Below are 133,115 nucleotides of genomic sequence, written 5' to 3' on the forward strand. Positions count from 1 at the left end.
TTCAGAGAAAAGGAGCTGTTGGGAGCTGGAGGATTCGGAAAAGTTTACAAAGGAGTGATGCCTATCACCAATCTTGAGATAGCTGTAAAGAAGATATCTCATGAGTCAAGACAAGGGATGAAGGAATTTGTTTCGGAGATTGTGATCATAGGTCGTCTACAACACCGGAATGTAGTACCACTTTTGGGTTATTGCAGGCGGAAAGGAGAGTTGCTTTTGGTTTATGAATACATGTCTGGTGGAAGTCTAGACAAGTATTTGTACAACAAACCAAGATTCACCCTTGATTGGAACCAAAGATTCAGAGTTATTAGAGGTGTAGCATCAGGACTATTTTTCCTACACGAAGAATGTGACCATGTAGTGGTTCATAGGGACATTAAGGCCAGTAATGTCTTGTTGGATGGTGAACTAAATGGTAGGCTAGGAGACTTTGGACTTGCGAGGCTATATAGTCATGGTACCGATCCTCAGTCTACTCGTGTCGTTGGTACTCTTGGTTACCTTGCACCAGAGCATACTAGAACTGGCAGGGCAACGCCTAGTAGTGATGTATTTTCCTTTGGGGCTTTTCTGCTTGAAGTTGCCTGTGGTAGGAGGCCAATAGAGCCAAGACAAGACGATGATGATCTGATTTTAGTCGATTGGGTGTTCTCATGTTGGAATAGGGGTAATATTCTTGAGGCTGTTGATCCAAACATAGGGATTGATTTTATTCCAGGGAAAGTGGAGTTGGTCTTAAAGCTAGGCTTGTTCTGCTCTCATTCAGAGCCCTCGTATAGGCCAACCATGCGACAAATTTTGTTGTTCTTAGATGGTGTTGTGGCCTTACCAGAGTTATCATCACTCGGTATTTCATCAGCTGGCCTAACGTTTGACCATCACGGAGGTTTTGATGATTTTGTCACGTCCTATTCATCTTCGATGAATGCACATTCCCGCTCTCCATCTGTAACAGACTCCTTTCTCTCTGGTGGCCGATGATTCTTACATTAAATATGTTAGTAACTTTAACTTGTAAGTTGTAATCATGGTTAGCACCTCATCTTAGTTTTAATTGAATCTCTATACTGCTGCACCTCAAATAAGATGGAAATGCACTTTCTTTTTAATTCAAGCTTAATTTTCTTATCAATTTTTGACTTCAACTTAGTAGCATACATGTAGTCAACTAATAATTGACATGCACTCACACAAGAATTTGCTTGTATGTTACTTCCATTGCTTCCAGTAGAGCTACCATTTGATTTTTCAGTTACCTTGCTTGGAAGTTTAGGCAACTCGTCGACAAGGATTGCCTAGTAATTTTCTTATCACAATTCCAGGCTCATGAACTGACATGATCTGCTAATTGAAGTCCAAAAAGTTGGCTTGTTTAATGATCCTAGAAATTGACTCAAGAGTTTTCTTCAATTTCTCCTTGAGATCTGTGTTTTCAGTGTTAACTAAACAAATTAAAGCCTCTCCCCAAACTCTATTTGAGTGGTTCAAACAACTTTTTCATTTTTGAAAAAGTTAGGTACAGAAGGGAGGAAAAACCACAACCTGTCACACAAGATTTCTCGAAGCTCCACTAACTTCAAGCAACTCGTAAATACAGACTCGAGTACTTACAACGAATTAAACACTTAATCCTACACACCTTGTAACCCCTCTAGTACAAGAGACAAAGCAATAACTCTATTGCCCACTATATCAACTAACTCTAGCTAATATAGACTTCAACAGTACATCACGGCTAACTCTAGCCACAAACTCAAATCACAATAATAACAGGAGACGCGATCTACAATCCTTTATATCATAGGAGTAGATCTACAATATGACTGCCCACAACATTGAACTCAAAGAACAACTGAAGAAACTGCAACACTTGATCAGGTCCCTTTGCTGTGTATGAGAAAAGTTCTTCAAAACCCAGGAGCGTGCCATTGGTTAAGGACGTCTCCCGCTGCAGCACCTCTGCTGCAGTGCCCACCAACCACTGCAGGAACTGCAGCTTTACAGATGTACATAGTTGACTTGTCCTGTGGGACGAAAACTCTTTGGACCAGGTCCCTTGTACGATAGTTTGTTAAATCATCAAAACTTAAAATACAACATAGCGTCAGGACTATTTTTCCTACACGAAGAATGTGACCATGTAGTGATTCATAGGGACATTAATGTCACGGACTTAGAGTCTGTGGCGGGACGTGACATTAAGGCCAGTAATGTCTTGTTGGATGGTGAACTAAACAGTAGGCTAGGAGACTTTGGACTCGCGAGGCTATATGGTCATGGGATCGATCCTGACCGTGAATTGGACAACCATATATATGTTGGCATTGACATCAATGGACGCCTAAAATCTGCAATACCAAAGCCAGCAATGGGAAATCCTTCAATAAGTTAGCTACTTGTGCACATTCGAAACTGAAGACATAAATGTTGGTTGAGAGTTGAGACCAAGTTAAAGAAAATATTTATATATTATGCTAATTTTAAAAAATGTTTAACTATTAGTTGCAGCAAGTAATATGAAATTGAATGTTAAGATAATTGAACTAAAAAATGCCTCTCTATTAAATACCTTGTTCTTTTTAGCTCTTATTTTCTATTTTTCTTCATATTTGTTGGTTAGTAAAGGTTAGTTACCTTATTAGAATTGATAATGTGAGTATAGCCCCTTGCTTGTACTTATCTATATCTAGGGATGGCAATGGGGGGAGGGGTTTAAGGCTATATGTGGGGTGTGGCGGGTTTAAGGTTGCGTGGGGCGGGGCCGATCGGGACGGGTTGAAGTGGGTTTTTTAAAAATTAATGTGGGGCGGGGCGGGGCGGGTTGCGGGTATATGTGATTTTATGTAGGTTCATACTTAATTTTAACTTTTTACATGTTATAAGAGTGATAGATCATTATTTATTAAAGATAATTTCATTAAAGCTACTAAAATATTCAAGATAATAAATGAAAATGGTTCAATAAAAAATAATATAATTTCTTACATGTTTCCCAATTGACCTCTAAAAAACAAAATATTAAGTCACTATCCTATTAAATTAATACAACTTAATGAAAAAATGAATTTATTTTTATGAATTTTATTTTTAGTATCAAACACAACTAGAAAAAGAAAATATTAAAACAATTATGCGGGGCGGGTTCATGCGGGGTAGGTTGAAAATGAAAAGACTTGTTATGCGGAGTGGATTAAAAAATTTGCGGGTTAAGCTCAACACGCACCGCCCCATTGCCATCCCTATCTATATCCATATCTTTTTATTTTTAATAAAAGACCGCTAAACAGAGCGACACCCTGTCTAGTGGTAAATTTGCTAAAAAAAAAACTCTCTATTCATATATTCTTTGCTACGTGGTCATTGACTTGACTTACTATTACCACCACCAGACTAAAATCTAACTTAAACGTCTTCATTGGTATGAAAATAGTCACATATTCTTTCCACACAACTAACGAAAAAAAAAGTTCCCTTGTCATATAGTGTGGAAATGGAGAAAAATACATGCCCACGAAATTTGACTACTTTAATTTTGTCACTTATCACAAACCACGAAATTTAAGTTTAGGACCATAGTGAAGAAAAAAAATATGAATTTGTCTTAAAGGGTATTCATAATTATTCCAATCATCACATCTTCTTATGAATTCTTGAAAAAAAAAATTAGCCATGTTTTTCAAGATTGTGTCCTTGATTGTGTCTGCTCTTTTTGTTGTTACAAATTCTGAAGACTTTGGATTCATTTACAATGGGTTCAATAGAGCAAATTTGAGTCTTGATGGCATAGCACAATTTACATCAAATGGCTTATTAGAGTTAACAAATACTTCTAGGCTACAAAAGGGGCATGCTTTTTATCCTACACCAATTAATTTCAAGAACTTACAAAATGGTTCAAATTTCTCTTTTCCTACCACTTTTGTCTTTGCTATTGTGCCTTCTGTTTTACCTGGTCATGGTATGGCTTTTGTAATTGCACCTGTTGGTGGCCTAGTAGATGCACTTCCAAGCCCATTTTTAGGCCTGTTCAATGATAACACTACTGGGAGAGTCAGTAACCATGTTTTCGCGGTCGAGTTTGATACTTTACAGAACAGAGAATTCAATGATATTGATGGTAACCATGTTGGAATTGATATCAATGGATTGAAATCCGTTGAATCAAAGACAGCAGGTTATTATTATGGTGTTAAATTCAATAACATGACTCTTGCTAGTGGTCAGCCAATGCAGGGTTGGGTGGACTATGATGGTGTGGCTAAGCAAATTAATGTAACTCTGGCTCCAATGAATGTAGCAAAACCAAATGTACCACTTTTGTCATTGTTGTATGATCTTTCACCAATCTTGAATGAAACCATGCATATCGGTTTCTCTGGATCGACTGGCTCGGTTGTTTCAACACAATATGTTCTAGGATGGAGCTTTGAAATGAATGGAATAGCTCAAGGTCTTGATCTTGCTAGACTTCCTAAGCTTCCTCGAGTTGGACCGAAGAAACAATCTAAACTTTTGTTGGTTGCTTTGCCAATGATATCAGCAGTTGTTGTAGTAATAGCCTTTTCTGTGTTGATTTACTATGTCGGAAGGAAGAGGAAGTTTGCGGAATTGCTTGAAGATTGGGAGCTTGAATATGGACCTCATCGGTTCAAATACAAAGATCTTTATATCGCGACAAAGGGATTTGCTAACAAAAAGTTGTTAGGTTGTGGCGGTTTTGGCAGAGTTTACAAAGGAGTATTACCAACTTCTTCAATTGAGGTAGCAGTTAAGAAGGTGTCTCATGACTCAAAACAAGGATTGAGGGAATTTGTAGCAGAAATTGTTAGTATTGGTCGTCTACGCCACAGGAATTTAGTGCAACTTTTGGGATATTGCAGGCGTAAAGGAGAGTTGCTTTTGGTTTACGAATACATGCCTAATGGAAGTCTTGATAAGTTCCTATATGACAAACCAATATGTGCCCTCAGTTGGAACCAAAGATTTCGAGTCATCAAAGGCGTAGCATCAGCACTAGTCTATCTACATGAAGAATGGGAACAAGTTGTAATACACAGAGATGTGAAGGCTAGTAATGTGTTGTTAGACAGTGAATTGAACGCGAAATTAGGAGATTTTGGACTAGCAAGATTGTATGATCACGGGACCGATCCACTCACTACACATGTAGTTGGAACTGTAGGTTACCTTGCCCCTGAGCAGACAAGAACAGGCAAAGCCACAACCATTAGTGATGTATATGCTTTTGGTGCATTTTTGCTTGAAGTGGCTTGTGGGAGAAGGCCAATAGATCCACGAGTATCGGATGAGGACATCGTGTTGGTTGATTACGTATTTTCTTGTTGGAGTAGAGGTGATATTCTTCAATCCATTGATCAAAATTTGGGGAATGAATATGTTAAAGAGGAAGTTGAATTGGTACTAAAACTCGGACTTGTTTGCTCTCAGACAGAACCAACAAGGAGGCGAAGTATGAGGCAAGTTTTAATTTACTTGGAAGATATCGTGCCTCCGCCATTGCCAGAGTTGTCATTGTTACAAAGTTCTGCCCATTATTTTTCATTTCCAGGTTTTGATCATCACTTGTCTATGTCTTCATCATTTTCTCCAGAGAAAGTACTTTCATATCCCTCCACCGATTCGAACTCTCTTCCATTCACTGGTCCATGATTAGAACTCTTTCTGTATTGCCTTGATGAATTGTGATTCCAATCCCAACAGCAACAACAACTGTACTTCAATTCCAAACAAGTTCGTGTTAACTATGTGAATTCTTACTGTCTATATCGTTTCAATTAAGCATGTAATGTTTGTTACGATACAAATAATGGACTAATGTACACTTAGAATGATCCGGTTTCTTTTGATCTATAATGTTGTCGACATGTATTGCTACTCCCTCTGTTTCAGTTTATGTTGCTTGATTCGGAATATAAAGGTCAAACTAACTAATGTTTGGTGTGAATTCAGACACTGATTCTTCATCTTTTTAAAAAAAAATTACTCCTATTTAGAAACCACATAAAAAGTATATTGTTACAATACAAATAATGGACTAATGTACACTTAGAATGATAGTTCTTTGATCTATAATATTGTTATCTTTTTTCCCTTCATTTTTTTTCTTAAAAGAAAGTTTTCAGTTAACTATAAGACGTGGAGTAAGATGGGATTTTATTTTTTTACCAACAAGGGTTATGGTGTAGTGGTAAGTATTCCTTCATCCTTAACCAATATGGCTCGGGTTCGAGTCCCCTGCGTTTTACCCCCAACGTGAGACTTCTCAGAGTTTCGGAGTCCAAAGTCATGGATGGGAAGTGAGTTATTCTAACTTCCTCATTAAGCCCAACAATGACTTTTTGGGATATCATTTTCTTCACTGGCATCATATGATGTTATTATCAATTAAGTGGACCAAAATTATAGGTAAGAGAAGTTAAATGCAGAGGACAGACTTCAATACACATCTTCTGGTATGGTATATCATAATACTCCCTTCGTTTAAAAGAGAATGACGTACTTTCTTTTTTAATCGATTTGAAAAAGAAGAACTTTTTTTCTTGGACCCTAATCGTGTAGGTCCTGGACTGAGCCTTTCCTCTGTAGCGATCAGGTAGACCATGATCATGAAAGAGGAATCGTAGATATAAATATCAAATTTCACGAACCATCTTTGTTATATCATCAGTTTTTGTGTAATGTATCTTTACACTTCTATTACAAGCCTAGTATCATCAACAAAATTTGAAAGAATGAAGGTTACTCTAATAAAAATCAATAAAATGGGAACAAAAATTAACAAAACAAAGTTTCTGCATTAGCAAAAAAGATAAAAGATGTTGTTAAGAGAGTATAATATGAAAGATCAACATTTAGGAAGATCAGCTGGTGGAGGAGGTAACTTCTGCTTAGGACTTTTTCCATCATTTACCATCCAAACCATTTTCAAGCCCCAACTTGTGTGTACTTCAAGATGACAATGCATGAACCATACTCCTAAAAAATTCAAAAATATCATGTCAACAAGTTATCAACAAAAAAATAGATATTTCAATTCAAACATTAACTTAATTAATGAGTTTATGTTCTGTACGCGGACAATGAAACTTTTTTTTTGGCATAATACGTAACAAACACTCAAACTTGGCCTTAGTTGATAAGTAAGTAATACAAAGTAACTTTGAGAGTACACATCTAGATACCTCAACTAAACATGACTCTAACTCGTCCCCTTTGTGTCTTGTGGACACTTGACGCTAATGTAGCACATAAATTTTGGATTTGTCTAGATGATCATTTTGTAGATGTTGGAGTATTCAACTAACACATTGGAGACGAGTTGAGGTGTCTAGATGTGCATGCTCAAAATTTGAGTGTTTGTTTCTGTATTATGCTCTTTATTTTTACATGTAACTCCATATGAAGCCTCATATAGTACTAATAATCGTGTAAAAGTGCTTGATACTATCAATGTATGTAACTTAAAATCTAGTGTAATACCTGGATTGTCTGCAAGGAAGCGAATGGCGACCCAACCTCCAGACGGAACACCAACAGTGTTCCTTTCAGCAGGATCAACAAGGTTGAAATTAGCAGGATCATTGCTAGAATTATAATTTCCAAATCCTTGTCCAACCACAAAGAAATTGAAACCATGAAGGTGAAGTGGATGACTTTCGGCGCTTATAATACTTGTATCTTGCATAACTAATTCCACACTAGTATTAAAAGGCAACATCACAACTTTTGTGCCTGAGGTAACAAAACTATTGTTTGGTGGATTTCCTGTGTAATTGAATTTAAACGGCGGATTGACTGGAAAATCTGTTGTATAAACTCCTTTAGATTGGTTAAAATAGTGTGATTGAAGTAGAGCTACATTTGGCTGAACAAACGATACGTTGTTAACAGAAGCTGCCAATTTAGTGTTATTTGGTCCTTGACATGTTTGATTCTTAGGACATGGATTCAATCCTAATCCAACAGTGAAGAAAAACTGTTTATCAACTTTTTTAGGTACATTGGCTGGAAACTTCGCGTTGGCTAAGCTTCTGATTTTCTTGACAAAACTTGTAGCAAAAGTTGTGTCATTGAATATAGGGAGTTTTGGTTTCAACAGAGGAAATATGTTGCTCTTTTTAGTATTGTTAGAGGGTTTATGATATTCTAATATTCCAGTGGTGGTGGAATTGTCAAAGGAAGCAGGACCAGTCGCGTAAGGCCGAGCTGACATGAGGAAGGTGGCATTAGGATGAAAATGTTTGGTTTTCAAGAGGATATTTGTGGTTTGTCCTGGTGTTATAAGAATTATGTTTGTGTTGAATGGTTTCACATAAACAGCATCAACTTCTACAACAGTAAGGTTATGATTTGCTATACTGAAAAAAAGTTCATCATTTAGTGCAGCATTGACTACTCTTAGTAGATATGTTTTCCCTGGTTTCACCTTCAATTTGAATGTATCTGCAACACATATGAAAGTAATTAAGTTTCTATTTTTACAAGAAAACTATGTGACAAAGTCTTGTTTTGTTGAATCTTGCAAAAGTGTTGACGATGTTAAATATATTTATACAATCAGATCATTTATAAGGTAATCACAAGCAAGTCTCTATGATATGCACAAGAACTCATCCCTCGATATAAAGAAGTTTAGAAGGCAAGAATGATAAGCATTTAGGCACTCTAATGTGAAAAATACTCGTGGTAAGTAGACAAAGACTTAGTTGATACAAACCTATGAATAGGAAAACGTTAATCGATAACTTTGATAAAAATGACAAGCAAACTTACTATAGTAAGATAAAATTACACTATCTGTATATAAAACTTAAATTATTTTGAAATATTTACCTTTAGCAGAACAATTGTAGAGAAGTCCAGGTAGACCATTGATGGTATAAGCATCAGAAATATTTGGAGGTCCTCCTGTTTGAAGGGCTTGATTAATTATTTTCTCTGTATCTGCCTTCCACCATTCACCTAAAATCCAAATACATTATGAGAATCACAAAAAAAATTGACTTTCTGAGATAATAACTATTAATTGAATGAACATCTGAGAAATCAGTGTTGCTATGAGTGTCATATACCAAAAAGAATTGGGACTTCCTTGAAGGGTTGTGGAAAAGGATAAGCAACACCTTTCTTTGGAAGAATAACAATAGGTCCATAGAGTGTTACTCTTAGCCATGAAATGTGAGCATGCCAAAATAAAGTTCCTCTTTGACCAATAATAGTGAAATTATACACATAACTTTGCCCTCTCTGAATTGGGCATTGTGTAATATAAGCAGGTCCATCTGCCCATCCACTTCTTAGTTGTCTCACTCCATGCCTAGAGACATGTAATACACAAATATTTAGCTTTTGATAAATGAGTTTAACTTTTATGAACTGACAGTGCGATAGAAATTTTTAGACTAGGCACATTAGATAGAGTCGTACGCAAGCTATACATACTATTTGGTGGAGTTTAACTTCTACACGTCGATAATGTAGGCATTTTATATTTCATATCACCTAAATGATAAGTACATATAGCTAGAGGTATTTGTATTAGTAACCTAGAAAATAATCAAAGCATGTTGTTGTCTACCTACAACAAGTTAAAATACACTAATAGGGTAAACATTCTTTGCATTGTTAGTGTAGTTGATTTCTCATATTGTCACACTATAGCAAAAGAGACATTTAGTTGTAAGAAAATTTTCTTTTAGCGGCAATATTTATTACTACAAAAATATTTATAGGCAATTGAGTTAATGTCATTTTATCCAGAATTGAAGTCTTTAGCGGCATTTACACTATATCAAAAATGATATTTAGCGACAATTAATTAATGGCAATAGTTTTATTACTGCTAAATATGTATTTTTGACGGTAATTATCACTCTTTGTAAATGTACCTAAAGCCTATAATGACGTTGGATCCAATGACAATTAACTAATATCGGTAAAGGCTTTAGCACATTTTGTTAATGAGTATATTTATTGTCACTAAAAATTATTTTTTGTTGTAGCGTTATATAAATATGTGTTGCTTATAAATATTCATATTATATTATTGACGCTAAATATAATAGAGATAATTATATTATTGCCGCAATATTCTTAATTTCTTGTAGTGTCACTCAACTAATAGTTATTATCTTAGAAGTCATGATATTCTTTTGTTGAAGAAAACTTGAAATCTAGAAGAAGGTGACCTCCCTCTGAAATAATAATTGTTAATTAGTTGAGTGACCATTAGAAAAATCGAACTCATTGTTAGTGTATACAATCCTTTGATAATTGCTTTAGTAAACTCATTTTGTAGAAATGAAAATAGTATTAAGAAATGAATTAGCTTCCAAATTGTAAAAGTAATTGTTATAACATACCAATGAATGGTGACATTGTGTTGAACATTGTTAACAACCTTAATAACAAGTCTGTCTCCTTCTCTTGCAATAATTCTTGGCCCTGGAAACTTCCCATTCACTGTCACAATGTTCTTTGTTTGACACAATCTTGTCACATTTTGCATTTGAATCTGCATTAATCAAATTGAAAAAAATAAATTAAAATGAAACAAAATTGCTAATGCACTATGAAATAATTAAATATGACATATATACATTAAACTTGTAGTGCCTTGTAATCCCTTCATGTTTTGCAAGTGTTAGTGTATCAACTAAAACCAAGAAAAATAGTGCCAACAAAAAGAGATTATAAGTCTTTAGAAAAGAAAACTCCATGTGTGTTAAATTGTTTTTTTTTTGTTGGTTTGTTTTTTGTTGAGAGATATTGGTGGAAAATTAATTGAAATCTTAGTTGTTTTTGGATGGTAATTAATGAATAAAATGGAAGATTTATATATATTGTGATGAGTGTTTGGTCAAATAGGTGGTTAAAAATTAAAATAGGGGATTATTGACCAGCTATAGGGTGTTGGCTCAACCATACTTTTGAGTGATGTTAAAGTCTGATAATTATTTTGTTATATTATTTTATTCATAGTCCACAATTTATTTATTTTTTTAATGAAATCTCCAAATCACTATATACATGTATTTATGCTTAATTCCTTTTTTATTGTGTTTTTTATCCTCACTTTTTTGTGATAGTTATTCGTAAATATTTATTCGTATCGAGTGTTTATATCAATTCAAGATATTTTATAGCATGGTTCTCCCCCTCCTTTTGTTAAGAAGAAATATGTTATCGCAATTCCAAATAATTAGATACGATTATATGAATATTCATTTCATTGTGAAAGAAATATGTATTAGATTTTTTATAAAGAAAGATGAAGAATATAGTAGATCCCAATGTACGTATAATTTTACCTATAGTAGATATATCTTTAGAAGCACAAAAAGAAGAAGAAAAGGAAAGGAATAGAGACGGAATCGGAATTTGAAAAAAAAAAATTAATCAAAAGGATTAATGGTATTTCCATTTATCAATCAAGTGTAACTTGAACCCTCAACCGACCTAACCATTCGAGTAAGCCTCACTAGTTGGATTTGAATTTATATGATCATGCTCAAACTCTTTTTTTTTACCACAATTCATTAAATATATTGGGTACAACATCAGTTACTTATACTTATTTATTTAATTTTTTTATAGAGTCCAAAAGTCAAAATTATTGAGTTCAGATGAATCTGTAACTAAGCGCATACACCTGTCCGGTGGAGTCACGTGCACTTAAAGAGGATTCGATTGAACCACTTTTTATTCATAGAAAAGTTATATTGCATTGAATAGGGTAAAATAATTTATTTTATACATATATAAAAAAAATTAATCTTCCTAATTAACATAAGCAAAATATAGATTCAAAATCTTAGGTGTAAGTCTTCTTAAATATAGATTCAAAATACATATAAAAAAATTGGTAGCAAATACTCAGTGGTGGAATCACATATAATTAAAGGGTGTCGACCGACATTCCTTCAGAAAATTACACTGTGTAGCTAGATAAAATTATTATTTTATATATATATATCACATATTAGCACTTCTACGCGATTTTACTTCTTTATATTTTGACACTTTTTAATCAAAATTTTAGCTCCGGCACTATATATATACCCATGTCTAACATAAAGTGAAGAAAATAAATAGTTTTGTGAACCAGAAAATTGGCAAATTATAAGTTGCTAATAAGTTGCATTCATTCTCCAACCGTTAATAAACATAGGGTACTTTAACATCATATTATGTTAGTTGCTGTCGGTTGTTCATTTTTTTTTCAATTGTTGTGTACCTAATAACAACATTGATGTTAATTGGTATGTTATTAATAACTATTACTTTGTTTATAATTATATACAAAATTAAAATTAGATTAGAATTAACACATTAATGTGGCAATGATCACTTCCCTATATTGATATTATTTTGACTCAAAGTTTTATGCAATTAACTACTCAACGAGAAAATTATATTCGAAATTCTTCAACTAACGATGTCATGATCCAAAATCAGGTATGTAGCTAGAACGGAAAGAAACTAATTCCGTAGCAAGAAGGGGGAGGTAAATTGTAAGTTTTTTGTTATTTTAGTCGACTAACAATGAGGTGGTCTTTTGGGATGGCTCAGTTGATTTGGAGGGTGGTCATCTACAGATGACTCGAGATCGATCCCCTTCAATGCCTTCTGAGTCGCTAAATAAAACCTATAATCGACATTGGATCTAATGACAAACGAATTAATCTTAGTAAAGGTTTTAGCACTTTACATACAAGTTTGTATATTTATTGTATGCTGTTTGTATATGTCTTGTAAATTTTATGTATGTTAAGATATTTCAGAGTATGTTATGCATATTTCAACTGTATACAATAATATAGAAAAAAGATAATATTGGAAGATGAGAAGATAAGAAGAAAGAGAAAAGGGAAAATCAATGGTTCAAAATTACAAATAAATTTTACCATCTTAAGTTTATAATCTATTTTCATGTGCTTTTAAAGGAAATAAATGTCAATTACTTTGTATGAAATTCTTTTAAAATGATTCAAAAGGAAGGTAATAATTCTCATTATTGATTCCAAATTTCTCAGTATTTTGAATTACAAATATATTCTCTCTCTCATGTAATCAAATAATAAAAATAAAATGAAGAAACATTAAAAGTCAAGGAAAAACAATGAGGTACAAAAATTGCATGAAATTAAATTCTCAACACTTGGGGAGGTCCATTGGTGGAGGAGGCAACTTTTGATTTGGAAGTTTTCCATCTTGAACCAACCATGCCATTTTCAATCCCCAACTTGTGTGAACTTCCAAGTGACAATGCATAAACCATACTCCTATTAACAAACAACATCATACATTATTAGCATTATATATTCTACACTTTATCCGATCCGTTCTAATTTAGGTGATGATGTTTGACTGATGATAGAATTTAAGTCATAGATATGTATGTCATTATAAATCACTTTCATTAAGGGTAAAATAGGTATCTCAAAGTTATATTGTCACTAAATATAAAAATATGTCATTCTTTTCAAAACTGATTAAAATGACTTGATAATACTAGACTTTTCGAAAGCAAATTCTTAGATTATTACCTGGATTATCTGCTAGAAATCGAATAGCAACCCAACCACCAGAAGGGACACCCACAGTGTTCCTCTCAATAGGATCAACAAGGTTGAAATTTGATGGATCCTTATTAGGGTCATAATTCCCAAACCCTTGTCCAACAACAAAGAAGTTGAATCCATGAAGATGAAGAGGATGACTTTCAAGACCAAGAATACTTGTATCTTGCATTACTAGCTCCACACTTGTGTTAAATGGTAAAACCATAAGTTTTGTGTCATTATTAACAAGAGTGTTATTTGGAGGGTTTCCAGTGTAATTAAACCAATGTAAAGGACTATAAGGAAAATCAGGTTTATATACACCTTTAGATTGTCCAAAAAAATGAGATTGGAGAAGTGCATTTGTAGTAGGTAATATAAATGACACATTGTTGATTGAAGCTGAGAATTTTGTACCATTAGGTCCTTGACATGTTTTATTTTGATCACAAGGACTTGTTCCAAGACCTATTGTGAAAAACAAATGTCTATCGACGTTCAGAGGTACATTAGCAGGAAATTGAGGAGTCGCGAGACTCCTCAATTTACTTGTAAAATTGGTGACAAAAATCGTATCGTTGAGAGATGGTAATGATGGTTTAAAGATTGGTAGATTTTTCAAATGATGTTTTGATTTTGATTCATATTCTAAAATTCCAGCAACAGTAGAGTTGTCAAATGTGCCAGGACCTGTTACATATGGCCTAGCTAACATGTAAAATTTGGCATTAGGAAAATGAGGTTTAGTTTTGAGAAGAACATTATGTGTTTGTCCTGGTGTAATAATAATTGTATTTGTCTCAAAGGGTTTAACATAAACACCATCAGCATCGATAACTTGGAGAGTATGATTCGCGATACTGAAGAAAAGTTCATCGTTAAGTGCAGCATTGATCAATCGAAGAAGGTAAGTTTTTCCAGGCTTCACCTTCAATTTAAAAGTATCTGTATAAAAAAAAGTGTATAATTATTATTTGGAAAGTCGAACAATCTATAGTAAATTGAAATAAATTGAGTCATCATGTACACGTGTACTCTATTTTTGTGTCATTCATTTTAGAACAGACGAAAAAATATTACCTTTTGTGGAGCAATTATACAAAGGGCCAGGAAGTCCATTGATAGTATAAGCATCAGAAACATTAGGACCTCCACCTGTTTGTAAAGCTTGAGAAATTATAGCCTCAGTGTCACCATTGAACCATTCCCCTATATGACATTAGTATTAATAAATTTTGATAACATTAGACAAATTAATTAATAATAATTATAATATAATGACTTAAATTAATTATAATTACCAAAGATGATGGGAACTTCTTTGTAAGGTTTGGTAAATGGATAAGGATTATTTTTCTTAGGAAGAATAATAATAGGACCATAAAGAGTTGATCTCAACCATGAAATATGTGCATGCCACCAAAAAGTTCCTCTTTGACCAATTATAGTGAAATTATACACATATTTTTGGCCAATTTGAATTGGACATTGTGTTACATATGCTGGTCCATCTGCCCATCCACTACGAATTTGCCGAATTCCATGCCTATTATAAGAATAAAAATATCGATTACTCGTTGAATCGCGTAAGAAGATAATCAAATTATTTTTTTATGTATATATACCAGTGGATGGAGATGTTGTTTTGGACATTATTGATCACTTCGATTTCAAGACGATCACCTTCCCTTGCAACGATACGAGGTCCTGGAAATTTTCCATTTACTGTAACCATACTTTTGGTGTGGCATAGTCTTGTCACATTTTGCAATTTGATCTGATTAAATCCAAAATATGAAATAATTAAGTTATGTACACTGATAATGTAAATTAAAAGAATTCTTACACTTAAAAAAATGACAAGAAATAGTACCTTACATAATAAATTAATTAATGAGATTCGTAACCTAGAAAATAAGGATATTGGTATAACTTAATTACTAGTTACAACATGTTAAAATATGCAAATAGTGTAACTTTTGTAGTAATGTCATTATGTATAAGTTAAATCCCATTATATAAAAATGAATGAAACTATAATAATTAATAAAAATGAATGAAACTATAATAATTAATAATATGCTTACTTCAAACTTGTAATGCCTGGTTGCAGCTGAAACATTATGGAGGAGACATAATGCAATTATAGAGACAAGAAATAATCTTCCAATAGCACCCATTTTATACCCCAAAAAAATGAAATCTTTTTCTTTAGAAATTTAATCTTCTTGTTGTTTTTGTAGTAGAGCATGGAGGTTTCATATGTATATATATTGTTTGATAGGATGTTTGGTTGATTTGGTGAAATTAAAAAATAAATAAAGGATAATGTTGAAGAGAAAAGTGAATAGCTTGATTGTAAGGTATCTTTGGTTAGACCAAATGTTGTTGTAGAACAAACTTTAGAGTGGTGTCAAAGAATACACATTATTTGTATATTTGCATAGTATTAATTGTAGTATATTTGGCATAAACTGCTCGAAGTTGTGATAGACTGGGACTCATTCATACTTAATTAGAGATATTAGATATGAACCTTGTATATGAAGTCAGTTTTAGTCCTACGCAAATTCAATATAATCAGATCCCAAAATAAATGTCCAACACCAAGTGAAATATATTTTAAAAAAACAAAAAATACTCTCTTTATCTCAATTTATGTGACATTTCATTTTTCGAGAATCAAACAGTTTAAGTTTGACCAAAAATTTGCTTATGAAATCTTCAATTTTTTAAAATGAAATTTAAATATTTATAAACTATGTAAAAAGTACTATAAGTCACAATAATTGACAATTCAAAATATTTATAAAATATACGAAAAATTTACGATCAAAGATAGATTTATTTGAATCTCGAAATCCGAAATATGTAAAAAAATTGGGACAGAGGAGTATAGTATATTTGACATGCAAAATATTTCACTATCTCTATAGAGCTTTTCCTTCTTAATGACTCATGATGTTAGATTAATTAAGGCTTCATAGACAGCTAATTAGATATAGACAATATTTTGACACTCTTCCCTACAAGAATGATGATAGTCTTGAGGAAATTTTATTTATCATTATCAACCCTTGAAACTTAGTTAACAGAAGCGGAATTAGAATTTGAAGCTTATAAGTTTAAAATTCATATTTTATTTAAATTACTTATGGGATTCTAAACTAAATATTTTAGATATATTTAATAAATTTCATAAGACTAATTTATTAAATATGATGCTTGTTAACGTTAAGTGTTCATAAGCATTAAACTGTAATTAACTTAATGGTGAACTTGTTGATTACTGACATAAATTTTTCTTTGAGAGGGGAGATATTAGTATGTTTGACATACTATTTTTATTTTTATTATTTTATTTTTACTTTCTAATGGATTTTAATTAAAGCTAGCTTACACAGCTAGGGATGATTTTGACCTTACACCAATAATGTATTTTTCGTTATTGATACATTTCTTCACTTGAATGTAAGGAAAATTGCAGTAATAACTAACTTTTACATTGTTAACATAAATATTTTTTACACTATTAAATCATTTTTAGTTGTTATAGTAAATAAAACATATTTATTCATCTCAACTTATATACAATATAGCAAGAATTTTTTTACTGTGATTTATTCATATGCCTTTAATTATTTAAAATTGTTAATCTTTGTGACTTCTAATACTTTTTATGTAGTTTCTAAATATGTAAATTATATTTCAAAATCCTTAAAGATTGTGTGTCTGAATGCACAATCATAATAACTTGATAGTGTACATGTTAAAAAATTATTTATAATGCATAAATTTAAGTATAAAGTACATAAATCACATATATATAGCGGCTAATTATATGTCGGAAGTTTCCTCAATTCTAAAATTTCGAATTTTCATTGCTCTCGGATACATTCTTTGGTTGTCCAATAAATTGCAAATGATACAATACTTAATGTGAGGGATGTATTCGAGAGGGAATAGAGATGTATCCGAGAGGGTATGAATATATCCAAGATGGAGTGGACGTATCCAAGAGGGGGTAGACGTATCCGAGAGGAAATTTTTGTAATTTTTTTAAATAGTAGAAAATCTTAGAGATTATGATTTCTTAAATGGTATATTTATGTAATTTTTCCTAAATTTAAACTCATCCTATTTTAGTTATACAACTCTTGTAACAGAAAATATAACATAGGAGATCTTTGTATAGAATACTCATTTTCTTTCAATCAAATTATAACTAGTCATATAAAATCATTTTCTCGAAATAATTTATAAGATAAAGAATTCACGAGTGAATACCTACAAAGCCAAATCTCCCTTTATTAGTATAGCACGTTGCTATATTTTATTGAGGAACTTTCACATATAGGCACTCAAAAATAACATAATTACTCTCCATAGCTATAGTTTGATAACTACAATTCGTAGCTACATGTCATAGGGAGGAGAGAGGCGAGCGAGACTGGGAGAGAGAGGCGAGCGAGAGAGGGCAAAGAGTGGGAGAGAGGTGAATTGTATATGTATATCGGTTAGATAATTGGATATTATACATATGTATTGTATATATGGCAAGCGAGATTGGGAAAGGGAGGAGAGAGGCGAGAGAGATTGGGAGAGGGAGGAGAGAGGAAGGCGAGAGAGGGCAGAGGGAGGAGAGAGGCAAGCGAGAGAGGGCAGAGAGTGGGAGAGAGGTGAATTGTATATGTATATCGGTTAGATAATTGTATATTATACATATGCATTTGTATATACGGCAAGCAAGATTGGGAGAAGGAGGAGAGAGGTGAGCGAGATTGGGAGAGGGAGGAGAGAGGAAGGCGAGAGAGGGCAGAGGGAGGAGAGAGGCAAGCGAGAGAGGGCAGAGAGTGGGAGAGAGGTGAATTGTATATGTATATCGGTTAGATAATTGGATATTATACATATGTATTTGTATATATGGCAAGCGAGATTGAGAGATGGAGGAGAGAGGCGAGCGAGATTGGGAGAGGGAGGAGAGAGGAGAGAGGCGAGAGAGAGAGTGGGAGAGAGGTGAATTGTATATGTATATCTAGGGGTGTTCACGGTTTGGATAAAAACCGATCCAAACCGAAAAACCAAACCAAATATTTTATTTGTAACAACGTTTAACTATATATACTAATATTGAAAAAATAATATTAACGCCATATGATTTTAGGGAGTACAATACGAGATAATAAATACAATTAATTCCCTTCAACCATTAAACTGCGGGACCAGATGGTTTAACCGAGGGTCGTTTTGGTCGGGAATAAGTTATTCCGAAATAATTAATGTTAAAATAAGTTATTTACCATGTATATGGGATACAACTTATTCCATCGCTATGCCAAAAATGATAGAATAAATAATCCAAGAACTACCTAATACCTCCAACCAAACGTGAGATAAAATAATCTTACATTTTATCTTGAAATTATTACACCTCATATTTCACACCAAAATAACTCCTTATATATATATATATATATATATATATATATATAAATGAATTTTTTTTTTTTTAACTAATATAATCAATTTTCTGTTATTTATGCAAATACAGAAATTCACACGATGATCTATATAGAGTTCGATACCAAACAATCCCTTATTTTTTCTTACTATAGAGTTATTGGACTCTTTGAACACATTGTTTTAATTTTTTTAAAAATATGAGTTACATTTATAACAAATTAAAATTACTAAAAAAATATATGACAATAATTAGTGGATTAACAAGCATCCTTTTAAGGGACAATATCATAATAAATAACAATATTAGTGATACTTGTTACAAATTGTAGCGATGTTATTGACTTTATAAAACATAACAACACTAACTTTGTAATACCTATAAAATCCTACTTTGTATTTTTATTGTAGGTTATATGTATGTCATGTATACACTTGAAATATACCTGATATACACACAAACTTGCAGTTATATACACAATGGAGAAGTGGGAGCTAGAGATTGTGTGAAATAAAGTGACAAAAATAGTGCCTAAATTTTGAGTATATGTGCATATTGAATATTTGCAATAAACTAAAGAATTTTTCTATTTGGTTAATTATTTAAAAAATTGTCTAATCAAGTAGAGACATATTTTGACATTTTTATTGTTCAAATGCATACTTAAAATTATTGAACGGGTATATATGAATCAATTTTAATTGTTTATGAATGAAATTGAACCTTTTGTTTGTTTTTGTGACTTTGTTGTGGTCTTGTGGAAAATGTATTAGAAATTAGTTAAAATTGAAGTTAATATACCTCACGACTTAGAAAATTTTAGATCGTAACACTGACTAGCCAAATTTATAATTCCAATAAGTAAAAGGGAAAAGGGCCAATTATATTATATATATATATATATAGAGTATGTTGGTATGGAAAAAATAAATCTCCAATTTTCTCATATTTGATTAGTCAAGAGTGTAACACCCCTGGGCCCCACCCTTTGAAATGTCTAAATTAATCAGTACCTTCGTGGCAAGATGAAAATTGATTAATAAATTAAAAATAATGTGGATTAATGTGTCTAAATTAATCAGTAATGGAACTAAGGACAGGTAAACTTAAAACTAACATTGGCTTTTTTTTCACTTTTTTTTTTTTGGTTGTTGTTTATGCATGCATTGACAACATGATCATGGTGTCTATTATGTCTTTAGAGAGTTACTTAATTGCTTTTGTTACGTAACTATTGTGGACCAATACCCACACTAGGTTATTAAGGAAATCTAAAGAAACATATCCACCAGTGCAAAAGCAAATTAGACAAAGGAATCTGGATATAATCAATTTTCTGTTATTTATGCAAATACAGAAATTCACACGATGATCTATATAGAGTTCGATACCAAACAATCCCTTATTTTTTCTTACTATAGAGTTATTGGACTCTTTGAACACATTGTTTTAATTTTTTTAAAAATATGAGTTACATTTATAACAAATTAAAATTACTAAAAAAATATATGACAATAATTAGTGGATTAACAAGCATCCTTTTAAGGGACAATATCATAATAAATAACAATATTAGTGATACTTGTTACAAATTGTAGCGATGTTATTGACTTTATAAAACATAACAACACTAACTTTGTAATACCTATAAAATCCTACTTTGTATTTTTATTGTAGGTTATATGTATGTCATGTATACACTTGAAATATACCTGATATACACACAAACTTGCAGTTATATACACAATGGAGAAGTGGGAGCTAGAGATTGTGTGAAATAAAGTGACAAAAATAGTGCCTAAATTTTGAGTATATGTGCATATTGAATATTTGCAATAAACTAAAGAATTTTTCTATTTGGTTAATTATTTAAAAAATTGTCTAATCAAGTAGAGACATATTTTGACATTTTTATTGTTCAAATGCATACTTAAAATTATTGAACGGGTATATATGAATCAATTTTAATTGTTTATGAATGAAATTGAACCTTTTGTTTGTTTTTGTGACTTTGTTGTGGTCTTGTGGAAAATGTATTAGAAATTAGTTAAAATTGAAGTTAATATACCTCACGACTTAGAAAATTTTAGATCGTAACACTGACTAGCCAAATTTATAATTCCAATAAGTAAAAGGGAAAAGGGCCAATTATATTATATATATATATATATAGAGTATGTTGGTATGGAAAAAATAAATCTCCAATTTTCTCATATTTGATTAGTCAAGAGTGTAACACCCCTGGGCCCCACCCTTTGAAATGTCTAAATTAATCAGTACCTTCGTGGCAAGATGAAAATTGATTAATAAATTAAAAATAATGTGGATTAATGTGTCTAAATTAATCAGTAATGGAACTAAGGACAGGTAAACTTAAAACTAACATTGGCTTTTTTTTCACTTTTTTTTTTTTGGTTGTTGTTTATGCATGCATTGACAACATGATCATGGTGTCTATTATGTCTTTAGAGAGTTACTTAATTGCTTTTGTTACGTAACTATTGTGGACCAATACCCACACTAGCTTGTAAAAGCATTTTTCACTAACATCCAATGTTTTTGCTTTGTTGATAAGGTTGATGAGATGTGTTTTTGGATTCCTTATAAGTAATCGTAAAATTTCCTTGTTTACATCGACAGTATAACGTGATAATGTAATTAGTCTTAAAAATTAGTTAAATGGATTCTCAATGAATGAAACATGACAATTAGTATGAGACAGAGAGAGTACCTTGTTAGATTTAGAGCATGTATGATTAAAAGTAGTTGATAAGTACTTTTTGATGTTGAAATTGATTCTATAATACATGTAATCTGTATTTGGATAAAAGTTATTGAAACTTGTAATAAATGCTTAGTGAGTTAGTGTTTTTGGTTCAAAAAAATGTTGATAAGCATTATATTTCTTCCTCTAAAATGTTGAGATGTTTTTAAAGTTAAAAAATAAATAAAATTAAAGTAATCTTATATTAAAAAAGGATGAATGACGGAAATAAAATATAAAAATAATTAAAAGCTATGCTTGACGAAGATTACAAAAGATATTAGGGATAAAATTATAAAAAGTTTGATTAAATCAAAAGTGCTTATAAAACTTTAAAGGAGAATTTTCTAAAATAGTCATTATGATAAATTTAATTAGGCTACTTAGTTATAGTTTGCATATTTACGGATTGTAGTTATAGATTAAGTTGTTATGAGTGACCTCGTTTGTATAATTCGCGTGTACGTTTATATAATTTGCCTACAATTGTATAATTCATGTGTATTTGTATAACTGAGCTTTTTTCATCCGTATTTTGTATAGACTGGTTAGTATCAATTGATTTGTATTTTTTTTTTGCATAAACTCGAAATAACGAATTTATACAAACACAAACATTTGAACTTTAAACAATTATACAAATTATATTATACAAATTACATCATACAAAAGTTTGTTCGTACTTGTATAAACCCGTTAGTATCATTGATTTGTATTTATTTTTGTATTAACTCAAAATAACGATTTTATATAAACACAAACTTCTGAACTTTAAGCAGTTATACAAATTATATTATACAAATTACATCATACAAAAAGTTTGTTCGTACTTGTATAAACCCGTTAGTATCATTGATTTGTATTTATTTTGTATTAACTCAAAATAACGATTTATATAAACACAAACTTCTGAACTTTAAGTCAGTTATACAAATTATATTATACAAATTACATCATACAAAAAGTTTGTTCGTACTTGTATAAACCCGTTAGTATCATTGATTTGTATTTATTTTTGTTATTAACTCAAAATAACGATTTTATATAAAACACAAAACTTCTGAACTTTAAGCAGTTATACAAATTATATTATACAAATTACATCATACAAAAGTTTGTTCGTACTTGTATAAACCCGTTAGTATCATTGATTTGTATTTATTTTTGTTATTAACTCAAAATAACGATTTTATATAAACACAAACTTCTGAACTTTAAGCAGTTATACAAATTATATTATACAAAAGTAATAAAAATTATACTATACAAATTTCGAAAACTACACGTTTACAAACCTATACACATATACATACATTTACATATACACGCCACACTCTCCTCTCTCTTCTCCTTTCCCAACCCTCACACGCGCTCCTCTCCCCTTTCTTATTCCCAAAACGCAAAAGTCAAGACCAAGAACCCTAGGCTCTTCATCTAAACGACACCATTTCTATCACCCATGCCAATCCATCTCTCCATATTTGAAAGATTACATTGAATTTAAACTTTTGGGGATATGTTTTCCTCTTACTTCTCCTCCATTTTTTTCCAATCAATCTCTCAACTCCCGCTCAAAAAACTAAATTAGAATTCAAATCTTTATTTTCAGCTATAAATGCATGATATTGATAGTCATTTAGAGGCAGAGAATTGGAATTTGAAGGTTGGAGAATATGTTGCCTATATGTATATTAAATGTTGCAATATTTTGTCATTCTAAGCTTGTTCAATGCCTTGCTCATAATTTGGGTTGATTAAAAGAGTAAGTTTGTGAGACCATATCTGGATAAGTGATAAATCAATGTATTAGTTTAAATGAATAAATAAATAAATAAATGCATAAGTTAGTCAAGATGTTCTTTTTTGTTATGTGTTTGAGTTTGTTGCTTAGAAATTTTCATTTTTTTTCTGCTTCATGTGAACTTATGTGAGATTATTTGTGATTATTTATTGTTTGTTTTTTATTAACTTTAATTTTAGAATGGTTAATTAATTTAGTCGAGTTTTCTAAAAGATAAAACTATTTCTTCATATTATTTTGTTTTAATGAATTCCATTTTATCAACTCTTGTATTCTTTATTTACTTAATCAAATATCTTTAGTTAAAATTTTCACTTATCTTTAATTAATTTAAAACAATTTTTTGCTTTATTGATTAAATTAGTTTAAGTTATGATCTTTAAAATGATTTAAATAAATTATTACATAGTCTATTTTTAAAGTTTTAATCTTAATCTATTTTTTAAAAGTTTTAATCTTAATCTTTTCTTTTTAAAATTTTTAATCTCTTTCAATTTATTTCAAATGTTAAAGCTATGTTTCTTTTTTTTCTTCTAAAAACTCAAAAACTGATCTTTACTAAATTATTTTCTTAAAAATTAGTCAAATATTTTAATTCAAATCGTCGAATAATGGCATGTTAACGATTACTTTGAGTGCTAATACCTTCTTAAATTACAAATAAGAATCTTCAACTCATTTTCTCTAGACTTTTAAAGGTTTATGTGTTCAGACCTTTGCAACATAACGTCAAGTATGATTCAAAAAATAAAAATTCTTTAGGTATAATTATAAACTCATACACATAATAATTTAAGTACGATTCAAAAAATTAAAATACTTTAAATACGTTTTTGACCTCCGACCCATCACCTTTATACAAAGCTCCCTAAATAGCCATTACCTAAAAAGCCCATCCCACCCCCACCCCACCCCTCTAGCTAAATCCCTTATATATATATAACTAGAAAATAGAAAAAGAAAGAAAAGAAGATCAATTTACGTACACTTTTTTCTTTCTCGCTCTCTGAGAGAGCTTTCAATTGTTCGCAATCGGTAAATCCTTTCTCTTCGTCATGGGTTGAACCATGAATCAATCTCTCTGATCTCTCTCTAACAGCATCGCCACTTCCTTCTCTCTCTAGGATTTTGAGGTTTGATTTCATAAAATTTCTAGTTAGTTAATTGTAGGGGTTTTTCCAGTTCTCTGTACGGTGAAGCGTGAAGTTTTCTTCTGGTTTTCAAGCTGAGTTCTTCTAATTCGTTGGCTTCTGCAATTGCTTTTCTATTAGGTATGAATTCTTCTTCTTCTTATTAAAAGTTTTAATTTTTATTTTGATATGCAATTCGAATTCATTTTTCTTCTTCTTCATTTTGGATGACATTAGTTTAAAAGGATTAATTTAGAGTTTTGGAGCTAATAATTATAGTTTTTAGGGTTTAATTGTTATGTCGCTTGATGCTGGATGCATAGAATTAGTGGGAAATTGATTTTGACTTTTTTTTTTCCTTTCGGAAGTCATAGTTTTTTGAAGTGACTGTGACTGATGCTTGGTGATGGTGTTTCTTTTTACAATTTTAGTTTGTGCACTCATTGAGACTGAGCTTCGTGATGATATATTGTTTTTTTTTTTTTGCTTCATTGGTATGATTTCTTTGGGGAGCATGTCCTGTTTGTCGTTTGCTGTTCAAGTGTCTTAATGGAATTGGTTTGTTACACTTGTTGGTTTCTATTGATGTCAGTGTACAGGAGTGTTCTTTGACAACCTAATGACATAGTTCACATGTCATTTATTACTTGAAGTATGGTGTTTTATGTTTGGTGGTCAGTCTTGTTGTTGGCAGCTTTCTCCTTGGGGAGTTGGTACTATAAGCGAAATGTGCATAGTTAAGCTGGAATTGTTAAACATGGAGAATCCGTTAAGAAACTATGTTCTTGTCTCAATTTTGTTTGGCAGTATCTGGCTGGGTACAGATTTTGGCTAAAAGTGCCTTCCATACCAAAATCTTTGTTTTTCTTATCTAGCGGGACCTACAAAACACGTCATGTCCTTGGTGAAATAGGAATGTAAAAATTAATTAGATGCTAAATATGTTAGATGCCATCTTCTTGAGATAGAGACTATAAGAGGAGTTCCAATCAAAATTGTGACAGAAGGAGTATTAAATATTGGTGTGAAGATTTAAATATTTAACCAATTAGATTTAATTTGTGGTGATTTGGTCGTTGTTCTTTGATAATTTTCATGTTATAGGAGGTTATTCCTTCTATGCCTAACATGGTTATCATACGTCATACCATTAATCCTTTGAATGTAATGTGATACCCTTCCCTGACGTTCGTTCCTGAGCACATGGGAGTTAGCTCTATACATTAGGAGTCGTTTGGTAGTTGGTTAAAGTTATGTTGGTATTAGTAATACATGAACTAATTATGAGGGAATCTATGTATCATTTTATGCAGAGATTAGTTATGCAGGGGTTATTTATTCATGCATTACTTATTCCATCTTCTATCCTGCATAAAATAATACATAGATTCCCTCATAACTTATACATGTATTAGTTATGTGAATCTCTAAATTGCAAACCTGCAAACCTAAAACTGTATTAATTTTATACATGAATAGCTTACCTCCTAGGCAAGTACTAGACGTGGTATTACTTATGCAGAATTTAATACCTACATAATTCATTTCCAAATTAGCTACCAAGTACCAAACCGACCCCTAAGGTTGTCCACTGGCACTTATGTAGTATGTTCAACTAACCTAGGTTGTGAACAACTGTCTCCACATGCGTTGCCATTGATACAGTCTGAATTTGCCTGCAATCGTACTCTTTTTCCACATTGTTCAACTCCTTTGCCCTAGGGTCCAAACTCCAAAGAATCCTTTGGCCCAACAGGTTCTTTGATGCCCTGCATCACCTGTGACGTCTTTTCAAATCTTGCTTTCTTCTCGACCAATATCTGAAAAAGTGATACTTGTACCCATCTCTTTCTATGGATACTTTATTCGGACAATTCCAACCATCTCCCCCAATTTTGATTCTCGCTCACTTGAGATGGTTGTTGGGTTCAGTTTCTTCCTCAGTAGCTACTTATCCACCTCATATATTTCCAATTTCAATGAAAACCTTTTGCGACCAGAGGTGTAATGGGATCCTGCTGCTCACATCAATCTTCTGGGAAGCTGGTAGACAACCTGTCGTGGGGCTCCACCAGAGCAAGCTAATATTTCTTGTCCTCCATCTCTACTCCTTCCACAGAATTTGTTATGCCATGTACCTGTTTGGGAACTCAAACAAGAACATATTCCCCTCCATATCATAAATGTTGGCCCCAAAGGCAGCTGTCCAAGAGATGGAAGTTCATTTCTTTATTCCGATGATGTGATTTTCTGACTCCTCGTGAAATTTTCTGATGCCACACTTGTTAAGTAAGCCTTTTTTTCCTTTCCTCCAGATGCATTTGTATGCCTATGTAATACAGATACAACAACATACCCAGTGTCATGTAATCCCACAACCGGGGTCTGAGGAACCTATCTAATACAGAGGTCTCCACTATTTGTAGAGACTAGACTCCCTGAGAGTGTTTGATTGTCATTTACTCTCGCACGAAGCTTTAGCAAAAGGGTAACCTTTGATGCTGTGTGGCTCTGTAATATTCAGTTGGTTGTGGCATTTAATGAACCTTTCAATCTTAAAAGGCTATTTCATCCACCCCCATTTAATATGATCTCAGGAATTATTATTACAGACTTACCTTTCCCCTGAAGCAAAAGGATGCTCATGTACCTACCATATACATTAAACTTCCTAGTGCAGAGAAATTCTGATAGTTTGTGCTTGGTTTTCCATCTTCTGATTGAATTTGTCTTCTCTTTCGATGCCTCTTTGAGAATGTTGCAGATCCAAGACACGTGCTAAGAGTTGATTGTCTCATCATGTTACTCCTTCTTTCTACTGATTCATACTAGCTCTCCTTGCTATCTGACCACCTGGTAATAACAAAGGATTTGCATCCGGCATTGAAGTATATCCTATTGTCGTCCATACTGGGATAACTCTGGGCCTAAAAGAAAGAAAGAAAGAAAGAGAGAAAGAGAAAGGAGATCTTGTCAGAGATGATAGGTTGTGAAATCTGAAAGAAGAAGAAAGAGAAAGAAGATTTTGACAGCAATTACAGTAAACTGAGCTACCAAGCTGTTCAAATTCCAGAAAGAGGCTGTTCTACAATCCTGGGAAGTAGGATAGAGAATACCTCAGTAGACTTGCCTGGGAGCATTTTTTTTCCCATGCAAGTCTGTACTATTCTGCCTATTTTGAGACTGTTCTCCACTTAGTGCCTGTAGGGTTGATTCATCCGGTCCAGTTTTTCCAATGAACTTATATTTAGGATCACAAGTTCGCAATAGGTTTTGCCTATGAACTTCTATATTTAGGATCATAAGTGAACAAAAATTCTTTTAGAAGTACTTCCTCAATCACTCACTTTTTTTCTTTTGATTGGTAGAAGACTTTAGTGTCTTACTTATCCTATTTTGTTCCCTTAGGTTCACTTGACCCCTTTCTTCAAATGCCAAATTTTTCTTTTGTGGAACAGTCATAAATTTGCAGTCCATATAATTGTATCTTGTCATTCAACAAACTCTTCATTCTTTCCCTTTGATCATATGATCAATATACTTTCTAGTTCAGATGACAAATATATTCAGCTTTCTTGTATTTCAAGTTCCTTTTTTCCTTCTTTTTACGTGCCTATGCATCAATGTCTAAAGCAAACAAAGTTAGCTTGTAATTGCGAACTCTAGACGGGAGCATAAAAGTAAACCCATAATCGTGTATAATGTACATAATGTCTCAAAGGGTTAAATTCATGTACCCTTCCCGCATGTTCAAGGTTCACTCATTTCCTCAACTTCTGAAATTACACTTACACTAACTCTGTCTTGGATGGTTTCTGCTAAATTAGAGATAGTTACCTGCTATTTGCCTTGTTGCTTCATGACTATGGTCATTCATAAACAATTATTCTCTCTCTCCTTCAAAATTGACGATTTTGTGTATTGGGGACTCCAAATGTAACTCAAATGATGACACTCTGGAGAGCACTGTGAGGGTTTTGGGTTGATATGTTTCTTTGCTCTCTAGTATCTGGCCCTTAAAAGGGTTGTATTCTATCATTCGAGTCAACTATTGTTCTGTTTCATATCATCTAATCTCCCGCTTTGTTTCCTTTTGTGTTAGGTTTTGTATTTCTTTAATATCCAAATTTATGATGTTTGTTTGGTTCATTAAAATTTAATATTTGGATGATGCATTGAGATTTGAATAAATTCAGACTTTTCAGTTTTCATAAAAGATTATTCGCTTATTTTTTATCTGAACAATTCGATATCCACTCTTGTTTGTTGCAGGAGCAGAACTATAAATTGCTTACAGGCACCTTGACGTATGCTTTGTGTTGAGACTTGAATCACCAGCATGGATCTGAATGCCTTGCCACAGCCAGAGGATGACGACGAGATTTTTGGACAACAATTAGAAGATGAACCACAAGAACCTATTTTACATAGTGATGAGCGTGCAGATTATGTCACGAGTGCTGTAGAGATTTCACGTCGCGTATGTTTCTGCTTATACTGCTCGCTCTATCAACTATTGAACTGTACTACTACTTGAACTTGCTCCTTTATTGGATATTTCTTTTTGGCTCCTTGTTTGATACATGTCTCTTTTATCTTGGTTGTTTCTTTGCTGCTTGTCTTCGACAGAGCAATAACCAATAGAAAGCTTTGTAAATAAAGTAAAATTTCATTAAATCAAAATCCAGAGGATGTAATTGATTTTTTTTTTTAAATAGTATCCTGAGAGTTGAAATCCCCTAATTGCTCAAGGGCTTACAACATCTAATAAATCTAAAGCAAAATGGTTTCTCCAAGAACACAGATGAACTTACTTTTCTTTCCTCCTGTAATTGCTCCCCCCCCCCTATTATTTTTTGTTTCTCCCCGTTTTAGCCTGCAGGCAGTTTGGGCTCATCAAATGGAAGGGGAAGAGTGGTTGTTGAACAGTGAACAGTGGGAAATTCAGCATTGTTGTTGGTAATCTGGTTATCTCCAAGTCATCTATCTGACTGATCTAATTTGAACTATCTTTGGTTCCACACTTTGTACCTCCTTTTACCAATCTCGTCTCCGTCAAATGGGGGAGAAAATAAAGAAATAGAACTTGCTTCTTTGTCACTTCTTTCTTTGATAGTGGAAAGGGATAGGAACATGGGAGTAAGTGCCCATAGATAGGGGTATGTTCTTGTGAATCTTATTATTGTGGAGACTTAATTTTCTTTTTTAAATTTATATTTTTCTAGTTTTCTATCTCTTACCTGTCAAAAAATTATTTTCTAGTTTGCATGCCCTCTTTCTAAATGCTGTTTGTTTTAGGAGCGGGAGGAAAGGATTCAAAAACTTAAAAGACAACATCCAGATGATAGACCAGCATATCCATCTCAACCACGAATGCGGGATGAGATCTTTCAGACAAAGAGACAGAAACCTAGCAGCAGACTTCCTCCAGGTTTTTTTTTTTTGTGTACACACACACACACTCTCTCTCTCTATTGTGTGTCACTTATCCCCTTTGTCGTGTGTGTGTGTGTGTGATTTGTTGAAGTAGCGAAAGGTTCCTGCTTCCCTCCGTGTAGTCCATCTTTCTTTTTGCTCTCGTCATCTAAGTCCATCTTTCTTTTTGCTCTTGTCATCTAAGTGTAACTCTAGGTTGCACATAACTTTACTGTGCCTTCTTTGACTATTATCTTATCACAGGTTCTTAATTCTCTCCTTTCCCCCCCTTCCTTGCTGCTCATGGTTCGATGCCATCACTTATCTTTTGGATTGCATATGCAGGTTGGTTGGATTGTCCTGCATTTGGACAGGAGATAGGTTGTATTATTCCTTCAAAGGTTCCATTGGATGAAACTTTCAACGATTGTGTTCTTCCTGGCAAAAGATACTCGTTTAGGCAAGTCCTCCACCAACAGAGAGTTTTAGGAAGAAAAGTGAGTGTGTTAACCTGAATTTGGATCCTTATTCATTCCCTTAACGTGGATTTTATCTTCAAAATATTTGATTCCTTACAGCAATGATGATCTGCTCCCTCTGTATATACCTTTACAACACTTTCTTGTTACTGGATTTTCAATGAAGTAACCTTCAACAATATAAAAAAGTTTGATTCCTAGATGTTATCATGAGGAAGAGTTTTATTGTTGTTTGAAGCTTTTCTTGTTTAGTTGTTGGTAATGCTTTTATTTGTTGTATATATATCCTCTAGATTCTAATTTTGACTTAAATAACAAGTTGAATCAGTGAATAACCTGCTGCATATGAATTGTGGTTTTAGGGATGTTTTATATCACTATCTTGGAGATGTTTTATGTCAAAGCTGAGGCTTATATACTATTTTGTTTTGCACTTAGTATGATAGGAACATTATATGCCTTGTTAATTTTGTCCTCTTAATTCATTTGGGTTACTTTCACAATCATTAGATGCCTTGTTTATTCTGACCTCTTAATTCATTTGGGTTGCCTTGACAACACAGGATCTTCTAAACTATAACTGACTCATTGCATGTTAATTTCAGCTTGGTATGGTGATTGATCTCACCAATACAAGTCGATACTATTCATTGTCAGATTGGAGGAAAGAAGGCATCAAGCATGTAAAGGTTGGTACATGGTAATAAAGTCATGGAGGAGAATAGGTGACGGGGGCATATTTTTTCTCTTTGAGTTATTGTTGTTGTCCTGATTTTTACTCTTTCATGTGTATCAGATTCAATGCAGAGGCCGCGGTTCTGCACCTGACAATGAGTCTGTAAATTTATTTGTCTCTGAGGTAATTTTATATATGTTGGTTGCATGTTTAGTTGAATTCTGTACCTGAGAATGAGCTTGCATTACTTGCCATGTAAAGTACTACAAGTTTGTTTGCTTACCTTTATCCATACATGGTTAGATCTTCGCTGTTACAGATTTATTATCATATATGTTACACTTGGTGCAATTATTAATGTGTGTTGTTTGCCAATCAAGTGGAAAACAAAGTCAATCACTAATTTGTTTGTAATCTTCTAGGAATTAAAAGAAAAAGCTATTTTGAGAATGATAGGGTAGATGTTTTGTAAATATTTATATTATATTATGAATGTGCTCCATTCTTATCAAAAGAAAGAATGTAATCCATTCCTTCAAGTGGAGCCTTGTTGTAACAGTAAAAGCTGTCATCGTGTTATTAGATCGTCATATGTTCAAGCTGTGAAAATAGTTTTTGTGGAAATGCAATATAATGTTGTGTACAGTAGATCAGTAGATCGAATATGGTCTCCTTGTTGGATTTTTGTTATCTTTTTAGCTGATATCTCCTCCTATTTTGTAACTATGCATCTCCTTGATGCCTTTGTGATTTATAAAACACTTCATCAAAAAAATATGGTCCCCTCTCTGGACCTTTGACAGTGGAAACTTAATGCACTAGGGCTCTACAGTCTTATTAACAGGAAAAGGGAACATTGTTGGATCCTGCATTTCCTTTTTGGATTGTCCCAATTCACATAAGATGTCAGGAGAGCCTTGACACAACAGTAAAAGTTGTGGTCCGTCCTTCCCTGGACCCCATACATTATGGGAGCTTAGTGCACTAGGACTATCCTATCTTATTAATAGGAATAGGAACATCATTGTATCCTGCATTTCCTCCTTGGGTCGTCCCAATTCACATAAATATCACGTATCCAACCCCCCCCCCCCCCCCAATCAACCCCGTAGAGAAGATGTTTCAATTGGACCAAGAATCACCTGATTTTTTTAAAGGAAAACAAAGCATTATGAACTTGAAAATCCATTTTAATGTTTTTCTTTTTCCGATGCGAAAAGTTGCGGGGAATACTGTATTTGCAATGGAAACTGTATTTTGTCAGAATTTGTCTCAGATTAAAAAGTACTGTACTTCCTCAGAGTATTCGAAAGGTGTTCTGTTAACTTCTAGTTAGATTTCTTAGTATTAGGACTCATCATTGATGAGAAGCGTGTTGTCATATGAGTTTTATTCTGTTCAAGGCTTTAAGCAAATAAAGGCTAACTTTATCACATCCTCGCTGAATGTTATATCCTATTGAAAGGAGCTTGATACTAATATTTATGGCTTCTATGAGGTTTCACAATTTCTTGCCCGTCAGAAACATGCAAAGAAGTATATTCTTGTCCATTGCACACATGGGCATAATCGCACTGGGTTTATGATCATTCATTATCTTATGCGTACGCTGCCAATATCTGTCAGTCAGGTCAGTAATTTTGTGATGCTACATCCTTCTTGCTTCAAACTTAACCACATATCTCTGAGTATGAATAATGAGAGTACTTTTATGCAGGCAATTAAAGTTTTTTCTGATGCTCGTCCTCCTGGGATCTATAAGCCAGACTATATCGATGCCCTATATGCCTTCTATCATGAGAAAAAACCTGAAATGGTTGTTTGTCCACCAACACCTGAGTGGAAAAAATCTTCTGAGCTTGATTTGAATGGTGATGCTATGCCAGATGACGATGACGATGGAGGTCCTGCAGCTCCTTTGACTGTATGTGTTTCTGCAAGGGAACTTTCCTCTTTGATATTGTTGAACTTTATTAGTGGTTGAAGTGTTTGGTTTTTCCTTCTCTGATGAAAGTGTAAGCCTTCAGTTGTTTTTCCTTCTCTGATGGAAATGCAAGCCTTCAGTTTCCACTTGTGCGGTGTTGAATTTGATTGAATGTAAACACTAAGCCATTCTAGTGGCTCTCGACATTAGAATGAGAAACCTATCACTTTCTGTCTTTCTGATACTTCTATGGTGAGAATTAGTGGAACTTGATTTTGAGTGCAACATTAAGCTTGATTATGGAAATTACCAATTTATGACATTCCCAAGTCGTTTTGCCAATGGAGATTGTAAATGAGGAACTCTTGAGTAACGACCTTGCAATACTTGGGATGCAAGGATTGCCACAGCTTTTTGAAGGCATGATTGCTAATCAGAGATTACTTGAATTAGGAAGGGCTGGTCATTAATGCCTCATGCCTGTCTAGGCTAGATATACTGAACCACCTTATGCAAGTCTCCTTTCATCAGCCATGAGACGTTTCCATGTATGGTCTTAATATTCACTTTCGTTTTGGTTCGATGAAATTTGTACCATAAAATGTTGATATGTTATTCTCAGAGTGAGGACTTCTTTTCCTTAGACTCCGCGTTAACTATGCTTCAATCCCAAACTAGTTTCAGTCAGGATATGAATCCTCAATTTCATTTCAATTCTGGAATGATAATTAAGAAAATGATCTCTTGTTCTCCTTTATCTGTCCATTCCCACCCAGCAGCCCTTTATGGAGTTAGCGGATTAAGGGTGAAATAAGTAGCCAAAATTTAATGCTGAAGAATTTTGGGTCATATCTTCCATTTTTTTAATGTCCGGCCTGGGTGGCTTAATGTGATGATAAAGGTTTCCTAGGATTGTTCTTTCTTGATTGAAAGAATTTCTCCTATAAATGCTGAGAACACTGTACTTTGCCAATTTCTTTCTCATTTGCATTTGAGTGTTTTTACATCCATCGACAGCCTATTTTATCGCCTTTGGTCCCCCACCAATTTAGACACACCCAAGAAGAATCTAGTTTTTCTTCGCTAAGCAGTGGTAGAAGAGATCTAACTTTTGCTTAGACTTAGAGCAAGCATAATATTTTCTAACTTGAAAAAGAGTCTTTGGCATGAAATTTTTAAAAAATACACATGCTAACGGTGTCATATTCGCTGACCTTCTAGAAAGATCAACGAGGTTCACTCCACCAATTAAAGAAAGACACACCCAAGAAGAAATCTAGTTTTTTCTTAAAAGCTCGACAGAAGTGGCTAAACAGTGCTAGAAGAGATCTAACTTTTGTTTAGACTTGGAGCAAGCATAATATAGAAAGATAAACGAAGTTCGTCCTCCTTTTTCTCTAATCATTTGCTGGGGAAAAAGCATTTTGGTGTTTTGTTATATTCTATCATCACTCCTTCACTGCTTTTCAAGGTTTTGACGATTGGGCTTTTTATCAAAATGGTTATTGAATAATTAATTTGTAGGACTGCATCTACATAGGAAAGCGAGTGTATGCAGACATTCAACTATATATTTTTGATGTCCGATTTGATTCACCTTTTACTATTTGAAAGTTTATATTCCAGAAAAACAAACTTAACTAAGAGAGCCAGAGAGTTGAGCGAGAAAGGTGGGCATGGTGGTGTAGTAAAGAAGGTGTGAGTGGGGCAAAGAGAGGCAAGAAGGGCAGTGCATCCGGGGGGAGGGTGTGTGTGTAAAACAAAGACGGGAGGCAATGCAGATGGAGGGAGAAGGAATGGGGGTTCGTGAGGATTGTACTGAAGTGAAAGGAGGGGTATTGTTTGTGAAATCATGTTATCTTTAAGAAGAATGACTAGTTATTGCTTGATGTCGCCTAATCTACTACTCCATGGCAGTATACCTGTTGTTTCTTTCCATTTTCCATTTGATCTGTCCAAAAATATGATCCTTCGTTAAATGAGAAGTCTCTGTTCCCATCATTCAAACTAATAAAAACTTATATTACTTCAAATTTTTTGACATCTTACCAACCAACTGTTCCACTTTTCATATTTCTAACAATTGTCTAGAACACTGTCCTAGAAAACTCAATTTAGTAATCTATTCAAATGGTGCAGGTTCTACTGTACAAATTCCACATGATAACATAATTAAGGTTACAGATGCTTGTGATTACATCTTTATACCAACATGTTATGGTTTTGGTCTCTGTACTTTTGCAGTGTACTAAGTTTTTTCAAACTTTTTGACATCTTTCCAACCAACTGTTCCACTTTTCACATTCCTAACAATTGTCTAGAACACTGTCCTAGAAACTCAATTTAGTAATCTATTCAAATGGTGCAGGCTCTACTGTATAAATTCAGCATGATAACATAATCAAGGTTACAGATGCCTATGATTACATCTTTATACCAACATGTTATGGTTTTGGTCTCTACACTTTTGCAGTGTACTAAGGTTTATTTATTCGACAGAGCTTTTATAATTTCCTCATAACTCATTTTCTCCCTTCTCAGGACAATCTTGAAGCACAAGTAGTAACCTCAAATGATGACATTTTGGGAGATGCAATCCCACAAGATCAGCAAAATCATTTACGACAGTTCTGTTATAAAGCACTGAAAATGACCCCAGGGGTAGGAATTTTGCAGTTGGTTCTGTTGGTGTCTGTATAATTGTTGCATTAAATGGAAATTTCTTGTATTGTTTATGTGCATTACTTTTTATTTTCTGATCTTGCTATGGACTCACTTTCTATTGTGCAGTTGTGGATTATGTAGACGACTTACTGCAAAATATAGATGTGTCTGCTGTTTCAATTCTAACTCATAATACCTTTTGGTGTATTTGCCTTTCAGGGTAGAGGCCCGCAATTTCCTGGCTCACATCCAGTCTCTCTTGACAGGTTTGGTTCCAGTCCTTATTCGGAGAACTTTAACTTCATTATATTTTTTTGGTCTAGTCAGGCGTAACCTTAGGTCTAGCTTATCATGCTTAACCATGCATACAAGAGGCCTCTTTTCACCTAAATTACTTTATTATATTTTTTTGGTCTTACCTAAATCAGATTAGAAACTGTGTAAAGTTAATTTATCAGAAAGGGGAAAAGGTTCCGCATAAGCTGATACATGACATTTATCTGCATTTCCTTGATATGTAGATGACAGTAGAAACTGTTGCTGTGTGACAGTAGAACTGGGATACTGTGTAGCTTTGTGAGACTTGTAAATATGGCTCCTGCACAGCCTTCGTGCTGAAATTTATGTACTGCTACCATTTTCAAAAAGCTGGTGCTGTGTGATGTAATGTGTTAATTGTCTTTAACACACGGATGATGGTTGTTATGTTTCGAACTTCTTTCATCATGTGGATGTGATGCAGTAGCGATACATTTCTGTCCAGTATGTGATTTCAAACTTTACATCTGTTTGAACAGATATTTCGTTTAGGTGTCCCTAATTAGTTGAGGACTTCCAGTTGGCTTATCAATCTGAGAACTGCATATCTGAGTGTGAATACCAATATTTTCTTTGTGTGATATTGCTGTTAAATATAAGTGTGAAGACATCAAAGCCTGTAATATCTATGTTGCTGAAGAATGAGTTATCCTCGACACCACTGAGTTGGATTAATTAAAAGCAGGAAACATGTTGATTTGGAATTTTTTTTTATCTTGTTTGACTTGTTTAAATTGTGTTACTTATTTATTTAAAATGCTAAATTATATATCAAATACAACAAACAACAAAATAGTCCACTACCATGATTCAATAAATTAACAATAATATGCTTAATGGATGAATTGAAGCTTGTTAGTGAATATGGGTCCAGTCACTCCAGTGATCTTTTTTCTTAGAGATGGTGAAGTTTGTTTTACTGCAAAGTTTGTTACAGTGGCATGTAACATGTTAAATCACTTGTGAAGTGATTATCATGATTATTTCTTTATCCTCTTCAGGTGTCTAGTTCCTGTTTTCTTCAATTTAAGCCTTAAGGTGTTGAATGTGATTAACAAACAACAGCCTACTTGGTATAGAATATAATTTGGTGGCTATTTTTGTTTTATTTGCATAAAGTGCTTCTTTCGATAGTATTATTTTCTTGCTATGAGACAAATAGTTTAGTGCTGTTCAGTTTCAAAATAAATAAATAAAAATCCAGTTTCGAAAAATAGTTGAGTGTTGTTTCAGCACTTATTAAGTGCCTAAATAGGCTATTATAGTTGGATTTTGGCTGGTTTATCTGAGTGATTTTGGCTTATGATGTAAAATGGACTCTGCCATTTCCTAGGATTTTTGCCGATCATGTATGTATTTCTGTTGTTCTAATTGCAGTTGGATTCATCATATTTTTCATAGAATTTTGGATGACAGGTTCAGCGCTAATTATACTTTTTCATAGGGAGATGTAGTCTTCTTCATGCTTGAGCTCTTACAATATTATTTGGTGCTGAGAATGAGATCCCTTATTTTGCTTTCTCCTCCTCCTGGGAACTGCTCAAACGTTTCCTTTTCTACCTCTTGATTTCTTACTGTTGCCATTTATTCTGCTTCTTATAATCAGCCATTAGGATTCCTTGCCTAAACTTCATTAGTGTGTTTGTCTCCCAACCATGAATGTCCCTTGGCCATCATTTGTTACTGCAGAAGTCATGCACTTCCTCCCAAATTTTTTTACTTGTATTTCTGCAAATGTTGCAACTAAGCTTTTCTTTGAAGTCTCCTCACAATAGCTTATATTCTCTGAACCCACATTTAATAGTTGTGTTTTAGTTGGATCTGATCCTGTAAATAAAGTAACTACTTATCAGAAGAGGAGTTTTGGTGGTTCATGAACTTCCAAGTCTTTGGGATGTTCAAACTTCAAATGATCAGACTGAAATACTTTTTGATTCTTGTGACCTGCCAAATAGGCAGAAAAGCACATCTTTTTATTCTTGTGGATGTTTGTGGCTCATCGAAGGGCCTGCCTCCACAGGGACCAGAGAGGGGGGGGGGGTTGAGTGCTTGTGTGTGCTTATATGTGCCTTAGCTAGTCGACCTTCACGGAAGGTTCTGAATCTTCAGAGACCATTTTCTTCTATCTTTTCAGTTCACATTCTTTACATGGTGACCAACACTGAACCAAACTAGTTCCTGAAGCCTCTGGGCAACTTGTGTTGTGCAGCAGTGTGCCTATTTTGTCTTGTGCAGCAAACATGGTTAGAACTTTAAAGGTTACACATTGCAGAATGAGTATTTTTCTTGCTATATTATGCTTGCAGTGCATGAAATAAGTTTGTTTTGTTTTGTTTGTTCTGCTAATATTGTTTTATTCTGCACGATAACTTGTCCATCAAATGTTCTGAGTAGTTAATGTATTTTTTTAAGATATCTTGTACAAATTTAACTCATGGATGATAACCTTATTGTATCTGCATACTTGAACCTCATATGGACTCGGACATGGATATTAATATATTCTCTGACAAAACAATTGATTATTTATGAAACTGGCTAGTTGCCTTACAAACCATGGTAGGATCGCAGACAAAGCATGGAAGGTGAAAACCCATAAATTAAGATTCATCCAAGGTAATTGTTGTCATGATGCGCAGGGAAAACTTGCAGTTATTAAGGCAGCGTTACTACTATGCCACTTGGAAGGCTGATGGGACACGGTATATGATGCTGATCACGATGGATGGTTGTTTCTTAATTGATAGGCATTTCAACTTCCGGAGGGTTCAGATGAGATTTCCTTGCAGACACACTAATGAAGTATGCTAATATCCAGTTTGCTATTAGGATGTTCTGATCTTTTCTTTTCCCTTTTATGTCTCACTGTTGGAAATTATCTGTACATATGATTTATCATATGAAATTCTCATATCTTCCCAGGGTTTAGCCGAAAAGACCCACCACTTCACTTTACTTGATGGAGAGATGGTAATTGATACTTTGCCTGACACACAGAAGCAGGAAAGGAGATACCTAATTTATGATATGATGGCTTTGAACCATGTGTCTGTAATTGAGGTTGGATTCTTCGATATGAAACCACTTCCCTTTTCTTCTCAAAAAATTTATGTTAGCTATACGCTTGGGGGTCTTTTGGTTCTCTTCGATTATTATCTGTACATTGTTGTTGCTCATTCTCTGTTCTATGATTTCAGCGACCCTTTTATGAACGGTGGAGAATGATTGACAAAGAAGTGATTGGTCCAAGGAATTATGAACGTCAACATATATACCAGAGTAGAAACCCTTACTATAGATATGAGTTGGAGCCTTTCAGGGTATGTTTCGTCAAAATGGAATATATTGTCATAAGATTACTTATAGTTATTTTCTAGTATTATTTGTTCTACCTAAAGTGGCTGCTGATCTCTCAATGTTTATCAGGTGAGGAGGAAGGATTTTTTTCTGCTCTCTACTGTCACAAAACTTCTCAAAGAATTTATCCCAAAGCTTTCACATGAAGCTGATGGTCTTATTTTTCAGGTGCTAAAGAGTACCTATACTGAATTGCTTCTTGTTCTAGCGTTGTATTGGACTTTCTCCTGAGGAATTAATTTCTTACATCACTTAAGATGTTTCCAAATTATATGGCATGTATGTTTTGATTGCTATGTTGGAAAACTCACTGTGGAAGTGGTTTCGAACTTTATCTATGTTTACTGTTATGTTGCAGAGAAGTAGAGTTAGTAGCACATCCTCTTGCATGTTATTGCAAATGACATGTTTATGGCTAACAGTGACGGAGATGCAAAATCATACAGATGAATTTAGGTTCTGGATACTGAGCCTCTGTTTTCTTTCTGTGTTAGGGTTGGGATGATCCTTATGTTCCTCGCACGCATGAGGGTCTCTTGAAGTGGAAATACCCTGAAATGAACTCGGTCGACTTTCTGTTTGAGGTTGTATTCTGCTCTCCTAGTGAATAGAGCTGTTGCTGTTTCCTCCTTATACTTTTGGTTTCTTGTTGTTGTTGTGCTCCTACACCTTACCTGTCAATATCATTTATTTCCATGCTATAAGTGTGTTGAGCTAGTTAAGTTAATAAAATGAACCGCTTTAGCTTTTAGGCGAGATGATCACACACTTAACATAATATTAAATCAGGTAGTGGTCCTTAGTTCTAGTCTCGCTGTCGCCCATTATCAAAAAGAGTTTCCACATGCTTGGTTCATGAAAAAGAATCAGACCCGCACATTAGGGGATGTATTGAGACAATTTAAGTTATCAAAAGTGTGTTTTCTCTTCGCTTAAGGTTTTAGATTGATGCTCTCATCCTTCAACAAGGAAGAATAGCCTTTGTGAAGTGGATCATGTTTCATGCTCTCCTATTGGAATTAAGTGTGATTTTCTCTGATCATATGGCAGGTGGTCGACGATCGTGAATTGCTTTATCTACATGAACGAGGGAAGAAGAAACTAATGGAGGGGAGTAGAGTTGTTTTCCCAGGTCAGAAATCCCCATTTATATTAGTTATATACTTGTGGTGTCATGAAGGAATGTTTCCCTTAATTGGGGTTTAGTTGGGAACATAAGAGACTAATATCATCTACATCCACACTCCTTAATTTTATTTTCTTGAACTGTGAACTCGTTAAGGTTTTATTGCTGTCTTGTATACTTTACTGACCCGGGTGGATGTTTTTTCTTAATAAAATTGTATTGTGGGGGAATTGGATGCAGTGCTATTATTTGATGGAGTTGTTAAACTTCATTCGAGAATGATCTAAAAAGTTAAGGATGCTATTTCACACTCCTTGAAACTGTCAAGATTCCTTTTCGGTGTTTGTGAGGTGCTAAGTAGTAGTCCCTCCGTTCCTTTTTACTTGGCCCATGTTGACTTAGCACCTTTGGGGTCTATTTTACTAAATTAACATTTTTAATTATGCTTTGGAAATCTAAGTGTGACTAGTAGTACTTTACATAGTTACTTAATGATAAGGGTAGTCTTTGAAGAAAAATAATAAATCTCTTGATTTGCGACAAGTAAAAAGGTTTTTCCAGGGACAAGTAAAAAGGAACTGACTACTGAGGGAGTAATAAGAATATGGATAAAAATTTTAGAGGCACTTCTTGCTGTGTCTAAAAACTTAAGGCAGTGTTGCTATTGCACAACTGATACTCTCTTGTAAGTTCAAGATGCATATTCTTCTTTGCCAAAAAAGAAAAAAAAAAGTACATATTCTTGCTTTTATTTTTTCCTCTGTTAACGCTTGGTAAATTGAATTTTGATTTTCCACAACTTGAAATTTGATCAGTTGCTAAGGTTAAAAAAAGGTCAGACGTGTAAGTTTTGATTATTTGGTTTGTCACGATGTGAATTGGTCTTTCCTTCTGAATACTCTCAGACAAATGGGATTTGGTAGCAAATGGATGAAGTGGATTGAGGTATGTATAAAAATAGTCAAGTTTTCTGTCCTTGTGAATGGGGAATCCATGGGCTTTTTTGAATCAGAAGGAGGGGCTGAGACAGGGTGATTCTCTCTCCCCTTTCTTATTCATTTTGGCAATGGAAGGCTTTGATAGTATGATGAGGATTGCAACCCAAAACAGATGGATTAGAGGCTTTCAGGTCGGAGATAGAGTGGGGGGAGAAAAAGAATTGTCATATGCTCTATGTGGTTAGGTGACATACAGCCAAATGTCTAATCTGTTGTCCTATAGTGTTGCATATCTAAGCAGATCTCTTGTGCTTTATTTGTGTCCCGTGAACTTTTGTGTTCTTTTTGTTTTTTCCCCCGCTTCTCTTGGTATTTGGCCTTTGGTGCATATCCTGAAATGTTGGGTCCTTTCATGTTTCAGATGGTTCTGATCCATCAGCTTACTCCGGTAAAATAATAGAGTGCTCTTTTGACACTGATAACCAAAAATGGATATGGATGAGGACCAGAGTCGACAAAGGAACTCCGAATGATTACAACACGTACAGAAAGGTGTCTCTATAATGACACATACTAAACTAATGCTGTTGCTTTGTTGATATGTAGACTTGTGGTTTATTAGAATCTTTTCCATATTTTCTCATCTTTTAGATAGATTATGGTCCCTATTAGACTCTAATTATGGTTCATGTACAAAAATTCAGGTGATGAGAAGTATTACTGACAACATCACTGAAGAAGTGTTGTTGAATGAGATTTATGAGATCATTCGACTGCCAATGTATGCGGATAGGATACAGAGTGATAGCAAAGCTCATGTACGACGCAGATGAATGAATTGGTGCTTAGCTGTGTTCATGACATGTAGATCAATAGAAGGATATTTACGAGCAGCCTTAGTCACTAGGCGTGTTTTGTGTACTATACTGGGTTTGTTGTATGGATCCAGTTGGCACACTGTAAACTTAGTGGTCCATGACTCGGGCCTTATGTTTTTTCTTCGTTAGCGATAAGGTTGTCTTGTATATTAGTTGTTTTAGTTCACTTATTTTTTCCTGGTTACTGTTAAGTTGTCTAAGGTAGGTTTTACTCCAGTAGTAGTTTAAAACTTCAAGCTCTATGTTATCTATTCCCTTGTGAATATAAGTTTGTTCTACTAGTAATTTCTAGTTTATCATTTGCCTTTGTTCTTTCGGTAGAATTTGCGAGCATTGTGGACGCTATTGTGTTGTTGTATGTGAATAATACAATAGAATTCTCTTATATTTTTACTGATCAATCTCCTTTGAAGATGGTCATATAGCTAAGATAATGTTTGTAATGAATTAATAATCGATTTTCCATGGAAAACTTTTAACAAATTTCAAATAAATGTGTAACTTTTAACATTCTACATGAACTATTTAAAATCAAATATATTTTAGTATATTGTGTATATTTTTAATTTAAGATCACAAAATTCAAAAATAGTTTTTAGAATTTTAAACTCGTACTTTAGTCAACAAAAAAATAATGAAAACTAATTGGTGCTGAATTAAGAAGAACATAGTATTCCTTCAGTGGTGAGAGGAGAAATCTAATCAATCTCTTCAGTAATTTATACATTCCAAACAAAATATATCATCATTCTCCTACACCCCATTGATGGTAACCTCGTAGAAGTCAGAATTTAAAATTTATGGGTTTGGGATTCTAATTCTTTTAAGTTACTGAGTTCTAAACTGATTTAGTTTGTACATATTCAATGAATTTCTTACTACATATTTAGAATTTGAGTCAAAGTAGCTAAGTTCAACCGAACTTGTAATCAACATATTGGTTCCACCCTTGATAGTCGAATAGAGAGTTAATTAGGCCTTTTTCAATTTATTTTGATTTAATCATGTAGAATTCGAAGCTCATGTTGATCCTATTAACTTGAATTCGTGCCGAGTAGATCCACTAATTTGAATTGGTTTTTACCAAAACTATGAACACCCCTAGTGGTGCATATGAGTCAAACTAAAACAATAAAAATACATAAAAGTCCCAGCATAGACTCAACTAAAATGCAAGAAATTATGGCCTTGATAAACTTTTTCCACATTGAATAAATATATTTGGTGAAAAACTTCAAAGTCTTCCACTCAATGAACCAAAAAAGACTAACATTAAACATTGGTAAATAGTTTCTTTTGATATTTTCTCTGCCTCTTTTCCTTTTATAAGTTCTTTCTAAGTTCACACTTACTGAGTCATCACCTTAACAAAAGCTGCATAAATGAAAATGAGAACTCTACACTTTCTCCGTCTTTTCTTGATTCTTTTGTTTCAAATCTTATCAGGAAATGATATTTTCTTTGTTTCCTCTAAATGTCTTGATGATCAAAAGTCATTGTTGCTGCAATTGAAAGACAGCCTCCAATATGATTCTAGTTTGTCAACCAAGTTGGCGCGTTGGAACGACAACACAAGTGAATGTTGTAATTGGGATGGGGTGAAATGTGATCTCTATGGTCATGTGATTGCCTTGGAACTAGATAATGAGTTGATTTCTAGTGGAGTTGAGAATTCAAGTGCTCTTTTAAGTTTTGAGTATCTTGAGAAGCTAAATTTGGCTTACAACAGGTTTGACGTTGGTATACCAGTTGGTATATACAATTTAGTCAACTTGAAGTACCTGAATTTATCAAATGCTGGTTTTTTCGGGCAAATTCCTATGACGTTATCAAGATTAACCAGGCTAGTTACTCTTGATCTCTCAACTCTTCTCCATCCACTTAAAATTTGAGAGTCTTGATTTTATTGAGAACTTAACAGAACTTAGAGAGCTTTACCTTGATGGTGTTGACCTTTCAGCTCAGAGGAACGAGTGGTGTCAGTCTTTATCGTCATATTTGCCTAACTTGATGGTCTTGAGCTTGCGTGGTTGTCGAGTTTCAGGCCCTATTGATGATTCACTTTCCAACCTTCAATTTCTTTCAGTCATCTATCTAGACCAGAACAATCTACCACAGTTCCTCAATATTTTGCCAAATTCTCCAACTTGACTAGCTTGTCCCTCAGCTCTTGTAATCTACATGGAGCATTTCCTGAAACAATCTTTCGAGTACAATCTCTAGAGATGTTGGATTTGTCAAACAATAAGATGCTTAGTGTCAGAATCCCAAACTTTCCTAAAAACGGATCTTTGAGGACGATATCACTAAGCAACACCAAATTTTCTGGTTTATTACCAGAGTCCATTTCCAACCTTCAGAACTTGTCCAAGTTAGAGCTCTCCAATTGCAATATCAGTGGACCAATACCATCCACAATGGAAAACTTTACAAATCTTGTTTACTTAGGTTTCTCCTTGAACAACTTCACTGGTTCTATCCCATATTTCCAACGGTCCAAGAAACTCACCTACTTAGACGTGTCGTATAATAGTCTAACTGGTCTCCTCTCTCCAGCTCATTTTGAAGGACTCTCAGAGCTTGTGTACATGAATTTAGGCAACAACTTACTCAACGGGATCCTTCCTGCATATATCTTTGAGCTACCCTCGTTGCAGAAGCTTTTTCTTTGCAGCAATGAATTTGTTGGCCAACTCAACGAATTTCGCAATGCATCCTTCTCTCTACTGAAAATACTTGATGTGAGCAATAACCATCTGAATGGATCAATTCCCAAGTCCATATTTGGAATTGAGAGGCTTAAGGTCCTCTCACTTTCTTCCAACTTGTTTAGTGAGACATTACCATTTGAGATGATTGGGATGCTCAGTTACCTTACTAACTTAGATCTTTCATACAATAACTTGACAATTGATACAAGTAGCAGCAATTCAACAACATTCACTTTTCCACATTTGAGAATATTGAAACTAGCTTCTTGTCGGTTGCAAGTGTTTCCTCGTCTTAAACTCCTTTCAGAAATTAGGATCTTAGACCTTTAATTCATGGGCCAATACCAAATTGGATTTGGGAAATTGGTTATGGATTTCCCTCTCAACTGAATCTTTCCTGCAATCTGCTGGAGTACATGAAGCAGCCTTATAATATTCCCGACAATCTTACGATGTTGGACTTGCACTCCAACAGGCTAAAGGGTGACCTTCCAATGCCTCCTTCTTCTTCCTTCTATGTGGACTACTCGAGCAATAGTTTCAGCAATTCCATCCCACTAGATATTGGTGATTCTCTTGTTAATGCACGCGTTTTCTCAGTTGGAAATAATAGCCTCACTGGAAGAATTCCTGAATCCATATGCAATGCCCTCTTCCCTCAAGTTCTTACTTTCTCTCAAAATGCATTGAGTGGAACAATACCAATGTGTCTACTGGAAAATAGTGCAACTCTTGGGGTGCTAGATCTAGGGAACAATAGACTGAAAGGTGTTATACCAGATTCATTTCCAATCGGCTGTGCTCTAAGATCTTTACACCTCAATGAGAATACCTTACAGGGGAAGCTCCCAAGGTCACTGGTGAACTGTGACTTCTTGGAGGTCCTAAATGTCGGAAATAACAAACTTTTTGATAGTTCCCCTTTCATGTTGAAGAATTCATCCAGGCTTAGAGTCCTAGTATTGCGCTCCAACGGATTTTATGGAAATTTTCAGTGTCATAGCTGGCAAAATCTCCAGATCATAGATATAGCCTCCAACAATTTTACTGGTGAATTGATTGCAGAATGCTTATGGAATTGGAAAGGAATGATGGTTGGAGATGATTACATTGATTCAGGAATTAATCGCATTCATTTTGGATACTGTCAGGAAACAGTGACACTAACCATCAAAGGAATGGAAATGAAGCTTGTGAAAATCTTTAGAGCCTACACATCTATTGATTTCTCTTCAAACAAATTTCATGGAGTGATCCCAGATATTGTCGGAAATCTTAGCGCCCTCTATGTTCTCAACCTGTCACACAATGCTCTTGAGGGTCAAATTCCAAAATCAATTGGGAAGCTAAAAATGCTTGAATCACTAGACCTGTCCTGGAACAAGCTATCTGGAGAAATCCCTGCAGAACTTGCATATCTTACATTCCTATCATATTGCTTGGAAAAATCCCATCGAGTAATCAGTTTCAAACATTCTCTGCAGATTCCTTTGAAGGAAACAAAGGCCTATGTGGATTACCTCTTGAAGATCGCAGAAACAATGACTCTGAGCTGCCGCCAACTCAGCCTCTACCAGACTCAGATGATGATTGGAAGTTCATTTTTTTGGCTTCAGGATACATAGTAGGGGCAGTAAACACAATTGCACTTCTATGGTTTTACGAGCCAGTGAAGAAATGGTTTGATAAGCTTACGGAGAAATGCTTGCATTGGCTTTCAACAATGTTATCCTTAAACCCATAGATGATAGAGTATTTAATGTGTTATTGCTTAGATATTTGTGTATGAGGTCATTTGTGTAAGGAAAAACTCTGGATGAGTCCTAGATAGAAGAATATATCCACTTTTTTCTGATAGACTCTCGGCTCAAGAAAAAGTAGTTCAAAGCAATCCAGAAAAAGAAGTAATGGAAGTACAAAAAACAGTAGATAGTAACAAAAACAACAAATAGTAATAGAACATTATTACACAAAAATAATATTATAGTCAAAGTACAAGAAACAGAAATAGAAGAACAAGAAACTATAATAGCAATACTACAACTACTAGTATGAACTAACAACAAGACAATGCACTCCTAGCTAATAACCTTCATCCCTAATATGTGAAATAAATTAGACCAGGTGTGGTATGGGTTCACTTTGTAGCATTATTTTTTTTATTAAGAATCATCTTATGGTTGTATAAAAAGAAGTGTGTATTTTTCATTTTAACAAACTCATATATCTAGTTAATTTACTAAGGTTTGTTAAACATTTTGAGTTAAAAAAAAAACTTTTATTACTTCCAAGCCTAATAAAAAGCTTTGGGAATAGGAGCTATGCAAGTATTCACATATAATAATCTTCAAAATTGAATAATTATTTTGACCTTCAAGTAAATATTATATTTTTGTGCTAAATGTACATCTATTAATACAATAAAAAAAATGACAAGAAGGGTTTTGGTGAGAAATTTAGCAAGAGAGGTTTGAAGAAAGTTGAGAAAAATTTGGAGATCGAAACCCTAACTCGGGAAAATTTCCGATACTAATGGGTTCATGGCTAGCCCTTTGAATCCAGCACGAATCTGAATTTAATCGGGCTTTAATGTGGATATCGGACACTGAGCGGAACCAAAAAAAGAAAAAACCAAGTAAGCAATCACATCCTCTTCCTCAGGTTTGGCTCAATTTGCCATGTTTGGGTCTTACATGATGGAAATTAGAAAACCACCATTCTTCCTTGGTATTGTTTTATGGACGGAAATCAGTCGGAAAACATTGAAAGGTATTTTCTTTTGGGTTTTCACCTAGTGTCTGAAGTTCACATTGGAGCTGTGATTAAATCTGGATGGTACACGGCAAGAGTTCATTCGGAATGCTCTCAACAAAATTTTCTCCATATCCCGCTCTCGAGACCTATGTTAAGGGTGAAGCAGAACTTTGAAAGGTATTACTCCCCCGTTTAAAAAAGAATGACCTCTTTTCTTTATTAGTTTGTTTAAAAAAGAATGACCTATTTCTTTTTTTCGGTAACATTTTACTTTCAGCTTTACGTGGGACATGTTTAAGACCACAAGATTAAAGGATAATTTTATACATTTGACATAACTTTAATGTAGGATCACAAGATTCAAAAGTCTTCTTTATTTTTTTGAACTTCATGCCAAGTCAAACTAGACCACTCTTTTTGAAACGGAGAGAGTAATTGGTTTCCACTTATGTTTGGACTATTATGGTTATTTATTTAGTTATATATTTTGATGTACTAAATTTATTGACTTCCTTGAGCTAGGTCTAACGAAAACAACGTCTCTATCTTCAAGATAGAGGTAAGATCTATGTACACGTAACCCTTCCCGTACTCAAATTTGTGGGATTACATTAAATATGTTGTTGTTGAACAAAATTTATAAACTTAATTACATTAGTTCTACTTCTTTATTTTGGTAATCTCATGCATCACCTGATAACTCCATTATTTTAACTTGTTTAAAATAGTCTGTATCTGGGAATTCAGTTGTACTCTCATTGTCCCTTAATGTTTTGTGTATTAAAATTGTTGGCACTTGAAGAGTGTTTGATTTTAAATGTGCTCTTGATGTTTCAACAATGTAGGCATAAACCTTATTAAGATGTCACTATAGTCCTTGATTAGATACGTATTTCTTGTTTTCTTTTGTCTTGGTAGTGGGTTGGGGATGAGCGTGACGGGGGTCGACCTTAAAGTTTGGGTACCACCATGTTGATCAAACATGATCCATTGAACATTAAAGATTGGATTGTGATTTATTAATGCCTATAAGTAGGATTATGTATGTAAAAAGAAATAGTCAAGGATTTTTCAATTTGGACCTTATTTGAAGTTTGTGTTTAGTTAGTTAGTGTAAATAAATGGATCTTGAGCCTAACTCAACCCCAAAAGCTATATTATAAGGTGATGATTGTCCAGGTCTATATAAGGAGACCAAATCTCCCACCCTAGTTGATGTGGGACACTCAACACCACCCACTTGCTCAGGACTGGACATTTGGTGTATGAACAATTTAATATGGGGACTCAACATGGGTTAACCATGAATTGGGATAGGTCTAGCTCCGATACCATGTAAAGAATGGATTTTAGGCCTAACTCAACCCTAAAAGTTAGTTTATAAGTTGATGATAGATCAAATCTCCCATCTCTATACTTAGCTAATGTGGACACTTAAGAGTTAGGAAGCTAATCGTAGTTGGAATACAAATTGGCTGCATTTATTACTTTTCCGCTATGTAATCTAGTAATTGGATTGCCCTCAAAAACCCCTCTAGAGACTAAACATTAGTAATCATTCAACACGGCTCTCTCAACCCAAGACAAGAGGTTAAGAGACATAGTCTCTTGTTGAAAAAACACACAACAAAAATAAGAAAGAACATAAGTTATGTAACACATCAACAGCCTAGAAAGATGAAATCCGGTGTCAATGGTACTGACTGTTCAATTTTTATTTGGTTGTATATTTGTTGATTTTGATTTTTTTTCCTGAGATTTGTTTCACATGAGTCATGTGTCTTCAAAATCTTCAGATTTTATAAAACTTGTTTCAGCTTTTAGTTTTTGCTTTAGATTATAAGAAGATTGGAAATAAAAAAATCAGGATTCTTCATCCGGAACTTTTTTTTTTTTTAAAAAAAAAAAACAATAATTTGAACTGAAATTAGTACTTCTTCAGATAAGCTTTCTCCCTTTATTTTTGGCAGAATGAAACAAGGATATTTTGGGTACTGTTCAGTTGTTGTTGAGATGCGTATGAAAATCAAGGTGAGTTCTACAATTAGGGGAAAATATTGAAAGGTATTAACTGGTTCCCACTTATGTTTGAGCTGTTATGGTTATTTATTTACTTATTTACATAGTTTTTAGTTTTACTTTTGAATTTCGGTTATTTTTGCATCCCGTGTTAACTTCATTGTTTTAACTTGTTCAAAAAAATTGAAATGTGTTCTCATTGTCATCTAATGTCTTATGTATTAAAATTGTTGACACTTGCCAAACAGTGCCTGCCTTTTGAGGTGCTCTTAATGTTTGACATAAACCTTAAAAAGATGTCGCTATATCCTTGATTAGATGCTTCTTATTTGTTTTCTTTTGTCTTGGTAGCGGGTTGGGGATAGAGGGTGAGGAGAGTCGACCTTTGGATTTGAGTACTAACATTTTGATCAAACATGATTCGTTGAATCCTAAAGTTTGGATTGCACTTAGTAAATACCTATGAGTAGGATTATGTCTATAAAAAGTAGTCAAAGTTTTTCCAATTCGGGGATTATTTGAATTATATGCTTAATTAGGAAAATCAATAATAAGCTGCATTAGTAAAACCCCTCTAAAGACTACAGTTCTTCTAGTATCACCTGAAAACAGAAGAACTCTTGTTGAAAGAAAGCAACAAAAATGAAAAAAAAGAGAGGAAATGATTCTTCTGCTAATGATTTTATATGGGTTCTTGGCCTCAGGGCACCACCTCCTAAAAAGATGATGCCTGTCAATGGTACCGCCTCTCCAATTTTTATGTAGTTATATATCTGTTGAGTTTGATCTTTTTTCTGAAACTAAACATTCTTATTACAGTTGTTCTTGCAGAAAAGAAGCCTGAAGAAACACATCGGGATTTCCTGATTATTGATCAAGGACAGGTCTCATTTTTGTACTTCTCCAGCTTTCATGTTCTTTTGGACATGAAAATCATTCTTGTTATGTGTGCTGTCTTCTTCTCTAACATTTGTATTTATCTAGTAAAGCTTTTGTTGATTTTTTCTGGTGCCTCCATAATCTTCTGAGTTCTGATTGTCCTTTTTTCATGTGGTGTATTTCCGCAAGTCTGCTTCTGTCTCCTTGATTTAGTTTGCTTTGTGAATGGAGACTTCGTATTTTTGGGTGGTAAATTGGAACAAGGAGCTGAATTATGACAATTGTTAGTGGATAATGGATGAAGACTAAGGCCATAAGTTTTATGCTCATCATCTTCTATGGAGATGCCTTTTGATTTTCATTTGTTCAAAACATTCTTTGCTGCAGATGGTTTCTTGTCACCACCAAAACTTAAGCCAAACCTTCCAGGAAGTTCTTATTCTGTTCTTAAAACCTTCAATTCTTGGCCAAAACACAAAAACAACACTTTTCATTGCACTGTAAACATTTTGGAAGCTTTCTAGAATTCCATATCACTGGGGATCAAACTTTTTGACGGAAAGACTCTTGGTCTGGTGTCTATTCTAGAAGCTTGGGCTTAAACTACATGTATATTTTTCATAGAACTCCTCATGTTGCTGACAACATTTTCAAGCAGGTTGAAGTACATTGCAGTCCTTGAGAGCAATTTCTTTAAAATGTAACATTGGTATCTGGGCTAACATACGTGTTCCATAACTGTTTCCACCAAGTACTTGCATCCTCCTGCCAATATAGGTACCCCATAACTTTTCCCAGGGCTCAGGTAGATGTAAACATTGGCACTTAGCTTTTTTGCCTATGTTGGGATTAAAACTCCCGTCTCCTATGGTCGTCATTCCAGTACCCTTGATTGCTCTCAGAAACACAATTTCACTGCTGATATCTTCACTGCTTACCTATTGTATACCTTCACAGTAGCAAGTCTAACTATTTCTCCTATGGTCATGACAGAGTTGTCACTTGTCAACATTTTCTGTAGAAATTTAGTACAAACCCATACTCAACATTAGGAATTCTCATATTATGTGGACATAGTAAGACCTATACTGCTTTTTGGAGCTTCTTATCTCAGAAGGGAACTTGCTAAAGATGTTGACCACCTCTTTTTGCATTGTTGAGTTACTACTCAGATGTGGCGCATGTTTTTGTCAATCTTACGCATGTCCTGGTCCATGCCAAAATCCACTAGGGAGCTATTGCTATGTTGGAACAAAGAAAGGATGTGCGAGAAATAACAGAAGACTTAGAATACCATCCCTCAAGCCATTTAGTGTTCTGTTTGTCTTGAAAGAACTGATAGAATTTTTGAAAGCCATAGAAGAATTTACATAGCCTAAAATAAAGATGTCTATTTTGCTTCTTTTGTTGATGCAACTTGGTTATTGTGCATGGTGTTGATGCAATTTTAGATACAATCATAGATCTGCACAATTTGTAGTTATGTTTTATCAAACTGATTTAGTGCAAGCATTTATAAAATCTTTGATTACTTATCAAATAAAGAGAACTTGCTATATAATTAATTTTTCCAGAGTTAGTATTTTCCTATTTGTTGAAAAATCATTCTCTGCTTTGGTGTTGAGTATTAATGTCAGAGGCTCGCTGGAAGGAAGATAAGAAGTAAACAACTATAAAATTTACAACAATTACTAAACTACCTAAAATTAGTAAATCTTGCCAAAACCCTACATCATCTATGTCTGCGACATATTATTATTGCAATTCTAACTTCTTATTCTCCACTGTCAATAGTGGCACACTACATGTTATTTATGTAAGTAATTTGCAATACTCAATTTAATAATGTTAACGGAAGTATTGATTAAGTTCTCATTCGTTAACAAAAGGAATCCTTTGGTGTTTGAACATTACATTAACTTATCAAAAATAAAGAGAAGGTTTTTGAAGATCACATTTCTGGCTTGACATTATTTATTGTTGCATCTTTTAGGCAGTTTGTAAAGCCTCTTTTGGTATACTAGCTTAGGGTTACCTAATATATGTATCTATCTGATGTGGTTTGAAATGAAAATCAGAAATCATTATGTTTTATATTGACAAGAACATGAACTATAAAAAATTAGGAATGTATGTGGCACAGTTGCAGTCATCGTGATGTTTTTCTCCTCCCTCCATTTGTTAGACATACTAAAGCTAGTCATCCCGTTGAATGCTAGTAAAAGACTAACGTGGTTTGATGTATTATGTCTTGTTTTATAATTTTTCTATTGATAGTAATAATCAGTGAAAACTAGCAGGTTCTTCTTGTATTTTGTTCTTAGACTGCGGACCTCTGTTGATCTTCCCAATGGCTGTCATGTTCATTAGTTGCCTACCACCTGAGATTTGTTTGATAGTAGTTGGAATTGTACTTCTTGCATGCTTTCCATTTTCCTTTAACTAAGTAATGAGTTTTTTCTTTTTTTACAAAAGTAGGCAAGTTGTACGTATTGGGTGATAAAAGTGCACTCAAAGAACTCCATTTACCTTTCAGGATATTAGAGAAGAAGTTCTGACTTATTTTCAGAACAGTACCAACAATTCTGAAAATTCTTATGGTCACAGACGGATGGGCTCGATCTTGTCAGCTACTGGTTCAGTTTTGCACCCGAATTCGAATGAGGTACCTGATTATCTTATTCACATTGTTTCTGGTTGCATCTCACGAGTTTAGTCCAGCACAATCATTACAATGAACAACAACGATGTTGCACATAGTTATCTCCACTTCTCGTGTTTAATAGGTAATGGACATAATGTGCTATCTAGATATAGCGAAGGAGATTTCTGATGTTATGCTTGGATAAGCTAATAAATAAATCTAATATGCTGCAAACTAGTTAGGATGACATAGCTACTGAAGTGTTAAGTATTCAGTTCCATAATATAGATATACTAAAATATTGTGGTAACTCATAAAAATGATTCTCAAAATAGATAAATCATATGTATAGTACTCCGTCCGTTCACTATACTAAAACTAAATTTGTACGACAATTTTTTTCTTCATATTTTACACGTACCATTAACTACTCATTCCAAATCACTCCTCAAGTCCATTAAGACTATACATCATGGAAAATATGTATTTTATTTATTATTTCTTAAAGGATGTGCAGAAGTATTCAGTTCCATAAAAGTCGCATTTATCACTTTTACAAATGTGATAATATGTAAGTTGTTTTTTTGTATGTATCAACTTTAAGGAGTAAAGGGTGATCTGCTGTTGGAAACTTCTTAAGCATGGATTGTAGTTTCCTCCCTAATTTGTGGGAGAGACTTTCATTTTGGAAGTGTTGAATTGTGTGAACCACCTCATCTAAAGGTTTAAACACGCTTTCTCCTGTGCAGACCTGTCTCTTCAAGGCCAAACACATGAAAATGATCTTGACTGTGTTTATGAAGTTTCTGAAAGCAAACTATCTGAAAATTTTAAGTGCCCTTCTATACTTCTCTGAACTTTTTGATGAAGACACTCCTATGTTATTCTGCTTATCGAGTTTTGTCGTTGGTTATAAACATGAGATTCTAGAATTTACGTATCGTGAATCTTAAGATACTTATCTTATGATTATACATGTCGTTCTGCAGGGTTCATATAAAATAAATTATCTTTTGGGAAGATTTATTATATTTGAAGATGGTCATGTGCAGCAACATGAATCATGGACAATATCCTGTGTTGGTTCATCTTGTCTTGTTATTACAAATGAAGTTAATGGTCGTTTGATTGCAGCAGAGCCAGTCCAGGTTCTTACTGTTTACTTCTTTAATTCCAAAATTACCATTTTTTTTGTTTTCTAAGAAAATCTTTTGGTGCTAACTATAATTGATGTATTAGATTCTATCTCACCTGAATAAGTACTTAACTAGTAAGTGAAGCATTTATGGAGGCATCATTTATATCCTGCATGTTTAAATAGAATAACCATTATCTTGTGTATTTTATTTTGGTTCTAATGTTTTCTAGGTTAATGTAGACTAAAAGGTTCATCCGAGTAATTTGAATAATTCTTTTGCTGAGTTTTATGTAATCATTATTATCATGAAGTTATGAATGATGAGTAATTTGTTGTCCTTGCAGGTTATAGTTGGTACTTTTCCTATAAATTCAAGTACATGAAGTGAAAAATCGAAGAGTTGGAAGAACATCTAGTTTACTACTAATGTTTCTCCATCAGCATTTGTGCTTCATTTCCATCAAAAAACGGATAACATGTAGCCTATAATTTATGGAAAACGTTAAAACTTGTTTTGAATGATCTGTTATAGCTGAGTTCCTCTTTGTTGGCGTGTGTGATTTGGCCATGTAGTAATATGAGTTGCAGACTTCACATTCCTCAGTGTGCATTATACAGGGGACTCTTGAAAAACTATAAGATGTGTTCTTTTTTCAATTTAGATCTATTGCATCTTTGTGCTAAATTTTATTACCTTATATCTATATACTAGTCATGGGAATGTGTGTTGCACGTTTGTCCCCTATTACTATATAAAATTTGTAGCCAATATAAAATCCTTACTTGTAAATTTAAAATTATATATTTATCCACATGTGCATAATTTATTTTAGTCTGTATACATACTTGTTAAGGGAGTAGATATTATGTCCCAATTTCTAGAATTTGTAAACAAAGGATTCATTACTATTATCGAAATTCTAGATTCTCTAGTTACACAAGAAATAAAAAACTTAAGACTGTCAAGAAAAATGATAATAGAAAAAGGAAAAAATTAAGTCAACATCTAATCTCATTGTATGTGTATAAATAAGAGAAAGTGTGTTTAATTCAAGAAAGCACACTATTTTTCTTTGATTTGGAGAGGAAAACAGAACATCGACTAATAAACACCATTCAACCACTGTATATTTTCTTGGACAATTTCACCAAGAGCACCATTTTCTAGATTCAAGAATAGCAATACGGACTTGATGTCTCTATAGTTTGGACATCAAAAAATCTGAATAATAGGAAATAAAAAAAAAAAAAGCAATAACAATTGATTTTTGGTTATGAAATATTAATATGGATGTCCCCGAATATTCTCGATGACTAAACTCTCACACCTTTAACTTTTCCCATAATCTCCCATGTTAATGCTATGTTATAACAGCCTTTATATGCCTCTATCAATACTATATATAGAGGCATAGGAACTCATATTGTGTACTGTTGAATATACTTATTGAAAGAATAACCAAGGGTCTAAGACATGGGCGGATTTAAGTAGGATGAAGGGGGTTCATCCGAACCCCCTTCGTCGAAAAATTACACTATATATATAAGATTAAATTTTTAATATACGTGTATATATATAGTACTGAAACCCCTGAACATACACCAAAGGCGTATCTCAGTGGCGTTGGGGGTTCATGAATTCACTCTACTGCACGCGAGGTCGCGTGTTCGAATCCAGGCAGAGGCATATCTTTTATCAGCTTATATTTTAGGCGTTTTAATTTATTTAAAAATATAATAATGCAATCAGAAAATGATGTTTAGTTCCAAAAAATTAAAACACTGATTGGGAATTTAGGATTTATTAGTTTAATCCCTAATTATAAAGTCAAATATTAAAAAATTCTTTTCTTCTTGATTCGACAATTTAATCCGACCCGTTTATATCCGATTCGACCCGTTTAATTTATTTGTAGATATTATTTATGTGATTAATTTTTTTTTTGGAACCCCCTTGATGAAAATCCTCCCTCCGCCACTGGTCTAAGACATTGTGTTTGATGGTGAAGAAAGAAAGTCTTGAGACGAAAATGTTTATGAGAAAGGTTTTTTTCTTTCGTCAATTCATAGTGAAATTATTGATTATCAAGGACACTAACGAAAATACTAAATTTACTTGAGAAAACGGAGTTAAGTAGGAAAAAGAACACTGTAGCAAAGTTAAATAGACTGATCTAAATAATTTTAAAGGAATTCATTTTAATAGTTCATATTAACATCATGGCGCATAACAACTCTAGAAAAAAGTTAGGTTCTTGATTGAAAAATTCAATTTGCTACAAGAAATCATCGAGTTCATACATACAATGGCAACGTAACCATCAATGTTTTTATGGCATCACTACTGAGATCACTTCTACACCACCATATGCAACAAAGCCTCATTAGAAAAGTGCAATTATCCTCTAGGCATCATAGTCACACAGGAAAAAGGACTCCATTTTTTTCAAAATATTTGTTTAGGGGAAAAAGAAAAAAGAGAGAACTATGTACCTAGCCTTACACCTTTGTTTCCAAATAACTGGTTCTTGAAAGACAAATTATTTGGACGCATCCTTCATATGGTTAGCAATTCCTTCTTCGTTTGCTCAACCATTTTAGATAAATCTTTTATTCTCCTCGAGGTCCTTACGGCAAATCTTTGGAAACCTGAAGATCAATTCTTGATGCCATTTAAAAGTACTTCAAAGCTCACTTTTTGACACCATTTAAATTGAAGCAAGTCATAGTATCATGAGAGAAAAGTAAAAATAAGTTAACATGATATAGTCCCAAAAATGAAAAAGAACTTGAGAAATCATAGGAAAACAGATACCATAACAACGATTTGTTATCATCTACTATTACTCAAGATTTAATCAAACAAAATAGAAAAGAAAATGGGAGAAAAAATATACCAGGCCCGAGAGCATGGACATAGTTCTTGAAGTGAACCATCTCCACAAGTAGAAGGTGCGCGTGGATCAATATATGAATCCTAATTACTGAGGAGATCTATTTCAGATGTTTGATTTCTGAAAAGGTCATAACTCCTTGGAATTTGAAGTGACGGCTAACTGTATATGATGAGTAGCATTAGTATAATAACTTATTAATATGATAGGATTATTATTTAATAATTAATTAATGTTTTTATTTTTTATTTAGTTGAATGGTGAAATGGTCATTCAACTTTTGACTTAGATTCTTCCCACTTTTAATAATACTAGTTTCACAGCACGTGCGTTGCACGTGTGTATCATATCATATAGTATACCATGTTGTAAAATAGAATTAATATTACTAAATTAAAGTTTTTTAGTAAATAATTCTAACTAAAAGAATATTAGACAAGTGATTTTAAATGAGTAATATAGTTTTTCATAGAGTTAATTGTTTTTTGAGACAAAAATGACCAGATATCATTGAAACATTTCAAAATGCATTCAAAAAATTTAAATATGGGGAGAAAGTGGTAATTCTTAAGAAGTATTGTTCTTTACTTTACTCAATTTGGTAAACAGACTTAACCAACAAAATAGAAAAATAATATCAAGATAAAAAAAATGGTCAACAAAAACTTTTCCTTTAATTTTATAAAAGCAAAAAAATGTACTTATATAGTGAATGTCAATACTTTTATAAGTCGAATGTTATAGAGAAAAATATATTACGTCAATAATTAGTTTTAAAGAATATTATCTTTTATTTTGCCGCATACATATCATATAGATGTTGTCTTATGAGAGTATCTAGTATCTTATAGATGTTCTATCGTGATATAAAACATTAGGCTTTTTCAATTAAAAATTAAAAGATGAATAAAATTTAAAGTATTATTTATAGAATCTTTAATTTGATTTAAGATCGTTTTATGATCAATCACTATTTTCTTATCATTTTTATATAGCTAGCAAAGAGTGTATCTTGTGACATAACATTTTCTTAGATCAAAATGAACACAAAATAACAGGAAATTCATACTCAACATAAATATAAAAAGTAAAATAATGTGGATCAATTCATAGACAATGAAGAAGGAAGGCGGAAATATATGTTCATGATATATTCACCCTAGTGTTTCATTTGATTGAAATATCTTGCCACCAACACTTTACTTTATCCGTTCATTTTTACTTACATATCTATTTAAATATAATTATTATCATGGTTATATTATCATATTATAAGTAAAAGTGAAAATCTATTTTTGAAACAATAGACTTAAAATCAAAACTACTAATTCAATGGACTACGTTGATGCCCGATGTTTTAGCAAAATTAGGAAGAAACTCCTTCATTTGATGTTAAAAGAATAAGAAATGAAATACAAAGAAGAAATATCTTAACCAATCATGTGTCGTTTTTGTATTTGTTTATAATTATTTTCTCTCCCACTTCTTTATCTATTTATTTTATTATAAAAATAATCAAGAATGTGTGAATATAAATTTTCTCTCGAATGAAAATAAAAAAGAAATTATTCAAGAAAACAATTAAGAAGAATAAATAAAAATTCCCGCGCACTATATAAAGAAGATTTATGCGTGAAGAAAAGTTCATAGATAATTGCATATTTCTTTGTTCTCTTCTTTTCTTCTTTAATAGAAAAGGTCAATACCTAAAATTCCAACGCTAAGAACTTCGGCAAAACATATCAATTGATTGAGGATGAATCATTTATGAAAATTTTAAACAATCTCAAATTGTCAGAAAAAATGAGATCCCCAAGAATTTATAAGGAGTGAATGGTTGTGATTTATGACCGAAGAAACATGAAGGTAGAAATTGTTGTGACTATTCGTAAGAAATTAGTCTTTTTTTAATGAATAAAACATGTAGGTTAGTTTAAAAGTGTTAATGTTCTAAAATGATATAAATAATATTGATGTATGTATGTGATAAAAATCGTCAGAGGAAAATATGAGTGTGAATTGATGAATGATTTGCTACAATTTGTTCACCAACTCTTTCTTATGTGGTACCTCGAATTTCGTAGGGTTTCGAACTTCATCAACTATTGCAAATAACAACTGAGATTTTTATGAAGAAGAGTATAAAACTTGAAAAATTGTAGTTTAAAAGTGAGAGGAAACCCCTCCATTTATAGCTAACAAATAGTAGTATGAATATATTCTAATTCTACCTTATTAGATAAGTCACAGCCCTTCAAAAAGTCTCTACTCATTGGAAAAGACATAACCTTTTGAAAAAGTCACAACTCATTGGATAAGGCACAACCCTTTGGTAAAGTCACAATCCTTTGAAAAAATCACAATCTTTTGGAAAAGTTACAACTCATCGGAAATGTCACAACCCTTTGGAAAAGTCACAACTCATCGCAAAAGTCACTATCAATTATCCATTAATGTGAAAAGGTATCAACTTTTAATATAACATAATTAAATAAATTGAGTATTTTTAATTGTGGGTATTATAGTAATTCAACATTCATGTTTGGGAGTTCATGCTTTTAAGGTAGTATAGATATGATGATATGATTCTTTTTTCATCTGTTCTTTTGATCTATTCTCAATCTGATACTCAGACCTATATATGGATCACCAAATAAAGTTACACTTAAAAATCTTTCTTTGGTTAATTTTAGATATAAGGAAAGGACCAAATGTATCACCTTTTTTACAATCGGTTTTGTTCACACCACCTTTTCACTAAAAACAAAAACACCAAAATGGTGTTGAAGATAGATTGACCTGAAGAACTTCTTGGTAAAGAGTGCTTACGGACTACCAAGCATGAATCTGAATTAGTCGGGCCAAATATCAAGTGTCTAAAGCCACCCAACAAAAAAAAAAAAAAAAAACCTCAACCAGAAGCATACACAGCTCAAGTTCAATCTTCATTCTTTATGATTGGAGTCAATTCCATAAATCAGTAATAGAATCCCATGGCAACCAAAAGGAAGGAAAAACATTTTGCAGTCTAAGAATAGTAAGAGTAAGGGTCCCCTTTAAAGGAGAAAACTAAACACTTCTAAGCTTGGTTTCTCATAGTTTCTATGGGTTCCCCAATGGGAATTATTGATGAAAAAACGAAAAAAAAGGGGAATATTGAAAAATATCTTTGTTGATTCCATCTTCTAATGATTGCTGAACCAATCCATGTTTAATGTAAATTAGTAATCCTCTGCTTGATGATTCATTCCTCTTTGACATCAAGGTGATTCTAAACTTTTAACGAACTTCTTCGCCTGCCAAAAAATAAGAAACAAAGGGTAAGCCAGTCAGCTATTCATCAGGAATTTGTCAAAGCCTAATGGAACAAAGTGTTGCCAAGTCAACAGTTGAAACAGGAAGCAACTGGAAATTGAGAAAGCCTCTCATTGAAGCAAAACATGTGCTAGTCTGGAATAGTAATCTGGCATAAAGTTTTATAAATAATTGTGAAATGGAAAAGAATTTGTGTCGCTGGGAATATGGTTCCACTCTTTACCTGCTCCAATGTTAGAAACATAATGACATTCCAAGATCCCAAGCGTCCAAAATTTGGGATAAAGCCTTTGTAGAAAGCCAAAGGTCCCTGCAAACATAAAGGCCATAGGAGAAGTGTCATTTTTGCAGTCATTACACATTAAAGTTGCTGTTGGCAAGGAACTGAAAACTACACAACCAAAAAACTAATAGCAGTAGGGAAAATTTGTAATAATAGGGATCTGATTTTAGTAAAAAAAATTAAACTATCTTGAGAGAAATGAGAGGTTATGTTGTTTTAGGTAGAGTTCTGCATCTAATAAGAAGCCACGATAAGTTATTTAAACAAAAAGACTAAGAGGAAAATTTATGTCTGCAAAACGGCTGGATTCTTCAATAACCAATAGAAAGGACAGATCATGAACTCACATCATTCTTCAATGTTTTGACAAAACAATCAAGAGTATTTTTGTATGCGGAATCTCCCATCATTCTCGACTTTACCTGCATCCACAGTTTACCATGTCAGTGCTTCATGGCTATACAAGAATAATCAACAAAATTAATCTAATAAATTTTTACAAAGTCTATTGATAATGCAACTTTAAAGGGATGAAATTAGAAGACAGATTAAAAATGGTGATCTAAAAGATTAGTGTTGAATAAAAATCACCTAACCAAAATATAAGAAGCATTTTGGTGTTTGGTGAACTTCTTAAGTACGCAAATTTGAAAAAAATCGGTATTGCCATCATACACAACCAAGTAACAAGATATCAGTACTGTTGATCCCAGCTCTACTATGTTTGATTCCAGGAAGGGGAAGGAAACGGTTGAGAAAAGAAAAAGTAACTTGTTAAGTGAATTATCTATATTTGTTTATGATTCTTTGTATGGTTTTAATATTTGTAAAATAGACATGCTTCCGCCCAATTTAGGACAGATTATCTCTCTTTATTTTATTTTTTATTGATCCTTTTTTAATTACAAGACATCCCCTTACACTCCCAATGTTACTTTTAATCCTTTAATCCCTCCTCCATTTACCCCAGCCAAACTAGAGTTTTATTATTAGGCACGCACTGCACAATAATAAAGAAAATTCATGAGCAGAGGACTTCAAATTCACAAGATGAAGGCGTGTGTTTAACAGGCTAGATATTGACTTTGATAATCTTTTTCATGAAAAGTAAGACTATGCATAACTTTTCCCCCTATATAGCCAAGAAGATCCTCTATTTGGGCAAGAAGATCTAAAATACTAACAAATATTACTGAATCATGGGCTGCCGTCAGAAAGGACTAAAAGGAAAGCAATTTCAAATAATAAGAAACATAGAAGATACCACATCAACAGGAGACCCTATGCAAACTGCAAAAAAACCAGCTCCAAGCCCCGCAATCAAATGAGTAACAACATTGTCTGTGAACCCAGGAATCCTAAGAACAGCCTGCACAGAAATTTTTAAAGAACAAACAGTGAAAAGAATGACAATGTAAACATCCAAATTCAAGAAAACACCACATTAGATGGTCCGGAAAATGAGGTGGGAATAAGAAATTTATGGTTTCTCTACCTCCTTCACTTGATCATAACTTGCTAATTCAGCTGCATTGATGATGGCATTCCGCCCAATATTGGGTCCAAGACCAGTCCACAGAGCTCGAACTCCTTCCTAAAATCAAGATATGGTAGAAACAAAATGCAAAGAGGTTAACATGCAAGTTCAAATAGGAGTCTTATTTTGTTGGGAAAACTATGACTCAACAATGAGTTTCCTCAAATTTTCACATGTGAAACCTGTTCTATTTACATTATATTGCAAATGCTCCAGTAAGCTGACAGACCTGGGGATTTGATTAATTTAAATGAAATAGAACTTTTCATAATTTCCTAACATTTCCAGGAGAATGGAAACCACACAGAGAAGAAAAGTACTACCCTTTTTCTCTGAGAATGATAAACGAATACACTAAGTTAGATGGAGAATGAGAAAGTCGAACAAAGAATCAGTTATCAAAGAATAGTTCAACGAAAGAATCTTTAAGAAATGTCATGTATCCAATTCTAGGGACATAATAGTTGTTAAATGTTACATACTAAAGGCACATATTTTTGCAGGTTGTATGTCCGCTTGATAGGTAGACATTGTGGGAGTTTGAATAGCAACACATATATAATTGTTTAGGTAATATTGAATTTCAATTCAAGGGGTAACTAATTTCCAAGTCATGATTCAAAGTAGGTGTACACAATTTCACAGCCCCGCGTGTCGTTAGTTATCATGATTTAGTAAACAACTGAGCTAGACAAGACATATAACCTGTTTCACTATTGTTGAGTAGGCATTTAGAGCTCCAGAATAACGCCTCGGCACACCTGCTGGCAATTTTCCTTCAGCTTGAAGACGTACTTTAACTAGATCTGTAGGATTTGCAATTGTAATGCCCAACGCACCTATTTGATAAAGAATCACCAAATTACTTTAAAATATATTGAAAGACCAGACAGTATAAAAGAATAATACAAGGAAAAACAGAAGTATGTTATTGATAATCTTAACACTGAACTTCTATAGCCTATGTCCAGATGTTTTCTAAATGGATATAAAAGCTTCGCTGTCCATTTACTCTCGAGCAAAGTGACAATAAACGCAAAACATCTAAAAGGCACTCACCAGTTGTAAGTGCAGCAAGTATTTTCTTTGACAATGGCACATCCCCAACATGATCTTTGCCAACATATAAGTTTTTAACCTGGTCACCCAGCAAACAGTCCGTAAAAGGCCAAAATAAACTTGTAGCTGTTTAAGCTAGAAATGTTAACTTACAGGTTCATACATCCCAATCCGAAGACCTCCATATATACATTGACGATGTAACCCAGGTACGATACCCTTCCATAGTGAAGCTATTCCTTCTTCCTTTGCAATGGTGCCAACAGTACCTAATAATCCCCTATATTTAGGTAAAGCTAGCCCATCCCCTTCAACTGCCTTCTTTTGAAGCTGAAGTCTAACTTTAGCAGTATCCAATGGTAAAGTACACGCCTGGAGAACAGAATTTTGTATGCAGCAAACAAGATTAACAGGCAGCGAAGGAATCAATAACACGAATAATAGCACGGCATGCACACTTCAAAACGATCTACTACATGTAGACACCATACATGTCGGATGACCCAAAAGACGCAATCAAAACTTAACAAACCTCATTTCATACAACCATACGCAATACACTGTTCTTTGAAAACTACATACATCATCAAGGCCTAGCTTCATAAAAAGCAAAAGATAGAAAACTGATTCCTCCAAAATTAAGCAAGTCATGGTTTTTCATAAAAGTATTCACACAATCAAGTCCACCAAATTTCTACAAGTAATTATTTTTAAGGAAACATGAGTACAAATTTATTTTGTACCATCATCACCTTGTTTAAAGGTCATCCGATATCCTCTTTTCCCTTCCTAACAGATGCTGTAGTAAGGTGATTAATCTCTTAAACTAAATACAGAACAAATCAAACCTCACTTTCTTCTAGGAGGATCAATAATGTTCCTACTTACCCTCCAGTGTGACTCGAACCCTCAACCAAGCCTCAATTATCTGCCGAAACAGATTCCCCACCTCCCTAAAAGGAGGATCAATACTGTTCCTACATACCCTCCAGTGTGAGTCACACCTCCAACCAAGCCTCACTTATTTGCTGAAACAGATTCCCCACCCCCTAAAAGGAGGATCAATAGTGTTCCTACTTACCCTCCAGTGTGACTCAAACCTCCAACCAAGCCTCACTTATCTGCCGAAACAGATCCCCCCGCCCCCCAAAAGGAGGATCAATAGTATTCTTACTTACCCTCTCGCATGACTCAAACACTCAACCAAGAGACTCATTTATCTGCCAAAACAGATTGCACCTTAATACAAACATACAGCATTAGGAGATTAAACAAAACTTAAATTGACCAGCAAAGCAATCCAGTAAAGGATTATAAGCTCATAAACACTTAACAGCTCAATGGGGATCAACAATTCCTGACAATCCAGAAACAAAAAAAAAAAGGAAAAGGAAACAACCCCATTTATCCTATTCGAATCATCAAAAATCTTAGCAACAGATGTAAGACTGAATCAACAAAGCAAGTTTCAAGACAGGATTGCAAAAAAGGGATTAGATTGATGGAAGAATTACCTCAGCGAAACAAGCAGCAAAGGCACTACTTGCGAATATTCCGGCGAATGAGATATCCGATTTGCCGCCGTGATCTCCTCCTCCCATGACTAAATTGACCAAAAAAACACAAAGAGAAACTAAAAGGGTTCTAGGAGATGGCTACTCCTAGAAGAAAGGATGATCACAGAGCAAGAGTAAGAAATGGGTATAGTAAAAAATGGGGTTTTAGGGGCTATTATATAGTAAAGAAGGCTAAGGATTTTGCAGAGAGATCTTGGGAAAAGCGAAAACGGGGCTGCTGCTGTGCTTGTCCTACGCAACGGCCATTGCTGTCATTTACTACTAATATTTCAATTGGGCTTTTGCTTGCTCAGTCAGCACTACTCTGTTTTCCTTTGCTATTCAATTGTTTTTTTTTTTTGTTTCTCGGAGCCCACATTAGAGTTTCGATTAAATTTGAATCGCGCTCTACAGGGTCTATTCGGGGGTGGCACTCCCAACAGATTTTTTTTTGTTATTCAATTGTTACTCCCCTTAATTAAAGGTTTTAAATTCGAGTAGTGTGATTGGGGTTTTATATCATGTGAATCAAAATTAATTGAATTTTAATGCAAATATCAAATACGAGAAATTAAATAGAACCTAATAAAATAATAATAATGAAGCTAGAGATGAATAAAGGCAATAATATATTTACAAGTTGATCAAACTCATCCACTCAACCATGTGCTTTTGACCTAATTATTTTATTAATTGTTGAATTTTAGAATAATGAATAAAGCACACTTTATTAGATAATCATGATTGGTTGGAGCTTTGCACATATGCTGATTAGATCCTCATTCATCATCTAACATTTTATTAAGGATGCGTAAACGTTACTCTTTCCTATCGAATATACGGCTTGTCATACATTCAAGGGCCATGGTGAAGTACACCTATTTCACATGGTAGATTTGTTAATTGTGACAGAAATAATGAAACGATTGGGCAACAACACCTTGTTCTGTTAAGAATGTCCAAAATATGTTATTTAATCACTTCGTATATAATTTTACATAAATATGATATTAGTTTTTGACGAAGGATATTCAATTTAACACCCTGACTTTAACATAGCTACGCCCCTGTGCATAGGCTAAAAGTGGGATAAATAATCAAATTAACCAATGTCGAATAATATAAATATGGGATGTGTTTAGTTGGAAGAAAACATTTAATTGAGACGTCATGATCTAGTTAGAAATCACGATGATTATCATGATAAGGCAGTGTAATATACCACAAATACAAAATATTATAGTTGAAAATAAAATGACAAAAATGAATAAACAAATTTTTAGACTGAGGCACGAATATCTCACTCTCTTTAAGAAGATTCAAGTCAACTACGGCATAATCTACACCGATCCAGCAGTATCACTCTTGACTTGTCCTCTCCAGGATACAATAGTCCAATAACGTTGTACAACTCTGAATTAGTTGAAGAGTCCAAAACTCCACACAAGAACACTTTCCTTCAACATATGAATATTCTCCTTTGTATAGTGAATATAGTTAAAGACTTAAAATATTTTCTCTGTCTCAACTCTCTCGTTCACTACACTTACTCAATATACACAATATAATATTTCTCATCTTTTCTTCCACTCTTTCTCTTTTATATTTCTTGTTGTTTCTACTTCTACCCAACACAAGGAAGACCACACTATTTATATGTGATGAATTCTTCCTTGCAATGAATAGAGAGATAGTGGGTAGTAAATTTGCCAAATGAATGATTTTACCTAGACTTTCAAATAACTATGTATTTTATCATTAATTAAGAGTTTTCTACCATATATTGAGAAATATACACTTAGATACATGTATTTTGCTACCAGATAGACTAAAATAGGGAGAGGCTAGCGAGATAATCATGTATCTCAGATATATGTGAATCACACTATATACACATTAGATACATATATCCGTACGTATCTAAGATATATATCAAATACAAAGGAGAGTGGCAAGCGAGTTTTATCCATGTATCTCATAAACATGCGAATCCACTTTGATACAAATGTATGTAGAACAAATCACACCTAATTTTGATCTCATATATCTAGACACACCAAAATCTGATTAAATTCATAATATTGCAAATTAAAGTATATTAAAGTCATAAACTCGTGAAATTTGTATAAATTTCCTAAAACTTAATTAGTGACACCCAAAAATCCTACTTGTGCAAATGACTCCATTAAAGTTAGAGCGAAATAAGATCATTTGAGCGGGAAACCATTGGGCATTAGTATTAAGATTAGGAAGAAACCCTAAAAAAAGATTAGCTTTCTAACAAGAACAAATCCACTCTCCATTAAAAGGTATTTTTCCTTCTTCTCCAATCGTCAATGAATAATTTTTACCCCTTAAAATTATAATCTTATGTTATTCACGTATAATGTTATATAACTTGTTGTCCCTAAAATGACTGTGTATGGAATTTTTGGGTCGAATTATTGTTTGTTTTTGCCCTATTTGCGCTCTACAGTTTTTTCGGCAAATGGGATTCAATAAAATAAATGGACTTTAATATAGTTTGGATTGGCATGTATGATATTGGCGTGAAATGAGTTTAAATAGAGTAAAATAGTCCATAAGGTATAGCCGATCCTAACTAGTTGGGTAGGGATAAATTTATCACCTGTTAAAAACGGGGCACATGAGTTCGTGGTCTCTCTCTGAAACTAGGTATTTTATGTATATATTTTAACTATTGATATCTACAGTATAAAGATATTGAGTTACTTGCGTAAATTTCCACTTCATGTATTTTCGCCTTCTTTTTTCAATGGTGCACCCATGTTCTAAAAATTTTAAATTTGCCCCTAGTTGGAGAGTTATTAAGGGATGTGTGTTTATGGTGGTATTAGGCATAATCACTACAACAAAAATAACTTTTAGTGACAATAAATGTACACATTAACAAAGAGTGATAAAGTCTTTACCAGTATTAGTTAATTGCGATTGGATCCAATGTCACTATAGGTTTTAGGGACATTTACAAACTGTGCTAATTGCCGCTAAAAAATGTGCAGAAACGTGTGTCATGTTTCTTAATTGCTTGCCTCTTTTTAACTTCAACTGAAAGCCAGAAAATCATTTTACTCTCGTTATCTTGGTTATCGACTAATTACTGATAACTTGGATCAGCAAGGAGCGTGCTACATCAGTTAACTGCTTTAAAATGGAAGACGAGGAAGAATCTAAGGTTGTGTTGAAGCTATTGGTGGATGAAAAGAAGGATCAAGTTGTTGCAGCTGAAGCCAAAGTAGATTTTATGGACATATTCGTTAGCCTTCTTACTTTACCATTGGGAACAATAATACGACTCATTAAAGCAGAGGCTGGAGTTGTTGGTTGTATGAACAACTTGTACCAAAGTGTTGAAAACCTCGCTGTGGAAGATCTGTTCATAGAGCATTGCAAAACCATGCTGCTAAATCCAAGAAATCCCTATCCAAAGTATTGTATGAGGTTGAAAGTGAACATAGATGATTCAGGCTCCGAGAAGTATTATGGGTGTTCAGGTTGGACTACACGAAAGTATTGCTCAAAGCGAAGCTATTTCATGAATGTTGAGTGCCCATGTAATGGGAAATTTGATAAAGAGACTATTTTAAGTGAGTCTTGTCGTGATAAGTACGTATTTCTCATAGGAGGGATATCATATCTTATCAGTGATGACTTGCAATTCAAGCGTGCTTCTCCAAGCACTCTTTTCCAGATGCTTTCTAATGTTGGCCTGAGTGATATGAATCAGATTAAGGAGATGAATGTAGAAGTTGGCAGGAACGAGGTATTGTCCTTTACCATCCGATGACAATTATGCTTTCTGATGACATGTTTGCTTTTACATGTTTTGCTGTGATTTTCGTAAATTGGCATTTGCAGCTAGTAACATGATCTTTTTCTGGACCATTTAGGTGATTCGTCTACTTGCTCGTTCATTTATCTCAAAGACTCCCTTGTCTGATGTGTTTCTGCCCAAGCAAAAACAAAAAAGGGCACAAGTAGACACTATAATAATGTCCGAGTCTGGAAATTTGTCGTCTATTTCTGAAAATGGAACGAGTAATAACACCAAGAAGTTGGAGCTGAAGCTAACAGTAAGAAAGTCTACAAACAAGGTCTTGTGTGCAGAAGCAGGCAATGATTTTATTGATTTTCTCTTCAACTTCTTGACGATTCCTATAGGATCAATTGAAGATGTTCTAAAAGGGAGTTCTGGCTTGAGATGTATCGATAACTTCTATAAAAGCGTGGAGGCTTTAGATTTGAAATGGTTCAATAAGCGTCCAAAGCAGAATAGTTACCAGAGTGAGGATAAATTCAAGGACAACCTTAAGACAATATTACTCAAGCCCAATGTTGCCACACATTATAATTCTGAGTATCAGCTGCTACAGATTTCTGAAGGAGAATCAGAATTTTACGATTTGTATGATCCAAGGCAACATATAAGGGGTAGTCATGTTCCCAAATTTCATAAGTTTGCAAAGGAACCCTCCGCTTTCTACGTTATGGACAATTTGGAAGTAAGACCTTTGTCTTCTACATCAACTATTTGCTTACTTCAAGAACTAAATGTGCCCATGAATGATATTGAAGAGCAAATGATCAGTGTTGGCGAATCAGAAGCATTGAACTTGCTGAAGGCCTCTTTGACATCATCATCATCAGCTTTGACAGAGGGCTTAAATCACCAGTTGAAGATGCAGATAGACAAAAATGTGAAGTGTAACGCGAAGAAACTTTGTTAGCAAACACATGGATAACTTTCTTGTGTTTTAGCCTCAAAACTTGGTCCCCTGTGGCCTGTACATCAAAGCCTTGATGCAGGGTCAAGTATTTTTTGATTGACCTCTATAGATGATTAGTCCATGAAGTGTTAATTTTGTCCTAAGTTGATAAGAGGGTAAATCTAATTACATGTCATAGCTGCAAGCTACTCTAAAAGTAACAATTCTTTACTAGTACTAGTAGATTTGGACCACTTTTTTTGTCATATGCTGTTCTTTAGCATCTGGTGCCAATGCAATATTCTCTATGTTCTATTTCTTGGATTGAAATTCTGATTCTGGATTGTTTGCTTATTCTCACTGTTTCAAGATAATTGGTTTGCCTATAAGGAACATGAGATTTGAGATTTTCTTTGAAATTGTGAGACAAGTAGTATATTGTTGTTCTTGATAATATCATTCAGTATTTGGTTTTAGTGTTACTTCCAATATTTTCCTTTGTATAAGATTTATTAAAGAAAAAAACCATTTGATTTGAATTCATGCTGAACCTTATTAAGATTTTTTACTTGTTTTAGTGATTACTATCGAGATGAAACTTTTAATGGAAATAGGGGTGTGCATAGATTGGTTTAATCAATTAATCGAACCAGAAAAAAATGCTATTGGCTTTGGGTTATTGAATTAATGAATTTTAAATGTGAAGAAGATACAACTGCAAGAAAATAGACATAAAGCAAAAAAGAAGAGATTGTCCCACTTAGTAATACCCAATGAAATCTCACAAGTGAGGTCTAGGGAGAGTAGAATGTACAATGTCGTAGACCTTACTACTACCTCGTGGAGGTAGAGAGACTGTTTCTGAAAGATGTAAAAATAAATATATTTTCAGTAATAAGAAATTAGGTGGAATTTATAAAGATTCATCATGAGGGAGGAAAAACAAGAGGCCAGAAGTTACATTTAGAGTGGCTTGCAGCTATGACAACATTAACTTCATGGACCAAATCATCTATTGAGGAAACCTCCAAAACTGGTGAATAATAGAACTACAAAATGATTGATTCATATCTGAAAACACTTGCCTCTCCAACAAGGCTTTGATGTACAGGGAATCAAAAGAGCTATCTATGTGTTTGCTAACCAGCACGACAAATTTTCTTCACGTTACACTGCACATCTTCGTCTATCTGCTTCTTCAACCTGTGATTTAGGCCCTCTGTCAAAGCTGATGATGATGATGTCAAAGAGGCCTTCAGCAAGTTCAATGCTTCCGACTCGCCAATACTGATCATTTGCTCCTCAATATCATTCAGGGGCACGTTTAGTTCACGCAGTAAGCAAATAGTTGACGTAGAAGACAAAGATCTCACTTCCAAATTGTCCATAACGTAGAAAAGGAAGGGTTCCTTGGCAAACCTTTGACATTTGGCAACAAAAGCACCCCTTACAAACTGCCTTATATCGTGCAAGTTATAAATTTCTGATTTTCCTTCAGAAATCTGCAGCAGCTGATACTCAGAATTATGGTAAGGGGCAACACCGGGATTGAGTAATATCATCTTAAGGTTGACACTAGGAATCTCCTCATTCCAGTAAGTATTCTGCTTTGGACGCATATTGAACCATTTCGAATCTAAAGCCTCCACACTTTTATAGAAGTTATCTATGCATCCCAATCCAGAACTCCCTTTTAGAGCATCTTCAATTGATCCTATAGGAATCGTCAAGAAGCCGAAGAGAAAATCAACAAAATCATTGCCTGCTTCTGCACACAAGACCTTGTTTGTGGACTTTCTTACTGTTAGCTTCAGCTCCAATTTCTTGGTGTTATTACTCGTTCCATTTTCAGACGACAAATTTCCAAACTCGGACATCATTTTAGTGTCTACCCTTGCCCTTTTTTGTTTTTGCTTGGGCAGAAACACATCAGACAAAGGAGTTTTTGAGATAAATGAACGAGCAAGTAGACAAATCACCTAAATGGTAGAGAAAAGAATCATATTACTAGCTGCAAATGACAATCTACGAAAATCACCATAAAACATGTAAGAGCAAACATATTATCAGAAAGCATGTTTTTAATATAAAGAGAGTAGAAACATAGAGGCCTCGTAAATAAGTAATAGCTAAATCTCTTGAGCGGATTGTAAAGGATATTACCTCGTTCTTGCCAACTTCTACTTTCATTTCCTTAATCCGATTCATATCATTCAGGCCAACATTAGAAATCATCTGAACAAGAGAACTTGGAGAAGCACACTTGACTTGTAAATCATCAGAGATTAGAAATGACATCCCTCCTTTAAGAAAGACATACTCGTCACAACAAGTAATTTCAACTAAATCTTTCAGAACTGTCTCTTTATTAAACGTCCCATCACATGAGCACTCAACATTCGTGAAATAGCTTTTCTTTGAGCATTCTGAACACTGATAATACTTCTCGGAACCTGAATCATTTACGTCTACTTTCAACCTCATGCAATACTTTGGATAGGGATTTCTTGGACTTAGCAGCATGGTTTTGCAATGTTCTATGAGAAGATATTTCTCACTGAGATTTTCAACACTTCGACGCAAGTGGTTCATACAACCAACATCTCTGCCCTCTGCTTTTCTAATGAGTTGTATTATCGTTCCGAGTGGTAAAGTAAGAAGGCTAAAGAGTATGTCCATAAAATCTGCTTTGGCTTCAGCTGCAACAACTTGTTCTTTCTTTTCATCCACCAAAAGCTTCAAGAAAACCTTAGATTCTTCCTTGTTTTCCATTTTAAAACAGTAAACTGATACATTTTATTCGTAATTAGTCCAGAATCAAAGATAACAAGAGTATAAAGAAGTAAGAACTTGTTCAGATGACACATACTCACGAATATGTTAAGAAATTAAGGAAACATGACACAAGTTTTTCCACACTATTGTATTTGCAAAGATCAATGTTCTTATATGATATTAAATCAACAAATAATTATGCAGGGGATGATTATAATAACATAAACAAGCATTCCAGATTCATTAATATTAGTAAAAGAACATCCTAATACCGTCATTAAGCCAACATTTAGGGGTCGTTTGGTTGGGAACTAGTTATCCCATAATTAACTATCCTGGGATAACTTATCCCACCATGTATATGAGATAACTTATCTCATCAGTATGCTATAAATGGTGGGATAAGTTATCCCAAACATGTCAACCAAACAAGACATCTAAATTTTATCCCAGGACTATTTGTTCTTATCCCTCACACCAAACTTAGTACTAACTAGTTAGAGTCCGCCATATGAATCATCACTGATTATGTTACTCTATTTAAACACATCTCATTGTAATCAATATCATTCACAACAATTCCAAAACTACTAGAGTACATTCAGATAGCTACAATTCATCAACTTATACAAGTCAAGAGGTTCAATTGAATTGAAAAATTAATTCGACTCAAATATTCAAATCCCATAGTTTTGTTACATTATACAGGAATAGCATATGATTATAATTTTTAGGGATAAAAATTAAATCATATAGTATAAGAGAAATGGGAGTTGATCAAAGGAAGAAAAAGAAGTGAAAAATACCTTTTCATGGAGATTGGATTTGTTCTTTTTTAGGGTTTCTTCTTAATATTAATGGCAGAGTCTCCCGCTCAAATGCTCCTCTGAATTTCCCGCTAATTGCTCATGTCTCAGAAATCAGAATATTATAAATTGAATTTAGTGATGAAAGTTTCAATATAAATTAAAATTGTATTTAAAAATTGGAAAACCCTCAATTTTTAATTTTATTAAAATATTCCTATTTAAGTTATATTTCATGTTTAAATTATGGCGGAAAAAAACTTTTTTTAACGTGGTTACAAATTAAACATCACTCCTTAGTAAGCCATCCCATGTAAATTCATGTTGGTTTTGTTATATTGACGATACTATAATTTAATTTTATGCAATTATAATGTTAATTAAGAATATTTTTCACATTATAAAGTCATTTGGAAGTAATAATATACGCTAAATTTATCGATATGGACTAATCATCTTTTGAGGAAACCTCAAAAACTGGTGAAATAATAAACTACAAATGATTGATCAATATCTAATTCAATCTGAAAACACTCAACTTTGAACCAAGGCTTTGATGTACATGGAACCAAGTTTTGAGGCAAAACACAAAAAGCTAGACATGAGAGTTATCTATGTGTTTGCTAACCAGCGCAACAAAGTTTCTTCGCGTTACATTTCACATCTTCATCTACCTGCTTCTTCAACTTTTGATTTAGGCCCTCTGTCAAAGCTGATGATGATGATGTCAAAGAGGCCTTTAGCAAGTTCAATGCTTCCAACTCGCCAACACTGATCGTTTGCTCTTCAACATCATTGATGGGCACATTTAGTTCTTGGAGTAAGCAAATAGTTGATGAAGAAGACAGAGGTCTCACTTCCAAATGGTCCATAATGTAGAAAAGGGAAGGTTCCTTTGTAAACTTTTCGAACTTTTCAACATAAGCACCTCTTACATATTGCCTTATATCATACAAGCTATGAATTTCTGATCTTCTTTCAGAAATCTGCAGCAGCTGATACTCAGATTTATGGTGAGGGGCAACACCGGGATTGAGTAATATCGTCTTAACATTTTTCTCATGTGTGTAACTGTTCCTATTTGAAGGCGTATTGAACCATTTCAAATCTACTGCCTCCACACTTTTATAGAAGTTATCTATGCATCCCAATCCCGAATTCCCTTTTAGAACATCTTCAATTGATCCTATAGGAATCGTCAAGAAGTTGAAGAGAAAATCAATAAAATCATTGCTTGCTTCGGCACATAAGACCTTGTTTGTAGACTTTCTCACTGTTAGCTTCAGCTCCAATTTCATGGTGTTATTGCTTGTTCTGTTTTCAGAAATGGACGGCAAATTTCCAAACTCGGTTACTGTGGTAGTGCCTACTCTATCTCTTTTTTTATTTTGCTTGGGCAGAAACACATCAGACAAGGGAGTCTTTGAGATAAATGAACGAGCAAGTAGATGAATCACCTAAATGGTCAAGAAAAGAATCATATTACTAGCTGCAAATGACAATCTACGAAATTCACAATAAAACATGTAAAGGCAAACATAACAACGGAAAGCATGTTTTTTCATATTAAGAGCGTAGAAACATAGAGGCCTTGTAAATCTCTTAAACAGATGGTAAAAGACATTACCTCATCCTTGCCAACTTCTATATGCATCTCCTTAATCTGATTCAAATTACTTAGGCCAACACTAGAAAGCATCTGAACAAGAGAACTTGGAGAAGCAGACTTGACTTGTAAATCGTCAGAGATTAGAAATGATATCCCTTCTTTAAGAAAGACATACTCATCACGACAAGTATTTTCAACTAAATCTTTCAGAAATGTCTCTTTATTAAATTGCCCATAACACGGGCAATCAACATTCATGAAATAGCTTTTGTTTGGGCAAGATGGACATTGATAATACTTCTCGGAGCCTGAATCATTTACGTCAACTTTCAACCTCATGCAATACTTTGGATAGGGATTTCTTGGATTTAGCAACATGGTTTTGCAATGATCTAAGAACATGTCATCTTCCTCACTAAGGTTTTCAACACTTTGGTACAAGTTGTTCATACAACCAACAACTCCATCCTTCGCTTTAATGAGTCGTATTATTGTTCCCATTGGTAAAGTGAGAAGGCTAACAAGTATGTCCATAAAATCTATTCCTGATTCAGCTGCAACAACTTGATCCTTACTTTCATCCACCAGAAGCTTCAAGAGAAACTTAGGTTCTTGCTTGTTTTCCATTTTAAAGCAATTAACTGGTGATCCGTGTTACGAGTAATTAGTCCAGAACCAAGATAACATGAATAAAATAATTTTCTGGCTTTCAGTTGAAACAAAAAGATGAAATTAACACGAACATAACACAAATTATTTCAAGCCATTATATTTGCAAAGATGCTTCTAAAATATATTAAATCAACAAATCACTACGCAAAGGGATGATTATAAGGACATAAACACGCATTCCAGATTCATTATATACCTAAAGGAACATCCTAATACCACAAAAATTAAATGACAACATCAATGGTAAACACATACCCGAGGTATAATCCCACAAGTAGAATCTAAAAAGGATAGAGTGTACACAGACCTTACACCTATTGAGGTATAGAGGTTAATTTTGATAGACTCTTAGGCTCAAGTATTCCCAAAACATTAATCCAGTACCAATAAATCAATAATGTGATTGAACTATATTACGTTTCGATTTTGAACAACCCTAGTTCTAGTACTCCTCTACATATTCCAACTTAAATACAAAGAACTGGCATAATAAGAAAAAAAAAAGAAGAGAAAATTACCAGGTCGATTTCTTCTTCAATGAACACTGATGAAATCTACTCAGATATTCTATAACTTAGGGTTTTTTACTCTCTTTTTCCCGCTCAAATGGTCTTATTTCCCTGCTAATTGGTGATTTCCCACAAAGACGTACTCACTCCGTTTTAATTTATTTGACATATTTTGATATGACATGAAAAAAAAAATGAAAAAAATATTCTTTTTTAATTTTGCGGTTTTAAATATGATAGGTGAAAATTGAAATTAAAGAATTGTTAAAATAAAAATAAAAAGAGGTAGTATTTTTTCATAGACTAAAAAGAAAAATAGACCAAACAAATTAAAAGGAGATCCCATTTGAAATGCCTCCACTCAGCGCGGAGCTACCTCTCATGAAAGGAGCTCAATTAGATTTCTTTCATTGAAAAATTATACTGCACAAATAGGGTAACATAATATTTTTATGCATTGTGTGATCCTCTTAATCTAGGAAATTTGTTAGGGGTCATTTGGTAGCTAATCTAGAAGTTATGCAGGTATTAAATCTTGCATAAGTAATACAATTTTGATAGTTAAATATGAAGTAAATTATTCATGTGTGAATTTAATAATGTGTTTGGTTTGTTATTTAGAAATCCGCATAACTAATACATGTATAAGTCACAATAAAATTGAAATAATTAATACATGAATAACAATCGCTGCATAACAAATATAAGTGCATACATAGTTTCATTCATAACTAAAATTAAAGAAGACCATGTAAATAAGAAGACATGCCCATCATCAAATTAAGTCACCCCAAAACTGGGCTTCATTGAAACAAGTGTTTAAAGGAGTCCAGGCCTGTGTTAACAGAAAAACCCAACCAGCTATTTCTCCCTCATGCTTATAGAGAAAAGCTATGTGCTATTTATATTGCAGAACCTTAACACTACAGTTTGTCCCTTTGGGACATCTAATAAAATTGGAACGATACAGAGAAGATTAGCATGGCCATTGCGCAAGGATGACACGCACAAATCGAGAAATGGTCCAAATTTTTTTGCCAAAATACAAACTTCACATAAGCAAGTGAGTGCACAATACAAATCTCACCAACCTCTAAAAGGAGTACAGGAAACCAAAGTTTTGAGACTTAACATAAGAAGCTAGGCAAGTGAGTGTAAAATACAATGACAACTTGACAAGTACTGCAAAAGGTTATAACATGTATTTGCTAACCAGCACGACAAAGTTTCTTCGCATTAGACTTCACATCTTCTTCAACATGTGGTTTAGGCCCGCTGTCAATGCTGATGATGTAGATGTTAAAGAGGCCTTCAGCAAGCTCAATGCTTCCAACTCGCCAACACTGATCATTTGCTCTTCAATATCATGCAGAGGAACATTTAGTTCTTGGAGTAAGCAAATAGTTGATGTAGAAGACAATGGTCTCACTTCTAAATTGTCCATAACATAGAAAAGGGAGGGTTCCTTTGCAAACTTTTCAAACTCACTACGATTACTACCTACGGATTGCCTTGGATCATGAAAGTAAGGTTCAAACCCTTCTTTTAATCTGCAGCAGAAGATTCTTGGATTTATGGTTAGGGCCAATACCAGGCTTGAGTAATATCATCTTAAGATTCTCCTCATGTCTGTGAATATTCATATTTGGAGGCGGCGTATTGAACCATTTTGAATCAAAATTCTCCACACTTTTGTACAAGTTATCTATGCATCCCAATCCAGAATTCCCTTTTAGAACATCTTCAATTGATCCTAGAGGAATCGTCAAGAAATTGAAGAGAGAATCAACAAAATCATTGCCTGATTCGGCACACAAGATCATGTTTGTAGACTTTCTTACTGTTAGCTTCAGCTCCAATTTCTTGGTGTTATTCCTGGTTCCATTTTCAGAAATGGACGATCCAGACTCGGACATTGTGATAGTGTCTACTCTTGCCCTTTTTTGTTTTTGCTTGGGCAGAAACACATCAGACAAGGGAGTCTTTGAGATCAATGAACTCACAAGTAGATGAATCACCTAAATGGTCGAGAAAAGGATTGTGTTATTAGCTGCAAATGACAATATACGAAGAATCACAACAAAGCATGTAGAACATACAAGCAACCACATAAAGATACAATTTTTATATCAAGAATTCGGATGGTAAAGGATCATATTACCTCATTTTTGCCAATTTCTGCATGCATCTCCTCGATATGATTCATAGCACTCAGGCCAACATTCGAAAGCATCTGAACAAGTGAGCTTGGAGAAGCAACCTTGACTTGTAAGCCGTCAGAGATCAGAAATGTTATCCCTCCTTTAAGAAAGACATACTCATCGCAACAAGTATTTTCAGCTGAATCTTTCAGAAACGTCTCTTTGTTATATTTCCCATTACATTTGCACTCAACATTCATGTATTAGCTGTTGTATCGACAATCTGAACACTTGTAATACTTAGACCCTGAATCATCTAAGTTCACTTTTAACTTCATGCAATATTTTGGATATGGATTTATCGGATTCAGTAACAAGTTTTTCCAATGTTCTATGTACAGATCTTCCTCATCGAGATTTTCAACACGTTGGTACAAGTTATTCATACAACCAACAGTTCCAGCCTCTGCTTTAACGAGTCGTATTATTGTTCCCATTGGTAAAGTCAGAAGGCTAACAAGTATGTCCATAAAATCTACACCGGATTCAGCTGCAACAACTTGATCCTTGTTTTTATCCAACAAAAGCTTCAATAGAATCTTAGATTCTTTCTTCTTAACCATTTTGAGGTAGCAAATGCCTAGCTGATCCAGGTTAGAACGACGATAAAAGGAAGTAAGCAATGTTCAAATGACACGAACATGGAAGCAGAACACGACACAAGTTTTAGCACACTATTGTATATGCAAATATGTTTATGCATTCTATTAAAAAGAACAAGCAATTATCCAAGGGATGATTATAATTACATAAACATGCATTCCAGATTCCATAAATACTACAATAACATCCCAATACTTATTCCCTTTCAATTTATGTGTATTAGCTTAAATAGACTCAATCACTCAAAGGTTAATACAAAAAGAAGACTATTGAATCTTATGATCTTAAACTAAAGATTGTAGAATATATCAAAATGCCTTTTGAATCTTGTAATCTTAAATATGTCATGAGATGTTACAATTAAACAATCACTCCCTCCGTTTCAAAAACAATGATCTATTTTCTTTTTTAGTCTATTTAAAAAAAATGACTCAGCTTTACACATGATGTGTTAAAACCACCAGATTAAAGGGATATTTTGATACATTTGATATAACTTTAAACTCTATGTTAAATCAAACTACATTATTCTTTGTAAAACGGAAAAAATACTAGATTGACATTCCATTTTAAACAAACTAAAAAGAGAGCTAGGAAAATAAATTTAAACATATATAAGACGCTACTTCTTCCGTTAAAAGTAGGTAAAACACAAATTCCATAAATAACATTTCATATTGATTATTTCGTGTTTATCCTTCAACACACTTTATCTTCGTCTCCACCTCATAGCCCCAAGCCACATAACCTCTACCCCATGCATGTTGGGTTCGAAAGGGTGATTAGGACATCATGCGGAAGCTTACAATTGCAATCAAGACGATGATAGATTAGATGACAAATAAAGTGATAACTAAAACATAATATTATTAATATAGAAAACTAAATTTAAAAGAAAAATATTATAACTGTTGAGAGATTAAATCTCCTATAAACAAAACTCACTAAACAACTACATTGTGGATTCTATTGTGTTATGCTATGAGAATAGGGATCTCCAAAACTTTTCCTCTAAGGAAATAATAAACCAAATATGGAAGAAAATTATATTTTCCTTTTCAGAAAAAGTTCAAGCATTTTTGGTAATACTTTGACTTTTCTTTAAGGAAAAAAAATAAACTTCAATTAAGGAAAGAAAATCAGGGCAAAACCCTAACAATGCATTCATCTCTCGCAGTATTTGTCTAACTTTCAGATCAAACACAAAAAAAAATGTTGCTAAAGAAGAAGAAATACCTTTGTTTGGGCTCCTTTTTATACTAAAGTTTCCATCCTAACTAGCTAGACAAGTGAGTGTTTTTAGCAGCAGTACTCTGTCTACAGATTTTCTTCTCCAAGGTTTTCAACACTTTAATACAAGTTGTTCATACAACCAACAACTCTGTCATCTACTTTAACGAGTCGTATTATCGTTCCCAGTGGTAGAGTGGGAAGGCTATAGATTTTGACCAAATATAAAGAGTTGGAGAAAAAAAGGGCATAAAACGCTTTCATGGAATGCGATTTATGTATAAGTTTCAATCACTTTCTATTTATTGTTCAAATTACTTTATTACCCTTTTCGTTTAATTTTATTAGTTCAATATATTTAAAATATATTTATTACTTTTATTATATCAAGAAAAAATAATTATTTTTTACATTTTATACTCAATATTAATTGCTTGTTTTTTTTTTAAGAATCTTCATATCTCAATTGATTAACTATCTAAAATTTAACTTTATCAGTAAATGTTCGATTCTCCAGATTTTAATCCCCTTCTCTATTTTTCTTTTCTCAACCCACAATTTTTTTTTGTCTTTTAAAAAAAGGTTATGGCGTTGAAAACTTGAAAACCCCTTCTTAGATGCCTAAATAGAAATAGCTGAGAAAGAAAGGCGTAAAACGCATTTGGCGGATGTGATTTATGTATAAATTTTTGTCTCTTCCTATTTATTGTTGAAGTTACTTTATTACCCCTTCCGTTTAATTTGATTTGTCCACTATTTTTAAAATTTATTTATTTATTTTATTTATTACTTTTATCATATCAAGAAAATATAATTATTTTTTTCCATTTTATACTCAACATTAATTGCTTTTTTTTTTTTGAGAATCTTCGTATTTCAGTTGATTAGCTATCTAATGTTTAATTTTATCGGTGAATGTTCGATTCTCCAGATTGTTAATCCCTCCCTTATTTTAGTCACTTTCATAACGAGGGTATATTAGTTCTAAATAACAAAGTTGAAGGGTATATCAGACCCTTTTCCCTTGAAAATTCAATTTACTTAGACGAATAACACAAAGATCAAAATCGAAATAAGATATTAACTCATAGATCAAAACAACTATTTCCCCTTTTCTTTGTTAAAAATGAACATAGCCTTTTCATATTTATGACTAAAGATAAGGATAAAAATAAAATATTAATTATATTTTACTTTTTTCAAAATATAATTAAATGAATATGTCCCTACAGTTGTAAATATTAGTAAATATGTCCCTACAGTTGTAATTGAAAACAGTGTAGTTAATAAGACATATAGTGACATTAAAGTAAGGCATTTCTTAATGAAGAAGGAGAGGTTAAGAATAAAATTAAAGGGCCAAAAGACAAAAGAGAAAGGTAAAGTATTTTCCTAAACACCTTTATTTACTTTAATGTCCACCCAAAGTAATTATTATTGGAAGTGTTAATTTCTCCATTTTGAGTTTGAAACTATAGAAGAAAATGACAAATAATATGTGATCGTTTTAGATTCAAACCACATGTCATGATCTGATTCGTCCTTTTCGCCAATGGTTTTTCCCCATACCCCAACATTATTTGTTCCAAAGTCATAATCTTTAGGTTGTTACTTGTTACAAAGAAAACTCATTCCTACTTCATCAAATATAATATTTGCATCACAATAAACAACTTTATAAGATCACTCAAGTTGTTAGCTTTACTAGCTAATTTCACCTCATTTAACTAAGAAATCTGAATGAATTAGCAGGGTAATAAAAACATGTCCAGAAGGCAATACAAACGAAATTTATCATAAATTGACTAGTTTTATACGCGCTGTTAGCTTATAACCACAGCCATTTTACATGATCAGGACACACAACCAGCAATATAAAAACAAATATTATAACATAGTATTTGGTATAGCCACAAGCCAAAGTGGCTTTTGTAGTTTGTAGTATTTTAGTCTTTCTCTTCTTTCTGTGTATTCAAGAATGAGCTCAAGGCAAATGTTAAAGCAGATGATGATCCGGTTAAAGCCGCCTGCAGCAAGCACAGCGCCTGTCATAGAAATCATGGTGTTATTTTTTTCGTTACAATTTAAAGCAATGCAATTAGTTTTTAGGTTGAGTCAAGAAATTACCTCTGCCTTACCAATGGAGATCACTTGCTCTTCAATGTCAAAAAAAGTTACATTTAGTTCTTTGAGAATGCCAAAAGTTGATGTAGAACACATAGGTTTGACTTCTAAATCATCCGAAACGATAAACAAAGAAGGTGACATTGTGAATCTGCCAAATTCACTTGTGCCACCACTTACATCCCTTGGATCTATAAGTTGACGATCTGGAAGTTCCACTAAAATTGGAAGCAACTCATTCTCGCATTTATGTTTTGGTGCAACACCAGGGTTGAGTAATCTGTTTTGGTAAGAAGAAAAAGAAAACCATTGTGACTCCAAATCCGTTACACTTTTATACAAGTTGTCTATGCATCCTAGTCCAGAAATCCCGTTTAGAGCTTTGATCACTGATCCAATAGGAAAAGTAAGGAAACTGAATAGAAAATCAACAAATGAATCCTTTGCTTCAGCATACAATATCTTGTTTCTAGAATTGCTTAATACTAGCTTCAGGTTTATTTTACTGGAGTCTACGGTTTGCAGGTCAGGGAACAGTTGAGAAATTCTTGGCTCAGTCATGATGTTGTTGTCAACTATAGCTTGCTTGTTCATAAACACCTCAGTTAAAGGAGATTTTGAGATCAATGAACAAGCGAGCAGTCTTAATATCTGGACAAAGAAAACGAAGAAAATGCACGTGAGATAACATCAAAAAGAGGAAAAGAAAATTCCCAATAGCATTAGATGTTGCAATTTATTCTTCCCCTTTCTATAACATCAAACTGTTTTCTCATACCTTACCCTTCATCTGAAGGTGCTGTCACTATCATTTGATTCGGATATCTTTTAAATCAAAATTTTGCAATATGCATGCCTGTTGTTTTCAAATCGGTGGTACATATAATAATACAGAAAACACTCATTCTTAAACTGACATACCATGTTTCCACATTCTGCTGATCTAACTTTTCCAATTTTATCATTTGCGGCTAGATGGAACAAGTACACCATTGGCTATGTGAATCTTTATTGACTATGTTGCTCCATTAAACTTCATTTTAGTCCACTAACATATAATCTTTGATATGACTATACATACGACTACTAGAATTCATATAAATCCTTTGCTTTCATTGCATCCTATTTTTCTCTAGGTATACATGAATTCAGAGTTGATTTCTATAACTCAACTTAAAAGGAAGGTAAGACGGACAAATCAAAACGGAAGGTATTGTTACTCATTATTAGTTTAGTGATCATATGAGAAATCAACATCATGGATTCATTACTCTAGATTGCTTATTGAAAATATAGCAAAAATAGCAAAAAGCAAGATCCTTACCTCCTCCTTGCCAACTTCCACAAACATCTCCTTTATCTGGTTCATGTGATTGTAGCCAAGATCAGAAAACAATTGCACAAGAGAAATTGGAGAACCAGGTAATACTCTTAAGTCATCACTTATTATAAACTTTATCCCTCCCCTCACAAAAACACCTGAATAATCATTTGTTGGATTTTTAATCTCTGAAAATATCTCCATAGTTGTCTTCCCTCCACAATTACATTTAACATTAACGAACCAGCACTTGTTATAACATTTAGAGCATTCGAAGTACTTGTTGGAAACAGAATCATCTATCTTCACTTTCAACTTGAAACAATCTTCAATACATGGATTTCTTGGATTTAAAAGTATTGACTTGCAATTTTCTGTGCAAAGATGGTTAACGCTAAGATTTTCAACACTTTTGTATAAATTGTTCATACAAGTAGAAATCTTTGGCATTGGCTGGTTGTTGTTGGTTAGTCTGATTATTGTTCCAATTGGAAAAGTGAGGAAACTGAATAATATATCCACAAAATCCTTGTTGGCTTCAGCAGCAATAACTCTGTTGTTCTTTTCATCTATCAAAAGCTTTAGGGGAACTCTGCATTCTTGATCATTAGCAGCCATTTGAATAGTTTGGTTAGTCTTTCTTTCTTTTTGATTGAACAAAATGTTTTAACTTAGGTATGGGAGTGAAAGGTTTGTAGGAATATAAAAAGGTGTGTTTCTTATATCATAAGGAAAGAGTTTGATGCTAATTCAGGTTTACTTGGCTTTTCATTTTCATTTTAGAATATTAACTACTTTGAGTTAATTAAGACTGATGGTGACATCAAAGTAAGGCATTTCTAAAGAAGAAGGAGAGGTTAAGGATAAAAGTTAAAGAGACAAAAGAGAAAAGAATCCAATGACTAATTTATTTACTTTAAAGATTAGATATGTCCATTAAAGGTAAAGTATTTATTTACTTTAATGTCCACTTAAAGGAATCATTCAAAGTGCCAATTTCTCCCTTCTTTGGTTTGATGTTAGCGTGACTCAATCAACAGTTGACTCTGCGTTACAGTTTTGATGTACGGGGGAGTGAGGGCAGGTTTTGAGGTTAAACACAAGAAGCTAGTCAAGTGAGTGTAAATACAATAAAAATACTGGCAAAAGTTATACTCCACTAGTGTTTGCTAACCAGCCTGAGAATATCTTAAGTTAGACTTCACATCTTCAACATGTGATTTAGGCCCACTGTCAAAGCTGATAATGATGACATTAAAGAGACCTTCAGCAAGCTTAATGCTTCTGACTCGCCAACGCTGATCACTTGTTCTCCAACATCATATAAAAGGGATAGTGCCTTAGCAAATTTCCCGAACTTCTGAGGGTGTTTATTCTTTAGAGGTACAGGTTCCATTGGGTCAAAGAAGTGAACTTCTGCATTTTCAGATTTATGGTAAAGCACAATATGATTCTCAACAGTACTTCCATTACCGTTGCTAGTTGGATACGTATTGAACCATTTTGAATATAAAGCCTCCACACTTTTGTACAAGTTATCTATGGATCCCAAACCACAACTCCCTTTTAGAGCATCTTCAAGATGTTGAAGAGAAAATCAATGAATTCATTGCCGGCCTCTGCACACAAGACCATGTTTGTAGACTTTCTTACTGTTAGCTTCACCTCTAATTTCTTTGTGTTAAGACTTGTTCCATTTTCCGGAATGGATGACAAATTTCCAAACTCAGTCATTGGGATGGTGTCGAATCTTGTTTTTTTATTTTATTTTATTCCGGTAGTATTAGAGTGGGTAAAAATCTCACATTGGTTGGGGAATGGACTTGTGGTCTCCTTATGGACTTGGGCAAACCTCTTCTCAAGAGCTAGCTTTTGGGGTTGAGTTAGACCCAGATGCCATATATTTACATGGTATCAGAGTCAGAGTCAGGTCCATCCGTGTTTGGGCTCCCGGTCCACGCTCCAATTGGGTGTTAAGAATAGAACCAGGGGACAAGGGTGTTTATCGAAAAAAATTGTCATTTTGATTAACAGTAAAAATTTGTAAAGAGGGGTTAAAGAAAGGTTGGTTAAGGTAGATCAAACTCATTTCTTTTCGCCTAATAAGAGGACATTATTTGTTCCTCTAGTATAGTACCAAAGTCATAATCTTTAGGTTGTTATTTGTTAAAAAGAAGGCTCATTCCTACTTCATCAAATATATTTGTAGCATCACAAAAACTTTGCTAGCTTTACAGGCTAATTTTACCTCATTTAATTAGGAGATCTGAATAAACTTGCAGTGCAATAAAAAATTGTCCATAAGGCAATACAAACTGAATTTATCATAAATTGACTAGTTTTATACGGGCTGTTAGCTTACCACAGCTATATTCCTTTATCAGGACTCACAACCAGAAATATAAAAACAAATATTAGAACATATTTTGGTATAGCCACCAAGCCAAGTTGCTTTTGTAGTTTGTAGCATTTTAGTCTACCTCTTCTCTCTGTGTTTTCAAGAATGAGCTCAAGGCAAGAGTTAAAGCAGATGATGATCCGATTAAAGCCGCCTGTAGCAAGCACTGCGCCTGTCATAGAAATCATGGTGTTATTTTTTTTTTCGTTACAATTTAAAGCAATGTAATTAGTTTTTAGGTTGAGCCAAGAAATTACCTCAGCCTTACCAAAAGAGATCACTTTCTCTTCAATGTCAAACAAGGGTACATTTAGTTCTTTGAGTAAACCAAAACTTGATGTTGAACACATAGGTTTGACTTCCAAATCATCCGAAACGATAAACAAAGAAGGTGACTTTGTGAATCTGCCAAATTCACTTCTGCCACCACTTATGTCCCTTGGATCTATAAGTCTATTATGATCTGGAAGTTCGACAAAAAATGGAAGCAACTCATTCTGGCATTTATGTTTTGGTGCAACACCAGGGTTGAGTAATCTGTTTTGGTAAGAAGAAAAAGAAAACCATTGTGACCCCAAATCCATTACACTTTTATACAAGTTGTCTATGCATCCTAGTCCAGAAATCCCTTTTAGAGTTGTGATTACTGATCCAATAGGAAAAGTGAGGAAACTGAACAGAAAATCGACAAATGAATCCTCTGCTTCAGCATACAGTATCTTGTTTCTAGACTTGCTTAATATTAGCTTCATGTTTATTTCTCTGGAGAATACGGTTCGCAGCTCAGCAAACACTTGAGAAATTCTTGGCTCAGTCATGATGTTGTTGTCAACTATAGCTTGCTTGTTTATAAACACCTCAGTTAAGGGAGATTTTGAGATCAATGAACAAATGAGCAGTCTTAATATCTGGACAAAGAAAAATGACGAAAATGAATGTAAGATAACATCAAAAAGTGGAAGAGTGACTTCTCAACACATAACCTGACTTGCAATTTATTTCCTGAATCGAACTCCTCTATAGTTTTTCCCCTTTCTATAACATGAAACTGATTTCTCATACCTTCGTATTCAAAGATTGTCCAAGTACATATAAGCATACCACCAGTTTCACCAATCAATGTGGAACTTTAACCCACTCTAACAAAAACAAAATGAGTACTCACTAGCTCTAGTCGAATGAGCATATGAGAAATCAACACCATGAATTCATTACTCAAGACTACTTATTGAAATAAAGCAATAACAGAAAAAAAAAGATCCTTACCTCCTCCTTGCCAACTTCCACAAACATCTCCCTTATGTGATTCATGTGATTGTAGCCAAGATCAGAAAACAACTGCACAAGAGAAATTGGAGAACCAGGCAATACTCTTAAGTCATCACTTATTATAAACTCTATTCCTCCCTTTATAAAAACACCTAAATAATCATTTGTTGGATTTCCAACATCTGAAAATATCTCTTTAGATGTCTTCCCTTCACAATTACATTTAACATTAACTAACCAGCTCTTGTTTGAGCAATTGTCATTAGAGCATTTGAAGTACTTGTTGGAAACAGAATCATCTATCTTCACTTTCAACTTTAAACAATCTTCAATGCATGGATTTCTTGGATTTAAAAGTATTGACTTGCAATTTTCTGTGTAAAGACGGTTAACACTAAGATTTTCAACACTTTTGTATAAATTGTTCATACAAGTAGGAATCTTTGGCATTGACTGGTTGTTGTTGGTTAGTCTGATGATTGTTCCAATTGGAAAAGTGAGGAAACTGAATAATATATCCACAAAATCCTTGTTGGCTTCAGCAGCAATAACTCTTTTGTTCTTGTCATCTATCAAAAGCTTTAGGGGAACTCTAGATTCTTGATCATTAGCAGCCATCTTGAATTTTGGGAGCTAAAAAGTTTTTTTGATTGAACAAAATGTTTTAACTTAGGAATGGGAGTGAACGGTTTGTAGGAATATAAAAAGGTGTGTTTCTTATGATATAAGGAAAGAGTTTGATGCTTTTCATTTTCATTTTCATTTATTTCGTCAGTTCATTTTACTTGTCATATTTTATTTTGCACACCTCTTAAAAAGAAATATTAAGACAGCAAAGTAAGGCATTTCTTAATGAAGAAGGAGAGGTAAAGGATAAAAGTTAAAGAGACAAAAGAGAAAAGAGAAGAATCCAATGCATAATTAGACCATAGAAATATTAGGGAAAAGACTAGATATGTCCATTAAAGGTAAATTATTTATTTGAGCATGTTATGTTATGAGACCATGTTTTATTCTAAGTAAAAGTTTTAGAGAGGCGTATCCATTACATATTCACGAAATTCATCATCTCCAAAGTAATAGGCATTGGAGCAAAATATCATGACTTTGTCACAACAATAGTGGAACCTGATTCACTATTTGTGTTCGAGTCGATATATTGCGTGTGTAAATACGGTTATACAATATATATTTTTCTTATCTTATTTTTCTTTTTCTTATTTTTTTTTATATATATTATTATACAAAGTTATACATCATTAATATACGTGTACTACACATGTGAAGTTTTAAACTATTTTAGGTGCTTTTTTTTACCTTTTCTCAAACAATTTATATATAAATTGCGGAGATGAAGATCACAAATTCCTAATTAATGACAAAAAGATTTTTTTTTCTTATTAGAAATGGACTATTGTGTTTAGGCTAAAAATCTACAATGTAAATTTTGAGTTATAATTTTACAATATAGATCAAGTCTAAATTGACATTTACCAAGTCTTTCACATATGAAATTGGCTAAATCCCCACAGCCTTGTGCCAGCAATGCTCTAGACCCCACACCCACAGCAAATGGCGTGTGACAGGATAAATCTCCTACATATCTTACAGTATGACTATCAACTTTCTTCTTCATTAAGGCACAAATTGGTTTATATATCATGTGGATGGTGGGGTTATGTTAAAATCCACTATTTGAACTGTGATCTGAGTCTTAAATTTGTTAGGAGCAATGGAGCAGCCACTGTTGATAGGTTAGTCATTTTTTCCCATCATCATTAAAGCTTAAAGCTTGAATCTTTTATGTCAGTTTTTGTACCCTTTTCTTGATTTAACAATTTTCCAATTTTATGTAGCTAAATTGCTTAAAGATTGAATCTTTACTGTTGATTTGTATATCCTTTTGTTGCTTTTACCCTTATGCATAGCCTAGTTGCTTAAAGCTTGAACCTTTTCTGTCAATTTTTTTGCCCCTTTTCTTGGTCTTCCCTTTTTGCATATCTTGTATTCTGAAGCTTGAATCTTTTTATGAATTTTCTATACCCTTTAATTGCTTTTCCCATTTTTGCACAGAATCATTGCTTGAAGCTTGAATCTTTTCTCTAATATATTATACCTTTTTATTACTAGTTGAATTTTGTATAAATGGTTCAAGCTGTAGAAATAGCCTCTTGTGTAGAAATATAGGGTATGGCTGCATATAGAGCCTTGTAGTCTGGCCTTTCCTGGATCCTGCACATCGCGGGAGCTTTAGTGCATCGTGCCGCCTTTTTTTCATTGCTTGAAACTTGAATCTTTTCAGTGAGTTCTTTAACCCTCTTCTTGTTTTTCCCTTTATCTTTTCTCTAAAAATCCTGTACCCTTTTATTACTAGTTCAATTTTTCCCAAATGGTTCAAGCCGTAGAAATAGCCTCTTGCAGAACTAATGCTGTGTATAGACCCTTGTGCTCTGGATCTTTCTGGAACTCACATGCTTTAGTGCACAGTGTTGCCTTTTTTCATTGCTTAAAGCTTGAATCTTTTCTGTTTAACCCACTTCTTGCTTTGCCCTTTTTGCATAACTTAATTGCTTTAAGTGGGAATCTTTTTTTCAATTCTTTCTAGCTTTTTACCTTTTTGCATAGCTTAATTTTGTGTTCATGTGACTTCCAAAAAGCAGGGGAAGTAGCTAGCAAAACAGGTCAAAGAGGGAGTGGGAAATGGGGTTCTTATGAGTATGTGGGAAGGGCGGGCTCTGTGATTCCCACGACTTCCTTAGCTGGATCAGAAGTCAGCGTTGATGAGATTCGGTCTGCTGCTTCTATGTCAGTTCCTTACTCTCCTTCTCTCCATGCCCCCTTGATCAGCTCTCCTCAATCCCAATCCCAGTCCCAGCCACAGTTTTATGGTAAGTTCCCAACTAACTCATCAATTCATACCGGCTTATTCTATGTTGAGTTCTATATACTACATCCATTTTATATCATATGGTAGTGTTTGACTGTACACAATTTTTTTAATAAAGAAAGAGAACTTTTGACATATGGAAAGTACTCTTAGAGCTAGTAGTAGAGCAGTATGCCAATAAGGTTGAAATAAGAAGTTTAAAATTAAAGAATTTCCATATATAGAAAGGTGTTGTTATTTTTGGAACACAATTAGAAGGAATATGTAACATATAAAATGAAATAGATGGAGTAACTCTTTTATTTTGCTGAGCAAAAACGGTCCTTAAACGTTGCTTTTAGCTTGGCGCTATTACAATTTTACTTGATTTATCAATGTACAACACTCTTAAATTGTTTTCTAGCTTAGGGACTTTTCGATTGATTAAACATACCCAACTTATTTGGGACTGAGGCATAGTTGTTGTTGTTGTTGTTTGTACAAACCCATACCCATATGGTGCTTCCTTATTCATGGTTGCCTGTTGGTTAGTAGTTAATACCAGAAATGTCTGGCCTTATGATTTGCATTAAGTTTCACCGCCATGGTTCTTGTGAATTTTCTGAATACACTAAAGCTATCTGTTTAAATTTTTATCTGATTTTGGCTGATGATAGGATGTTGGTACCTTTTACTTGCCTTGTGTTTTTCATTGGTAAAGCTCATAACTGTGATTAGATCACTTGCATGGCGCAAGTGGTTTCTTTGCTCTAGAGTATGCATATGACTCCCCTGCAGTATTGGCACTATGTCTTATTTGTAACATTGTGTTTTAGAAAATAAATGATATTACCTTTTGTTGCAGAGCAAGGGATTGTTTATCAGGGTGGGTACTACGGAGATGCAAGTGGAACTACTGGTGATCTACGGAGGTAATTACACCGCATTCTTCTTAGCACTGGTCTTTCTTGGGTTACATAGGCTATATTGAGCTTTTGAACTTATTACCCGTTAATGGCTGCACTAATTTCCTCTTCTGCTACTTCAGGACATCAATTGATGTTCTGAAACAAGTAATGAGAAATACAAGGAATTATAATATTTGAGTTAAAATATGAAGATGATTTCCAATATGTTTCTTGATAGTTACTGTAGTTTTATGCATGCGTGTTCATATTTTATTCTTTTTTGTCTCCTTGATTTTTCTTTATGGTTTTTGCAACTAAATTTTTCGGCAGGCAAGTGCTAGATGAGGTAGAAGTACGAGAGTTGCTTATAGATCATGTTGGCCATCGCTGCTGTTGGGGAAGTCGTCCAGCTCGGACCTGGAAGATTCATGCAATTGAAGACTGCAATGTCTATGTGGGAACTCTGGAAACTTTCACGGAAGAGAGAGATACAGTTGTAGAGAAGGAGCTGTACTCCGGTGGTAGCATTGAAGGAAAGGACAAGGGGCCTGAAACAGGAATATGGGAGCTGGATTTAAGGTCTGAGTTTCCTGTATTATTTGTACCTTACAAGGAATCGAGACTGAGAATTCCTCATTCAGAAACGATTGAGAAATGTTCAGGTAATAGACATGGTTCGTGGGATAGTCATTTTGCATTTGTTAATAGAATAACAAAATAATCACTTAAAAGAAGTATATAATAAAATGTACTTGATTCTTTCAGGTCACCCTCTATTTCTTGTGTTACTATTGTACTGTCTATCTAATCTTTAACATTTTTCCTTCCGTGATTTTTGCTTATGTTATTTGCTTCACAGGTTGTGATGGTCGAGGCAATACAGTTTGTCCTACTTGCAATGCAGATCAAGATTCAGGGTTCTACAAGGAGGGTCAAATGACTCAGTGTACGACTTGCTATGGAAGGGGTCTGATTGCTCATAAGGATGGATCTGATACAATGTGAGCTTTTGACTGAGAGTTAACTGTTGCACAAGTTTTTGGCGTTTTATGATCTAGTTTATTCTTTTTGGCTTGATTAAATATAGATGAAACTCTTATACTATTTCACATCTAAAATTTCCTTCTCTTTCATGGTTTCTGTTGGTAGCATTTCTGGTAACAAATGCAAATCCTTGTGGTGTCCAACTGTTGTAAGCGATTTACTGAAAGCATTTTATTTTTTTTCCTCTTTTGCAGATGCCTGAATTGTAAAGGTAATGGAAAACTTCCTTGTGCGACTTGTGAATCTCGTGGCCTCATCAAATGTCAAACATGCCAAGGTGGTGGTTCTCTTTTGACACGGAAAGTAGCTGTTGTTAGATGGTAATTCATCTTTACTTTTGACTTATATTACTCAAATCTTTACTGAAAATTAAAATCAAGGAAATCATGATGCTGTCAACTGACGTCTTACTCGTACAAATTACCTAGTCTTTTGATATTAACAAATCCTGTGTAAATAAGCTAATTTGGCCGTCTTAGGCAGAAATGCACTAATCAATCAGTGTAAACTACTGAAACATTTAAGAGAAGTTTTGTGGTTTTGGGTCGTGATTAATTAGGAATTCTGTATTTCTTGTGTTGGCCTCGTTCATACCCTGCTTCTTGTCTAGAGAAAATAAAAACAATTGCCGGGCAGAATACCCACATGAACTGATACCCATTGCAATTAGAATACAGACCCCAAATGTAATCCTTTTGTGGCATCATAATAGTCCAGTCCAGAACTGCTATCTGTAAACTACTTGTCTAGTTTGACGTAACTGTATGCCATGAAACATGAATGACAGACTTCGGTCATCGTTATAGCAAACAGTATCTCATCCATATGATTTGAGGTATCGTGTAGTATTTTTGGTGTTTATGCAGAGCGATGGATTATATAAGACGTAAATGTACTCTTTGTCCATCTAGTTTTTACCAACATGGCCGAAGTATTCACTACCTATACACTTTGGTTAAAGTATACACTACCTTTACACTGTGTACATATTTTGTAAACTAGATGAATGGGCTATAATTTCCCCTTAGTATAATGTGCAAATTGACTTATTTTCTTAGGAGGACACGTTCAACCCGGAAAGTTAATGCTACAAGCGGAGCAGCTTCTGTTCCAGACGACGTGTTTCACAGAGCAAAGGGAGTTCAGTTGTGCAATAACCAAGCTTACCAGTGCACACCAGCCTACTTTGCTGATTCGTATTTCCTTAACAAGTTCTCTTCTGAAGTAATTGCAGAGAGACCTTCTATACCTACTACTGCAAGGATGATATGTGAGCGCCATACTATCTCAGTTGTCCCGGTGACTCGCGTGACCATGACTGATCGTAACCGCTCCTTCAGCTTCTATATTATTGGAAATGACAGAGAGGTTTATATGAAAGACTACTATCCTTCTAGGTTTTGTTGGGGCCTTTGCCCTTGCCTGGAATGGTTGAAGTTATAATTCAAAAACTGGATTTGTTGTTGTCATCATTGGTCTGAGTTTGTCCCAAGTGTTCAAGGGGAATAATATGCTCTATGCTTTGCACTATTCCCAAAAAAGTAAAGAAAAAGTTGTTTTCCTATCAATAATGTCATAATCGGGAAATCCTAGTAGCTCATTTCGTTTGGTTGGCTATAAGCTTTCATCCCGTTGGTGATCATTGGTTGGTTGGCTACCTTTCATTACGTTGGTGATCATTGGTTGGCTGGTTACCTGAACTTTAATGTCGTTCTTCATAAGTTGGTCGATTGACTACTTGAACTTTCATCTCATTGCTTAAGGTTCGATTTTTCACCTTGTAATCCTCTTTCCTATTACCCTTTGTAGCTATCCTATTTTATTTTATTTTAAAAAAAATAAAATAATGTCATAATTCTTTTCAATTTTTCTTAATGGAGAAAGTATTAAACCCCTTGTGCTGGAAGCGTCTACAAATATTATATCTTTACAATAATCAACATTTGTTTTATTATATAATCAGCATGTTGATAACGAGCTTATAGCTAATACAACAAATAAGATCTGTAAAGCCAACTTTTATGTAATTAGTTGTTAGTTATTTGATTTATAAAAAAAAATCTTGACAGGTGTATTTTTGTATTAATAAATTAATTTAATATGTACAAATATATATTCAAATTCAATTATTATAACTTAAAATCATTATTATAATATTCAGAATTCAAATAATTGATATTCTAACTTCGTCTCTGTGTTATAAGATCATATTCACTATTTTAGTTGGACGTTGGACCAACTGATTCTATCAACTGCAATTTCATTTCATGGATTCAAAGAACCTTTTAGAAGTCAAATCCTTTTATACGAGAGTTGTGGTGGAGTGGCAAGTGGTATTTTATTTTTAACGAGAGGTCTCGGGTTCTAGACCTCGTGAATATGTAGTCGCCTTTGTTAGGGAGCACTTTACTCCCCAATGTGAGACTTTGCGGCGCAAATCCGAAATTAGTCGGGCTCCAATATGGATACATAATACCGGATGAAAAATAAAATAAAAATCTCTTCAAAAAAGAATTTCCTCCCAAGGGAGAAAAAATTACTACTATTATGTGTAATTTTATAAGTGAGGTCTGGGAGGGTGGTGTGTACGCAACCTTATCCTATCTTGTGAAGATAAATATGTTATCTTCGATAGACCTTTACAGAAAAAGAGTGGAAAGGAAATTTAGTAGTGAAGCAGTTATAGTAAAACATAATGGAGAAGTTAGAAAATAACATATTATTAAAAATGAAGAATAAGACAATATATAGAAGATTAATAAAAGAGAAACTAGACAAAACACGACTACCTACTAACCTTCTGCTCTAATCATCAACCTCCATATCCATCTATCTAAAATCATGTCCTCGATAAATTACAAATATATCATGTCCTATTGATCACTTTTTTTTCAATCTTTCTTCACTCTACCTCACCTCCGAAAAAAGAATTACATTACCTACACATATTATCAAATCACAAAGCTACCAAACTTGGTCACAACTCACATGTTACTTAATAAAAACATGAAATGGTGCACTAATTATACAAGCCCCACATAAATTAAATATGTGACTATTCATAGGTTTTGGAACTTGCTAGGAATATTACACGAAAGTGTCACTTGCAAATAATAAAATTAAGCAGCCCTGCAACTTGACAACTTCACGTGTTAATAATACTTCCTCCGTCTAATATTAAACAGGCATCTTACTAAAAATATATGTTCATATTATTTGATTTATTAAATCAAAAATTAATTATTATTTTTTTATTTTACTCCTACATTAATATGACCTTTGAAAGTTAAAACAAATTTTGAAGATTCAAAATTTCATTTTTCAAGAGGCTACTTAATATGAACAAAGAACAAAATAGTAAAATTGATCAATTTATTGATAAATTTTTAATTATCATGTAAGATAAAAAAATAATCATCTAATATAAGACGGAGTAACTAATAATCTTTTTGCTATACCTAAACTTACAAAGCAAACAAAATCATTGAAACTCTACAGCCTTAGGTTGACTGTTGACCAAGATTTGCAAAGTCAAGAAAGTCTTCATCAAAATAAATATATAATTCAATTCAAGACAAATTATCTTACAAGTACCTTGAATATAGTTCCAATATTTATTCTTTTAAATATAAATATTCACTTTTGTTGAATAATTATTACTTACATTCACTATTTTTTTTATTTAGTTTGTTTTATCACCTTTCTCTCCACCTTATGTAAGCAATTAACAAATATCCCTATATATACCCTTAAGCTATTCATCTTACTTCTTGCATTACACCAATTTTCTCTCTTTCTTTCTTTGTGTCTTTAGTCTAAAATTATTTCTTTTATTCTCTCTTATTTAGGAAAAAAATAAGAGAAAGAAAAATAAATTTCACATCAAACCATGTTTTCCCTTTCATCTATACAATCTAACAATATTCAATCTCAATCATCTTCATCGCTACTCTTCATTCATCATAACCAGCACCACCACTATGGTTTTCATCATTCAACTATTTCAACTCGATTTCACCACCGCCTACTCTCCCCCCTCCGTGCCCAAAATAGTGACTTAACTACGTCCACCAACAATAACAACTATATCTCAGTTCCAGGTCTTGATGACAATCTAACCAGACTTGACAAATTTTCAAAATCATTGAGTCTTTTGAATATCGAAGAAAATACATCATTAAATCCCCTCTTATGTTCCAATAACAAACTCAAAATAGCTATCATAGGCTTTGGCAACTTTGGACAATTCATTGCCAAATCCTTCATTAAACAAGGACATATTGTATTAGCTCATTCACGTACTGATTATTCCCTCATAGCACAATCCCTTGATGTCCACTTCTTTCAAGATCCCAATGACTTATGTGAACAACATCCTGACATTATATTATTTTGCACATCCATTAATTCACTCGAAAAAGTCATTCATTCCCTTCCCATCCAAAAGCTTAAACGTAACACACTTTTCGTAGACGTATTATCAGTCAAAGAATTCCCAAGAAACATTTTCCTTCAATCACTACCACAAGAATTTGATATTTTGTGTACTCATCCTATGTTTGGTCCAACAAGTGGTAAAGACAATTGGAAAGGACTACCATTTATGTATGACAAAGTTAGAATTGGTCAAGAAGAGTCAAGAATTAAAAGAGTCAACAATTTTATCAACATTTTTGTAAAAGAAGGTTGTAGAATGGTTGAAATGAGTTGTAGTGAACATGACAAGTATGCTGCTGGCTCACAATTTATTACACATACTATAGGAAGAATGTTGCAAAAACTTGGGACACAAACAACTCCTATAAACACAAAAGGATATGAAAGTTTGTTGAATTTGATGGAGAATACAACTAGTGATAGTTTTGATTTATATTGTGGTTTATTTATGTATAACAATAATTCAATGGAGGTGTTAGAGAGATTAGATGCAGCATTGGATAGTTTGAAAAGGGAATTATTTGGACAAGTTCTTGAAAAATTGGAGAAAAGAGTGGAAAAGGGAAGTAGGTTAGCTTTGCCTACTCCTAATTTTAGTAAGAAAATTGAAAAATTGCAAGTTGAGAGGAAGGAACTAGAGGCACTTTCTTGATACTAGTTGTTGATTTGTGTAATAATTTTTTTTTTCCAAAAAAACAACAAAAGATTTGTCATTTTGTATAATAAGAGTTTATATTATGTTCAAATGACATAATTTCTTTTTTAGTCTGTTCTGCAAAAGAATTTTATCTCTCTATAATTAGAAATAATTTAATTTTTTTAAAAAAATTACCATTTATAAAATGATTTATAGCAATATATAAACACCTAAAATTTCTTTTAGATCAGTTTTTTTTTTGAAACGTCGATCTTCGGAGTTTTTTTTTATATTTAATTTTTAATTACTTAATTATAAATGCAATATCCAGAGGTTGGTATCTTTTTGGCAAAAACTTGCCCAGGGAGGAAACTAAATTTCTTGAAAAATGAGAAAAATGATTTCGCTTATGAAAGTATAGAAAATAAATTGCATAGGTGACATTTCAAGCTTATTGTCTCCTCTCCATCCACCCAATCCCTCCAACCCGCACCTCTCCCACCCCTTGCCACCTCTGAACCTCTGCTCTGCATCTCATTCCACCAAGGCCGACTCAACAACATTGGTGGCCTAAAGCGAAGCTCGCCCTAATATTTTTTATTTTTTTCATCATATATATTTTTATTTAAAATCTACTTTTCTAGCTATTTTAGATGCAAAATCGTTAGGTACTGTTTTAGAATCAATTTGTTTTAATAATTTTTTTTCAAATGATAATATAGCTAATTCATTCGATCTCTCTTAAGACATTGTTAGATCTTAAAGAAGATTTAATCAATTTTAATTTCGAAAAAACTTCTTTATGATAACATTATTCTATAAGCAATATGTGTATTTGGAAAAGAATCAAGTCTTTTTATTTTGATTGAGTATTTTCATTAGATCATTATCTTCTACTTGTATTATTTCTCTTAACACTTTTAATTCAAAAAATAAAATCTAAACCATCAATATCAGAATAACTATTACGTGTTAAAAGAAAAGTTCAAGATTAAGACAATATTTTTTAAATTCTCATCATCTAATGATCTCAATATTTTTACCACTAAATAAGAAATCAAAAACATTTTCATATTTCAAGGAATTTTGTGATTTCGCTATCTATATTTTCATCAAATTATTTCTTACGAAATTCAAGTTTATTTTCATCTCATATGCAATTTTCTTAGTAGAAATCATAACACTCATAGTACATATAATTTTTTTTAAAATAACATATATAAGTAATTGTTTTTTTAAATGGGTCCCCAAAATATATCGGGTCCCAAACAAGAGCTTTAGTGGCCTAACTAGGGTTTAAGAGTGCCCTGCATTCCAACTCTATAATATTCTGCTAGATAATATATAAATACTCTTGAAATAATATTTTCTTACTTCCTTATCACACAGTAGAAAATAAGTGACTAAGAAAATACTTTCTATATGAAAAATATTTCTCATACCAATCATGAAATAAAAGAAGAGAAGAGAATTGAAGTGGATAAATATACTATCTACCAAACTTGGTCACATATGTTACTTAAATGTGAAGTTAAAAAATTCATAAGTTTTGGAACTTGCTAGGAACATCACATGACAGACACTTGTAAATAAAAATAATTCAGCAGCCCTGGAATTTGACATAACATCACGTGTTAATAAGACTTTCTCTATTTTAATTTGTTTATTTAATTTTAACTTAATTTAAAAACTGAACTTTTGTTCTTAAATTAACTTAAACATAAAATATATCAAAATATTCTTTAATTTTATAATCTTAAACATAAAAAGTTAAAATTTAAAAATTACTAACAGAAAAGATATTTCTTTTTGAATAAATTTTAAAAAAATACAAATAATTTAAGGAAGGAGTAGTATTTTTATTTTTTTTGACATACCTAAAAGTTTCAAAGCAAACAAAATACATTGTGAACCACCAACCTTAAGTTGACCAAGACTTTGAAGTAAACAAATTGTCTTCATTCAAATAAAGATATAATTTAATTCAAGACAAATATCTTACGAATGCTTTGAATAAACTCAATCGTTTTTGTTACTACTCTTCAACTACCACCTACAAAGGTTTATAATTCAACTTTTTCAAATCGATCGTCACCTCAACTTTATCATTATCTACTCTTTTATTCACGTGTCAAAGTATGACGATTAAACTACCACCAACAACAGTAACTTTGTTTCAATATACTTAAAATTTTGATGACAGTCTAATTAGACTTCACAAAGTTTCACACTCAAAAATCGAAGAAAACACATCATTCATCTCCTCTCAAGTTCCAACAAGCTCAAAATAGCTATTAGCAGCAGAGGCTAATCTAGAATTTTGAAATGTATTCGTCCAATCTATAATTATTTCACGCGTATTTCTTATGGGATTGTACCTCAACCTTACTGGATTATAATACTTTTAACTAAGATTGCATTACATCATCTTAATTTTGAGTGAATTACCAAACGATATTCGCAAATGCGGAAACCACCTTATTGCAGGCCCAAAGCCTTTCATCAAATATGAAAATCGATTATAAAATACATATCATACATGTTGAAATCATCAAATCACCGATAAAAGATCATCTTAATAAAATATTGACGGTGGCCAACTCAAATTTTCTAAAAAGCTAGAAATCAACATAATATAGTCCAAATCACTCTCGAGCACCTAAGAATCTATACAAAACACCCAACTATATCATAAATCACCCTCCGTACCTAGTAAAATCTTCAATAAACATCGACTTCGTTAAACAAAATGTTGTCTTTGGTCAAACTTTCCAAATCTAAAATGGTCCAACTATTTGGGCCTAATTCTTGCAAAACAAGTTAGTTCTAAAGAGGGATTTGTACCAGGCAAGGCCCACTATAAAAATATTTAAAAGGTCTGGCCCAAACAAATTTGGGCCACCAGCTAACCCTTTTTAAAAAGGGGGAAATTTCGCAAATAGCCACTAAAAATAACTTAAGTAGGCTCCATCAGGGGCGGAGGCAGCATATACTGAGGGATCCGAACCCCCTCAGCAGAAAATATTACTATTTATACATGGCTAAAATTATTTTTTAGGTATGTATAGATGTCGAACCCCCTTCCACTAGTTCGTGTGTTTACTTCTCAGATTTTGAACCCCCTTATTAAAAATCTTGACTCTGCCACTGGACTCCATAGCTATAGTTTGATGATTACGATTTATAGTAGCTACATTTAGAGGGACAAGAGAGGTGAGAGAGATTGGAAGAGGGAATAATAATAAATTAGTAGGATCAGAAAAATTGTTTTAATCCTAGGAAAAATACTCCTAAATATGATAACTCCTTCATTGGATTTTACATAAAGGTGTTCGAAGTGTCAATATTATGTTAGGTGTGCGAACTAATTTTTACATCGGATGTTAATAAGAAAAAAGAACCTATATATAAAGGTGTATGATTCTCTTAATAATATGTGGCTTTTTAAAAAAAAGTTGTACATATTAATTTTGAGGCTATTTTGACCCAACACATTATATCGTGAGTTGTAACACATTTTTCAATGATTGAAATTGTTTTTTTTTGGAGTAATGTGATAATGATTAGAATTGTTGTTTCATTGAGCACTTTCACTATCGGTTGAGGGTTGAGTTAGACGATATCTTTTTTATTCTCCTCATGTGGTAGATGGAAGAAATATATTTTACTCTTCTCAATTTATATGAAACTTTTTTTACGAGATATATACTTCATAAATTGATCCCATAGTATTAATCACATATTGTTAAAGAAATTTTTTCTTTAAAAAAGAAAAATCTTAAATTATTGAAACATTTAAATTTTCAAATTTATAAGACACTTAAGATTGTTTTATAATCATTGCTATCATGTATAAATTAAATCAAATTAATTGAATTGTGTTCTTTTTTTTCTTTATTCTCTGCATTTATATATTCTTAGTATTCTCCCAAACAATTTTAATAAATTTTCCCTTTTGTACTTTGGGAATCTTTTCCAACTACACCATGGTCTTTTTTTTTTTTTCATAACTTCAGCTTAAAAGATTCACAATTGAGTCATCTTTGTTACGGAGCGTTTTATTTTCAATGTGGGACTTTTTGCGCGAATTTGAATTTAATCGGACTCAAATATGAATACTGAATATCGGGTGGAAAAAAAATTGATGTTCTCTACTTTGTCTTATATATACCTAACTAATAATATTCCTTGTACACAAAAATATAAATAAAAATACTTTGCAGATTTTATGGCTTTACACCAATTTTTTCCCTGGCAAAGAAGCTTTTTTTTGCTCTTTTCTCTCATTGCCAATGAAAAAAAAAAGTTGCCTATAATACTAGTGGAGAATCAAAATGATTTTTTACAATTAAAATAAACAAAGATGAAAAAAATGGGTATATTTAAGATAATTTGTTTAAATAGTCAGTTGCATTTGTTACTGCTAAAGTTTTATGTTACAAACTTTTTTAATTCAAATACAAGAAAGGTGATTATTAGTAGAGATAGTATTGTTTATCAATTATCATGGGTCTCAATCAATAATTCCAAGGGTTAATAAGAGAACATAATGTAATTATTGATTTATTAAAATACTCAATTTGTTATAGTAGTTATAATATTTGATTTATTAAAATACTCAATTTGTTAATTACATAAATAGTAAGAGTTTAATAGTTTAGTTATAGCATGAGTTTATTGTTTTGTTTATGTGGCTATTTAATACCCTACAATTAATGAAATTTCAGAGATAAAAAATATTTCAATTATATTTCAAACTTTCCGTAGTTTGCATTTTTTAATTCAAACTTGATTGAGTTCCAAAAAAAATTTGATAGGAGTGTTCTTCCTTAAACAAGACGTGATATAAATTTGAATTAATCAGTTTAGTAAATTTTGAAAAACATATGCTTAATATATGGAGTAACACTTCATCAAATATCAAGAAAGTATATATCATACAGATCCTCTTGCCTAGGTTCAACAGACAAATAAAAATCCCAACAAACACTAATTAAGATACCATATCATAAAATATAAGAATAAAATCATTATATAATTCTTCATAATTGTTCTACTTAGTTTTATTTGTGGAGTCCCATTACACTTAAGAAAATGGTCTTCATTCACATCACTTGGGAATTATTGAAGGTCCTACAATAAATTAGGAGAACAAAAATACTGTACTACCTATGTGACTTTACTAGGATTTGGACATGTGTCCTTCAAATAATTATAAAGTACCAATCTTATTCCTACCATATAGAATAAAGAGATCCTTAACAATTAAAACTTAGATAACAATTCATTGAAAAAGAAATGAATTAAGGGTGTTCACTATTTGAGCAAAAATAGATTCAAATTAAAAAATCGAATCAAATTTGAACACCAAACATTCGATTCAAATATTAAAATATTCTATTCAAATTTAATCGAAGCTTCAATCTAAACATGACCAAAACATCGAATATAAAATCAAAACAAAATTAGGTACCGACGCGAAAAATAGAAATGCAAATAATGAGTAAGACGCGTGGGCCAAGAACAATTGAAGAAAATTTTCATTAGTTCCATCACCGTCGCACATGTTGACTAATCTACGTATGACACGTGGACATAATTTGAAGAAAAAAAATAAAAGATAGGTCAACAAATTATAATATTTTTTCATTCCCAACTTATAAATATAATTTAATTAATATTAAAATTATCCTTAAAAAATATATATTCTTATAAATTTTCTATCAAAAAAGTGTGAATCAGCATAAGAAAAATGTTAACAGTATCATTAAATATTTATTAATATTTTTTTATTTCTTCAATTGATTAGAAGAAAATTGTATCGCATAAATTGAAACGAAGTATATATATAAAAACATTTGAACTGCAAGATGTCACACGGTTTCATGAATTGTCACACCCTCCAAAATGTTCATTTAGCCGACATTCCGCCAAAATTTATATTTTTATAATATACTTTTCTATGTCTTCTCGAAATTTCTTCCAATCTTTTCTTATGGTCAATTTTTAAATATTATTTTTGAGTAGCAGCAAAATAATTGAAAGAACTTTTGAAAATATATTTGATTTGTTTTTCCTGTTAGTAGTACATGAATTATTAGAAGATTTCAAATATTAGTATAAATATATTCGAAAAGTTTGACTTGTCAGAAATATTTATGATGACTCTTTTATTGAAAATTCTTAAGAACGAGCTAATTTTCAATTGGAACATCCTATAAAATAATTAAAATAAAAGAGTAAAAATAACGATTTGAAAATTAAAATTATAATAGTGATCGGTTGTGTTTAGGATCGTAATTATCCCATGTTATACCGTTTTGGCTTATTATAAGTCATGTCAAACAAGTAAATATAGTCTAACCGTTGTATTAATTGATTAATTAGCAGCTTTTGATGTTAATGATAAGCTTAATTATTATTACAACGATTATAAAATTCCTTTATGGAGTTTACTATATAGTATACGGTGCATTTGTTGCCGTAGGTAATGATTAATTATAATTAAATAGTGACCTATACTATAGTGCTGATCACAAGTCATCATGATTATTAATTAATAAAATATTAGTATATGGTGTTTTTAATGTCGTAGGTAGAATTAAAGTAAAATAAAATAGTGGCACTATTTCATGGTGCTCGAAATTCAACACAAATACTAAAATATTTTACCCATTAATTGTAACAACTTCATCAGGTTAACGTTAGATATTAAACGTATATAATTGATCTTCGTTTATAGTAAGTACATAAATTAAAATAAATGGTAATTAAACCATATATAATTGTTCTTAATTATTCAATTTTTCAACCTCTTCTTTCAACTTTAAAAGTAATCATGATGTAGTATATTGTATCGTATAGTATTGTTTTGATAAATATAATATTTGAATATATTGTATCATTCTTTGTCGTTATGAACATATGTAATGTCACACATCAATAATAACAATTTGAATGATAAATCTACAAAAAAAGTAAATTACGTATTAGAGCTACTATAAAACGTAAGGTAAAGAATAAGTAAATTTTATAATAAGTAGAAGAAAATATTAAGATAACAACGCGATCACACTAAATTAATCGTTACACCTGAGACTTTTTTTCATTACATAACAATAAATTTAAAAGATACGACACAATACAATAAATTTTAAGTAACAATCAAAATAAACATGATATTTAAACTAACAATACAATATAATAAAACAGATAGCAACCATCCAAACAAGGTGATAAACAATTGTGATTAATTAGTTATAACTTGCTAAGGATAACATATTATTAGTGGAATGTTTATAAGTAACTGTATTAATTTTAACCAAAGAAAGCAACAAAAAAACGTCTTAACGATATCACTAATTCTATTTAGAGTGACCAAAAAGAAATGCGTTGGTGATGTTTTTGTACGTTTGGAGTGGTAATGTTTAATAATCCAAATTTGATTTTCTTTACCAAAAATGTTTTTAGATTTTATCTCCAAATGTTATTTTTCCCAATAATTATTAGTGTAAGGCAACATTCGAAGAGTCTTTTTTCCATATTATTATAAATAGATGTTTACCCGTTTTATCTTTGATTAATTTGTATTTCGTAAGCGTAAAATAGGGAATTACTAGAATATATTTACCATTTAAAGGTTATAATTACTAAAAAGTATACGTAAGTGAGAAGAATTATTGCCTCAATATTACCCCCTCTCTCTCTCTATATATAGTAAGGAAAATTGATTGTAATCATATAAATAAAATATGAGGAAATAAAGATTTTATGATGAATATTTGTGAGAACAAATTTATTTATCTCTTGATTTTTCTTATATAAATATTTTTCGTAATTCGAATATAATTAGTAGCGTATTTTTCTTAAATATAATATGATATTTGATGAAAAGGCATATTTCGAAAGAGGATAGTGTGCTATTATGAAAAAATGAATGTTATTAAGTCATATTTGAAGAGTCGTTTCCAAAATTATCCTAATTTTTAAGTCTACTATTCAGACACAAATTCTTACTTTCCAAACATTTTGAAAGACATTTTTCAAAGTAAATAGATTTTTTAAAATTTGATCAAATATACTATAAATAATTGGATTAATTTATGAGTGCAAAACTAAATTTCATTAGTCAAATATGTATTATTGGTCATTATTTATGTGTGAAATCAAACAAGTGTTCACTTTTCGTGTAACCAACGATGTGTCATAAGTTCTCTATTTCTTTTTGTAGTCATAAATTGCTCCATAATTTAATAACCAAAAAATGCAACTTACTCATTCATTTTCCTTAATTTGGAGATCAGATGAGTAAAATATTATTCATGTGAGTTTCCACAATACGTTAACTAAATTTAAAATTTTGGTTGTTGTTAAAGTAATCTATTGTCTTAGCTTCTCTGTAAAATATTCTAGTGCAATCTCACAAGTGGAGTTGGAGAGAAGCGTGTATATTTAATTTTACTTTAATTTAATGAAGATAGAAAGTTGTTTATGAAATACTCTCATCTAGGTAAAACAGAAAACAAAAAGAAACAGGCACTACTAAAAGGTCATTATTTTCCTTTTCAATAGCTATTTTCATAGATTTTTTTATTAAATCTATGGGAAAAGAAAATTTGTACTCCTCGTATGAAAAAATTTCCACTATTTTAGAGAGATTTTGTTTTTCACCATGCATATTTTCATTGAGCTAGTTCGATGAAATATAAATAGAAAAATCATATTTTATGGCATAAATTTATCTTTGATCACGGTAAAAAATATTTTTTGCTTCTAATAGTGACAACAAATTTGAAAGTGATGTGTACGTAACCTTGCAAATTAATTTCTTCTCCAAGCTCTAGAAAAAAGGAAAAGAATAAACTACAATAACAACAATGATGTATTTAGCATAATCTTATGTACCAATTTATTACTCCCTCCGTAAAACGTTTTAAAACTATAATCATATATATATATTTCTCTACTAACTGAACAATACAAATAAGTTTAGAGGAAAAAAAAGTAGTAATACTAATAAATATCTTTTAATTATTTTTAAAACGTTATATAGTCTACATTATTTACCTGTACTTGATAAATATTTTCTTGGAGGAAATTTTTTAACTTATATATAAAAAAAAGTCACATCACTTTTCAAAATAGACCAATTTCAGAAATACCTTTTTGTGAGGATTTTAGCTTTGATTAAAGTCTGTTAACAATTGAAGACAAACCGTACTAGAAATAATCTTCACTCCAATTTATAGTTGACTTGATATATTTAAATAGTATAATGATAATTTTACTATTTCTGGTGAATTATTATAAGTTATTTAAATACTGAAAAATCACTACTTTTCACTAAAAAAAAACATATTTAGTAGTCATTATAATTGTTAGTTTAAATATAATATTCATTTTTACTATTATTAAAATTAGTTGTATTGCATCGTATCGTATCGTTAGACGTTAGGTATCGACAAAAATTCTCATTCTATTTAACGATCAATTTGATGTGATTGCATTGCTAACATAACTTTTTCTTCTTATTTTGTCTTTATTTATTATTTAATAATCATATCTTACCCTTTATCACCTTTTTTATTTTTTTGGGTTTCCCCCTCGGTGTCTGGAGCTCACATTGGAACTCCGACTAAATTCGTTATTATTTAATAATCATATCTTACCCTTTACCATCTTTTTATTTTTTTGGGTTTCCCACTCGGTGTTAGAGCCCACACTGGAGCCGCGATTAAATTCGAATGGCGCTCTTTAAGGCCTATTCGGGGTGAGACGCTCCCAACAAGATTTTCTCCTTCTGGTTAAGGATGAAGCATTTCCACCAGTCCACCACATTCTTTATATAATAACTCTACTTCACTCTCTACTTCAGTTTTCTTATAGGTTTATTCTTCAAACTGTTGATTTGTGACATTATGTAATAACAAAGAATGATAAAATCTCTAAATGTTGTATCCATTAAAACAAGTTAATACGATACAATACAATACATTATAAAGCAATACATAATAACTATCCAAACAGTATCATGAATTGTTCTAAACCACAAATTTCAGAAACATATTAAATCAAACAATGTCATATAAATTGAGACAAATATAATATTCAAAGTTATACTTTTAAAACTCTATATATTCCTAATGAATTAAGGAAAAATACTATATAGTAAAAGTCTCAATCCCAAAAGGAACCAACCCATAATCTTCCAATTCCAATTCCAATTCCAATATATACACAAAACAAACCAACGGTTAACAAATTAGAATATCTTCTCCTTTATTCTCTCTTTCATAATTTTCTCACAAAAAAATAATTAATTTTTTCGACTTTCTTTCAATTCTTTGTGATTACAAGTCATACAATTTCTCCGTGAAATGTCAACCGGTGGCACCACCGCCGCCGCCAACTCCGACAGTGTTATCCCCATACCCACCACCACCCACCACCGTCGCCGTGTCGCCGACTCCGCCACCATGACGACGACCGACTCTGAGAAATTATTAAATTCCGATTACAATTTCTCCTCCGACGAGGATAATAGCAATAACCCAGAAATTAGCAATTGTGATCTTCATCATTATCACCATCATCATCACCCGTTAATTAAATATTTATTGGTACGGAAAAGGGTACCGGAAAGTATTGTTTTTAGAGTAGAAGAATGGGTTTTAAGCGTTTCTACAATTATTCACTTTTTGAAATTAAAGAAGAATATGGGTCGTACAGTTTTTGGGTTTCTGATGATTTTATTGATGATTTCTGTCTTCCTCAAGTTTTCTTTCATGATGATGAATACCAATGTTGAAGATTTAAATGGGAATTTTTTGAAAAGAGAAAATGGTATTTTTGTTCTTCGTAATTTCAAGTATGATTCGGGTGATGCCCAAAGGATCATTTCTGAAACAGAGTCTTCGTCTTCGGGTTCGGCTTCTGGAGATTTTATGAGAAAACGTCAGATGAAGGAAATACCAGTAAGTATGGATTTCCATTTTTTACCTTTTCAAAACTAATTTAGAATTGTTGTGAATTGATATGAAAAAAAAAAGTTTAAAAGATTGAATTTTTAATTACCAAAATTTTTAGTTTGCTGTTTATGGGTTGAAGAATGAAAAGATGGTAACTTTGTTATGGAATTTTATGAAAAGATAGAATTTTGGTAACTTGGGAATATACTTTTTACTTTTTCAGTTTATCCGTTCACTTTTACTTGTCACGTTATTGTTCGTTAAGAGAACTTAGTAGGTAAATTTGCGAGGATGGTGGAATCTCTATTCATTGTTTGACTTGGGAAAAACCAAAGTAGTGGAAGGGCAACAGAAAACAGTGTTGAATATTGTGAACCATTTGCCAGTTGGCTATTGGCAAATGTTGACTATGATGGTGGCTTTCCAACTATTAGTTTTTTTTTTCATTCGGTGTCTAGTAGCCATAGGAGAGCCCGATTAAATTTGGATTCGCGCCAGAAAGTTCCAAATTAGAGGTAAAGCGCGGCCTAATAAAGGAGATTTTGTATTTGGGGATTCGAACCCGAGATCTCTGGCTAAGGCTTTCCAATTATTAGTTGTGACCGTTATGGAGCCTTCTATATTCTTTTTCCTTTTTTTCATGAAAAACATAACGGTGGTGTTCGAGTTAACTTGTTTGAATTTTCACAACACGTTTGTCACTTAATCTTCTGCTCATATACATCTATAGTTTATTGTGCTCCATATGTTGTTCTCTAAATTTACCTAAATACAGACTTATTGCAGTTGTTGTTGTGTATTTGTTGACTATGCTAGGCATATCAACAAAATGAAATGAAAATAGAAGTATCTAACTTGTATTTATGGATTGCTTTGACAGGTACCAGAAATATGGATGAAACCAAATAGTGATAATCATTATCAATGCATTTCTCGGCCTAGGAATCGTATAAGTATGTCGAGATTTCAGATTTCTGAATTTATATGGTGTTTATTCGGAAGGTCATTTGTAATGTGTTCTGATATCTGGAGTTTTTTTTCTTTCCAGGAACTGGTTCATCGACGAATGGCTATATCTTAGTTCATGCGAATGGAGGATTAAACCAAATGAGAACAGGGGTGAGTAAAAACTCGTGTATGTTACACTCGTTAAGCTATTGTATGGATGTGTTTTAGCGAATGGCGAAGATGTTATGTTGTTGCTAATTATGTTTAGTGGATTATGGCAGATATGTGATATGGTTGCTATTGCTAAAATAATGAATGCCACTCTGGTGCTTCCTTCTCTTGACCATGAATCGTTTTGGACCGATACTAGGTACTGTTCTTTAGTTCTTGTGATCAGTCGACTATGACCCCATCTTAGCGCCTCTTCATTTCTGTTCTAATAATGTGTCGCTTCTTGCAGTGATTTTAAAGATCTTTTCGAGTGGAGACACTTCATTGAAGTTCTCAAGGATGATATTGAGATTGTTGAGTCGTTGCCACCGAAATATGCAGCTGTGATACCCCTTCAAAAGGCACCTGTGTCATGGTCAAAGGTTTGTAAACAAAACTACTATGTGCTATAGCTCTAGTTTTTAGTTTTCGTGGCGGAAACTAAAGTATGATGCTTCATTGCAGGCTAGTTACTATAGAGGAGAGATACTTCCTTTACTAAAGAAGCACAAGGTGATACAATTTACCCATACAGATTCAAGGCTTGCTAACAATGGCCTAGCATCGTCCATTCAAAGGCTTCGCTGTAGAGCTAATTATCAGGCTCTGCGTTATACGAATGAGATAGAGGAGTTTGGAAAGAAGTTGGTTGATAGACTTAGAGATAATGGTGAACCATTTATCGCTCTCCATTTAAGGTAATCTATCTAAACACTTTGTGTCTTTGTCTATTCTTTAACCATTGATCTATGAGTAACTTGGTATATTGCTCAATCGTGCAGATACGAGAAAGACATGCTAGCGTTTACTGGCTGCAGCAACAATTTGACTATTGAAGAGGCTGAAGAACTTCGTACGATGAGGTATGAAGTGAAACATTGGAAGGAGAAAGAGATAGACAGCAAGGAAAAACGACTCCAAGGAGGCTGCCCCATGTCCCCTAGAGAGGCTGCTTTATTTCTCAAAGCGATGGGATATCCGTCCACGACCAGAATATACATTGTTGCAGGGGAAATTTATGGCAACAACAGCATGGATGAATTCCGTTCTCATTACCCGAATGTGTACTCTCACTCAACCCTTGCAACAAATGAAGAACTCGAGGCTTTTAAGAATTATCAAAACCGTCTTGCTGCAGTAGACTACATGGTAGCCCTTGAAAGTGATGTTTTTGCTTACACTTACGATGGCAATATGGCGAAGGCCGTGCAAGGTCATAGACGGTTTGAAGGATTTCGAAAGACCATTAGCCCGGACAGGTATGCTTATCATCCTCAATGCTTTACATCTTCCCATTTCATCACTTAAATCAAACTAACACTAATATTAATACATTTTCTTCATTTCAGGTTCAATTTTGTAAGATTGATCGACTCGTTAGATAAAGGTGAAGTCTCTTGGGAAGAGTTTGCTTCAAAAGTTAAGGCCTTACAATCCAACAGATTAGGAGCACCTTACCTAAGACAAGCCGGTGAATCACCACGATTAGAGGAGAACTTTTACGCGAATCCTTTACCAGGTTGCTTGTGTAATAGATCACACGAAGAAGCCAGTAAACAACAACTCAACAAGAGACCAAGATTGAGGGTTGCTTCACAAAGATAGGTACTTTCAATGATCATAATTTGGTAGATTAGTCCAATATCAATACTTGTTCTACAAATGCCCTATAAGGGGTTGCTAGAAGTCGGGTTTTTCATCGCCCTTCACACTGCGCGGCAAGCAAAAACAAAGAGAGATTGTTGTAACAAGCAAAGCAGTACTTGGAAGCAGAGATGATGTTTTATAAGATGGACAAAAGAAAAGCATATACACAAAGCAGAGAGATATACTCAAAAATCATTCTTTAGGGTGGAATATAAAAAATTTCATTCATTTATTTGTTTTTATTTTGGTTCTGAGTTAGTTTTGTGATATAGGTTCAACACGGATTGATCATATATGTATTACCAATTCATGAAAATGATATACAGATCTTTACACAGATGCAGATTTGCTCTTCCTAGACAAATGTTTGTGTTAGCCTTTCATTTTTAGCTTAAAAAACTACGTAATGTGTGTATTAGACGCATGTCAGGTGTTCAAATCCTAGTATTTGAGTAGAGAAGGGTAATACGATGAGTCTATTATCCACCGAGTTTTGGATGTGTTTTAACTGATCCAAGAGATTTCTCGATTATAAAAAAAAAAAAAAGTACTATATGGATCATTCCACCCTTAGGAAGATTGTGGTTCAGTTTGAACTGCTCCCCTGATAAATTGATCCAAATATATAGTCTGATATACTCTTTAATTTTGTAATTTGGAGCTAATATATTTCTTGTTACAAAAATGATTCACATATATCCTTTTCATCTAACGAAAGTGAAAATAAATTTATTTTTTTATTTTTTGAAAAATCATATAGGAATATATATAATCCCTCTTAAAAAATAAATCTTGCAATACCTAGTAACTGCTCCACTAGACCACTACCACTAGCATTCAAAGAGAGGTTGCAACTTCTAAGACTCATTTTATTAAAGAGTTTAAGTAATATTTGTCGTATAAATAATTTTTACATTATCAGGTTACTTGTTATAGCATTTAAACTCTTTATTAAATAGGTGGTTATTCTTTATTTTATTTTTTTGTCATTCATAAAAATATAAGTATATGTTTGTATTCCTCATGTCAAAGCTCCAGCTAGAAGCATGAATTGTGGTCCTACCAGTTTTTGCAAGTATAAGCTAAGCACCTTGACATTAAAGTTGTTGCCACTTTATTCAATTCCAAGCTGTCTAGGACAAAATATTTAATAGGATTCACAATGGACATGGAAAATTATGAGGAATTATACTTTCTTGGCTATTTATAACAGAGGAAAATAATTTTTTCAAATCTGTTATGTGTGAAAATGAATTTCTTATAAGCTATTGTATGGATGTGTTTTAGTGAATGGCGAAGATGTTATGTTGTTGCTAATTATGTTTAGTGGATTATGGCAGATATGTGATATGGTTGCTATTGCTAAAATAATGAATGCCACTCTGGTGCTTCCTTCTCTTGACCATGAATCGTTTTGGACCGATACTAGGTACTGTTCTTTAGTTCTTGTGATCAGTCGACAATGACCCCATCTTAGCACCTCTTCATTTCCGTTCTAATAATGTGTCGCTTCTTGCAGTGATTTTAAAGATCTTTTCAAGTGGAGACACTTCATTAAAGTTCTCAAGGATGATATTGAGATTGTTGAGTCGTTGCCACCGAAATATGCAGCTGTGATACCCCTTCAAAAGGCACCTGTGTCATGGTCAAAGGTTTGTAAACAAAACTACTATGTGCTATAGCTTTAGTTTTTTTAGTTTTTGTGGCGGAAACTAAAGTATGATGCTTCATTGCAGGCTAGTTACTATAGAGGAGAGATACTTCCTTTACTAAAGAAGCACAAGGTGATACAATTTACCCATACAGATTCAAGGCTTGCTAACAATGGCCTAGCATCGTCCATTCAAAGGCTTCGCTGTAGAGCTAATTATCAGGCTCTGCGTTATACGAATGAGATAGAGGAGTTTGGAAAGAAGTTGGTTGATAGACTTAGAGATAATGGTGAACCATTTATCGCTCTTCATTTAAGGTAATCTATCTTAACACTTTGTGTTTCTTTGTCTATTCTTTAACCATTGATCTATGAGTAACTTGGTATATTTCTCAATCGTGCAGATACGAGAAAGACATGCTAGCGTTTACTGGCTGCAGCAACAATTTGACTATTGAAGAGGCTGAAGAACTTCGTACGATGAGGTATGAAGTGAAACATTGGAAGGAGAAAGAGATAGACAGCAAGGAAAAACGACTCCAAGGAGGCTGCCCCATGTCCCCTAGAGAGGCTGCTTTATTTCTCAAAGCGATGGGATATCCGTCCACGACCAGAATATACATTGTTGCAGGGGAAATTTATGGCAACAACAGCATGGATGAATTCCGTTCTCATTACCCGAATGTGTACTCTCACTCAACCCTTGCAACAAATGAAGAACTCGAGGCTTTTAAGAATTATCAAAACCGTCTTGCTGCAGTAGACTACATGGTAGCCCTTGAAAGTGATGTTTTTGCTTACACTTACGATGGCAATATGGCAAAGGCCGTGCAAGGTCATAGACGGTTTGAAGGATTTCGAAAGACCATTAGCCCGGACAGGTATGTTTAGCATCCTCAATGCTTTACATCTTCCCTTTTCATCACTTAAATCAAACTAACACTAATATTAATACTTTTTCTTCTTTTCAGGTTCAATTTTGTAAGATTGATCGACTCGTTAGATAAAGGTGAAGTCTCTTGGGAAGAGTTTGCTTCAAAAGTTAAGGCCTTACAATCCAACAGATTAGGAGCACCTTACCTAAGACAAGCCGGTGAATCACCACGATTAGAGGAGAACTTTTACGCGAATCCTTTACCAGGTTGCTTGTGTAATAGATCACACGAAGAAGCCAGTAAACAACAACTCAACAAGAGACCAAGATTGAGGGTTGCTTCACAAAGATAGGTACTTTCAATGATCATAATTTGGTAGATTAGTCCAATATGTACTTGTTCTACAAATGGCCTATAAGGGGTTGCTAGAAGTCGGGTTTTTCATTGCCCTTCACACTGCGCGGCGAGCAAAAACAAAGAGAGATTGTTGTAACAAGAAAAGCAGTACTTGGAAGCAGAGATGATAGTTTATAAGATGGACAAAAGAAAAGCATATACACAAAGCAGAGAGATATACTCAAAAATCATTCTTTAGGGTGGAATATAAAAAATTTCATTCATTTATTTATTTTTATTTTTGTTCTGAGTTAGTTTTGTGATTTAGGTTCAACACGGATTGATCATATATGTATTACCAATTCATGAAAATGATATACAGATCTTTACACAGATGCAGATTTGCTCTTCCTAGACAAATGTTTGTGTTAGCCTTTCATTTTTAGCTTAAAAAACTACGTAATGTGTGTATTAGACGCATGTCAGGTGTTCAAATCCTAGTATTTGAGTAGAGAAGGGTAATACGATGAGTCTATTATCCACCGAGTTTTGGATGTGTTTTAACTGATCCAAGAGATTTCTCGATTATAAAAAAAAAGAAAGTACTATATGGATCATTCCACCCTTGGGAAGATTGTGGTTCAGTTTGAACTGTTCCCTTGATAAATTGATTCAAATACATAGGTCTAATATACTCTTTAATTTTGTAATTTGGAGCTAATATATTTCTTGTTACAAAAATGATTCACATATATCCTTTTCATCTAACGAAAGTGAAAATAAATTCATTTTTTTATTTTTTGAAAAATCATATAGGAATATATATAATCCCTCTTAAAAAAAAGTCTTGCAATACCTAGTAACTGCTCCACTAGATCACTACCACTAGCATTCAAAGAGAGGTTGCAACTTCTAAGACTCATTTTATTAAAGAGTTTAAGTAATATTTGTCTTCGTATAAATAATTTTACATTATCAGGTTACTTGTTATAGCATTTAAACTCTTTATTAAATAGGTGGTTATTCTTTATTTTATTTTTTTGCATTCATAAAAATATAAGTATATGTTTGTATTCCTCATGCCAAAGCTCCAGCTAGAAGTATGAATTGTGGTCCTACCTGTTTTTGCAAGTATAAGCTAAGCACCTTGACATTAAAGTTGTTGCCACTTTATTCAATTCCAAGCTGTCTAGGACAAAATATTTAATAGGATTCACAATGGACATGGAAAATTAGGAGGAATTATACTTTCTTGGCTATTTATAAGAGAGGAAAATAATTTTTTCAGATTTGTTACGTGTGAAAATGAATTTCTTATAAGAAAAATGTGAAATTAAAAAAAATTGTAATTGATACAAAATTAATTCTCCATTAGCCTATGGCATGTTGTGAAAGAAGATAGCACACTGGATGTATGCGCTTCGGTCATGTCTTTGAACAGTTAGATGATATTATGAACGCAAGGTGCGAGATATATACTAAGTTGAGGAATTCATGTAATCATTTTCCTATCTAGAAAGTAGAAACTAGTAGCTAAGGATATTAATGAGATGATTTTGTCGATTATTTACTAAAATTTATATCATCTTAATTTTTTGGCTATTTATTTTGTATGATTAAAATTAGATTTATTCAAATCGTCCCATCATCTTAGTTTCTCTTCGATATTATTTGTAATGTCATGTCAAACCATGTTAGACTTTGACAAAAACTCTCTAGATATTTTTACGATTTGAATGAATTAGAGAACATGAATAGAAATTCGATTCATTCCCTAATCACTACTGTAAAAATTAAGCAAAGATGAAAATTTAAATCAGTGGAAATAAATTAATCAAGATGAAATTGAAGAATTAAGTCAACTAAGATTATGTATCCAATAATTGAAATTTAAATTATACGAGATGAAAGATATCTATACCTTGTAGCTTGCTACTAAACTCACAACTCAAGATACCATAAATAATTTAATTTCAATAGGAGTAGCATAATAGGTTTTGGAGTTGAGACTTTAAAGTTTAATCTAATAGCCATTTCCGCACTAGATTGAAGACGAAAAATCTAATATTTTATTATTTATAAACTTAGTGTAAATAAAATATTTTTACACATTTATTTATAAGGTACGATTCGATTTGTTTTTTCAATTTATTTTTATAAAATTCAATATCTGTCTAATACATAACTTGGTACAATTATAAGTTTATATAAAAAAAACCTCCGATTTTATTTTAGAAAACCTAATAATCGATTTGGTTCGATACATTAACACCCTTAACTGGCATATCGCCCAACAAAGTTGAAGAAGCCTAACATGAAACCATAAGTGATAATTTGAGACGGATTTAAAATTTTAAGTCCATCAATTATACATCATAAGTAGTATTGTCACCATAATTTCCATGTGACAATCATTGACAACTGAATTAGTGAAGAATCTTTAATACGTACTAAATAAGAAGAGCAAAAAATTGAAATGTCACATGAAATTTGCTTACCAGAAAAGCATGAACATAGATAGGAAGGCTAGAACTCGAGTTCGAGCCTCGGATATTGAGAAAATCATGTTAGAATCGTCATCTCTAAATGGACATTGCAGTGCGAGATTCGAATTTAGTCAGGGCTCCAATGTAAGCTTCGGACACCAGTGGCGGAGACGCGGAGTTAGGATTTTTAATAAAGGGGTTCAAAATCTGAAGAAGTAAACACGTGAACTAATTGAATATACATAAAAAAAAATAATCTTAACCATATATAAATAGTAATATATTCCACCGATGGGGTTCGTTTTAGTAAGGGCAAGGGGTTGGGAAAGTTTACCTGAGAACATGTGAAATTAGAAATATGGGCCATATGAGATAATTTAATGCTGAGAGAATGATATCACGCCACAATGAAATGTAATTAGGCAAAGATCTGTCCATATGCTACCATATTTCCACTTTTGTGCTATGATCACCAGTTACAAATTCAGGATTTTCATTAAAGAGGTTCGAAAAATAAAAATGTAGTGCTTGTTCAGATTAGAACTATGAAAATTAGGCAAGCAAGAACCTTTAACAGTGTGAGTGTATTTTCCTTCTTGAAAGTCCATAAAACAACAACCTGGAATAGCCCCTTTCCAACGATTAGGGCTGATGTAACAATCAACAACGTACCAAGTGTAATCCCACAAGTGGGATTTGAAAGGACAAAGTATACACAGACCTTACCCCTATCCCTTAGAAAGATAGAGAGGCTGTTTCTGATGGATCTTTGGCTTAAATAAAACAGTTCGTTGTATACAACATACAAAAGAAAGAACAACAACAATGAAATAATGCAATAACCGAAGGACAAAAAATTACAGGTGATAACCAAAATAGAAAACAAGAAACTACCAGCTGATTCAACAATCATTTGACATTTTTTGAAAAATGACAGCATGCACATTACAGTGAATAATATGAGTTAAGGAACCACAAAATGATAATAGTGAAAAGTGAAAACTGCCTACTCATTACAACAGTGAAGAATCTATATAGCATCCTTTAACCATGAGATGCACAATCAAATGTACCTTCTAGCTGATCTGAGTTACAAATGGAACAGGTTTTCAAAGATCATTCACTTACAAAAACACTATGGATCTTTCCTCAAGAACCTATTATTTGTGAAGTGTCGGATTAATTACAACAAAATCTACGTTTAAGTAGTAACTTCTGCAGAAAACAATGTCCTGAGAATTGGCATTATGGCACTACTACCACATCGATGGTACATAAACCTGCTCTTTGAGATTCTGTGTGGCGCTTTCAGTAGGAAAACCCCTAACAGCACCTATTGTCCACTGGGATATTATCCCCGCTGCAATTGCAAAGCGAAGCTGTCTCTCTAGGACATCTTGATCGTGGTACATCTCTGGTTGTGTTGTCAACTTTCTCATTATTCCAGCGACAACAGCATCACCAGAACCAGTTCTATCACAAGTAAACGGTGTTATGAGCACATCTTCTGTACCAACAACCACCCCATCAAAAGAAGGGGTGTAGTAATGAATCCTAAGTGTCCCATCTGTAACAAACAAAAGTTTCAGTCCGTCGTGCCACAAGGGAGCAATTTCCTCAGGAGTATAGTGATAATAATTTCTTCTTTGTTTGGTTTGTTCATAATTCTCTGCAAAGTACTGAGGTCTGTAATTCCTTTTCCTCTCGTAATGCTCTTCGTCAAGAAGAAATTCAAGCTCTTGTCTTGAAACCTCAATGATGTTAGCTTGCTGCCAGGCTTTCTTGATCAAATCCCTTGTTTCATCACGTGATCTCCACAGGGGCAATGGCAGATTTAAGTCAAAAAATATAAGACCACCAAACTTCTTTGACAATGTAATTGCTTTAAAAAGAGTAGAACGCATAGATGAAGATGTCAAGACTTCAGAATTAAAGTGGAACATCCTAGCCTGCAAAAGAGAAAGCAAAAGCCCCACGAAATTTGTTAATAATAGTTTCCCAACATCACCCTGACACAATTTGTTGAAGCATGTAAGTTCCGGAAAGGATAAAACTGATAGAAGACATATTCTTCTCCATAGTGGAGGTTCAAGCACTGTAATAAAAATATCCATCATGAATTCAACATCTTACTTCTGGTTCATAACAATCGAAAAAAACAATTTCCCTACCGAACAAGAGAATGAAAACTGATAATATATTGAATCACTTTTCAGCTTTCACTATTGAAATTTGAAGGATCAGCCAGTCTGAAGCTAAAAGACTGATGGTTTCAGGAAGACGAGTAACTAGTCAAGCATGAAACAACAAAGCAATATTACTACTCCAAAAGATAACTAGTTGTCAGGACACTAGATTTTTTTAATGATAGGTAACTACACTTTCACTACCTCGCAACTAAAAGGAGTATATACGATTAGCACAAGTCAAACTCAAATAAATAAATTGACGAGAATTATGCATCTTTAGTCAATTGGTTCTACAAAACAAATGTGTCATTGCAAAGAAATGTCATCAGAGTGAAGAGATCAAGCAAACTTCAGAACTGGAGAGAGCAATAAAACTGTTAACGACTGCACAATAGTGTCTACTGATAAATAGTGAGCTTCTCCAGCAGTCTGACTTCAATATACCTACTAGTAATCATTTATGGGAAATTTTAGTGTTACTCTCTACATTCCTATGTGCGATGATGGAGATAGAGTACTTGGAATCAGCAGAATTCCAAAACTAACAACTACGAAACGAACTGGTTTCACACCGGGAGAACAAGACCAAGAGCAACGACTCCAATGGTTCAGAAGATATCTTAAGAAAAGCAGCCATGGGGTTCTTTCATAAGCCATTTTGCACAACATAGTTTAATACCAATACGGTTCGTTCACGTAGCAAATTAGATTCATGCATCCTCTATTAACATTTAAAGCAAAACACCACTACACAAATAGAAACAACAACATACTTAATCTATCCATAAAAAAAAAATCTATCTTTCCTTTTAATAACAACTTGTCTTTCACTTCCACATACCTCTTTCAGAACATCAAGATTCAATTCGGAGCTAAGCAGTGAATCCTCAGCAGAGTCTTTAACTTTCTCCACCCTCATTTTCCCATCTTTAAACTTAATTTTCATATAACTACATCCGGTCCTCATACTATCACTAAATTTGACAGACCTTGTTTGCACATTTTCTTTATTCATTAACAAAACCATTTCTTGTCCAAACTCATCATTCCCAACTTTCCCCATAAATGCAGCTCTACCACCAAGCCTAACATGAGATATAGCAACATTAGATGGAGGTCCACCAGGAGCTCTAACAAACTCAGGTGGATTCCACTGCAACATTTTCCACTCTGAATACTTATCTTTATCCATTTGCTCATGTGATACTCTCACTGTTGGCACAAACTCCTTCTGTGCTGCACCAAAACAGCAGACCAAAGGTGGGTTTGGGTATGGAAAATCAACCCCATCATCATAATCATCAATTTCTTCCATTTGGGTGTTGGATTCTGCAATGTTGATATCAAAGTTTGAATCTTTTGGGGTTCTTGATTTTCTTGAAGTTGTGGGGGTGGATGATTTTTTACGGCCACCGCGAGAGGGGGTAGGGGGTTCTTGGGTGGTGGTGGGGTGGTCATTGGTGGTGGACTTGGGTGGATTTGTTCTACAGGGAAATTTGGAGGAGGAGAAGAAGAAAATGGTGGGGTTTAGTGAATTGTGAGAATGATGATGAGGAAGAGATTGTGGAAGAAAATGGATTGTTGCCATGGTGTTCTTGGTATGTGTTAGGGTTTATCCCTATCTTCTCCATGCCATTGTTCAAAGAGAATTTGAGGTTTAGACTTCCATTCGGGTTTGGATAACTTGACCCGATTGTTTTGACGGGTAGTGACAGTCGGGTCGGGTCGGGTTCATACATTTTATTTTGGGTCTAGTTAGAGCAAATATTTAGGAAAAATTACTTAAATATACAACTTATTCATATTCTCTAAATTTTCCTGTCATTTGAAAAAATTACAGAAATCTCTACTCTCTCTTATTCTCGGATACATCACTTTACGTGATATATTGGTCAGATACATCACTATACGTGATGAATCGGTGCGTAATATATCACTTTACGCGATGAATCGATCAGATATTTCACTATACACGATGTATCATGACGTAATACATCACTTTATGCGATATACATCACTCTACGTGATGTACCAGAGCATACACAATGTATCAGGAAGACTTATGTTTGAAAAAGAAAGGGAAAAGGGTCAAAAACAACTTTGGTTTATTAGTTGACTATACCCTTACCGTTAAAATGAAGTTATTCTTCCCCCAATCGTCTACAAACCTGTCACCCGTATGATTTCTTACATTCATTGAGATATTGTCTTTCCAACATCTCCTCCATCCATTCTTTGTTAGAATTTCTGAAATATTCCTCTAAGTTGAAAATAATTGTAACATTAGGTATTGATTTAGGTATGATTATAATTCTTAATTATTTCCTAGACATAAAGATTTTTAATTGTAGGAAATTTGCTTTCAATTAATCCTTAATTCTTATTATTTTTCGTTGCACTTGTCCAGTATTATAGAATAAATTGATTTTGCATCTATTGATTACGATTTCAGCCCTGTGATTTTAATTACAATCTTGATGTTGGCACGTTTGATTTACAACTATCTTGAATAATTGCCTCCTTTTTCCATTAATTAATAAAAGAAAGGTTGATTTTCTATCAAGTTGGGTGGGTGGGTCGGATCAGGTTAAAATTAGGTAATCTAAGTAAAATTAGATTATTTTTGTTGATTTGGAGTTTTCCATCCAATTGAGGGGTACAAGTGACAAGTTTGTAGACGACATGTGTAATAATAACTTCATTTTAATGATAAGGACATAATCAACTAATAAAATAAAATTGAGGAATATTTTTGACCCTTTGTTAATCAACAATTTAAATTGAACAAATATTTTTTTCTGACTATCTGTATCTGGTAAAATAGGTTTCAATAAATAAATAATTAATTTTCAATGACATACATTGTCACCATCATTAACTAACTGCAACAATTTTTACCATACTAACTACAATCTTCCTTTCAATTTAAAATATAGTATTCAGTAAAATTACTTCATATAAATTGGAACAAAATATATGAAGTAGTTTTAATTAATTAAATCTTGTAACACTCTTAGAATTTAAGAACTAATATTGTGATATAAATTTTGATTTATCTCAAATAAAGATATTTGAAAAAAATCTTAATATATTTAATCTAACAATCAATTTAACAGTCAAAGTCAAATTAATTTCGTATTCGTGGAATTTAAGAACTAATATTGTGATGTAAATTTTAATTTATCTCAAATAAAGATATTTGAGAAAAATCTTGATATATTTAATCTAACAACCAATTTAACAGTCAAGGTCAATTAATTTCGTATTAGGATCAAGATAATATCAAAATCATGACACCACAATAAATTATCACAATCTAATATAATATTTTTTCCACTATAATTAATTCTATATGTACAATATTTACTTAGCAAGACCCCTCAAATTTATAGTTTTTTAATTTATTCAATCAATTTTCAAATTTATAATTTATGACATGTTGAATTTTTTCTTATATAAAGGTTTGTGATTTGCCTCTATGTATCTCACCTCATTCTTCACATTTTCTTCTACACTTCTAATCTATAAAGATTTTGTTTGTTTATTTTGATTTTAATCAAACTCGTAAACTCTTAATTCACCATGTCTGATTCTTCTTCACCTCCAATGCTTATATATAATAATTGTTTTTCAATTGATAACTTGAATTCTTCTAAGCTTGGAGGATGTTACCAACAATAACAACAGGTCTATCACCAAGAGGACACCTTTTTCACCTAGGTATACAACTTAAATTTTATTTTTTTGTTATTTCAACATATATATATATAATATATATATCGTCAAAATCAAATCACTCTCTCTCCAATATTACAATTTGTATTGCTCTCTTTGTTTTTATATTCAACTATCTCTAAAATTTTCACTCTCTAATATATTTCATGGATTCTAGCGCTGAGAAGAAATCAAAGGGTTGGAAAGAATCTTTCGAAAAAGGATGGGATAGATGAGAAGAAAAGAAGGCCAAGAAAACATCGAAGTCTATAAGATTATGAACGATTATTTTTTAAGAACTGACTCAGAAATTGTCTAGACATGGTTGAAATCTCATGTTTTTGTAAGAAAAAGAAGATCATGAATTATTTAACGAAGGATGCAGATGAAAAATCTAATTATTTTGGATCAATTTTACTGGTTTTCATTAGTAGTCGAAGTTTTCAATATGTATTGTATGAAATGGATATATAATATGGTATGTTCACCTTTTTGAATATTTAACTATTTGTAGTATGAAACTGAGGCATACCAAATGGTCTTTTTTTTATATGTATGGAATGTGTTTACAAACTGATATACATAGCCTTTTTTGTACCAGTTATATACAAACTGATGTACATGTTTCAAAGAAATGAATCTTGAATTTAATCCTATTTCAAAAGTTAGTTCAAGAAGTAAGAATTACGCTCTTCAGAAGTTACAAACTTTACCAGGCTCATTTCACTTATAAATATCCTTTAAATGATCGGATAGTGTAAATACGAATGAATAGATGGAGTTTTTTGTAATGGGGAGGGGGTTGCTATCGCTAAACTTTGAATTTAGACTCAAAGTCATTTCATCACTTGAAATCGTAGTAATCCAACATGTTTATAGTATTGATGCAATTTTGATCCACCCTACTAAACATAGCGAAACTTTACATTCCATACACTAAATTGTGGATAAAACCGATGTTAAAAAAAAATACAAAGATACTAGAAAGAAAAAAAATACATTAGAAATTTGATAACATCAAAATCAATAGACTATTATGAACTACCAACACTTGTGTCTACCAATCTGAAGCTGTATTTTAATGACCATACCATTGAGCAATTAGTTAGCAGAATTACACTTTGGATAGTAAATCATTAAATTACAGCTACACAACATAACAACAACAAAAAGCACAAAACTTAACAAAGATGATTTACATAACCAACAAAACTAAATTCCCACTTCAATCAAGTTTACCTAATTCTTAACCTTACCATCTTCCATAGCTTTATCTACAACTACTATGAACTTTTTATACTCGTCGAATTCCTTCTTATGAAGTTCCATTACTGCAGGATGATCCTCTGGTGCCACTGGCCTTCTACTCCCTAACACAGTCCACACAATCACAACAAGTAATGCCCCTAATGCTCCACATCCTGTACCGAAAAGCAATGCACCAAGAATCCTCAAAGCACAATCACTTCTGCTGTGAACTTTCATCTCTTCTTTTTTCTTAACAAATGCTTGTGGATCTAATGGTTCTGAGTGCATCCAATGAGGTGCAGTCCTTGTGTTAAAGCTCAATGAATAGATGTTGCATTTCTGAGTAGAATTCCCACTTGAAGAACTTAACCCCACAAACAATTCATCCTCTTTCCACATTTGTGACATGTCAATAGGGCAAGAAAGCAATGTATCAACTGGCTTAAGGTCACCTAATTTGCTCAACCTGATTTCTAATCTCTTTGAACTTGCTTCATAATCAATCCAAGATTGCATCTTTTCACCACTATTCATTAGCCCCAATTTAACAGAACTAACATTACTCACTTTCACAGATATAAAGCTGCTTAAATCAACACCAACATGGTTTTCATTCACATCACCATATTTCTCATCCATAAATGTATCAAATTCTACAGCAAGAAACTTCATTTTTCTATCACCCAATAGCCCAAATGAGCCACCATCAAACACATCAAAAGGATATCCAATAGGTACCATCACAAAAGCAAATCCATCCCCATTTTCTCTAGACAATGAAAACACAAAATGTAATGAAAAAGACACCATTTTTCTTGGACTTCCTTCAATTAGCTTAAAGGGTTTCTTGTTCAAGATTCTTCCAGCACTAAAACCCATTGAACCACTCATTTGTATACCACCATTAACAACCTTAGCATCACCATAAAGTGCAATCTGAGACTCAAAGTTTGAATCTTTACCAAAATCCCCAAAACCAAATGACATTTTTTCCTCAGATTGGATAGTTCTGAAGTAAAAACAGAAGATAAATAACACCATAAGATACCTGGAAGCTGACAAAGTACCCATTCTTGATCTTGGCTTAACTTGAGCTAGAAAAGCTGTTAACTTTGTATTCTTTTTTCAGCTGAGACTTACCAAGATTTCTTCTTAAATGAACCCATGTAGAGATTTTCAAGAAAGATGTAATTTTTATATGATTTAGAGGTATTTATCTTAAAGAATTTCTAGGGTTTGAGATGAGTATTGAGAAAGGAGGAGAAGGGAATTGCTTGGGGAAATGGGTAAGAGAGGTTGGTGAGTGATGTGGGGGTGGTGGGTGATGGGGGAGTGGTGGATTTGGCTTTGAAGATTGTGAAAATTGAATAAGTTTTCTCTTTTCTGCAACTATACTGATACACTTTCCTTCAATTGATTGCTTATTTGAGGGAATATAAAATGAGATTCTTTATGATAATTGTCCTCCTTTCTTCTCATATTGTCATATCTAGTCCTCCTATATTGTAAGATTTTACTTTGTTAATCACAAAACAATACAATAACAAAACATACTCGGTATAATTTCATAAGTATATCGAGTTAATCTGTCGGCAATCTCTAGTTAATTTATCGCTAAAATGCTTCTAGTTAAATAATTTTTCTTATAATATTTCGTTAATTCGTAGCTAAATGAAATTAGTATGAGGATTTTGTTGTTTAGCTATGAAATTTCTTCCTTCGCTAATTTCTCATTTTCTAGTAATTATATATGCAAACCTATCCGTATTTATTTTTGATAAATCCAAACAATTCTTTTATATAATAATGTGCAAGTTTGCCCATTATGTAATAGAAGAATTGAGCTTACTAATGAACTAGTTATTCAAGCGTTAGTAATTGTTTGTTTGGATTTCATCCTGCAATTGGAAGAAGATTGATTTAGAGCAGTTTGTCTTATAACATTTGATCAGTAAATTACGTATAACTTCAGATAAATTTTGACTTTAGTGGCCAAAACAAGTGGATAAAAATCATCCGAGACTTGAGTTTAAAGTCAAGTGAGATGTTAAAAAGAAAACATGTATTTTGACCTTTTTTTTCCTGCATAGAAAAACTTAGTGTATTATGTAATTTAAGAGAATTAGATGACCCACATAAACACTAATTGGATTTAAGTAAATCAATTTACAATTATTAGTTTTTGACACAAGCATCTATTTTGTCCATAAACTTTTTCCTTCTAAGCATTATGTTTTTTTATAAAATATCATAAACACAATGATTACAAAAGAGATATGAAGGGCATGTTAACTAGTGCAAACAAAAACACAGAAAAAGAGGTAGTAAAATTACAAAAGTTCAAAGTACAAGGGTGATTTGAGTAAATATGTAATTGCTAAAAAGACCCACATACTTTACAGCCATAGAATAAGAAACATAGCTGGCACTGAAATACCAAGAGGTCACAAGTTTTATGCTTCTACATTTTTGTTATTGTGTTTAAAAAAATTATTTAAGGTGTAATAAGAAATTTATTTATTTATTTTACTTATAATTATCTTATTTTACTTCTACTCAATTTATCTGACACATTTTTTTTAAAGTTAGTTTTAAGAAAATATCATACTTTTACATTTAGAAATAATTTAGTTTTACTCCTAATAAAATAATTTACATGAAACAAATATTGAAATGTAAGAAAAATAAATCTTGAGTCTAACTGTTAAGATATGAGGATTGATAAATTAAGAAGGTATTTGATAAATATTCTACTAATTTATATTTCTTTTGTTTTAAAGATGTTTTTAGTTTTTCATTTTTGTTTTAAAATAAGTGGTATTTCACAAAATTAATAAAATATTTTTGTTCTTCAATTTCACCCTAATTTTAATAAATAAAATTATACATAACTAAGAAATACTTTTTCTCAAGGCATTTGATTAAAGATAAGTTAATAAAATTACTCTTTACTTTTTAAGGGTGAATAATTTTTTTAAAACAACAACCATAACATGCTAATGAAAGATAATAAAATGTATGCAGATTTTATCACTATTTTGTGAAGATATATTCAAACAAAAAATATCAGTTATTATGAAACGGAGAGATCGAAACTTTGTCTTTCTTGGTTCTTTGTTTTTTTTTTTTTTTTTTTTTTTTTTTTTTTTTTTTTTTTTTTTTTTTTTTTTTTACTTGAGAAGTTGTGTTAATTAATAAGCTTTTTAAGTAAATAATTTATTTTTTGAGGGGAAAAAAAGGTTTTTGGGTGGCTAAAAAGCAAGAGATTCTTTTCGTTTTTATGTTGGCCAAAAGTGTTTTACTGTATTGTGGACTGTGCCAACTTTATATTATAAACCTTTTTCTTTTCTGACCCAAAAAATAAATACTATAGTATATGTGAGCATGCCTTATCTTCTCCTTCATCTATACACAACAACGGTCTATTTCTATACATATTTGGACTATATAGTATATAATACCATGCAATATATTTATTATAAAAACTTATTTTTATAACATCAAAATCACATAACTATCATAAAATATGTGTGTATTACTTGTTCAATATTATAAAGTTTAAATGTCTATTTATGCATGCATAAAATTGAAAGACATAAATAGTAGTAGTTAAGATCAAGTCAAAAAACACATTTCTATAGGGGTGTTCAAAATCGAACTTAACCGATAAGCCAACTGCAAAATTGGCTTCTTGGTATTGGGTTATCGAATAAACAATTGGTGAATGGATTAGAATTTTATAATTAACGGCTTATAGGTGTGAGGGTAGATTATTCAATTTCTTTATTAGATAAATCGTTAACCCGTTAAGAGTTACCATACTTACACTTTTAACTTAAGTATATTAACATCATTTAATATTTTTATAATAAATAATTATATATTATTAGTCCTAAGGCCGTAAAGCCAAAAACTTAAAAACCTATTTACTTTTCTGTTATTAACTATTACATTACTATTAATCTATATTTTTTTGTAATATAAAAGAATTTATAATTTAACTGTATTGAAAATAGGGAAAAGAAGTCATCTTTTTAAGGTGCGTTCATGGAGAAAAAAAAGTAGAGATTAGCTGATACACTGTCTGATAACCGCCCGATAAGTGTTAATCCGTTATCGAACCAATCGATATCATATAAGTTGGCTAATGGATTAGTAAATTTAAAAATCGATATCTGTTAGACCAAAACATTAAGCGGAATTATCCATCTGATCTCACCGATAAACAGTCATACATTTATGTATTATATCTAACTTAAATCATATATCTACTACTTAATATATAAGTGAGAATGATTTAAGTGTCAAAGTATGCAGCAACTTGGGCATTTTGGTAAAAATTTTTATAATTATACTGTTTTAATTTATTTGTCTTTTTAAAAATATATATATGTTTTAGAAAATACTATAAATTGCGATAATTAACAACTTAAAATATCTAAAAGACATGTAAAAAAAGTTCGGTTGAGTCTTGAAATTTTATTGATGTCACATAAAATAGAACAGAAAAAAGTAACATGTATTATTTCGAAACGACCTAAAAAATATTGATACCTATAATTTACAACTTGAAATATTTAAAAAAAAAACATAAACAAAAAAGTACAATTGACTCTCGAAATTTTATTAGTATCGCATAAATTAGGACAAAAGAAGTAACAAATAATATTATTTAAAAATTATGCAAACAATATTAGAAATGATTAATACTATTAACAATTTTAAATACCTATAAATCATATTAAAATTTGATCGATTCTTAAATTTTTTATCTGTATTACATAAATTAAGATAAAAATTAACATATATTAAGCCCGTGGAAGCGGTGACGGTGAGAGTAGACAGCTAAGCAAAGTGGACCTCTGCCGTGAAAGAGACGATTGCCTGTCGATATTTAACGAACTTCGCTTTGGCTTAAGCTCATTTTTGTGGTTTTCTTCATGTCACAACTCCTTGTCATTATGGAATATATTTTTTATATAATTTTTCTCAGTATGAATTTTATTTTTTATTTTTTTCATATTTTTTACGAATGTTTTATTTATAAAATGTTAAAATAGAGTTTTTGTACATTTTCGTTAATCCATGAAAATGATTATTTAAAAAATAAATGATTCTTACTTAATTCCAGATATGTTGTAAGTAATTAAGCATAAAATATTGTCTCAAGATCTAGCTTTTATATATAATTCATGCACAAATATTTTTTATTTTTTATTTACACCTCCTAGGAGCTCCCGTCTTCTTTATTTTTTGCATTCTTGGGTACATATTGATTACTATTCGAGCAATTCCATCTTGTCTAGGCACAAATACTATGAGTGTGGGGTTGGATAGACTACAGAGTGAGAAGAAGACTTGTTTTTTTAAAGAAAATATATATGTTTTTCAAAACATATTAACCAATTGAATTATGAAAAAGTTATATAGATTATAAACTTACTGTTTACATTCTAAATTCTCTGGAAATTTTATGTACATTATTAATTACTAGTACTCAATTTATAGCAGGTTGACAAGTTTTTTTGTAGTACAATAATTTATTACATTTGTACGTACCATAATAAATTAGATTCTTTGTAATTATATATAGGAGTTACGTTGTTCATGTGACATTATTTATTGACAAACCATGAGAGACATTTATTTATTTTGATGTGATAACTCAACTACCCAATTGATCAACTCTATTGCAATGTAAATGCATCAAATTATACTATGCATTTAAGGTGCCTTACGTGTTACGATAGGTAAATCCTACAATCCCTTTGACTAGGGGTGGATGTACATGTATAGTATAAGTTTATAGCGTAGTTTCAATTTAGATTATGTATATATATGTTATAACTATAGTAAATAGATACAATTAATATGTTTTCAATCGAAAAAAAATAAATGTATTTTGAGTTTAGAAACTTTTAATATCATAAATTTAAATCTTAAATATGACTATGTACGTTGCTGATAGTTACTCCATGTGGTCCATTTGTATGTGAGTTTTTTCTTAGCTTGAGCACACACCCTTAAGAAATTCACTTATCTCCAAAAAAGAGAGAGAAGGTAATAGGTCAAACAAATTAAAACGAAAGAAGTACCTATTGGCTATTAGTATGGTTTTTTTATTACATAAAAAAATCAACTTATCTAAATAATATATTTCTCAAACTTTTTGATGTTTTAAAAGGAAACAGAGTAATTTGATCAAATGCTCATAGCTATTAATAATATCTAAACCTTTGATTACAAATATTTACTCCATATAGAACCAAAAAAAGTATTTTCAAATCGATAATCTCAGATTAATCAATTATATATTAATTAATACGCAATCGATCGAATACTACTCTGAAACGGCTTATCAAGGTAGAATAAAGTCAGAACCTACACTACAAATGTAAATATTAAACGACAATTACAATTATTTGTCTTCTTTTGGTTGCATGTAATAACACGTTAGTTATTATTATATAGAGAAAGGGTCACAAAATTGTTAATGGGACAATAAGTGGAGGTCTCTTTGGGTCCCTCTACCATTGGTCTAATTTAGAAATAACACAGCGTGTGATTGTGGGTCAACTCCGAAGGGCGGAGCCAACTTAGTCGAAGGGTGGTTAGCTATATATTTTTTTTATCGAAAAGTTATGTAATATATAAAGGTTACATATTAGGTATTATGAATGTAAATTTAATTTTACATATTTTTAATACAATTGAGAAAAAAATTACATAATTTTTATTCAATTTGCAATTTAATTCCGAAATTTTATAGTCAAACGCCCACTCAGACACGCAGTAGACAGTACTAGTTGTATTTACTTTCACTTTAGCAATATTTATCTTTAAAAAATTTCTTTTTTTACAGAAAGCATCCAAAAATAAATTCCTTTTGTTGTCCTAATAACTTCACATTGGCATTACATGAAAACATTATTTTAGGTTCACATGATCCACTAAGTAATGTCACTTTCTTTATTTATGTCTACTGTTGTTACCATTGCCCATCTTATAAGTTATAAATAATTATTATTGGGAAAAAAACAACTTGGGTTATAGTTTTTTCAACCCATATAATTTTTACTTAGATATTGTTTTTTTGACTTCTCCAATATGGCCAATTCTTAATCATTTGTATATCATTGTGAATCAAATGTTAAAAAGGAAAAAAAGTTTTTCAAATGAGACAATTCACACAATTCACCATAGTAAAGCAGACAAAAGTTCAGAATTTGAGTGTTTTGTCGCCACTTATTAACAGTGGAGGTATTAGGAGATTCAGTTAAAATATCGTGTGTTCAACTCTTTGAGGTTCTTGTTTAACAAGATTAGAGATTATATGAACACACTCATACAATAAAAAGAGATACTTGTCGTATTTTACGATCATGCGATGTGAATATCGGGCGTGGCTGAATTTTATCCATCCTATAATTGTAATTGAGCTTTCTATAAAAGGAACAAAAATCTATTGATTCCGTATTTTAAAGGTAAAAATTTATTTGTACTCGATGTTTATATCGTCTTACATCCAGCACAACTTGAACCCTTGACAATTCACCTATTGATCTTAATCGTTTTTTTTCTTCTAAAAAGCTATTACTAATAAATAATAATGTATACTCCTTTTTAAGATTTTAGTTCCATCCATTTTGCACTTGTCAAACACAAATTTGGATTCAGGATTGAAGTTTATGATTTCCTATAACAACCTCGCAAGCTAACAATTAGGTTCACCATCAAATATTTATAAAAGTGAAACAAAAACTACTGAGTTCACGTGAACCATCATACGTGAGCAAAAATATATATATAACTATAGTTTGGCATAAATGATGTCATAGCATATAAAACTAATACTTTGTACTTGTATTAATTTACCAAAACAAAGTAAACAAAAGTGGGGATGGAAAAAGAAGAATACATTGTATGTATCAAATGGGATAACCTACATATTAGGCTAGCACTAGTTAAGTTGTCTCTTTCTCTTGCTACTCTTATGAAAATGATAAAAACCAACCACTCCTATCCTATATACACTATTAAAAACATGGAATTACCAACTAAATTTGTTAGTAATTCTCAGCTAATCCGTCGTTAAATAGATCTCAACCAAATGTATTTTCTTATAATACATCGCTATCTATAGCTAAATGGATTAACATGAGATTTTTGTTGTTTAGTTACTGAATTTTGTCTGTCGCTAATTCCTTATTTTCTAGCAGTTATACAACTTCTTCTACTACTACTACTATGTATTTTTTCCCCTCTTTTTCTAATGACAAATTAACTATATTTCAATCTCAATTAAATTGTCACTGGTTATATAAGTTCTTATATATTTGTTTGATTATAAGCTTACATAATGCTCTTTCTACTTTGTTTACTCGACTTCCTTTTGCCGAAACGAACGAAGAGAGTTTCTCGTACCTCTCTTGTTCCTCTCAAACCAATATTATAAAGTTATTTAGTAGTTTCTCTATTATATATTATATAAGAGCGCCACATAATAATCTTTAGATAATTAAGTTTCTCAGACAAACATTTCTAGAGAACATTAAACCTAAAATATTATGCTAAATAAGGCAAAATCTTAACCTCAACTAGTTAGTATTTCTAGAAACTTGTCCATCTAGGGCTAGCGTTTGTACCTTTTTTTCATAAAGTTATTCGATATTTATTTTAAGATCTGATTAAATTTTTTTTACACCAAGAAATCTCACTTTGAAGGGTAAAGTGTATCCTATCATAAAGCGATTTCGTATTCAAAGTAACTTGTTATTTCATCAGAACTTTTGATGGTTAAGTTCTCTCATTAGACTTGATAATCCATTTTAACTCTTAGGGGCCGTTTGGTTACTGGTTAGGGTTATGCAGGTATTAGTTATACAGGGTTTAGTTATGCAGGTATTAATTATGCAGGGTTTAGTTATGCAGGTATTAGTTATGCAGGGTTTAATTATGCGGGTATTAGCTATGTGGATATTAGTTATGTAGGTATTATTTAGTTATGTAGAGATTACAATACATGAATTATTAACTATTATATTAAACTTGTAGTAACTTATTAATATATATTATTTACAAAATAATAATACATGTTAATAAAATGTGGAATATATTGAATAATATACAATGCTAATATTTTTATTTTTTTAATCAACATTGGACCATGTCCATTTATTCATCAAATAAAAATGTGTCCAAACAAGGTCCAAGAGTGACCAAATCGGTCAACAAAATAGACAAAACAAAAACAACTAGAAATAATCTAATTTGGAAACAAAAAAATCCTAAACTGATAGAACAACTCCAGCATAATGCTAATATTTGATTAGCATATGTACCGTCAAAAAATATACAATCAAATCTCTAATATTAAAAAAATATTTATATTTGCATAAATAA

General features: G+C 32.8%; 16 protein-coding genes, 2 long non-coding RNA genes and 2 pseudogenes across 26 annotated transcripts in view; 9 read left to right on the forward strand and 11 right to left on the reverse strand.

The window, feature by feature from the left end:
- LOC102584042 (L-type lectin-domain containing receptor kinase IV.1-like) overlaps nt 1-1,135 on the forward strand; it is a 2,216-nt gene extending 1,081 nt beyond the window's left edge. The window contains exon 1 of the mRNA XM_006363010.2: nt 1-1,135. This exon is cut by the window's left edge and continues 1,081 nt beyond it. Within this exon, the coding sequence (XP_006363072.1) occupies nt 1-984 (984 nt within the window). The 3' untranslated portion in view covers nt 985-1,135.
- Nucleotides 1,136-3,603: 2,468 nt separating this feature from the next.
- LOC102584362 (L-type lectin-domain containing receptor kinase IV.1-like) lies at nt 3,604-5,918 on the forward strand. Its single transcript, XM_006363011.2, has one exon. The coding sequence runs from the start codon at nt 3,673-3,675 to the stop codon at nt 5,671-5,673; it is 2,001 nt and encodes a 666-aa protein (XP_006363073.1). The 5' UTR covers nt 3,604-3,672; the 3' UTR covers nt 5,674-5,918.
- Nucleotides 5,919-6,802: 884 nt separating this feature from the next.
- Nucleotides 6,803-10,791, reverse strand: LOC102593643 (laccase-4-like). Its single transcript, XM_006363038.2, has 6 exons — nt 10,623-10,791; nt 10,386-10,537; nt 9,096-9,340; nt 8,857-8,985; nt 7,504-8,466; nt 6,803-6,999 (listed from the first exon to the last, which is right to left on the reverse strand). Exons 1-6 carry the CDS (start codon nt 10,740-10,742, stop codon nt 6,869-6,871), a joined length of 1,740 nt encoding a protein of 579 aa, XP_006363100.1. The 5' UTR covers nt 10,743-10,791; the 3' UTR covers nt 6,803-6,868.
- A 2,261-nt stretch (nt 10,792-13,052) lies between these two features.
- LOC102593968 (laccase-17-like) lies at nt 13,053-15,809 on the reverse strand. The gene is made up of 6 exons (XM_006363039.2): nt 15,674-15,809; nt 15,212-15,363; nt 14,888-15,132; nt 14,667-14,795; nt 13,572-14,531; nt 13,053-13,307 (listed from the first exon to the last, which is right to left on the reverse strand). Exons 1-6 carry the CDS (start codon nt 15,764-15,766, stop codon nt 13,177-13,179), a joined length of 1,710 nt encoding a protein of 569 aa, XP_006363101.1. The 5' UTR covers nt 15,767-15,809; the 3' UTR covers nt 13,053-13,176.
- Nucleotides 15,810-24,572: 8,763 nt separating this feature from the next.
- LOC102584702 (mRNA-capping enzyme-like) lies at nt 24,573-42,824 on the forward strand. Of its 3 annotated transcripts, none has more exons than XM_006363012.2 (18): nt 24,573-24,883; nt 29,015-29,222; nt 30,041-30,173; nt 30,503-30,654; nt 31,242-31,325; nt 31,433-31,495; nt 32,811-32,942; nt 33,030-33,236; nt 35,778-35,897; nt 36,120-36,166; nt 38,858-39,020; nt 39,141-39,278; nt 39,416-39,538; nt 39,645-39,743; nt 40,070-40,159; nt 40,626-40,707; nt 42,061-42,191; nt 42,344-42,824. In XM_006363012.2, exons 2-18 carry the CDS (start codon nt 29,082-29,084, stop codon nt 42,470-42,472), a joined length of 2,034 nt encoding a protein of 677 aa, XP_006363074.1. In that variant the 5' UTR covers nt 24,573-24,883; nt 29,015-29,081; the 3' UTR covers nt 42,473-42,824. The 3 variants fall into 3 exon arrangements, with proteins under 3 accessions (XP_006363074.1, XP_015158767.1, XP_015158768.1); XM_015303281.1 differs by having other exon boundaries at nt 32,835-32,942; XM_015303282.1 differs by lacking the exons at nt 24,573-24,883; nt 29,015-29,222 and adding an exon at nt 29,245-29,901.
- A 1,068-nt stretch (nt 42,825-43,892) lies between these two features.
- LOC102594295 (receptor-like protein 12) lies at nt 43,893-46,994 on the forward strand (annotated as a pseudogene).
- A 650-nt stretch (nt 46,995-47,644) lies between these two features.
- LOC107058025 (uncharacterized) lies at nt 47,645-55,323 on the forward strand. 4 transcript variants are annotated; one of them, XR_001471718.1, is made up of 7 exons: nt 47,645-48,159; nt 48,505-48,541; nt 49,953-50,013; nt 50,821-50,885; nt 53,417-53,545; nt 54,514-54,672; nt 55,007-55,323. It is a non-coding gene; the product is annotated as an uncharacterized lncRNA (long non-coding RNA). The 4 variants fall into 4 exon arrangements; XR_001471716.1 differs by having other exon boundaries at nt 48,505-50,013; XR_001471717.1 differs by lacking the exon at nt 48,505-48,541.
- A 1,574-nt stretch (nt 55,324-56,897) lies between these two features.
- On the reverse strand, nt 56,898-57,677 carry LOC107058024 (uncharacterized). The gene is made up of 2 exons (XR_001471714.1): nt 57,560-57,677; nt 56,898-57,356 (listed from the first exon to the last, which is right to left on the reverse strand). It is a non-coding gene; the product is annotated as an uncharacterized lncRNA (long non-coding RNA).
- Nucleotides 57,678-60,489: 2,812 nt separating this feature from the next.
- Nucleotides 60,490-65,537, reverse strand: UCP (mitochondrial uncoupling protein 1-like). Its single transcript, NM_001288217.1, is given in 9 exon segments — nt 60,490-60,852; nt 61,095-61,181; nt 61,502-61,576; nt 62,419-62,523; nt 62,650-62,748; nt 63,397-63,530; nt 63,751-63,829; nt 63,904-64,122; nt 65,265-65,537. Coding segments are annotated over 9 exon segments (921 nt in total). The 5' UTR covers nt 65,352-65,537; the 3' UTR covers nt 60,490-60,816.
- LOC107058021 (uncharacterized) lies at nt 65,402-70,054 on the forward strand. Its single transcript, XM_015303279.1, has 3 exons — nt 65,402-65,619; nt 68,445-69,090; nt 69,218-70,054. Exons 1-3 carry the CDS (start codon nt 65,402-65,404, stop codon nt 70,052-70,054), a joined length of 1,701 nt encoding a protein of 566 aa, XP_015158765.1.
- Nucleotides 70,055-71,074: 1,020 nt separating this feature from the next.
- Nucleotides 71,075-72,814, reverse strand: LOC102585564 (uncharacterized). Its single transcript, XM_006363014.2, has 2 exons — nt 72,197-72,814; nt 71,075-72,012 (listed from the first exon to the last, which is right to left on the reverse strand). Exons 1-2 carry the CDS (start codon nt 72,803-72,805, stop codon nt 71,173-71,175), a joined length of 1,449 nt encoding a protein of 482 aa, XP_006363076.1. The 5' UTR covers nt 72,806-72,814; the 3' UTR covers nt 71,075-71,172.
- Nucleotides 72,815-74,108: 1,294 nt separating this feature from the next.
- Nucleotides 74,109-76,009, reverse strand: LOC102585900 (uncharacterized). The gene is made up of 2 exons (XM_006363015.2): nt 75,242-76,009; nt 74,109-75,071 (listed from the first exon to the last, which is right to left on the reverse strand). The coding sequence occupies exons 1-2, from the start codon at nt 75,848-75,850 to the stop codon at nt 74,238-74,240; spliced, it is 1,443 nt and encodes a 480-aa protein (XP_006363077.1). The 5' UTR covers nt 75,851-76,009; the 3' UTR covers nt 74,109-74,237.
- A 1,125-nt stretch (nt 76,010-77,134) lies between these two features.
- Nucleotides 77,135-79,666, reverse strand: LOC102586228 (uncharacterized; annotated as a pseudogene).
- A 2,539-nt stretch (nt 79,667-82,205) lies between these two features.
- Nucleotides 82,206-84,642, reverse strand: LOC102586783 (uncharacterized). The gene is made up of 3 exons (XM_006363018.2): nt 83,887-84,642; nt 82,566-83,213; nt 82,206-82,483 (listed from the first exon to the last, which is right to left on the reverse strand). Exons 1-3 carry the CDS (start codon nt 84,499-84,501, stop codon nt 82,385-82,387), a joined length of 1,362 nt encoding a protein of 453 aa, XP_006363080.1. The 5' UTR covers nt 84,502-84,642; the 3' UTR covers nt 82,206-82,384.
- Nucleotides 84,643-86,140: 1,498 nt separating this feature from the next.
- Nucleotides 86,141-88,304, reverse strand: LOC102587129 (uncharacterized). Its single transcript, XM_006363019.2, has 3 exons — nt 87,548-88,304; nt 86,539-87,189; nt 86,141-86,453 (listed from the first exon to the last, which is right to left on the reverse strand). Exons 1-3 carry the CDS (start codon nt 88,166-88,168, stop codon nt 86,355-86,357), a joined length of 1,371 nt encoding a protein of 456 aa, XP_006363081.1. The 5' UTR covers nt 88,169-88,304; the 3' UTR covers nt 86,141-86,354.
- Nucleotides 88,305-89,162: 858 nt separating this feature from the next.
- On the forward strand, nt 89,163-94,195 carry LOC102587461 (protein SSUH2 homolog). 3 transcript variants are annotated; one of them, XM_006363020.2, is made up of 7 exons: nt 89,163-89,304; nt 90,208-90,438; nt 91,282-91,348; nt 91,655-91,986; nt 92,184-92,325; nt 92,563-92,688; nt 93,427-94,195. In XM_006363020.2, the coding sequence occupies exons 1-7, from the start codon at nt 89,283-89,285 to the stop codon at nt 93,809-93,811; spliced, it is 1,305 nt and encodes a 434-aa protein (XP_006363082.1). In that variant the 5' UTR covers nt 89,163-89,282; the 3' UTR covers nt 93,812-94,195. The 3 variants fall into 3 exon arrangements, with proteins under 3 accessions (XP_006363082.1, XP_006363083.1, XP_015158773.1); XM_006363021.2 differs by having other exon boundaries at nt 90,211-90,438; XM_015303287.1 differs by lacking the exon at nt 89,163-89,304 and adding an exon at nt 89,693-89,851 and having other exon boundaries at nt 90,211-90,438.
- A 1,984-nt stretch (nt 94,196-96,179) lies between these two features.
- On the forward strand, nt 96,180-97,570 carry LOC102587993 (arogenate dehydrogenase 2, chloroplastic-like). Its single transcript, XM_006363022.2, has one exon. The coding sequence runs from the start codon at nt 96,258-96,260 to the stop codon at nt 97,455-97,457; it is 1,200 nt and encodes a 399-aa protein (XP_006363084.1). The 5' UTR covers nt 96,180-96,257; the 3' UTR covers nt 97,458-97,570.
- A 10,059-nt stretch (nt 97,571-107,629) lies between these two features.
- On the forward strand, nt 107,630-114,490 carry LOC102588320 (uncharacterized protein At1g04910). 2 transcript variants are annotated; one of them, XM_015303291.1, is made up of 9 exons: nt 107,630-108,415; nt 109,290-109,362; nt 109,458-109,528; nt 109,639-109,727; nt 109,818-109,950; nt 110,033-110,265; nt 110,350-110,826; nt 110,917-111,147; nt 114,023-114,490. In XM_015303291.1, exons 1-9 carry the CDS (start codon nt 107,819-107,821, stop codon nt 114,090-114,092), a joined length of 1,974 nt encoding a protein of 657 aa, XP_015158777.1. In that variant the 5' UTR covers nt 107,630-107,818; the 3' UTR covers nt 114,093-114,490. The 2 variants fall into 2 exon arrangements, with proteins under 2 accessions (XP_015158777.1, XP_006363085.1); XM_006363023.2 differs by lacking the exon at nt 114,023-114,490 and adding an exon at nt 112,555-112,639 and having other exon boundaries at nt 110,917-111,172.
- A 3,328-nt stretch (nt 114,491-117,818) lies between these two features.
- LOC102577905 (fructokinase-like protein 1) lies at nt 117,819-120,339 on the reverse strand. The gene is given in 2 exon segments (NM_001288518.1): nt 117,819-118,511; nt 119,593-120,339. Coding segments are annotated over 2 exon segments (1,440 nt in total).
- A 3,177-nt stretch (nt 120,340-123,516) lies between these two features.
- On the reverse strand, nt 123,517-125,130 carry LOC102588980 (L-type lectin-domain containing receptor kinase VIII.2). The gene has a single exon (XM_006363025.2). It carries the CDS (start codon nt 124,782-124,784, stop codon nt 123,705-123,707), a length of 1,080 nt encoding a protein of 359 aa, XP_006363087.1. The 5' UTR covers nt 124,785-125,130; the 3' UTR covers nt 123,517-123,704.
- Nucleotides 125,131-133,115: the final 7,985 nt, after the last annotated feature.

The sequence above is a fragment of the Solanum tuberosum genome, unplaced genomic scaffold (genome assembly GCF_000226075.1).
Source record: "Solanum tuberosum cultivar DM 1-3 516 R44 unplaced genomic scaffold, SolTub_3.0 scf00409, whole genome shotgun sequence".
NCBI classification, from domain to species: Eukaryota; Viridiplantae; Streptophyta; class Magnoliopsida; order Solanales; family Solanaceae; genus Solanum; species Solanum tuberosum.

What these genes read in the sequence shown, in the direction of transcription:
- LOC102584702 (XM_006363012.2), top strand. Translation starts at nt 29,082, where the DNA reads ATGGATCTGAATGCCTTGCCACAGCCAGAGGATGACGACGAGATTTTT. An exon ending in CGGTCGACTTTCTGTTTGAG is followed by an intron (nt 40,160 to 40,625) that starts GTTGTATTCTGC and finishes ATCATATGGCAG; the next exon opens with GTGGTCGACGATCGTGAATT. An exon ending in ATTACAACACGTACAGAAAG is followed by an intron (nt 42,192 to 42,343) that starts GTGTCTCTATAA and finishes ACAAAAATTCAG; the next exon opens with GTGATGAGAAGTATTACTGA.
- LOC102593968 (XM_006363039.2), bottom strand. Translation starts at nt 15,766, where the DNA reads ATGGGTGCTATTGGAAGATTATTTCTTGTCTCTATAATTGCATTATGT. An exon ending in AGAAGTTCCCATCATCTTTG is followed by an intron (nt 14,796 to 14,887) that starts GTAATTATAATT and finishes AATGTCATATAG; the next exon opens with GGGAATGGTTCAATGGTGAC. An exon ending in ATTTCTAGCAGATAATCCAG is followed by an intron (nt 13,308 to 13,571) that starts GTAATAATCTAA and finishes GTTTGTTAATAG; the next exon opens with GAGTATGGTTTATGCATTGT.
- LOC102593643 (XM_006363038.2), bottom strand. Translation starts at nt 10,742, where the DNA reads ATGGAGTTTTCTTTTCTAAAGACTTATAATCTCTTTTTGTTGGCACTA. An exon ending in CTACAATTGTTCTGCTAAAG is followed by an intron (nt 8,467 to 8,856) that starts GTAAATATTTCA and finishes TATGTGTTGCAG; the next exon opens with ATACATTCAAATTGAAGGTG. An exon ending in CTTCCTTGCAGACAATCCAG is followed by an intron (nt 7,000 to 7,503) that starts GTATTACACTAG and finishes TGAATTTTTTAG; the next exon opens with GAGTATGGTTCATGCATTGT.
- LOC102584362 (XM_006363011.2), top strand. Translation starts at nt 3,673, where the DNA reads ATGTTTTTCAAGATTGTGTCCTTGATTGTGTCTGCTCTTTTTGTTGTT.
- LOC107058021 (XM_015303279.1), top strand. Translation starts at nt 65,402, where the DNA reads ATGGCTACTCCTAGAAGAAAGGATGATCACAGAGCAAGAGTAAGAAAT. An exon ending in ATTGGGCTTTTGCTTGCTCA is followed by an intron (nt 65,620 to 68,444) that starts GTCAGCACTACT and finishes AACTTGGATCAG; the next exon opens with CAAGGAGCGTGCTACATCAG. An exon ending in TAGAAGTTGGCAGGAACGAG is followed by an intron (nt 69,091 to 69,217) that starts GTATTGTCCTTT and finishes TGGACCATTTAG; the next exon opens with GTGATTCGTCTACTTGCTCG.
- LOC102585564 (XM_006363014.2), bottom strand. Translation starts at nt 72,805, where the DNA reads ATGGAAAACAAGGAAGAATCTAAGGTTTTCTTGAAGCTTTTGGTGGAT. An exon ending in TAGAAGTTGGCAAGAACGAG is followed by an intron (nt 72,013 to 72,196) that starts GTAATATCCTTT and finishes TCTACCATTTAG; the next exon opens with GTGATTTGTCTACTTGCTCG.
- LOC102587461 (XM_006363020.2), top strand. Translation starts at nt 89,283, where the DNA reads ATGGAGCAGCCACTGTTGATAG. An exon ending in AACGATTGAGAAATGTTCAG is followed by an intron (nt 91,987 to 92,183) that starts GTAATAGACATG and finishes TTTGCTTCACAG; the next exon opens with GTTGTGATGGTCGAGGCAAT. An exon ending in AAGGATGGATCTGATACAAT is followed by an intron (nt 92,326 to 92,562) that starts GTGAGCTTTTGA and finishes CCTCTTTTGCAG; the next exon opens with ATGCCTGAATTGTAAAGGTA.
- LOC102585900 (XM_006363015.2), bottom strand. Translation starts at nt 75,850, where the DNA reads ATGGAAAACAAGCAAGAACCTAAGTTTCTCTTGAAGCTTCTGGTGGAT. An exon ending in TAGAAGTTGGCAAGGATGAG is followed by an intron (nt 75,072 to 75,241) that starts GTAATGTCTTTT and finishes TTGACCATTTAG; the next exon opens with GTGATTCATCTACTTGCTCG.
- LOC102587129 (XM_006363019.2), bottom strand. Translation starts at nt 88,168, where the DNA reads ATGGCTGCTAATGATCAAGAATCTAGAGTTCCCCTAAAGCTTTTGATA. An exon ending in TGGAAGTTGGCAAGGAGGAG is followed by an intron (nt 87,190 to 87,547) that starts GTAAGGATCTTT and finishes TTCTTTGTCCAG; the next exon opens with ATATTAAGACTGCTCATTTG. An exon ending in TCTCTTTTGGTAAGGCTGAG is followed by an intron (nt 86,454 to 86,538) that starts GTAATTTCTTGG and finishes TTTCTATGACAG; the next exon opens with GCGCAGTGCTTGCTACAGGC.
- LOC102588320 (XM_015303291.1), top strand. Translation starts at nt 107,819, where the DNA reads ATGTCAACCGGTGGCACCACCGCCGCCGCCAACTCCGACAGTGTTATC. An exon ending in TCGGCCTAGGAATCGTATAA is followed by an intron (nt 109,363 to 109,457) that starts GTATGTCGAGAT and finishes TTTTCTTTCCAG; the next exon opens with GAACTGGTTCATCGACGAAT. An exon ending in AAGACCATTAGCCCGGACAG is followed by an intron (nt 110,827 to 110,916) that starts GTATGCTTATCA and finishes TCTTCATTTCAG; the next exon opens with GTTCAATTTTGTAAGATTGA.
- LOC102588980 (XM_006363025.2), bottom strand. Translation starts at nt 124,784, where the DNA reads ATGGGTACTTTGTCAGCTTCCAGGTATCTTATGGTGTTATTTATCTTC.
- LOC102587993 (XM_006363022.2), top strand. Translation starts at nt 96,258, where the DNA reads ATGTTTTCCCTTTCATCTATACAATCTAACAATATTCAATCTCAATCA.
- LOC102586783 (XM_006363018.2), bottom strand. Translation starts at nt 84,501, where the DNA reads ATGGCTGCTAATGATCAAGAATGCAGAGTTCCCCTAAAGCTTTTGATA. An exon ending in TGGAAGTTGGCAAGGAGGAG is followed by an intron (nt 83,214 to 83,886) that starts GTAAGGATCTTG and finishes TTCTTTGTCCAG; the next exon opens with ATATTAAGACTGCTCGCTTG. An exon ending in TCTCCATTGGTAAGGCAGAG is followed by an intron (nt 82,484 to 82,565) that starts GTAATTTCTTGA and finishes TTTCTATGACAG; the next exon opens with GCGCTGTGCTTGCTGCAGGC.